This window comes from Moschus berezovskii, chromosome 26 (assembly GCF_049115385.1).
Source record: "Moschus berezovskii isolate FMDL1 chromosome 26, NW_MosBer_1.0, whole genome shotgun sequence".
Classification (NCBI taxonomy): Eukaryota; Metazoa; Chordata; class Mammalia; order Artiodactyla; family Moschidae; genus Moschus; species Moschus berezovskii.
The window spans coordinates 21,188,495-21,332,673 of NC_142485.1; the positions used below are offsets into that span (position 1 = coordinate 21,188,495).

The 144,179-nt window shown below is 42.6% G+C and overlaps 1 protein-coding gene across 3 annotated transcripts; it reads left to right on the top strand.

Moving 5' to 3' along the window:
* Nucleotides 1–51,756: 51,756 nt before the first annotated feature.
* TRMT9B (tRNA methyltransferase 9B (putative)) lies at nucleotides 51,757–121,313 on the top strand. Of its 3 annotated transcripts, none has more exons than XM_088832629.1 (7): nucleotides 51,757–52,148; nucleotides 52,793–52,943; nucleotides 67,720–67,830; nucleotides 94,009–94,204; nucleotides 101,827–101,981; nucleotides 112,363–112,536; nucleotides 118,613–121,313. In XM_088832629.1, exons 5-7 carry the CDS (start codon nucleotides 101,828–101,830, stop codon nucleotides 119,644–119,646), a joined length of 1,362 nt encoding a protein of 453 aa, XP_088688755.1. In that variant the 5' UTR covers nucleotides 51,757–52,148; nucleotides 52,793–52,943; nucleotides 67,720–67,830; nucleotides 94,009–94,204; nucleotide 101,827; the 3' UTR covers nucleotides 119,647–121,313. The 3 variants fall into 3 exon arrangements, with proteins under 3 accessions (XP_088688755.1, XP_055272500.2, XP_088688756.1); XM_088832630.1 differs by lacking the exon at nucleotides 51,757–52,148 and adding an exon at nucleotides 52,222–52,443; XM_055416525.2 differs by lacking the exon at nucleotides 67,720–67,830.
* Nucleotides 121,314–144,179: the final 22,866 nt, after the last annotated feature.

A 144,179-nucleotide genomic window follows, 5' to 3' on the forward strand; every position in this document is an offset into this window, starting at 1 on the left:
TATCTGTCAGAGGACCCTCCAGTTCAGTAAAAACAACCCAATTTTAAAATGGGCAATATATCAAAGTAGGCCTTTCACAAGAGGATACCCAACTGACAACAAGCAAATGAAAAGGTGCTCAACACTGTCATCATCAGCAAACGTAAAATCAAATCGATGAGCTATATTACCCACTCTCTAGAATGGCTAACATTGGAGAAGGAAATGGCAACCCACTCCAGTGTTCTTGCCTGGAGAATCCCAGGGACGGGGGCGCCTAGTGGGCTGCTGTCTATGGGGTCGCACAGAGTCGGACATGACTGAAGCGACTTAGCAGCAGCAGCAGCAGAATGGCTAACACTGAAAAGACATATCAAATCTCTCATCCCAGCTGTGAAGAGTTTAAATTGTTGCACTTGGAAAACTCAGTAGCAGTTTTTACTAAAGTCCCACACATGTCTACCCTGTAACCCAGCAATTCCACTCCTATTTACCCTGGAGAAATCAATGCATGTGTCCACCAAAGACATCTCCAAGACTTGTTCATAATAGCCCCAAGCTGGAAATAAGCCACCAACAGAAACAGATACCTAAGTTTGGTATATTCATACATAACATATCAACGAAAAAGAAAAAAACTGACTAGGACATGGATTCAGTCTTAGAGACAATGTTGAGGAAAGTAGCCAGACTTAAAAAAAAAAAAAAAAAAGGACATCCATTTATGTAAAGTTCAGAAACAGGCAAAACTAATCCACGGTGATACACTCACAACAGTAGTCACTTTAGCAGGATTTGGTATTAATTGAGAGATGGCACGAGGGAGGTTCTGGAAATGTTTTAATCTGAATGGTAGTTAACATAAACAGATACATGTGTAAAATTTAATTGAATGATACCCTTAAGATTTGTACAAGTATGTATCTTATGATCCAATAAAAATATTTTTTAAAATGAGGGTAGAAAATGAAAGAGTAGTGCCCATCAAGTTTGAGAAACTGTGCTATAGCAAATACACTACACTTATGTACAAGAGAAGAAAAACATTAATATTGAGGAGGAAATTATTTTTTAAAAAAACTAGAAATGCAAGAAGTTAAATATACATTATCTTAAATAGAATATTTGTTGGCATTATAAATATCCCCTATCTGTTAGAATATATTTACATATTAAATAACATTTCCAATTCTTACAATTATAAATGCAGTTCATTTCATTTACATAATTTGAAGTTAGAAAGGAGCTCATTTCTACCACACCATTTCTAAAAGCAATCTGGATCTCTTCCCTGCGTCATTTTCACTTCATTAATTAACATCTAATTTATAAGCATCTCAACAGTTGAAGCATTCTTGCAAATAGGGCAAACTAAAATAAGTCTGGACATGTTTAAACATCTTGGAAATGCACATGGCCCTTTCCCATTTCATCTGGTAATTTCAAAATCTCTTCCCCGTGAGGCCTTCTTGACCTGCTTAATCACAACTAATCACTCCATTCTTCGTGTTCCTGTAACACTGTGTTCTAACGTCTATCACTGCACATGTCCCTTTATAAATAATATTTGATAAACTGTGAGTTCCTTGAGGACAGAGAATAAGTCTTATCTACTTTTTTTTTTCCAGTTTGCAACATTAGGGAAAAATTGTTTAGCTTCATGGGGGTATAATTGATATGCAACAAAACTGGACACATTTACACTATACCTCTCTTTTATTTCCTTTTTTCTATGTTTCCTACCTGTACATTTCATAACCAACCATGTCTCATTGATTTTGCAGGAGAAAGTTTGTACCTCTTAATCTCCCTTACCTCTTTCTCTCAAGCCCTATTAATCTCTTATTCCTTTTGCCTTTACACTGTGGGCTCTCAATACATGTCTGCTGAATGACTGAATGCCTTAATGATAGACAAGTCTCGCTAGAAACTTCCCGAGTGTCTTGGGATATTTACCAACTTTGAAAATAAAGACTGAGCAGCTCTACCACAGGTTCCCTGAACTCCACACCCTGCCCACAGGGACCCTTCTGCCTGGAATCCCCTTCTCCTACACATCCGTCCCTACCCACCTTTTCCTGAATAACTTTTCATTCTTTTCCAATTCAGTTCGGAAGCTGAGACCAGTCTCCCACCTCGGACTGGGTTACAGGGTCACTGGTACCTGCCTGCCTGAAAGCAGGTGTAGATCTCCCACCCAGATCTTCCTGAACTTGACGATCATCATAAGGATCCTGCCAGTGTCCAGGAGCTTGGAGAAGAGCCAACAGAGAGAGGTCTTGCCTGGCAGCTGTTTTGGGCCCTGAGAATCTGGTCGTCCCCTGTGCAACATCGCAAGCGCTCCCCTGAACAGTGGTCAGGCTGGGAAGTCGGGGCCGAGGGGCTTGAGGGGAAGCTCTCTTCTCAGGGGTGCAGCAGGCTGTGGGGACAGAAGAAGCAAGGCGGTTACCACCTGTTCCCAACCAGCAGGCCGGGGAAAGTGGTTCTCCTTTCTTCCTCTCTTGCTCACCGGACAGTGGGATCCATCTGTAGCCTGTGAGTCAGAGAATCAGGCTCATTATTTCTGCTCTATAAAAACACCTTCTGAACCCCGGTTATTTTCACTGTGATTTTGCATGGTCAAACATAAAATGTCTAAAGGGAACTAAACCCATGCTAGTTTTACATGCTAAGTGGATGTACCTAATGTACAAAAGAGAGCATACTTCTGAGTTCCGTGGTACAATGAGCAGTTCAACATCCACGTGGAGAGTCACTGCTGAAAAAAGAAAACTAAATAATGTATAAACTTCTTAGCATCATTAGCAAACTTGCCATATCCCAGGCAGCACTGATATAAGACCACAAACAAGAACAAATAAATCACAACCTAACATTCAAACAACCAACCAACAAAACAAAAAACCAAGAAAGGATCAAAACATAATTTTAACTGAGTTTGTAGAGCTAAATCACTATAGCTTAGTAACGTGGTTACAAAATCTTGGTTTTTGAAAAATAAGATCTCTGCCAATAAAAATGTATTTCTAATTCTCTGGTTAGGTTTGCAATGGCTACAAATGCAAATAATTTTAGAGAAAGTAAAATCAGAGTTGTTAAAAGCAAGTCAATATAGTTTTCTTATTCTTAATATTACTAGCTGCAGCCTCTCAGTTATGAATGCTGAAGTTTTACTCTAGTTGATGATGTCATGGACAGACCTCACTCAGAGTGCCTGCTGCACAGACCTGATTGTGTAGTGCATTCACTCATTTCTTACATTTTAAGGAGGCACATTTTGGGGGCCACAGTCCAACACCTGGATCCTGGATTGAGCTCTGCCGCTGTTATTCTGTACTAATTACATCATCTTTCTGAGCTCAGGTTCCTGAATCTGTAAAATTATCTGTAAAATTACAAAATGATGGTAGAGTGCTTCGAGGTTAACATTTACACTCTAAAATTACTTAATTGTATGCCAAATAGAGGTAATGCCAACATTCTTCTCTAATAAATTAGACACTAGAAAGATCCCATGAACTCTCTTGGGCCACATGACAACTTCTGAACACATACATGAGACTCTAATACCAATACTCAATGATAAAAATCATTTTATTAAGATATAGAGACACAACTTACTTACCCACAAAAGTGATAATAATACCCTGGCTATAAAACCTGTGGTACTTTTTATTAACAGTAACAAACAGCACACAGTAGTTGTATGGAAAAACCTACACTATTCACGTGTGTTTCTCCTTTACTTTCAAACAACCAACATACTCACAACACTACTGACACCAGATACGTGGGAGCTTTCTGCCCATCAAGCCATTCTCTGCAACACGAGCTGTGTCCTGTGCTGTGCTGTGCCGTTTTCAGTCACTTTAGTCATGTTCAACTCTTTATGTCCCTATGAACTGTAGCCCCCCCCAGGCTCTGTCCATGGGATTCTTCAGGCAAGAATACTGGAGTGGGTTGCCGTGTCCTCCTCCAGGGGATCTTCCTGACCCAAGAATCGAACCTGGATCTCTGGCATTGCAGATGGATTTTTCACCACTGAGCCACCAGGGAAGCCCAGCTGTGTCCCACAGTAACTCAAACCTGACACTGTCTACCTGGAGATAGCATCAGATTCCACAGGTTAAGGGCTCGGTCCCGCGAGATTACCCGCATCCCACTTCAGACACCAAGTGCAAAGCCAGGCTGCTATCTGCGCTTCTGACCAATCAGCTATACATCAGAGATTCGCATGACCCCTCCTTGGGTTTCACTAATTTGCTAGAGCAGCTTGCAGACTCATGGAAACAATTTATTTACTGTTTACCAGTTTATTATAAAAGGATGTGACAGGGACTTCCCTGGTGGTTCAAGGGTTAAGAACCCTCTTTCCAGTGCAGGGGACATGGGTTCGATCCTCAGTTGGGGGACTAAGATCCCACATGCCTTGGAGCAACTAAGCCCTTGTGCTGCAAGGAAGCAATAAACAAATAAACAAATATTTTTTAAAAGGATATGATAAAGGACACAGATGAACACCCAGGTGGAAGAGGTGTGTAGGAAGGTGTGTGGGAAGGGGCAGAGAGTCCATGCCCCATCCAGGTGCACCATTCTTCCAGCACTGCCACGCGGCCCCCAACCGAGACACTCTTCAAACCCCAACCCCCTGGGATTTTGTGGAAGGTTTTGTCCTATAGGGATGATCACTCATTAATTCCACTTGCAGCCCTTCTTCCCTCGCTGGAGAAGGGGATGGTGCTGCAGATCCTAAGATTCTAATCCTGGCTTGTTGGTCTTTCTGGTGACAAGCCCCCATTTGGAAACCCACTAAGAGTCACCTCATTAGAACAAAGGACACTGTTATCACCCAGGAAATTCCAAGGGATTGAGGAACTCTGTCAAGACGGGGGCTCAAAGACCAAATACTAGAACAGAAACTGCTCCCAGTGCTCTGATCACTAGGAAATTGCAAGAGTTTTAGGACCTCTGTGCCAGGAAGTGGGGCAGAGACCTAAATACATATGTTTTTGTATTACCTCACAGTAGCATTAGAGAAACATCAGCAAGTTTTGTGTCTAACAAAGTAATAAAGGCCCACATGATAGTTGTCAGCTTAGTTTAGTCACTCAGTTGTGGCCCACTCTTTGTGACTCTTTGGACTGTAGCACGCCAGGCCTCCCTGTCCATCACCAACTCCCAGAGTTTACCCAAACTCATGTCCATTGCGTCGGTGAGGCCAACCAACCATCCTCTGTAGTCCCCTTCTCCTCCTGCCTTCAATCTTTCCCGGCATCAAGGTCTTTTCCAATGAGTCAGTTCTTCGCATCAGGTGACCAAAGTATTGGAATTTCAGCTTCAGCATCAGTCCTTCCAATGAATATTCAGGACTGATTTCCTTTAGGATGGACTGGTTGGATCTCTGTGTAGTCTAAGGGACTCTTGGACCACAGTTCAAAAGCGTCAATTCTTCGATGTTCAGCTTTTTTTATAGTCCAACTCTCACATCCATACTTGACTACTGGAAAAACCATAGTGTTGACTAGATGGACCCTTGTTGGCAAAGTAATGTTTCTGCTTTTTAATATGCTTTCTAGGTTGGTTATAATTTTTCTTCCAAAGAGCAAGTGCCTTTTGATTTCATGGCTGCAGTCACCATCTGCAGTGATTTTGGAGCCCCCCAAAATAAAGTCTGTCATTGTTTCCATTGTTTCCCTATCTGCCATGAAGTGATGGGACCAGATGCCATGATCTTAGTTTTCTGAATGTTGAGTTCATCAAGAGGCTCTTTAGTTCTTCTTCACTTTCTGCCATAACAGTGGTACCATCTGCATATCTGAGGTTATTGATATTTTACCTGGCAATCTTGATTCCCACTCGTGCTTCATCCAGCCCGGCATTTCTCATGATGTACTCTGCATATAAGTTAAATAAGCAGGGTGACAATATACAGCCTTGACGTACTCCTTTCCATATTTGGAACCAGTCTGTTGTTTCATGTCCAGTTCTAACTGTTGCTTCAGACAACAATAGAATGGGAAAAACTAGAGATCTCTTCAAGAAAATTAGAGATTCCAAGGGAACATTTCATGCAAAGATGGGCTCAATAAAGGACAGAAATAGTATGGACCTAACAGAAGCAGAAGATATTAAGGAAAGAAAGGTGGAAAGAATACACAGAAGAAATATACAAAAAAGATCTTCACGACCCAGATCACCACGATGATATGCTCACTCACCTAGAGCCAGACATCCTGGAATGCAAAGTCAAGTAGACCTTAGGAAGCATCACTATGAACAAAGCTAGAGGAGGTGATGGAATTCCAGTTGAGCTATTTCAAATCCTAAATGATGATGCTGTGAAAGTGCTGCACTCAATATGCCAGCAAATTTGGAAAACTCAGCAGTGGCCACAGGACTGGAAAAGGTCAGTTTTCATTCCAATCCCAAAGAAAGGCAATGCCAAAGAATGCTCAAAGTACCACACAATGGCACTCATCTCACACGCTAGTAAAGGTAATACTCAAAATCCTCTGAACTAGGCTTCAACAGTATGTGAACCAAGAATTTCAGATGTTCAAGCTGGATTTAGAAAAGGCAGAGGAACCAGAGATCAAATTGCCAACATCTGTTGGATCATTGAAAAAGCAAGAGAGTTCCAGAAAAACATCTACTTCTGCTTTATTGACTATGCCAAAGCCTTTGACTGTGTGGATCACAAAAAACTGTGAAAAATTCTTAAAGAAATGGGAATATCAGACCACCTGACCTGCCTCTTGACAGCTGTCAATCATTCTAAATTAATTTTTCATGACCCCTAGGTTAATGGTTAATTTAACTGTCTCTGATAAGCACAATATTCTGCTCATTATAAGGAAAAAAAACCATCAAACTGATTTATGAGTAGATTATAAAAAAATTGATATCTGTGAGCTGGTGACTTACTGATGAATAGCAGGTTCATCGACAGCATGAGTTTGAGACATTACTTCTGACAGCATGAAAGTCATTTTCACTTTACCTTAATGTCCTTTTTAGATAATAGGGCACGGCAACCCACTCAAGTATTCTTGTCTGGAGAATCCCCTTGACAGAAGAGCCTGGTGGGCTCCAGTCCATGGGGTCACAAAGAGTCAGACGCAACTGAGCAACTAAGCACACAAGTATTAGTTTAATAAATAATATAGTAAAATAATATTTAGGCTTGCAGTGGCCAACTTCCTATCCAGAGAAACTTAGCAAAGGTCTGACAATACTCCATTTAGTGATAATCCCCAGGAAAATTTGCCTGTTAACAGGTTTATATTCAGCAAGGGGTAGTCATTTCACCCCCCAGACAGAAATCACAACTTGTTTTAAAACAAAAGCTGACCAGGGACTTCCCTGGTGGTCCAGTGGTTAGGACTCTGTTCTTCCACTGCAAGGGGCCTGGGATCTACCCCTGGTTGGGGAACTGAGATCCCCAAGCTGGGTGCTATGGCCAAAGGAAAAAAATAAAAAGAGGATCTGAGGTTTAAGCATACTGGATATACGTCTATAATCCCTCTTTTTCATGTAAATAATGCCATCTGCTGCAGGGACACAGAAGGATGTCAGAAATTCCATTCTATCATTATTTGACTTGTAACTCTTCTTATCATTAATCACAGGCTTCCAATTATTTGCCTCAGAGTCAAGGACAGAGGAGCTTCCAGGTGGCACTAGTGGTAAAGAACCCACCTGCCAATGCTGGAGACATAAGAGACACGGGTTTGATCACTGGGGTTGGGAAGATCCCCTGGAGGTGGGCATGGCAACCCACTCCAGTATTCTTGCCTGGAGAAGACCATTAAGAGAGGAGCCTGTGGCTACATTTCATGGCGTCGCAAAGAGTTGGGCGTGACTGAAGCGACATGCATGCAGGTATGCCCACAAAGGACAAAGAGGGAATCAATACCACCCATGCTTATAATAAATAATAAAAATTGGTTATCTGATGCTTATTTTTTACCAGATACCTCCTCGTCCCTTGCTAACTGAACTCTCTGCTATCTGGTTATTTGCTGTAATATCCTGCGAAAAGGTCTACGAGATGGGATACAGTCCATGAGGTTGCATAGAGTCGGGCATGACTTAGCAACTAAACAAAAACAACATGCAAAAAAGGCCTAAAGAAATCCTGCTGCAATGAACCCAGGTGTCCATGTAAGTGCAAACACTGAAATTATGTGCAAGATATGTATGTCCACACACAGACATGTGCCCACAAACATGTACCTGTTTGAATGTATGTACAGCTGTACCCAAGATCAGTCTGCTGAGAAAGCCCAAAGTGGGAACCTAAGTAGCACCAAGTACCCAGATCATGGTTAAAGAGCATTGTTTACCCTTTTTTCCTTAAGCATCAGGGTAAGGTCCTGATATTTATGTTGTTTTCCCACTTTGCACCACAGGTAGGCTGCTAGTAGATTAAAAACTGGAAGCTAAGAAATGCAACCATGATAAGGAACTAGTAAATGGCTGAGCTGAGATTTGAATGAAGCTCTGTTTGACTCCACTCAACTTCCTGACCACTGGGCCTTGATCTCCTTAATAAGGGCATCCTCGTCTCGCTTCCGGTCAGCACAAATGAGCTGGTATTGCCAGACTGTGCTTATTAATCACATCACAGTCAGTGATTCTTTCCAGTATCTGTGGACCATCTCTGATCCCAATGATTTCAAAGAATGGGAGGAAGATGGTACAGCAAAAGCTTGCATATAGAAGTTATGTCTATGAGACCTGGAGTTTTATTCAACTTCTAGGAGCCTGGGGCTTTTGAATAAAATATGAATTGCAAGAAAGAAATCTTGCTTTTAAGGTAAAAACAGGCTTTTTTTGGGCAATCCAACAAAACAAGATTCAAAATCATCCTTACTTTTCTCTTTAAAGAAAACTCTTAGTTCTCACATAAATCTGAACCCAAAATCCCCTTGTGGACTTCACGTGAGCAAATATAAAGGAAAATGATAAAAGGTATAGAAATGGCAACCATCATTTTTCATTGTAACCTTACTGATCTTATGATCCTGGTGTAATTGGTGAGTTAATGTTTTGAACTAAAATATTCCTTTCATAGTCATTTTGCTCTTAACATGAATAATAAAAAGAGATTTCCCCCCTTATAACTACTGTAGCTTCTAAATAGTATGAAATCAAGTAGACATTTGAAAATAAATTATTTATATGACTAATATGCAGCTTCCCTGGTGGCTCGGCAGTAAAGAACCTGCTTGCCAAGGCAGGAGATGTGGGTTCGATCCCTGGGCCAGGAAGATCTCCTGGAGAAGGAAATGGCAACCCACTCCAGTATTCTTGCCTGGGAAATCCCATGGACAGAGGAGCCTGGTGGGCTATAGTCCATGGGGTCGCAAAGAGTCAGATACGACTGAGCAACTAGACAACAGCAATGACTCACATAAAACACTCAAACTGACAAAAATAAACTCTGGAACCTAGATTATCCCAAACAATTTTTAGTTGATGACCAGGTGTCCTCACCTTACTAGATACACAATAACTAATTCAGAGGCACGAAAATGAAAACAAAAAATATTTTAAATAATTTAAGAAATAAAATCGGTCTTCATTAGGAAGGCTGCATTAACAGAACAGTGTTCATTTCTCAGAAGGGTAAATTCTTACTAAAATCATGGAAGTTTTTCCTGGTTACACTAACCTTTGAAGATGAGTTTCTTTAAGCAGTTCTGCAGAGGAGATGTGCCCTGCTTGGTCTCAGTTTATTAGCTCCAGAAACAGGAGGGGAATCTGTGACACCTGCGGTGTCAGGAAATGTGCCTTAATGATGCTTCCAGAATCAGAGCACTTCTCACACCCCACTGCCTCTTCCCTGGTCTTTGTCTCCTCCTCTCTCCCATGCATTATTTCAACCTGATCGCCTGAATTTTGCCCTTGTCCAAGCTGCACAGCCACCAGGGTGATTGCCCTAAAATAGAAGCCAGATCAAGTTACTCTTCTGTTTCAACTCCCCCAATGCCTCCCAGTTTCTCTTAGACAAAAGGCTAGAGTTTGGGGACCTCCCTGGAGGTCCACTGGCTAAGACTCTGTGCTCCCAATATAGGGGGCCCGAGTTTGATTCCCGGTCTGGAAACTAGATTCCTTGCACCACAACTAAGAGTTCACATGCTGTGTGTGCTGCAAGGAAGATCCAAATAAATACTTTTTTTTTTTTTTTAAAGTCAGCATTTTTCCCATGGTTCCAAGGCACTCCAGGGTGTGTACTGCACTCCCCTGCCCCCAGGTCTTTTCTTTTTCTGCTCTTTGCACTTGCTGCTGCCTTTGATGGGAACATTCTTTCTCTCCTAGGTTTTCATGTGGCCAACTCTTGACATCAAGTCTTGGCTCTGGTGTCACCTCTATGATACGTCCCCATGACCACAGCACATAAATGTAAACTGAACTACACTTCCCACCTCCTCCCATGACCACCCCCTTCCAAACTGCTCTTTTTTCTCTTCTTCCACAGCACTTTCCATTCCAAAATACTGCATAAACTGACATATTATCATGTATTGTCTCTGTAATCTACTCCCCACCCCCAGTAGAAGATAGGCTCCCTGAGAGCAGGGGCTATTTCACTACTGTTCCCTAGTTTACGCCCAGTTCCAAAAACTGCCTGACCCATTGCAGGTCCTCAAAATTACTTGATGAAGGAAAGAATCAGTTGCTATTAATAAGTCATTTCATTTTTAAAATTAAAATTATGAATTACACAGAGAACCTCATTCATAGAAAGCCGTGGTTATGTTTTTCTCTTCCTCGTCACAATGCAAATATTTTTGTTATCCATATTTTAAATAATTTTCCTGGTATTCTCATTTCCTAAACATCCTTCAATGGTTATTTCTAAACTCAAGGTCAGCAGCTACTGATGTTTCATATATTTGAGCTAATGGAAATACATGAATTTCGCAGACATCACATGGACAATTTGACCTTCTGATTTCACTGTACCTTCAATTTCTTCCATTCTACTGCAAGTAGAAAATGTTCATAACAAGATGTTCCTTACGACTTACAAAATTATTTCTGCCATCAGGTAAGATATTTGATTTTTAAGTGAATGTTCTTATGATAGTACAAAATGATGCTATAAATAAGGGTTTTGTTTTTGATGCTTTTGTTGTTTTCTTTCTTTTTACATTGCCATATTTTTCTCCTGATCATGGACTCTTATGAGATTTGTTCTAGGACAAAAGGCCATTAAAGCAGGTAATAATATTCTAGCATTTGTTTCACAAGATTTATTATTTATTTGCAGATGTTCTCCAGAAGCCAAGTTTTACGTCATATCCATGCATACTATTACTTAGCTAATGACTAATCAGTATAACTTAATTTCTTCAGTAAAACAGCATAATTAAAAAATGCAAGGAAGTTGTGTTCGGGAAGGCGTGTGGACATGTTCAGCTCCTGTGGGAGATTCCTGTCTTTTGCAATTGGTCATAAGAAAGAGCAGATCACCTATAGTTCCTACCTCTAAACATTCCTTGGTGCGAGTCACCCTGTAGATAGAAATTTTTTATCTTAAATATATCTTGCCCAATAGATTTCCCTTCCTGGCTGTGACTGACACTGACTCTTTTTCTAAAAGCTATATGTTTCCTGGGCTCATACTGATACTAGGGTGGTTCTAGAACTAGAATGTCCATTTCCCACAGTTCTGAATTTTGAGGGGCTCCGAGCCAGGGCTGAGAGAAGAGGCTATCGGTAGGGTTGGGTTTCTGCATCCGAAGTGCCGTTCGCACCAGGTTACCAATCAGGCTGCTAACTGCCTCGCTGAGACACTTCCCACTGTTTTCTTTACTAATCTTTATCTTCCATATTGCACTGGCCACAGATTGTCTATGATGTTGTCAACTACAAACTGCACTTGCCATGGGCGCATGCCACTCACCTCTAGAAGAATTAGATCATGTGCTGCTATTAGATTAGATCAGAGGCTGCTGATATTCAACACTCCCTGAAGGAGCTCAGGGTGGAGAGCAGAAATGAGGCACTCTGTGCTCGAGAAAAACTGGCAGGACAGGTCTTCAGATAGTTAGATATTCTCAGCAGTTGATTTTATGAGCCCAATTCTTTTATCTTATCTTCTCATATCTAGAAAAGCACTAAAATCCTTCATGGTGATGACTGTTCCTTGTGACTAGCAAAGGCTTCACGAGACTAGTAGAAACCTTCTGGAGAAATACACGTTTGATTGCGTGTATTCTACCTTCACCAAAAATCATATGTTCTGACTTTTCCCCCTCTACCTCTTTGGAGCAGTCTCTCAGAGCTATCTGAGGTGCTGTCTCCTGGGCTACTATCCCTTATTTTGCCCCAAACAAAACTTAACTTGCAACTCTCATGTTGTGTACTTTTTTTTAAGGAGACAATGTTCATTTCAATCTGATATAATTAGCCTCACATGGCTCCATTTGAGGAGGGGAAGTTTTCTATTTTCTCTGAGCACAGAAATGTCCTAGATGGGGAAAAGAGCTTTGGTTTAAGACCCAAAAGAACGTGAAATGGTGGGTTAACTTGATCAACATGGCTCTTGATGTTAAGACTTCCGAATTTTGTTTCAGATAATGTTTCCATCGATTCAGGAAAGTTAACATCAACCTTTCCTATCTGTCCTCCAGGAGTGGATTAGGTTGGAGACTGACTTGAAGTGCTGGGCTCAATGGTTTCTCCATCACCAAGATCATCCAGTTCCACATCCTTCACTTACTGCCCAGAAGCCAGACATGATAACATCTAGTCTCTGTCAGAGGGAGCTTCAGAAGGACTTTGAAATGCAACTAAATGTTCTTCTACATAACTCTAAATAAGGTGTTATGTTGTGAGCTCACTGAATTATAATTCTCAATGTTACTCGAAGACAGTACTACTAATTAAGCACCAGGTATATAAAATCTGTTAAGCTAAACTACTGAAATATCTACTGAAATACAAAAAAAAAGGCTGGCTTGAGACTCAAAATTTGAAAAATGAAGATAATGGCACCTGGTCCCATCACTTCAAGGCAAATAGATGGGGAAACTACTGACAGACTTTATTTTCTTGGGCTCCAAAATAACTGCAGATGCTGACTGCAGCCGTGAAATTAAGAAGCAGAGACATTACTTTGCCAACAAAGATCCATCTAGTCGGAGATATGGCTTTTCCATTAGATGTTGAGAGTTGGACCATAAAGAAAACTGAGCACCAAAGAAATGATGCTTTTGAGCTGTGGTGTTGGAGAAGGTTCTTGAGAGTCCCTTGGACTGCAAGGAGATCAAACCAGCCCATCCTAAAGGAAATCAGTCCTGAATATTATTTGGAAGGACTGATGCTGAAGCTGAAGCTCCAATACTTTGGCCACCTGATGCGAAGAACTGACACATTGGAAAAGACTCTGATGCTGGGAAAGATTGAAGGCAGGAGGAGAAGGGGACAACAGAGGATGAGTTGGTTGGATGGCATCACCAACTCAATGGACATGAGTTTGAGCAAGCTCTGGGAGTTGGTGATGGACAGGGAGGCCTGAGTGCTGCAGTCCACGGGGTCGCAAACAGTCAGACATGACTGAGTGACTGAACTGAATAGAGGAAGGCCTGGCGTGCTGCAGTCGGTGAAGTTGCAAAGAGTCAGACACGACTGGGGGACTGAACAACAATGTTAACTTTGGATGGATGATCCTCACACTGCCTAGAACTGGGATTTAACCTCAAACACCTATCTCCCGTAAGTCATCATATAAAACAAATACAATGCTTTGCATTCTAGTATTTAAGTATCCATATGTTGTATGCCATTTTGAAAATTAAAATTGTCCAAAGTTCAATGACTTACCATGATTACTGTACTATATTACTAGACTTTCCTAACTTTTTAGAAAAGTCTGTATATTATGTTAATATACAGCCCTATTTTAAGAAAATAATCTAAGAATGGCTATTCTTAGTGAGACATTACAGAAAGTTCTGTTATAATTTGTGAAAAAAATTAAATTAGAATGCTATACAGCAGCTGAGAGTCAATCTGTTGTCCCATTAACTGAGATAGCTCAAGAGGACTCTGGTTTCCTACACCCCCACAACCAGTACTCCCCAAATTTTTCATATACTGGGACACACAGAGAGGGACAGAGAAAGTGGAAGGGTCTGCTCACACCTGAGATAAATGACCCCAGAGACTCTTGCCATCTGAAGTCTCCGCTGGTAGCCCCAAGGACTCAAGGGGGTCAGTAATTTGGCTTATCTGTGACCTCTGCTATGTATGCCATACCAAATAGAAACCTTGCCATGTACCTAAAATTTAGGATGAAATTCACAAATGTTTGAAGAGATATGAAACATTATTAGTCACTAGTTCAATTCAGTTGCTCAGTCGTGTCTGACTCTTTGTGACACCATGGACTGCAGCACGCCAGGCCTCCCTGTCCATCACCAACTCCCAGAGCCTGCTCAGACTCATGTCCATAGAGTCGCTGATGCCATCCAACCATCTCATCCTCTGTTGTCCCCTTCTCCTCCTGCCTTTGATCTTTCCCAACATCAGGATCTTTTCAAATGACTCAGTTCTTTGCATCAGGTGGCCAAACTATTGGAGCTTCAGCTTCAGCATCAGTCCTTCCAATGAATATTCAGGACTGATCTCCTTTAGGATGGACTGGTTGGATCTCCTTGCTGTCCAAGGGACTCTCAAGAGTCTTCTCCAACACCACAGTTCAGAAGCATCAATTCTTCAGCACTCAGTTTCCTTTATGGTTCAACTCTCACATCTGTACGTGACTACTGGAAAAACCATAGCCTTGACTAGATGGAGCTTTGTTGGTAAAGTAATGTCTTTGCTTTTTAATATGCTGTCTAGGTTTGTCACAGCTTTTCTTCCCAGGAGCAAGTATCTTAATTTCATGGCTGCAGTCAGCATCCGCAGTTATCTTGGAGCCCAAGAAAATAAAGTCTGTCACTGTTTCCATTGCTTCCCCATCTATTTGCCATGAAGCAATGGGACCCGATACCATGATCTCAGTTTTTTGCTTGTTGAGTTAATTAGTCACTGCTGCTGTTAAGTCACTTCAGTCATGTCCGACTCTGTGTGACCCCATAGACGGAAGCCCACCAGGCTCCCCCGGTCCCTGGGATTCTCCAGGCAAGAACACTGGAGTGGGTTGCCATTTCCTTCTCCAATGTGTGAAAGTGAAAAGTGAAAGTGAAGTTGCTCAGTCGTGTCTGACCCTTAGCGACCCCACGGACTGCAGCCTACCAGGCTCCTCTATCCATGGGATTTTCTAGGCAAGAGTACTGGAGTGGCTTGCCATTGCCTTCTCCGAATTAGTCACTAAGCAAATGCAAATCAAAATCACTATAAAGTACGTCTTCACACCCACTAGAGTGGCTAGTAATGTATAAGGGTTCAGCCACTGTGGAAACAGTTTGATAGTTCCTCAAAAAGTTAAACATAGAATTACCATATAACCTCGCAATTCCACATCTGGGTATGTACCCAAAATAACTGAAAACAGGTGCTCAAACAAGAACATGTACACACGTGTAAAAGCCAAAAGGTAGAAACAACCCAAAGGCCCATCAGGTTAAAAAACAAATTGTGGTATATACATTCCTAGTCCTTGTTAGTGCTCAGTTGTCTCCAACTTTTTGTGACTCCATGGACTATAGCTCACGAGGCTCCTCTGTCCACGGAATTTTCTAGGGAAGAATACTGGAGTGGGTTGCCATTTCCTCCTCCAGGGGATCTTCCCAGCCCAGGGACTGAACCTGCGTCTCTTGTGTCTTCTGCATTGGCTGGCGGATTCTTTACCAACTGCACCACCTAGGAAGCCCAAATATATACATTAAGTGGGTATTATTCGGAGAAGACTCTTGAGGGTCCCTTATACTGCAAGGAGATCCAACCAGTCCATTCTAAAGGAGATCAATCCTGGATGTTCATTGGAGGGACTGATGCTAAAGCTGAAACTGCAATACTTTGGCCACCTCATGCGATGAGTTGACTCACTGGAAAAGACTCTGATGCTGGGAAAGGTTGGGGGCGGGAGGAGAAGGGGACGAAGGAGAATGAGATGGCTGGATGGCATCGCTGACTCTGTGGACATGAGTTTGAGTGTACTCCGGGAGTTGGTGATGGACAGGGAGGCCTGGTGTGCTGTGATTCATGGGGTCGCGGAGAGTCGGACACGACTGAGCGACTGAACTGAACTGATTCAGCTATTGAAAGGAATGAAGTACCAATGTATGCTCTTCTTCCAAAACATTATGCTAAGTTAAAGAAGCCACATATAAAATATCACATATTGTATCATTCCACTTATAAGAAATATCCAGAATGAATAAATCCATAACCACAGAACACAGATTCAGTTCAGTTCAGTTCAGTCACTCAGTCGTGACCAACTCTGCGACCCCATGAATCACAGCAGTTGCCAAAAGCTGGGAGGAATGGGGAGAAATGGCTTAATGGATAAAGATTTCACTTTGGAAAGATGGAAATGCTTTGGAACTAGAGAGAGGTGGTGTTTGCACAACACTGTGAACTAAATGCTAATGAACTGCTCAGTTTTAAATGATTTATGTTATGTGGATTTCACCTCAATTATTTTTTTTAATTACACAAGTGAAGTAGAAGTGGATAATTAAAAAATTCTTCAATGTATTTCCTCGATATGGATGGTTAAGACCAATGATTTAGGTACAAATTTTAAAGTTCACCATATGGTACAGAATGCTTTTTCCCCATTAGGCAGAAAAATTGTGCCAAGAAAATAAATGGTTTGTTCCATTTCAATGGAGCACTCTTCACACCAGCTATTTTAAACAAGAAAAATAGGTCAATTTATTGAGTTATGATGACAAAGGAGGAAAAGAAAGAAAGTTGTGAAATAAGAGAATCATGCATTCTCATGAAAGTCTGTTGGTAAGTTGTGTTCGACTCTTAGAGACCCTATGGACTCTTAGAGCCCGCCATGCTCCTCTGTCTACTTATTTTCCTACTTTTCCTTAAATTAGAGTATGTTTATGATCTCTGCATTTGTTGTTCATGGGGATAGAAATTCTGGAAATGAATGGGACATCAGAGATCTCTCCTGACCACAGTTTGACTATAGCCAGGCTCCACTTTAAATTACTTACTTCATAGAGAAATGAATACTACTTCTGTCATTTGAACTCCTTTGAACCAAACATACTAAACAGTGATGGGTAATTTTGAGTGCCAACTTAGCAAGAATAATGTGCCCATTACTGTAAAAGTATTTTTTATTTGATGTGATTAACATTTACAATCAGTTGACTCTAAGTAAAACAGATCACCCTCTAAACAAGGTACCTCCTCCAATCTGTTGATGGCCTTAAAAACCAAGACTGAGGTTTCCTGGAGAAGGAATTCTGCCTCCAGGCTGCAATGCAGAAATTCTGCTTGGGTTTCCAGCCTTCGGGCCCCAAACTGTAAATCCACCCTTACCCGAATTTCTAGTCTGCTGGCTTGCTGTACAAATTTGAGACTTACCAGCTTCTCAACTGCGTAAACCAATCCCTTATCTATAAACAGAGAGACACTGAGAGAACGAGAGAGAAAGATCCTTTTGATTCTGCTTCTCTGGAGAACTCTAACACCATCGCTCACCATCACCCTCACACCGATCAGTCTTGGCTATTAAAATAAGGCCACTGCCACCTTGCCAATCTCCCTCCCACCAAGGCCGCTACATCAGAAGTAATCACTTTAGCCCTCACAGGTTTATTTACCTTGGATTCACTCCAAAGAAACCAGGGCTTAATTATTTTTTGCTCCTAGATTCACCCTGCTTAGCAAGACAAGGCTTAATAATACCGAAACTACGGAACGTGTGTCATCAGGTCTCAATGACAGCACAAAATGATGGTACATTTTAAACCGAGTATATTCAATAGCTAAACGTATTCACTGTTACTTCCTCAAAGGAAATAAATTACAATAACATTCAGAAGCAAGGAGCTGGCAGCCATTCTCTGGTCCTGTTTTCCAAGATGAGATAATAACAAACAGCATTAAAAAAAAAGATCCTATACACAGCCTGCATCAAATGAATTTGGAAATGGCTAAGTTTTATTTCATCTCATTCTGGGAGACTGAAGATGTATAACGCAGGCCTGCAGAGGAAAAAGCAAGGTCAGCACTGCTGTGTGGTGTGCGGTAACTCAACCAGCTTCCTCACTGGGATCTTCACAAGAGACCAGGAGAAAGATATGGTTCTCAGCGTTCTTATAAAATTCAATAAGGAAGCTCTGAGACATTCAGTGTTATTAATAGCCAAGAGAAAAATAAATTAGAAAAATAATGAAACCATTATCACCTATCAGATTTATAAAAATTAAAACATTTATAACATCCAGGGCTGCTCAAAATGTGGTTAAAACTTCCCATGCTGCTGACACTGGTTTCAACTACTACAACAATCTGGAAAAAAAAAATCTGATGCTATCGATTATCTCTCTTCAGGTTTACAATGCATTCATTGACCCAACAACCTCGCTGGGAAATAAAAGCATTGGGACATGGTGATTTATGCACCAGGATATGCATTAAAGCATACATGTAGCATAGTGTTAGGCACTCAGTCATGTCTGACTCTTTGTGACCCCATGAACTGTAGCCTGCCAGGCTCCTCTGTCCATGAGATTCTCCAGGCAAGAATACTGGAGTGGGTTACTATTCCCTTCTGCAGAAGATCTTCTCAACCCAGGGATCAAACCCGGATCTCCTGCATTGTAGGCGGATTCTTCACTGTATGAGCCACCAGCGAGGTCCCGTATTAAAGCATACATGAAGTTATTAAAATAAAAAGACAGCTAAAAATAACTGACATGTTTATAAAAAGAGTAACTGAATAAGCCAGAATATATTCTATAAAATAGTCAGCATCTACTAACAGTAATGAAGTATATTACAAGTATCAATTTGGAGGGCTGTTCATAAAATATAGTCAGTGACAGCATAAGCAGCAGAGAGATGTATAGAGTGTGAATTCATATTTATAAAAAATTCCTACATTGGCATCAACACGTTTGTTTGCATATGTCTGCACAGAGAAAGGCCTGGAAGAACACACACAGTGGCTACCTCTACTGCCAGTGAGGCGGAATTGCAGATGGGGGTGAGGAAGGGGATGTCTGTTTGTTAATGTTTCATTTTTGTGCTTCTGTATTGTTTGACTTTGTATTGCTTATATATTTTTTAAATTAGAGGATAATTACTTTACAATGTTGTGACAGTTTTTGCCATACATCAACATGAGTCAGCATTAGGTATACTTATGTCCCTTCCTTCTTGAACCCCTCTCCCCACTCCCTCCCTTTCCCACACTCTAGACTGTCACAGAGCTCCGGCTTTGGGTTCTCTGCTTCATACAGCAAACTCCCATTGGCCATCTATTTTACGTATGGTAATGTATATGTTTCAGTGCTATTCTCTTAGATCACTCCACCTTCTCCCTCCATCACTGTGTCCCAAATCTGTTCTTTATGTCCACGTCCCCTTTGCTGCCCTGCATGTAGGATCGTCAGTATTATCTTGCTAGATTCCATATCTGTTCTGTTCTGTTCTGTTCAGTCGCTCAGTCGTGTCCGACTCTTTGCGACCCCATGGATTGTAGCCTACCAGGCTTCTCCGTCCATGGGATTCTCTAGGCAAGAATACTGGAGTGGGTTACCATCTCCTTCTCCAGGGGATCTTCCCCAGATTCCATATATATGCATTAATATACGATATTTGTCTTTCTCTTTCTGACTTACTTCACTCTGTATAACAGGCTCTAGGTTCATCCACTAGTTCTTTCTATAGCTGAGGAATATTCCATGATGTACGTGTACCACAACTTCCTTATCCATTCATCTGTCAATGGACATCTAGGTTGCTTCCTAGCTATCGTAAATAGTGCTGCAATGAACACTGAGGTGCATGTGTCTAAATTTTCTGTACACTGTTTTGACATCTTAAAAAACCTTTCTGGCTAGGGAGACACTGCCCTTTCCCTGATGTGGCCACTCCTCTGAGACAGGACAGGGCTCGGCCCAGCGAGTCTCTGACATGCAAACTAACTGATCCAGAGCCATACTTCCATTCTCTGGCCTGTGCACCCTAGGAGGTAACATTTTTCTGCCTCAACCATCCCAAGGCCAGGTACCTGGCATCTGGGACCACCCGTGTAGTTTAGAGCCTGAAGAAATTATTCCATTTAGCCAATTGCAAGAGGTTCCCTGGTGGCTCTGCAGTAAAGAATTTGCCTGCAATGCAGGAACCAGAGTTCGATACCTGGGTCAGGAAGATCCCCCGGAGAGGGGCCTGGCAACCCACTCCTGTATTCTTGCCTGGAGAATCCCATGGACAGAGGAGCCTGGCGGGCTACAGTTCATGGGGTCACACAGAGTCGGACACCACCGAAGTGACTAAGCAGCAGCAGCCAATTGAACTGTTTCCCCTGTCCTGCCTTTCTCGGGAGCGCCCAGGACAGACTGGTCTTGGTTTTCCCTTTGCTCTTGCCGTCTCCTGACAATTCTGAGGCTTCCCCACCTGGCCCTGCTCCACCTGCTGAGCTTCCTATATCGAGGACCCGTGAGAACCAGGCAGGTCCGACTCCCTGAGACCCTCGTGTGTCCCCTTTTGCGGCTGCACATGACTGACTTTCATCCAAAAGACACAGAGCAGACATGTTATACAACTCTTAAATATTCTGGCATTTAAAACCATCTGGTATTTATTTATCACTAAATTTGTTGCTGTTATTTCGTCACTAACTTGTGTCCAACTCTTTGCAATCCCATAGACTGTAGCCCACCAGGCTCCCCTGTCCATGGGATTTCCCAGGCAAGAATACTGGAATGGGTTGCCATTTCCTTCTCCAGGGAATCATCCCCACCCAGGGATCAAACCTGTGTCTCCTGCAATGGCAGGCAGATTCTTTACAACTGAGCCACCAGGGAAACTCCATCATTAAATTTATTTATATTTATTTATATTATAATACACTTATTTATATTTAATTGGTAAATTAATATATTAATTTATATTTCAGTTCAGTTCAGTCGCTCAGTCGTGTCCAACTCTTTGCAACCCCATGAATCACAGCACGCCAGGCCTCCCTGTCCATCACCAACTCCCGGAGTTCACTCAAACTCATGTCCATCAAGTCAGTGATGCCATCCAGCCACCTCATTCTCTGTCGTCCCCTTCTCCTCCTACCCCCAATCCCTCCCATTATCAGAGCCTTTTCCAGTGAGTCAACTCTTCGCATGAGGTGACCAAAGTTATATTTAATTGGTATAAATTTATTTATATTTAACTCTATCATTAAATTTATTTGTATTTAATTGGTATATACTTTTTACACTATTATAATCATTTCAGGTGTATAGCACAGTGATTCCATATTTCTGTAGACTATATTCCATTTAAAGTTATTGTAGGACTTCCCTGGTGGTCCAGTGGTTAAGACTTTGCCTTCCAACACAGGGGTTGTGGGTTTGATGCCTGGTTGGGGAGCTAAGATCTCACATGCCTCATAGCAACAAAACCAAAACATTAAACAGAAGCAATACTATAACAAATTTAACAAAGACTTTAAAAGTGGTCCACATAAAAAAATCTTGCAAAATTAAAAAATTAAAAAAATCAAGTTTTGTAAAATATTGGCTATATTTCCTATGCTGTATCATATATACTTGTAGCTTATTTTACTCATAGTAAAAAAAATCTACTATTAAAATAAACTCTTAAACAAAAATCTAACATAAAAACTTGACAATTAAATCAAAAGAACTTTAACTTTCATTACTTTTATTACCAAAGGGATAAACACAGACATTCCAGGTAGGTGCAAGGGCTTCCCAGGTGGCACTAGCAGTAAAAATAATTGTGCTTAGTCACTCAGTCATGTCCAACTGTTTGCAACCCCGTGGACTGTAGCCTGCTAGGCTCCTCTGCTCAAGGAATTCTCCAGGCAGGAATACTGGACTGGGTTGCCATTCCCTTCTCCAGGGGATCTTCCCAACCCGGGGAACGAACCCAGGTCTCCCACATTGAAGGCAGATTCTTTACTGTGTGAGCCAATGCAGGAGACATAAAGAGACTCAGGTTAGATCCCTTGGTAGGGAAGATCCCCTGAAAGAGGGCATGGGAACCCACTCAAGTATTCGTGCCTAGAGAATGCCATGGACGGAGGAGCCTGGTGGGCTACAGTCAATGGAGTTGCAAAGAGTCGGACACAATTGAAGCGTCTTAACACAGAGGGGCAGAAGGATCTGAGGACAAAGTGCACTCCCATCTACATGTGCAGGGGGGCAATTATAAATGTGAGTGGCTAAGAAGGCTTGAGAAGGCCTCTCTTCAAGGTTCCCTCAATATCTAACCCTATTCCTTCCATCAAGCTCTTGATGTAAGACTATATCATTAGAAATGGTATCAGCTGCTGGTGGTGATGTTTAATTTTAGCCTTTCATTCTTTCCTTTTAGTATATGATTCACACTATTTGTCTCATGCCTTTGGCTTCATTTTAGGAAGCAGATGTTTAACCTCCTGTTCCTTGAGCTAGTAATCTCTATAATTAAGAATTCCGAAAGAAAACTGGAAGGGGTACAACCTAGTTCTTGGATAAAATTATATCTGTGCATGGGAAATTTATTTCCTTCCGATTACTTTAATTATAACTTAAGCACTTATAGCATTTGTTTAGCATTTAAATCTTAACAACAAAGCTTCACTTGGGGGGAAAAAAAAACTGTGGAGATTCCTGGCTGACTTCTCTCAAATTCATCTTTTATTTTCATTTACATATTTGCAGCCAGTACATTTTTATGGACTATTTTCAAGTTTTAAATGTTTAACAGACTAAACTAAGGGAAGGCTCCACTCTGCCACGTGAATGACTAAACACTGAAACTTCAGAGGTTTAATGTAATAACTGCTTTACACAAAGTGAGGTAGACCAGTTGTCTGTCCTCCATTTTAAAATGACATCATCTGGTGCATGGAGGGCTCCAAAAGCATTGTGACAGGGGAAGAGAGGGTAAAAAGAATTTGTGGGGTCTTTTATGTATCAGGACTTAACGTGACTTGCTTTACTTTTCTCCAGATTATAATGGGCAGACTCTGAGCTCAACAGCAAGGCAACTGTGACATGTGGATGGGTATTTATTCATCCAAAAGAAGGGGGAAGGGATGGAAGACAGACAGGGGAGGGATATTTGTTAGGTACCATCAGTGTCTACATTAGATAAGTGTTTAAAATAACTCCCCAAGGTAGAAAAACAGAGTGGAAGAAAACTGTTTTAACATTGCACTTTTACTGCTTGTTTGATGTTGCTTTAACATTGCATGTTGGAATTTTCTAAGCATAGATACAGAAGGTACTGATTCTTACTGGGAACAAGTGGAACACTCATAATTGGGTGACAAGTGTGGACAGGCTGTGAGGATGGTTTAAGTTTAGAATGAAGTGAAAGTTATGTGCGGCCCCTGAGAAAGGAGAGATGAGAGAAAACAGGGTTGGGGTCTGAAAAAGAGAATGATATTCAATTTTCAAGGTATTTCTGGAAGGTCAAGGAGTAGCTAGATTTTCAGTTTCAGGAACTCTTCTTCACAGAGTGAACCTTTGCTCATTCTTATTCCCTAGGATTGCATCAATATTCCTCTTTCCATTTCCCTACTCTGTTTCTCATAATTGGTCACATGCCAAAAAATTTTGATAATTTAATTCAAGAAAAAAAAAGGTTGAAGATTAGAGATAAGCTAACATCACCCCAATTTTTATAAGGAAAGAATAAGCTGTCAAGAGACTTCAGAAGATGAAGCCTAAGGTCCACCTCTATCATAAAGAAGATTGAGATGAATGAAATACAGTCCCTTTTCTCAAGTAGTTCATGATCTAAGAGGAGGTGAACGGTGACTGTCATGTAATATGACACGGGACCTAAGAGCTCTGTACACAGAGCTACAATGGCAGTTTACAAGGCCCAGCAAATGTACCTGCCTGTGAGGAAGGTGGGCAGGGACCTGTCACAAAAGGGATGTGCGTGTCTCAAAAAAATGAGACACATGAACAGTCAAAGCCCTGAACTATCATGACTTGGTATGCAAGAGCGAGCCGAGCTGGTTGTGGGAAAAAGATGGGAATGATGCTGGAAATAGGGGTTGGGATCACAGCATGCAAGTGCCCAAAAACCAAATTAGGATATTTGAACATCTGGCAGCAAATGACAGCAAGCTATCACAAATTTTAAAGGAAATAGAATGATTATGTGAGAAGCTCCCCAAATGGATGTTTGTATAACGTATCTCACCAATGCCTGCAGTCAACATGGTTTGGGGAATATATCACAACATATCTCTTTCCTAGAGATTCACAAAAACTCTAATGAACATAATATACACTTGATAATTTTTTTTTGCATTCAAAGGAGGATTTGCAAGAATATTTGTACCCTGTACTTTATTTTTTAACTTTTTAATTGAAGTATAGTTGACTAACAGTAGCGCATAAATTTTAGGTGTATCGAATAGTAATTCTCATCTTTATTGCAGATTATATTCCATCATAAGTTATTACAAGATATTGGGTATAATTCCCTGTGCTACACACTAAATCTTTGTTGCTTATCTATTTTATGTATGGTAGTTTGTATATGTTAATCTCATACTCCTTTTTTTTTTGTATTAAATGTTTATTTTTTATTTATTTTTCTTTTTTTTATTGGAGGCTAATTACTTTACAATATTATATTGGTTGGTTTTGCCATACATTGACATGAATCCGCCCCAGGTGTACATGTGTTCCCCTTCTTGAACTCCCCTCCCACCTCCCTCTTCCCCTTATCCCCCCTCTGGGTCATCTCTGTGCACCAGCCCCAAGCATCCTGTATCATGCGTTGAACCTGGACTGGTGATTCATTTCACATATGATAATATACATGTTTCAATGCCATTCTCCCAAATCATCCCATCCTCACCCTCTCCCACAGAGTCCCAAAGACCGTTCTATACACCTGTGTCTCTTTTACTGTCTCATACTCCTTATTTGTACTCTCCACACTTGAGAATTCTTAAAATAAAGAAGCTTAACTTGGTTTGGCACAGTATTTCCAAAATATAATTAAGTATGTGTATTATTTTTCTATTGCTGTGTAACAAAATATCTCAGTTTTAGAAAATTACAGTCTATTTATTAGCTCACAGTCTGTGCGTCAGAAGTCTGACATGGCACAACTAGGTTCCCTGCTAAAGTTTAACAAGGTTAATATCAATGTGTTGCCCAAGTTAAATTCTCATCTGGAGGCTTTGTGGGGCCTGGATGGGGGATAAGAGGGACTCCACCACCAAACTTTAATATTATTGGCAAAATTCAGTTCTTTGCCTCTTTGCTGTTGCAGAACTGATGCCATTTCCTTGCTGGCTGTGGACCCTGCTGCCTCACTCAACTTTCACAGCATGGGGTGAGGGGTTACTTTCTTCTAAGCCAGCTGGGGAGGCCTGGTGTGCTGCAGTCCATGGGGTCGCAAAGAGTTGGACACGACTGAGTGACTGAACCGAACTGAAGCAGGCCAGGGCACATTTCTCTGTTTTCCTGTCTCTGACCAGAGGGCTCATAGGTTAGCCTAGGCCCACCAGGATAAATTTTCCATTTTAAAATCAATCAATTTGGGCCTTTAATTACATCTACAAAATCTCTTCACAGCAGTAATGACTATTTGATTGAGGAACCAGGAATCTCGAAGATCCATTTTAAAATTCTGCCTACCACAATAAGCAACTTTTTTCCATGGAAAATATTTTAGAATTCTGCAAAATAATATTTCACAGCTGCCCAATTTGATAAAAAAACTGGATGGATATTGTAGAAAGAATATTCCAGAGAGAGTATCAGAAGTGTGGAAACTTGCAAACTGGTTAAGCTGCTATTGTGACTATCAAAACAAGATAAAATGAGCATCTAAACTGAAAGAATTTGGAGGTAGAATAAAGATAACTTGAGGAGGAACGGAGTAGGAAATAGTAGACAAGAAACGTCTACTATTAAGTTCAGGACAAGAAAAGGGACTGACAAAGAAGAGACAATGAGTCTGGTTTTCAATATGTTGAGTTTGAGGTCTGTGCTGTACATGAGAAGAGAAAAGTTTGAAAGTTTAAGGAAAGACAGGAGTTGATGATCTGTGTGTGGGAGTCATCACGATGGGTAAGATTTCCTAAGAAGAGCATGGAAGAGGAAGGGGGGATGGAGTGAATAAGCATGTTCACTAAAACACAGGAGTTCATCTAAAAACAATGAAAGAGCCAGTTATTTTACCTGCAAAACAGGTTTACTTGAGAGCAGCAAGGAACTGCACTGTGCTACTATGGAGAACCATATACAAATCAGTAAAGCAAAAGGAAGGAAGCTCTATATTATAGAGGAGAAGGGGAAATTGGGAAGGGATGTCTAAACAAAAAGTTCATTGGATGAAAGTGGAAGGGTGAAATTCAGTGGCTGAGCTGCTGCTAGACTGGGAGAAAAATCTTTCTTCCTCCTGTGGGTGGTAGTAATGTAGTGTTCACTTCCTTCTAGAAAGGCAAGGGGCACCACTTCCTGCTGGAATACATACTGGCCTTGTGCATATCTACATGCGTGAGCGCTCCCTCTTCTGCCCTCCAGACTCCGTTGCAGTGAAGTTTTTCTTTATTAATTTTCATATAAGCACTGCTAAATTAAATCTACAAAACCATTTACTTATTAGGGCAGGAGAAGGCTCAGTCAAATTTACATTAATATTAGCAGAGTATTTAATAGACTACCCCATGAGATCCCTGCAGATAGATGAGAGTTACATAATAAATATTTGTATCCAGCAGTGATGATTCATGAGTCTTTGTCAAAAGAGTTAGTGGAAAAGAGTAGTGGTCTTGGAATCAGGGGAGAATCTGGACTTTTCCACTAAAAGTGAGTTCATATAATAATGGATTAAACAACAACCACACACCTCACACAATTCTTGAATAAATGAAAAATGAGTTGTATGTCCTTGAACCATTCAACCCACTTTCCAGGTCTCTGTTTCTCATCAATATGAATGCTTCATGAGATATTCTGAAAAATTCATTTATCTCCAAAATTCTAAGGCTTATAAACTACAGAAGTAGTTGCAAAGCACCACACGGGTCTCATCTTTGATCTGCCCTGTTTAACATTTTTATTTGTGATTTGGATATGTACATAGTAAGCAATCATGTAGTTGAAACAAATCTGAGAGACACACGGCTAAGTGACAGATGGCAAAAATCAACATTAAAGTGTTGGCAGGAATCTGGAAACAAAACCACAAATAATTAGCCAATACTTTGACTAAATAAAGATTATTGCTGGAACTTAGAATTTACTTCTTAAAAACTGTAGTCACATGGCGGGTAGTATGATTTCCAGATGAAGCCATTCAGTTCTCTTTGGTTGGTTCCTGAGCTTTGGGGCTCCCATCAGGTGCTGAATGGCCCTCCTCCCAGAGTGCAAACAGTATCCTCCACCCGCTGCTGCTCCCCAACCTACTGCTGCCATGCTCCAGAGTCACTTACCACCTTGTTTCACTACTTGACCTGCCTGCAAACCAGAATTTCCTCCTACAAAGGATTTCAACTAGATGTTATTCTAAAATTTTTATTATTATTAGAATTTTTAAATGACCGTGTTAATACAGTGGAGTTACACCTTCCATCTTAGGGCTGGGAGGTGGGCCTCTCTGGCCCAACCCACCTCATGCCCCTCAAGCACAGTTCAGTTCAGTCATTCAGCCATGTCTGACTCTTTGCAACCCCATGGACGGCAGCACTACAGGCTTCCCTGTCCATCACCAACTCCCAGAGGTTGCTCAAACTCATGTCCAACGAGTCGGTGATGCCATCTAACCATCTCATCCTCTGTCGTCCCCTTCTCCTCCTGCCTTCAATCTTTCCTAGCATCAGGGTCTTTTACAATGACTCAGTTCTTCACATCAGGTAGCCAAAGTATTGCAGCTTCAGCTTCAGCATCAGTCCTTCCAATGAACATTAAGGACTGATTTCCTTTAAGGTCACCCTTTTTGAGCTGTTCCTTCTAGCCTGGAGGAGCTGGTCATTTGTGTGCAGTTTTTCCATTTACCAGCTGGGGACTCTTCTACCAAGGTATATATGCCTATCCATTTATAGAGTGTGTGGGAAAAGGAAGGAAAGACTCTTGTAAATGTCCTCCTCCATCTCTTTAATTCTCACTGCTTATGGCACCCTGTAGAGAGCTACTCTGCATTCACTGAATCTGTTCTCCTGAAGTCAAAGCCTGAAAGCACTGCTGCTGCTAAGTCACTTCAGTCGTGTCCGACTCTGTGTGACCCCATAGACGGGAGCCCACCAGGCTCCCCCGTCCCTGGGATTCTCCAGGCAAGAACACTGGGTCCTGCCTAGTACAAAACTTCCCTATCAGAGAAGGAAGATGACTCAAGCCTAGGCTTGTCACTGGAATTTGATTTAGAAATGAATGATTGCATTTAAAGGATTACAAATCTATTCAGTTTACCTTGATTTAATCTCGTCTATTGATTTAATACAAATCTTGATCAGAGGAATCAACCAGGAATAATATGTCGTTTGCTAATGAAATAATTGCATCAAAAATAACAAAAAGGTTATGACCCAGCAGAATGTATACAGCTCCCAACACAACATAGTAATATGGTTTTGTTTATTCCTTTCTACAGACAAGGAAAGAAGGGAGCAAAGAAGGAGAAGTGAAAGGAGAAAGAAAACAAAGAAAAAGCTCAGCTCAACTGGAGGATTTCCTAGCCATCTTAACTATTGGTTTATGTAAAGCTAAAGTTAGTGAAAGTCACTCAGTGACCCCATGGACTGTATAGTCTATGGAATTCTCCAGGCCAGAATACTGGAGTGGGTAGCCTTTCCCTTCTCCAGGGGATCTTCCCAACCCAGGGATCAAACCCAGGTCTCCCGCATTGCAGGCAGATTCTTTACCAGCTGAGCCACAAAGGAAGCCCAGGAATACTGGAGTGGGTAGCCTATCCCTTCTCCAGGAGACAGTCCCGACCCAGGAATCAGACTGGTGTCTCCTGCATTGCAGGCAGATTGTTTACCAACTGAGCTATCAGGGAAGCCGGTAGCTAAAATTATCCCTCCCTTAATCCAGTCCTTTAGTGAAAGTGGTTTGCAATGTAATATCCCAGAAATTTTATGTCCCTTTACTATCCTGATCCTATGGCCTGCACACAGATGCTTCCTGGTGGGCCTCTTCATAAATGTGGAGTTTGAACGATGGTCCAAAAAGCCTGGTGACAATTTCCTTACTGAGAAAATGTCAGTAGACCATGTCCCTTGGTCCCAAACCTGTGGACCCTGGACTCAGGAGCATTTTAAATTTGGAAAGGTGATATTTAGGAACTGGGCAACATGGCTCTGAAGGTAGGACCATGTTTTTAATTTAGTGAAGCAGTCTCTGAGGACACACCGTTCTCCTATGAGAAAACAGATGTTGTGGGGGAAAGAGCTTCAGCTTGCTTCCTGAGATGATAAGACCTAAATGCAAGGATCTTATTCAGAAATTAAAAACCACTTCAGGACTCCGAATTGTGGATCTCATAAGTACTCAGTTTTTTCTTCAGGCTTCAATAACTGTTGAGTTCTTTCTACCATGTATAAGGCGTTACACTGCATCCTGGGGCGAGAAAAATGCATATGGCAGACGCCTGCATCTCCAAGGTGGGAGACAGATCTGAGGTACAAGGAAAGGAATGATATCTGGGGTTACTGGGTAACAGGGAGATGCAGCTTTTAAATATTATCTCAGCATTTGATGGTTAATGGAGTGTTTTCCCAGATCTGGGGGCTGAAGAGAAGACTGGGTAGCGAGGTTAATTTAAAAATCCATTCCAGTGTCTGGGTTATACATAGGAGTCCAACCGAGTACTGTCAATATCTTGAATCAATAGTTACCTTTCATCTCTGTTGGCAAGTTAGTGCTTCAAATGTCATAAACTAAGAGCCACGTGATGAGGACTTGAAAGAAGGACCTGATCCTATGGCAAAAATCCCTCCAATGGTCTGTTTTCAGTTCAAGGTCTTCACAGACAGATGAGATAAATGCATCTTAATATGTCCTTGCTGGAAATCATCTGACAAAAGCATCTCTGTGAAATTCCTGGAACCATACAACTAACAGACTTAAATATTTTACTGCTGTCAGGTTGGAAGGCTTTTGGAACATTGAATTTAAGCTAGAACATTAAGCTTTCCAATCTTTTAGCTACTGGGTAGGAACTGACAGATAAGAACTGGGAGATGGAAATGAAAATATACCCCCAAAGTCTTTTACATTGTCTTTATCATACTTTGATCCACTGGCATATTCCCTTATGTCTGGCTCCCAAGGCAACCATTATAAGGGATCAAAACAACCCACTGGTGAGTCCTTATCAACTATGCTGAAAGGGCAAGGAACACTGGGATAAGCAGGTCTGTATCTGGGAATGCTCTCCAATTGTGCATTAGGTATTTTCCACGATTATTCTTAAAACATAAAAGAAAGAAAATCACAAATCACAATAATTGTGATCTGGAAGTAGGGAAGCCTGAGAACTGGTTTTTACTGATCACATATTATGGGTCAAACACTAAGCTAGACACATCACATTTCCAATCTTATTTAATCCTCCAAACACCCATAAAGGCAGAGATAGTCTTACTAACTTGTTACGTGATACAAGCTAAATAAATGCTTTTGATTTTTCAAATCTGTTAAGGGTTACTTCATGTAAGTTCTGATCACCTAAAAGCCCAAGGTGTGCTGATCTTGAGAGAGTAGAAGTATTGTATAACTTGGGGATTGTGGTATCAAATGCCTCTGCTTAAGAAAAGCAGAGAAAAATACAGAAGATAAATAGAAGAAGAGAAAGAAGAGGCTACATAAGACAGTATTCAAGGATGAAGGGAAGGAAGCCAAAAGCAGGACAGGAAGGAGAGACGTCAGGAGGGAAAAAAGTGTTTTATAGAATTAAATTTTTTTTTCTTGCTAAATATTTGCACTATAAACCATTTCCACTCTTCCTTCCAAACACCACCCCTTATTTTAATAAAATCAACAGTGGAGGAACGTTAAGTCTTACTTCAAAAAGGGCAAGGACTGAGAATAGAGGTTGCCAGGGCCAGAGGTGTGGGAAGCAGCAGCTTGTGAAATAGAGTTGGGGCAATTGAGACTCCAAGAGTTTGAATCGCAGCCTTAAAATACAATAGCCAGGAAGTGGAACCAGGATTTGGTACCGTGTCTGGCTTCCCTGGTGAATCAGTGGTAAAGAACCCGCCTGCCAATGCAGGAGACTCAGTGTCAATCCCTGGGTCTGGAAGATCCCCTGGAGAGGAAACAGCAACCTATTTCCAGCAAGAATGCCTGGGAAATCCCATGCACAGATGAGTCGGGCAGGTTACACTCCATGGGGTCACAAAGAGTCAGACATGACTCCAGTTCATTCAGTCCAGTCACTCAGTCGTGTCTGACTCTTTGCGACCCCATGGATTGCAGCACTCCAGTCCTCCCTGTCCATCACCAACTCCCAGAGCTTGCTCAAACTCATGTCCGTCTAGTTGCTGATGCCATTCAACCATCTCATCCTCTGTCATCTCCTTCTCCTCCTGCCTTCAATCTTTCCCAGCATCAGGGTCTTTTCCAGTGATTCAGTTCTTTGCATCAGGTGGCCAAAGTGTTGGAGTTTCAGCTTCAGCATCAGTCCTTAAAATGAATATTCAGGACTGATTTCCTTCAGGATTGACTGGTTGGATCTCCTTGCAGTCCAAGGGACTCTCAAGAATCTTCTCCAACAACACAGTCCAAAAGAATCAATTCTTCGGTGCTCAGCTTTCTTTATAGTCCAACTCTCACTTCCATACATGACTACTGGAAAAACCATAGCTTTGACTAGAAGGACCTTCGTCAGTAAAGTAATGTGTCTGCTTTTTAATACACTGTCTAGGTTGGTCATCGGAGAAGGCAACGGCAACCCACTCCAGTACTCTTGCCTGGAAACTCCCATGGATGGAGGAGCCTGGGAGGCTGCAGTCCATGGGGTCGCGAAGAGTCGGACACAACTGAGTGACTTCACTTTCATTTTTCACTTTCATGCATTGGAGAAGGAAATGGCAATCCACTCCAGTGTTCTTGCCTGGAGAATCCCAGGGATGGGGGAGCCTGGTGGACTGCCGTCTATGGGGTCGCACAGAGTCGGACACGACTGAAGCGACTTAGCAGCACCAGCAACAGCAGGTTGGTCATAGTTTTTCTTCCAAAGAGCAAGTGTCTTTTAATTTCATGGCTGCAGTCACCATCTGCAGTGATTTTGGAACCCAAGAAAATAAAGTCTATCCCATGCTGTCTCCCCCCAAGGTTTAGGAAGCATCAAGGTCAACCTCATCTCCTACAAATAGAAAGCATAGATTCAGAAAACCGAACTGACTTTCTCAAGGTCAGATTGGTAGGTTCTCCCCACCACACCATGGTTTGTGGGATCTGATCTTAGTTCCCTAACCAGAGATTGAATTGGAATCCTAACCACCAACCAGCATGCATGCATACCAAGTTGCTTTAGTTGTGTCTGATTCTTTGCAACCCTATGGACCACAGCCTACCAGACTCCTCTATTCATGGGAATCTCCAGGCAAGAATACTGGAGTGGCCTGCCATTCCCTCCTTCAGGGGATCTTCCCAACCCAGGGATCGTATCCAAGTCTGTGGTGTCTCCTGCATTGGCAGGTAGGTTCTTTACCACTAGCACCACCTGGGAAGCCCTCTAACCACTGGACCTCCAGAGAATTCCTCAGCTTTGCTTTTTTTTAAATAGCTAAAACTGGAACTCAGATTTTTTCTAGAAAGTTTTAATCCAATTAAGTTTCCACATTTTTGTCACAGTCTCCAAAAATTCAATATTATGAAGTACAAATGAAGGTCTTATGCTAAAGTTGAAACTCCAATACTTTGGCCACCTCATGCGACGAGTTGACTCAATGGAAAAGAGTCTGATGCTGGGAGGGACTGGGGACGGGAGGAGATGGGGACGACAGAGAATGAGATGGCTGGGTGGCATCACCGACTCAATGGACATGAGTTTGAGTGAACTCCGGGAGTTGGTGATGGACAGGGAGGCCTGGCGTGCTGTGTTTCATGGGGTCGCAAAGAGTCGGACACGACTGAGTGACTGAACTGAACTGAACTGAGGACCGTCTCAGTTCCACCTCACCAGATCTTGTGGCAGGGTTTTAAACAACTGAACACTTTTCCCTTCTTGAGTCATCTTGATATCCTGGCTTTGACAACGCCATACTCTTCTGGTTTCCTCTGAGAAGAAGAACGGTAGCTGAGAGCCTGGAGTCAGCCTGATGCTAACAGTCAGACCTTGGTGTTGCCGGTATATGGCCTGCACGCTCTGCTCGACTCCCCTTAAACATAAACAATTTCACAGAAAATCCACCTCAAACAAGGCCACACTGTGACCACCAGGCATCAAAACAAGAGACAAGACTGCTTCCTAATACTGCGTTCACACAGCCCTGTGTGTGAACATGGTCCAAACCACAGAATACCGAGCATCCCCCATCCTGGTTCTGCAGAAGCCCCCTAATTAGCCTCCCAGACTCCACCATGGCTCCCTCTACTGAGGCATAGACTAGAATCTCATCTTGCTAATAATGCAGAAAGGAACTGACTAGAAGCTGTTTCAAGAGAAGCAGTAAAAAGGCTACAGAAACAAACACCAGCTAGAGTCGCAATCAAAACTTTGATGATCCATACGGAAGAACCAGGCTACCAAGACAGCTACCACCACTGCTATAATCACTCGACTGGTAAGGCGACACACCCCACACCGTACAGCCTCGCCACACACAGGCAGCCAGCATGATCAGAAGCTGCTTCTCCTGGCAATGAGATCAGCCAGCAGCAAACAGGTGAACCAGCCATCTCACGGCCTCAACCCTGCTACATCTCATGTAACTGCATTTGTTCGGTGGAACCTGCATCACCTTCAAGAACTTCGCTCAACAGGAACCCGGGAATGTGGGTTTTATCTTTCTGGTGTCTCCAGGATGAAGAGGCGCTCTAGAAAGAGGCTGGAGTAGATATTGATCATCAGACTCTAGGACCTATCATACTTGTCCGTTTCAACTCGGTCAAGCATGAGCCTCGTGATCCCACCCCTCCTTGGTCGGCACCCTCACAGAAGGGGCACCATCTGCTGGGAATAAGATTCCAAGTCCTTATGGGATGGCATCTGGCTGCAGACTCTCCTTCCAATCTCTTCCTTGCTCTTTCTGCTGGGGCCGCTCTGGCTTCTTATGCCCCACCCTCCCACCATGCTGAAATATTCCTATTCCCAGACCGCTTGCTTCTCACTCTGTCCAGAAAGGTTTCCCTCAGATACTCACATTGTCTGCTGCCCTCCTTCACACAGCACTCTGGTCTAAAGGCCAAGCTGCCCTCCCCTGACCACCCTGCTCCATCAGCTCTGCTGCTCCCCCTTCACAGCTCCTCTCCCACTTCACCCCTTCCCCCTGATCATTCCGCTGTCATTTTCCATGTCTGTATCCTGCTTTATTTCCCCTGATAGCTTTTATTGTTTAGCTATGGTGCATGGGCTTAGTTACTCTGAGCCACATGGGATCATCCCAGACTCGGGATCGAACCTGTGTCCTCTGCACTGGTGGGCAGACTCTTAACCACTTGACTACCAGGGAAGTTTCCCCTCCTGATAACTTTTACACTATTGGGGATTCTATTTATCTGTTTAAATGTTTATACAGTTGACCTTTAAACAACACAGGTTTGAACTATGAGTGTCTGCTGAGACTCAGATTTTTTTTTTTTCACTAAATCCATACCACACTAAAATACCATCCCTGGTTGAATCCCCTGATACGGAACCATGGATATGGAGGGCAGACAGTAGTCTGACAAGGATTTTCCAATATTTGGAGGGCTAGCACCTCCAACCCCCACTTCAAGGGTCAGCTATAATCTGTCTCACCTCATGAACATATAAGATTCACAATTTGGCTGTGTTATACTAAGGACCAGGAACAACAATGTCTGGCACACAGCAGAGGTCAGTAAATATGTATTTGTAAAACAAATTTATTATTCAGTCCATCAAAACAATCTCCAAAGTGTGAACTAAGAAACGTAGGTATCAGTAATGAAGGGAATGTAGTTCAGGTCCACATTCCTTATCCTCAACTCTAAAAGTCAAAAACTATTTTGTTTTTAAAGAAAAACACCAATACAGTATACTAACACATATATATGGAATTTAGAAAGATGCAAATAATAACCCTGTATACGAGACAGCAAAAGAGACACAGATGTATAGAACAGTCTTTGGGACTCTGTGGGAGAGGGTGAGGGTGGGATGATTTGGGAGAATGGCATTGAAACACGTATGTTGTCATATGTGAAACGAATCACTAGTTCAGGGTCAATGCATGTTATAGGATGCTCGGGGATGGCATGCGGGGATGACCCAGAGGGAGGATAAAGGGAGGAGGGAGGTGGGAGGGCGGTTCAGGAGGGGGAACTTATGTAAACCCGGGGCAAATTCATATAAAAAATAAATAAATAAATAAAAGTTACAAAAAAAAAAAGTCAAAAACTATTAACTTGAAGTCTGGCAATTTTTAAAAAATAAAACTCAATCTACTTTTTTCATGGAATACCATTTTTACTTGAAAGAACAAATGACAAGAAAACTACGACAAACATATTTTTAAAGTGGAGTGAAGTGGGCATGTAGGTTCAAAAAAAAACAACTGACCATGTTTATTATTAAGCTTAAAATTTAAGCTTTTAAATGAAAATTAGAATTCTGAAGAACTTGTATTCACCATAGTAAGCCTGTCAGCTTTCCAACAGTTGACAACTTTTTTGATGAGCTCACTGATTATATTAATGAAAAGAACTTTTCAATTTTGTATAATGAAATGTGCTAATATTTGCAAAATCAGCATAACTCCTTAAACAAGTATTTGCCAAATAGTCAATGCATCATGTTACAAAATGAATGGGCAAAAGATCTATTTAAGCTTCAAGACAGATCAAGAGATTTTAATAAACTAGAGTGCAAAAATTTCATTGATAAGATTTCAGATTCCACAGTTTTACTAACCTCTATGAAGTCACTAATTATCAGGTTGTGATGTAGTATCAAACAAAAACATCCACACTTATCTGAACAAGGTATTAAAATACCCTTTCCTTTTCTAACTACATATATGTGTGAGGCTAAATTTGTTTTCATATATTTCAATCAAAAGAGCATATCACAACTGATGGCATACAGAAGCAGATTAGGATCTAGTTCTCTTTTATTAAGCCAAACATTACAGAGATTTGCAAAAGTGTAAGGTCTCCCCTTTCACTATTATTTTGTTTTAGAAAACATAGTTATTTTTCATAATGAATATGGTATATATGGGCTTCCCCGGTGTCTCAGCGGTAAAAGAATCCACCTGAAATGCAGGAGCTGTAGGAGACGTGGGTTTGATCCCTGAGTTGGGAAAGTCCCCTGGAGGAGGGTATGGTAACCCACTCCAGTACTCTTGCCTGGAGAATCCCATGACAGAGGAGCCTGGTGGTCTACAGTCCATAGGATTACAAAGAGTTGGACACAACTGATGCAACTTAGCATGCATGCATGGATGGTATAGAGATTTAAATATAATGTGCATTATGGTTATTTTTAATGAATTAATAAATATTTCTAAACTACCAGTCTCCACTTATAATATGGTAAATATTGATGGATATATTCTATATGACAAAAGCTCCCTGAAGTCCTATAAATTTTTAAAGAGTATGAAGGGATCTAGAAACCAAAAATGTGAAAAGTGCTGTTTTAAAGCATATTCTCAAATTAATATGCAAGTTAAATTCAGATGAAACCACACACTAATGATATATCTTTATGCGCTCATGCATCCTAGGCTGCTTCAGTCATGTATGACTCTTTGCAGCCCCATGGACTATAGCCCACCAAGCTCCTCTGTCCATAGGATTCTGCAGGCAAGAATACTGGAGTAGGTTGCTATACCCTCCTCCAGGGATCTTCCAGACCCAGGGATTGAACCCATGTCTCCTGCAGCTCCTGCATTAAGGTGGATTCTTCACCACTGAGCCTCCTGGGAAGCCTACTTTTACGCAACTCAACCAATTAATTCTAAAGTTCCTTTGAAAAAGAAAATGTGCATTAATAATCAAGGAAATTTCAACAAACTAATCAATGAAAAGGGACATCCCCACTTATATTAAAACATAACAGAAAACTACAGTAATTATAATTGTACTAGGTATAGAAGTAAATAGGAGATAATGGAAAAAAATGAAACTGACTCAAAATATAATTATGGACAGATTTAGGTGAAAAACAATGTTGGATTCTGTTTTGGTTAAGGTCCTTAGTTGTAGATAATAAAATCCACTCAAACTAGCTTAAGATAAAAGGAATTTATTAAGGGGTATGTGGAGTTCACAACATTGTAAATAAATGAAGAAAAAAATTCCAGGCTGAATTTCCAGGAATGATGATCAAAACCTGATGCACGCACAAGAGGCAGCTGCAGAATCAGGAGCTGCTACCACAGTTGCCACTTCAGAACAATAACCCTCGGCCATCTCAGGAAGCTGCCAACACAGGAATCCATCTGCCTAATGAGAAGCAGCCACCATAGATGCTGATTCTAGAACTCGCTAGTGCTGCCAATATCCAAGTCTGCCGGATGAATACCCCACGTCCTTCTCTCTCTAAACAACTCAGTTCAAATACAAGTCTCTCGTAAATATCTGCTACTGATGGAACCAGACTCTCATCCAAAAGTCCTAGTGAAACTGAAACCTGGAAGAGAGTGGAACGATCTTTGAGGAGGTATTCTATTCTTATCCATGATCCTTATCTTGCGCCATAACAAATTACAAAGGTGTTATAAGAAAATATAGGCTAGAAAGTTCCCTGGTCGTCCAGTGGCTAAGACTCTGTGCTCCCAGGGCCAGGGTCCCGGGTTCAATCCCTGGTCAGGGAACTAGATCCCACATGCCGTGACTGTGACCTGGGGCAGTCAAATAAACAAATATTTAAAAAAAGAAAACACAGGCCAGTATTTTTATAATCATGAGAAGAGGAAAGATTTCATAAGCAAAATACAAACTCCAGAGGCCCCTGTATGATAAATTGATAGGTTTGACCACCTAAAATTTTAAAGCTGTTACATGAAAAACAGAGACACAAACAAAATTAAAAAGACTTGCCCTGACTAGTAGAAAATATTTGTCGTACATTAGATCTTTGGAACAACAGTGAGGAAGCAGGGAAGAAAGTCTCTCTGGGGCTACCAGTGCCTTACTGCGTGCAGTGCGTCACAAGGTTCCTCAAGATTTGCCCCTGTTTCAGCTAGAAAATGAGGAGCATGACCTAGACACTTTTGAGACCCTGCAGACATGTCCAAAGCCAAATTCATCACTAGATCCCAAACCTGCTCTGGCTCCCAGGTTCCCATCTCAGCCAATGGCTTTGCTCTCCACCCAGTCACCCAGACCAGAAACCTGAGTGTCGTTAGAATGCTCCCTTCCCTTCACCTCTAGTCTGCTCCTCGGTCACAGGTTCTGCCCCTTCTCCCTCCTAAATGTCTTCCAGAACTGCCATCTTAATCACAGCCCCAGCATCATCACCATCTCTGCTGCCTACTGCACAAGTCCCAGCCTCCACCACACTCTCTTATTCTTCTTCCACACCAGAAGCCGCGTGGGGGAATCACATGTATATCAAGATCCGGATTTTTTTAGACTGAGGTATTCTCAACACATGACTTTTCACATCCAGAATTGATATGCCCATTCTGTAGGTGGGACAATAAAGAAGTGTAGTTCTTGTGGAAGGTTGTTGAGGAAAAGCCACGGACTTTTTAAATGCCCTATAAGTATCCTTATATAATATAAATATAATGCTTTTGAACTGTGGTTTTGGAGAAGACTCTTGAGAGTCCGCTGGACTGCAAGATCAAACCAGTCTATCCTAAAGGAAATCAGATCTGAATATTCATTGGAAGGGCGGGTGTTGAAGTTGAAGCTCCAATACTTTGGCCACCTGATGTGAAGAACTGACTCATTTGAAAAGACCCTGATGCTGGGAAAGAATGAAGGCAGGAGAAGGGGATGACTGAGGATGAGATGGCTGGATGGCATCACTGACTCGACGGACATGAGTTTGAGTAAGCTCCAGGAGTTGGTGATGGACAGGGAAGCCTAGCGTGCTGCAGTCCACGGGGTCGCAGAGTCACACATGACTAAGCAACTGAATTGAACTAATATAAAAATATATTTAAATATAATAAGATAATATAATATTTATATAAAATATTTATAATATATAAAATATTTATAATATATAAAATATTTATAATATATAAAATATATAAATATTATATTATCTTATTATATTTAAATATATATTTATATTAGTTCAATTCAGTTGCTCAGTATTTATATAAAATAATATACATATTTATATATAAATATAAATAAATAAACTCCAATACTTTGGCTACCTGATGCAAAGACCTGATTCACTGGAAAAGATCCTGATGCTGGGAAAGACTGAAGGCAGAAGGGGATGACAGAGAATGAGATGTTGGATGGCATCGCCTACTCGATGGACATGAGTTTGAGTAAGCTCCAGGAACTGGTGATGGACAGGGAAGCCTAGTGTGCTGCAATCCATGGGGTCATAAAGAGTCAGACATGACTGAATGACTGAACTGAACTGAACTGATAAATATCTTTTGATACAGACATTGTATTTACCTGGCAATTTCCAATCTGTAAGAATACTCATATATGAGCCTATAAGGACATAGGCAGTGATTTTCTTTATAGCAATTCATAATAATAAATATTGAATAAATTAAAATCTCTATCCTTGGAGACATGGTTAAATAAAATGTAGTAAATCCACATGATGGATGTTGCAACAGCAGTTAAAAAAGAATGAGGCAAATCTGTCTGGATGGAGATGTTTTCAAAATATAATGGTTGAATAATAAAACAAGTTGTAGAATAATATATGCAGTAAGATAACATCTGTGTAAAAACTGCTCTCCATCATATTTGTACAGGCAAAAACTTCTTGGCAATTGCATAGAAATCTAGAGACATTGGCTCAGATAGTGAAAATCTGCCTGAAATTCAGGAGACTCAGGTTCAATTCCTGGTTTGGGAAGATTCCCGTAGAGAAGGAATTAGCAACCCACTCCAGAATTCTTGCCTGGAGAATTCCATGGACAGAGGGGCCTTGTGGGCTATACTACATGGGGTTGCAGAGAGTCAGACACAACTTTCACTTTTCTAGAGACATTACACACACCCTTAACAAAAGTGACTTCTGGGAAGGACAGTGCATCTGGGGCGGGAAAGAGGCTGTGAAAAGACCCAATATAAAAAAATCTGTACATCTTACTTATTGTTTAATTTTTTACCAAAACATAGTTGGATCTTACAATTAAAATATAAAAGTGTATTTTGCTGCCCTTTTGATATTTGGCAATAAATGTATTTTATTACATTTCAGGGCATAACTTGGGGCTGTTTAGTATGATAACGATTATGGTAGGCATTTTCAGTGGTTAGCTATATTTTCTGAAATCAGATTGTGTTTATATTTTGGATAACGGTCATATTCTTAATAATTCCATGCAATTTTCACCACTTTACTTATTCACATGCAACACACTTCCTGATTTTATCACTGGGATAGTACTAATTCCTGAGCCTTCAGCAATAGAGTCAGCCTCACAGGTTGCTACCCCATTACTTTCTCCCCAGATTATGAGGGTCCAATTTTCCACCTCCATGTAAGCGTGAATTTGCGACAAATTACAGAAACCACAAGCGAAAAGTAATACATGGCAGAGGACTCTCAAAACTCTGTCTTTCCTGAAACAATACAGCAGTATTGATCCAAAGCAGCTGAATCATTACCATCTCTTCTGTAAATACATCAACCAGACAGAAATAGCTTATGAGAACGGAACCTCTTCCTGCTTCAAAGTGCTCCGACTGTAGAGTAACTAAGAATCATGGAAGACATGAAATTGCAACAAAAGGAATTTAGGTCAAGTTTAATGATGAATTTCCCATCTGGGAGTGTTATTAAATATTCAAAGAATTATAAAACCCTGATGAACACCTATTCTAAGGAAAAAAAATACACTTCTCTCCACCATCACTGATAGCACTTTAGCCATTCCACAGCCTTTTTCTTTTTTTTTTTGGCACCTTAAAAGGTTTGAGTTTTGTTTTCTCATGAAATACTGGCAAATCAGGCTACCCTGGGCAGAACGTGGTGAGCCTGGGACCCTTTTAAATTCAGCACACTTTGCTAGTTTCAGGTGTACAGCAAAGTGACCCTGTCGTACACCATGTAAATCAACTATGAATGAAAATGAAAGTCACTCAGTCGTGTCCGACTCTTTGTGACCCCAGGGACTATACAGTCCGTGGAATTCTCCAGGCTAGGATACTGGAGTGGGTAGCCTTTCCCTTCTCCAAGGGATCTTCCCAACCCAGGAATCAAACCCAGGTCTCCTGCATTGTGGGCAGCTTTTTTACCAGCTGAGCCACAAGGGAAGCCCTATACTCCAATATAAAATTTAAACTTTTTTTTAAAGAAAAAAAGTTCAGCATGCTTTCTGAGCATGCTGCCACAAGTATATTAATTGCCTACCTGGTACCACATTCTGTGTTTGCTGCTGGGAAATACAGAAATAAATTAGATGTGATCCTACAAGCAAAGAGCTTATCAAATCTGAGGAAGAACGTCAGGCACGTATCTGCCACGGGCTCCATCGCTCAGTCACTGGTTGACAAGCATGACTGAGTGCTCACAAACGCCAACTCTGGGCCAATACTAGGGACACAATGGCAACCACACCCGATGATGAAAACACAATAAGAAAATGAAGTTCAGTTACAGTTTAGAGCAGCGCAAAATTAGTTTGCCTGTGATAGGAAATAAAGCTTCACACAAAGGACATTTGAGCTGAGTCATAGGTAGGGTTTTAAAAGGCACAGATATGGGAGGGGGGAATTTCAGGTTGAAGAAATAGTGGGAGTGAATGGAAGAGAAACATGATAGTAGAGAAGAGAAGGGCCTGGTGCCCAAAGTGCCTGTGAAACAGCACGTGACAAACACAGCTGGATACGAAGTGCTGGAAACAACCCCTGACTCTCAACAACTCACAGTCCATCACAGTCAGATTTGGTATTCCGTCGGTAGCCTTCCATATGGAGATCCACAGACCTATGCATCTACTAGTCTGTCTTCCATGAAGCTGCATGCGTGTGTATCAGAGAGACAGACAGACAGATAAAGAACGACAGAGGGAGACATAAAGGCAGAGACAGAAAGAGATCAAGCCACAGGGAAGGCTGCAGGCAGTGGGGACCATGATTGGAAGGGCATACATTACTTCTGCCCACATTCTCATTGCCAGAACGAAGCTACACAGACATGGTCCCACTAAACTGGAAAGGAGACGTGACTAGTCATTTCTCTGTGTGCTGAGAATGTAAGTACACCAGTTTGTCACCACTTAGCATCGTCTGTGCCACAGAAATAAAATCATCTCTGAAGGTAATTCATTTAAGTATTTAGGGCTTCTCAGGCACCCAAAGAAAGGCAATGCCAAAGAATGTTCAAACTACTGTACAATTGTGCTCATTTCACATGCTAGCAAGGTTATGCTCAAAATCCTTCAAGCTAGGCTTCCACAGTATGTGAACCCAGAACTTCCAGATATACAAGCTGGATTTAGACAAGGCAGAGGAACCAAAGATCAAATTGCAAACATACTGTGGATCATAGAAAAAGCAAGCACATTTCAGAATAACATCTACTTTTGCTTCATTGACTACACTAGAGCCTTTAACTGTGTGGATCACAACAAACTGTGGAAAATTTTTAAAGAAGTAGAAACACCAGACCACCTCAACTGCCTCCTGAAAAACCTATATCCATGTCAAGAAGCAACAATTAGAACCTAACATGGAACAATCATCTGGCAAAACTGGGAAAGGAGTATGACAAGGCTGTATATTGTCACCCTGCTTATTTAATTTCTATGCAGAGTACATTATGCAAAATGCTGGGCTGGATGAATTCCAAGCTGGAATTAAGATTGCCAGGAGAAATATCAATAACCTCAGATATGCAGATGATACCACACTTATGGCAGAAAGTGAAGAGGAACTAATGAGCCTCTTGATGAAGGTGAAAGAGAAGAGTGAAAAAGCTGGCTTAAAACTCAACATTCAAAAATCAAAGATTATGGCATCTGGTCCCATCACTTCATGGCAAATAGGGAAAATATGGGAAAAAAAAGGCACATTTTATTTTCTTAGGCTCCAAAATCACTGGGACAGTGACTGTAGCCATGAAATTAAGATGCTTGCTCCTTGAAAGAAAAGCTATGAGAAACTTAGACAGCATGTTAGAAATCAGAGGCATTACTTTGCTAACAAAGGTTCATCTAGTCAAAGCTATGGTTTTTCCAGTCGTCATGTAAGGATGTGAGAATTGGACCATAAAGAAGGCTGAGCACTAAAGAATTGATGCTTTCAAATTATGATGCTGGAGAAGATTCTTGAGAGTCCCTTGGACTGCAAGGATATCATACCAGCCAATCCTAAAGGAAATCAACCCAGAATATTCATCAGAAGGACTGATGCTGAAGCTGAAGCTCTGATACTTTGGCCACCTGATGCCAAGACCCAACTCATTGGAACTCATTTCCTGATGCTGGGAAAGAGGGCAGGAGGAGGAGAGGGCGACAGAGGATGAGATAGCTGCATGGCATCACTGACTCAATGGACATGGGTTTGAGCAAACTCTGGGAGATAGTGAAGGACAGGGGAGCCTGGCATGCTGCAGTTCATGGGGTCGCAGAGAGTCAGACATGACTTAGTGACTGAACAACAGTGACAACACGGTGGCACAGTGGTAACGCACCTACCTGTCAATACAGAAGACTCAGGAGACTCATGTTCGATCTCTGGGTTGGGAAGGTCCCATGGAGTAGGAGATGGCAACCCACTCCAGTATTTTTGCCTGGAAAATTCCATGGACAGAAGAGTCTGGCAGGTTACAGTCCATGTGGTCACAAAAAGTTGGAAATGACTGAGTATGCACACATTTGGTATTTAAGTATTAATTCATAGACCATAATCACCATCATGTATATTGCAAACACGTGTTGAGAGATTGTTTTGCAAGGTGATGTGCTAGACTCTGAACATGCAAGAAGTGACAATATGCTGTAGGAGCTTACAAACAAGAAAGGCATCAGGACTTCCACATAATGAAAGAAGTAACACAGAATAACCTACAGTAAGTGCCAAGAGACAGAACAACATTAATTACGGCTTTATGACTCATACAACATTACTACAAAAAGAGAAGCAGATATAATGTTCTCTGGATTTTCATACAGCTCTAATGTAGGCTTATAGTGTTCTCCAAACACAGAGACAAATGCACAGTACTGCCTTTTAAAATTCAGAGCTTCAAAAAAGAAAACTGAAAACCTTGTGTAGAGAGCAATATTTGCTCTCTGAGGGGAGATGCAATTCATACAGCTGTCACAGTGATTTATTCAGGAAGGCTTCTGAAGGAAGTTAATTGATTTTCTGACAAGTAAAAATAAAGAAGTAAATAAAACTTTTGACATTTTTATTGGGATCATTTACATTCATCATGTAGAGGTGGTCGATCATAATAATTAAGAATACTAGCGTTGAGGTTAGAACCAAATCATTTTAAGTCCCAGTCCATCATTTATTAGCTTTGAGCAAGTTATTTAACTTCTCTTGAGCTCAGTTTCCCCATTTGTTAAAAAAAAAAAAAAAAGATAATAATAATGATACTGTTGCCTTGGGCACTCCTGAAGATTACATGAGTTAATGCATTGTTGTACTTTGTCCAACACCTGGCACATGCTAGATATTTTTTAAATGAATTTTTATAATAATGTTAACATCAGGGTTTTGGGAGATTACTTAACAACATGATATGTTGCACAAAGATACAATTTAAACCAAAAGTGAATACAATACCCAATTTTGATTTTAAAAATATTAAATGGACTCACACAGGCAGACAGGGAGGAATCCAGTACAGTGTTAACGACAGTGTCCTGAAGTGGTACAGTTATGCATCTTTTTCACTTAATTATGAATTTTCAGATGTTTTTAGAGTAAACATTTTTTCATACGTACTCTAATATCTCAAACATTCCTTCCATCTCTTTATATGCACACACAATTGCTTTATTAACATGATGTCATTCTTTTATGTTATTTCCTCATGAAACCAAGAAAAATTCCCAGAGGAAATTCTTTGCTTTACTCTTATGTTAGAATAATCGGCCAGTAACATTAAAGTTTAACCTGCTGAGAAGCAAATAGTCCCTGCTCTTACATATTTTTCTCTCTCAGTCAATAGTAAAGAGCAAAGATATCTTTTCAAATCTTTGTTTTTCCCCTTCTTTCTCTAACATGTACCTGGATCCAGAATCATTTGGACTAATTTCAAATGATTTCTAAGATAAAATTTCACTGAGCAGTTGAACATGACAACCAGAGACACAGAACTCTAGAACTCCAAGCCATCTCAGACTTTCTTTAAAGCTGGAACTAAAATATACTGAATGCTTAATATGCTGTAGTTTATGAATTTAGATGTAAATAGAATTTTTGAAAAAAGTTCATTTTTATTCCCACGTAAGATACCTTTCTCCCTTGCATGAACATTTCTTCAGTCAAGTTAACCCATGGGTAAAGAAAATTATTTTAACGTGGACTCAGTTTGGATATAGGAAAATTGTGCCTGGCACTTCTCTTAAATTGTTCTCTTCACATTAGACTGATTCGATTTCCGATCAGATAGAACTGAGCTCATGAGGGATGGCTGTGTATATTACATTACCATGCCTGTATGTGGCCAGAACAGTAAGTGCAAAAGAACTTTGGCCTTCAGAAATGGAAGAGCCACTGTCCAAAATGATGGACAAGTTTGCTCCTGCAATAACAGAGAATGTTTGGGTCAAGGGCTTTCCCACCTGTCTAACCCCTGGCAATGACTTCAACCTCTGGGCCAGTTCACTTGCAATCCTCCCCATAGGAAGGCATTTTTTTTTTTTTTTCTGTTTTGTTATTCTTGTTAGGTGATGATTGTTCATTTTCCTTTTAGATAAGAAAACAAAACAGGGACTTCCCTGGTGATCCAGTGGCTAAGACTGTGCCTTCCAATGCAGGGGTGCAGGTTTGATTCCTAGTCAGGCAGTCAAGTTCCCACATGCCTCGTGACCAAAAAATCAAAACACAAAACAGAAGCAACAAATTCAATAAAGACATTAAAATTTTTCCACAAAAATAAAAAAAAAAATCTTTAAAAAAAGAAAAAATAATTTTCAAAACCCAACATACCCTTTTTCTGGCCTTCTGTGGCTTTTCTGATTGCTCAGTTGGATTTTTTAATGCTTTTAGTCACCTCCCTATTCATTATCTTATTTTGTTTCCTTTTTGTTTCGCATATGAAAGAGGAAAAGGAAGAACAAATTCCAGGTGAGCAGGTAGGAGCCCAGTCTTACTCAAGCCACAGATGCGGTTTTCTCTGATGATTTGCACACAGATTCCTCACAGTCTTTAAGTTATACTCCTTGCTCAGCCAATTGCTTTGAATAACAGGGTGAAACCGATTTTTGCAGCCCTTTCCCATGGTGGCTCAGTGGTAAAGAATCTGCCTGCATTGCAGGAGACCATCTGCAATGCAGAAGACTTGGGTTCAATCCCAGGGTTGGGAAGATCCCCTGGGGAAGGAAATGGCAACCCACTCCAGTATTCTGGCCTGGGAAATCCTAGGGGCAAAGAGGCCTGATGGGCTACCATCCATAGTTTTGCAAGAGCTGGACACAACTTAGCAACTAAACCACTGAACCAATACCCTGCTCTGGTCTTAACCAACTGCCTTGAATAATGGGATGAAACCGATCTTTGTAATTCTTCCTCATGCTAGTGTATATCTGTGCTTGACTGCTATTTCCAAAAACAATCAGTTGCTTTTGCATAATACAAAAGATGAAACCAACTGGAGAAGGAAGGACCAGCATGGCAAAGGCTGTGTTGTAAAAATATCAGCCTCATTCTTTGTCCAAACGCCTGAAGAGACTTTGTGTTCTACCGTTTCTCAACACCCTTTGTCAACACCACATCAAATAATCCCATGGTTCTGGGGAAGGGACTGTGGGCGCCTGGGAAGCGTGATCTCCCATCTTATGTGTGGATTCCTTCTGAAAAGGTCAGCAATAAGTCAGAGGGCCTCTTTGTCCATCTATCCAGATACAAAGAACTGTATCAAAAAGAAGCTGGGTTCCAGGCAGCTCAAACTCTAGAAATATCTTGCTCTTGTTGAGTCTAAATGTGCTGGCCTGTAACTTGCCTTTGTTGGCCCAAGTCCGCCCTCTGGAGCACCTTGAAATAAATCTCCTTCCTCTTTCATCTTGCAAGTTCTTCCTAAATTCTTCCTGTGAATTAAATAGAAGCTAGTACCACCTATGAGCTCTGCATCAGATCCTTTTAAATTCAGATTGGAAAATAGGAAGCTCTTACTCAACCTTAAGATCATAAATGGGTAAGATAAACAAGGCACCTAGTATGAAAGCGTTAGTCCCTCACTCCTACCCAACTCTTTGTGACCCCATGGAGGTGTAACTTGGTTTCCTAAATTTTCAGGTGAATCATCTAAGACCCAGAGATCTTGGCTGAGATCGGGGTCAAAGAACTCTGGTCATTGTAATTCTGGTAGTTGGACTGTGGGAGAAGAGTATTGTCTTGCTTGTTCTCAGAAGATAAAACACTGTGATGTGACAATTACAAATGGTTTTCCAACAAATTTTGTTATTGTGCAGTTTTCTGCTTACATCAAGGTGACTTCTAGTAATGTGTGTGGGTGGGTGGGTGCTCAGTCACTCCAGTCGTGTCTGACCCTTTGTAACCCCACAGACTGCAGTCTGCTGGGCTCCTCTGTCCATGGGATTTCCTGGGCAAGAGTACTGGAGTGGATCGCCATGCCCTCCTCCAGGGGTTTTTCCTGACCCAGGGATTGAACCGGGGTCTCTGGCATCTCCTGTACTGCAGGCGAATTCTTTATCACTGAGCCACTGGGGAAGCCATGTATTAGGACCTAATCTTAATTATTAATATAGTCTAAATTTTAAAAAAAGTTTTAACCCCACATGAGAGTGCCAAAATTATCATCAAGCAAAAATAGAAACCACTTTAAAATTCACCTTCCATTTTCCCCAGAATATCTAATCTTTGGGAACCTCATATACACACATAAGTGCACACACAAGCACGTGTGCACACGCATGCACACACACACACACACACAATGAATCTACATCTCCATTTTTCCTAGAGTTGACATTCAGATAAACTCAAGATCACCATTAACAATAGGCAGATGTAATCAAGATGCTTACCCAGGGGGCTGACATTTGACTGTACCTAACAAAGCAGAACATAAATACAAGTAATATAAGCACAATACAAGATGGGGCACATATGGCTGTGTCTTTAACATAGCCATGAACAGCTTTCCAGTATGGAAACTGTGGTAATTGTGACTTCTATATTTAAAATGACTGGACTGAAACTGCTGCACTCGAGTATTTAAAATAATATTAAGGGAAAGGAACAAGAGGGCCTTTCATATGTTAATACCACTTCTCACATACTTGATTAGTGTTAATAACAGCAGGGAGGCACAATCCATAAAATCCATGAGGACAGACTGTGGCTACAAATAGAAATATGCTTTGCTCTGAAACTGCATATCGTCCCCTTCTCTTTAAAAAATATATAGAAGAATATAAAAGTGAAAATTTCATCAGAGAAAACCACTATTATCATTTTGGTATACTTACACAGTATTTTTCCTGTACACATATGTGACTATATGATTTACCTAACCTAAAATCTATTCAAAATGCTTCTTAACTTAACATTTTATTGTATTTCCAGGTCATTAAATTTATCTTCAAAATCATATCTCTGTATTTTTCTACATGCTAAATGTTCTACTTTTTATGTGACACATTTTCTGTTGTTGGAACTTCTTTACTCTTTATTTTCCTACCATAAAAATAAGGTCACTTTCCCACTCCATATCTATTTGATGCTGAAAACAAACAATAGATAAAAAAACAGACTTGAGATTCTGTGTCTTTTTTTCAAAAGTGCTTCTTGAAAAAGAATTACAGAGTAGCACTACAAAAAAATGATAAAATAAACTAGGAGACGTGTCACTTACTGTTCCAGTGAAAGACTGATTCCTGAAAATGACAGGATCACAAGCAAAAGATGATAAAGAGCAACACAGCAGAAATGAAGAGAAAAGGGATGCAGAAGCAAAGCTCACACAATTACAGAGATGGACAGGAAGCAGGGAAATGACCCAGAGGGTGGAGGATGACACAGTTTCCAGTGGGGCAGAAAAAACAAGGCTATTTTACATCCTCAGCAAATGTTCTCAACTATACGGAAGGTGAAGGGGCTGATGCTGGTGAGAACAGCAAAATGTTAGGACATAGAAGAACTTCTGCCATAAAGAATGTTCTTGATAATGCTACTGGGATTACAAAAAAAATTCACCTGTCACCATGCTGACAAAGCAAACAGGATGCATTTAGAGACAGATGACCCATGGATTTGCCATAATGGAACAATAGCCACTAGCTTAAGTGGCAGTGGGTTGTGATCAGTGTTTGTCATTATTTTATTCAATACTTTGCAATATAGAAACATATCAAGTCACCTACATGTAAGAAATGGATGCATATGTTCATTGAACAAAAACTCTGAACACTTCCCCACATATAGCTCTGGGCTACTTTGTGAGGCTGAGTCCTACTGCCAAGCTCCCACAAAGAGAGAGATTAGACACATGAACTCTCATGACAGTCTGCACCTATCCTCCCTGGTACCGGTTTCAGTCTGGATGACACATTTCATTTTTGGTATCTGTGATTATTTGATTAATGTCTGTCATCTCACTAGACCTTAAGTTCTATGAGGGTAGGAATTTTATCTGTTTTGCTCACCACTGTTTTCCTAGCATAGTGCCTGGCACATAACAGATGTTCAATGAATATTTGTTGAAAAAAAATGAACAAATACTTTCAAAAGTTAGTGATAAGTGTTACAGGAGGTACATAGATAAAGATCACTAAAGTCTCAGGACAGGGTGATTAGTTCCAGATAAAAGCTAAAAGTTTTCAAAGAAGAGATGGTTTTGAAAGTCAGGACATGGAATTAAACAATATAATCACATAGGTGAGAAGGAATAGGACATAAACTAGAAAAGTAGAAACAATTAGAAGGGAGGGAAGTAGGTAAATAAAAGTATTACAAAGATTGATGGTAGATGGTGGCTGCCAGTGGGATACCGAGGGCCAGGAGAAGCAAAAAGTTTGAAGATGAAACCAGGGGAGTGGGAGGATGGGATTGATAGAGAAGTGCAAAGAGAAGCTGGATGAAGTCATGGAGGGCACAGGACCTCGGATTCAAATGTACTGCGGTCACTCCGCAGGGGATGTCAAGCAAGCTGCTGGCAATATGGGTTGGGACGTTTATGCAAAGACCAGCTCCTGGGACACCTTCACAGAGATGCTGCTTGCAGTCATCAAAATGGATGAGGCTGTCCAGGGGAAGATGATAGAGAAAAGCAGAGAACCAGGACAGGTGCTTGAGAAAGATTGAGATTTTGGGTAGCGTTATTTCTTACTTAGTTCAGGAAGATGGAGAGGCCCATAAAACCCATATATATATGCAGCTTTGTCTCCTGCTGCCCTTTTAGAAGAGCCTAAGGAACACCCCAGTATCAGTATGAAGCCCACATCCAAGGAAACAATGCAGCTCTAACTCCACTGAATGGAAACAAAAATGAGCAGTGGCACTTCTCTGGGCTGGCACTCTGCGCCAGAAGAACATGTATCATCAGACTCATGATTCTTCCCCTTTTAAATGCAAACTGGAGTTTATATAAGAAGGAAACGTCAATTTGATTACCCTTGGGCATTAAGACAGAGATGCCCAAGCAAAGTTTCCCAATATAGCATGGCACTAGAAAGCTATTCCAGAATCACAAGCTGTATCTGCTGAGCTCCTCTTGGCAGTGCCTTAAACAACCTCATCGAGGTGTTATATGAGAGGTGTAGTTGGGTCCCCACAGAAAACCGTGCCTGGAAATACAACTCATCTTCATCCCATAGGGTCAGGAGTGTCAAGCTCAAACACAAGGAGGGGCAGAACAGTTCATCAACATGTTACTTTTCCAATATTGGGTACCCGCATTTTTAAGTCATAGGCCTCTGAAGATTATTAAATTGTTGGAGCAGGCGAAGGACCTGATAGAAAGTAGCTAGCCCTCTTGTTTCAGAAGCGGAGCGGGGGCGGCTGGGGAGGGAGGAATCTGTGTCCAACTTTCCGCTGAAACTTTCAACCTAAGTTCCATCCCTTCTTCTGACAGACGCTACTTGAATGGGTCTAGTTTTGCAAACTAGACGGGTCTTTTCGCTCACAGATTCCGCAGGCCATGTGAGTGAAAAGATCTGGAGAGTGCGAGCAGCGGCACCTGGGACTGAACCCCTCTGATCTCCGGTTTTTCCAGATACCCAATGGGGACCTTTTGGTGGCAGAAGGTGGTTGCCAGGATCAAATGAGAGAAGACGCGCTGAAACGTCACGCTGCTGCCACCCAGGTACGGCGTTGCTGCGCTCCAGGTGTGCTCGGCTCGGCCTGGCCTCCCCACGGAGGACGGGCCGCGCCGGGAGACCCCGACGAGAAAAGGCAGGAAGGTCACCCCGATCTCCGGGCCCGGCGGCGCGGCAGAGCCTCACTTCCCGGGCGCGGGCGGGCGGGGCGCTCCCAGGGGACCGGGCCGAGAGGCGGCACTCCCCGGGCTCCGCTCGGCGCCCGCCGCCGCCCTCCCGGCCCGGAGGCGCCGCTGACCCGGGGCCCCAGGCCGCCGGAGCCCGCGCGCCGCCCGGAGAGGTGAGGGCGGGCCGGGGAGGCGGGGACCGAGGCGGGGGCGGGGAGCCGCGGCGCTCGTCCGGAGGCCCGCGGGCCTGGGGAAGCCGGCACCCGGGCCGCGGCGCGAGGCGCTGGCGGAGCCGCGGCCCCCGGGCTCGGCCCCGGGCCTCCGGGGGCCGCGCGGCAACTTCTCTTTGGAAGCCCCGGGGGGCGCGCGGGCGCGCGATCCCACTCGGCCACGCGCGTCCCCGGAGCCCGGCTCCCGCGCGCCCTCCGTCTATTTTTCCCCGCATCGCGTTCATTCTCACACTCTAAAGTAGGTCACCGGGTGGAAGTTGCGCCCGGCGCAGCCCCTGGCTTTGATGCAAAGGCAGCTTTTCCGCCTCGGCTCCGGGGTGGGGGGCGGTGCGGGAATGCATTGCAACTATTCGGTTCCGTAGAGCTGCCCGCCCCCGTACCTCGCGGCCAGCGCCGGCGACCGTGGCGTTGACCGTGGTCCGCAGAGCGGGCAGGCGGGGAGCCTCCCTTCCACCCTAGTTGGGCCGGCCCCGCGCCTGCCCTCCCCGCCTCGGATCCGGAGGAGGGGGCGCGCCAGGTCGCCTCCCGCGCTCTCGGGCGGGTCTGGCCGCCTGGGGTGAGTGCCTGCTCTTCCGCTGTCATTCCAGTCGCCGAGGGTGACCTGCTTACCTTGAAAACTTAGACGTGATCCGAACAGCGGAGCCTGGCGTGCAGGAAGGGACTGCGGGGATGGGCTTCAGATGTGACACCGGATAAATCAGAACCCGGAGCTGCAGGAGAACTGTTTCGTGTCTAAAGGTGAAAATGAATTTGTGTTTTCCTCGAGTACGCGTGTATCTTTCCCTTTGGAAGCTATCACTTGGGAATTGATTTTTAACTAGCTGGAGGCAATAAACGAACATAACTTGAAGCCAGAAAGTTTGTCAGGGAATATTTTTTAGTTGATCTGGAAAAACTTATTGAAATAGTCCAAGCTGATGTCAAAAATACAGTTTAAGAAAGAATATGGAAACGGGATTGGCAGAATTTGTGTAGTATTTGCTCTAAGTGTCCTTACATATTATCTGAGTTCTTCGTGATAAACGTTCTAAGCCTAGAATGCACAGAAAGAGGGTAAGATTTTGAACAGCTACTGCAAAGGTGAAGCTTTATATTGGCATGTTTGCACGCATTTAAATGTACACGGAATATTTCCTGTGGGCGAAAAGCTAGAACTCAGCTATGTCATTTGAGTTTAAGGTTACTGGCAATAATATAGGTTAACAGTTGGCTTTTAACTCCTTGTTTCAGGAGCTGAAGTACTATTATTCATGTGGCTCATTAGCACAGCGAATCCTTGACATTTCTGACTGATGACCGGTTAATCTGTCTTGAAGTTTAGGAAGGAACAATTGTAGGTCTTTCTGTCCTGATGCCTGGCTTGAAACTCAGTACGAAGGAGTCTCCAGGGATGGTGAGGGCTGCTCTAGAGTAGCTCAGAGGGAAAGATCATTTGAAGAGAATGAAAGCGACTCCCTGGTGGACCCTGATGGCCCATAACTTCTTTGAAAGTGGACCTTGACAGGTTGGAAAGGATCTATCTCCTCACCAAGGAAACTGCTCCAGAGAACTGCTTTCTTAATGCATTCGGTAAGATTTGAGAGGCGGGCTCTCTATAGACTCTTCTCTTAGTTCAAAAGAAATCCTTTTTCTAGGAAGATTCAATTAATGAAATTATGTTCTTTGGATATACTTTGTCCTTTTGTGTGTCTGTCTTAATATAGCAAAAGCATCAAGGTTTTAATAAGATTTTACTTACTGAAGGGATGGGAAATGAAAAATGCTGTGTCCTCATGGTTCAGTTCAGTTCAATGCAGTTCAGTCGCTCAGTCATAACCGACTCTTTGCGACCCCACGCCTCATGGTTAACTCTGCCTTAAAGCAGAGGGACGTGGGGGGAGGTGCTTTCCCAATACATCTTAACCCTCTGTGTACATATATCTTCTAAAGCCAAATCCTAATGGGAATTAAGAGGACTGTAAAGAAGGTATTAATACTTTCAGTATTTCTGATAGGTGGATACGGGGATATTTATATGCATTCCACTTGTAAAGAATTCATACGCGCCTTTAGAGAACGTGTGTCCGAAATTTGAGACACACTATAATGGACACATTATTATCACTACTTTGAAGAAGGTACAGAGGGCCAGACAAGCTTGGCAATAAACAGGATCTCAGTGCTGAGGAAGAAATGCAACTAAATTCTGTGTTTACTGCATGTTGATGTTCTGATTCCTATTTTAAATGGGAACTGAATCAGCTCTCACTGTGATTTAGCCCTTCTATGAAGTATCGTTGCGATTAAGCTGTCAGCACTTGCCTGTGCAGTCTCATGCTTTTAAGTGTAGATAAATTAGGACGCGTTCTGAGGAGAGTGGCAGGAAAGGATGAAGACTGTGTGGTGATTTACTTAAGGACAGACAGAAGGAACTAAATATGGAAGCTGATTCTGCTGCAGTTTGGTTGGTGGTCAGGCTGAAAGTGTGGGGGTGCTAACTGACCCACCGAACATCCCTTAGCCTGTGTGATTCTCTTGATGTCATCAGACAGCCTGAACCTCTAGCTAAGAGGTATCCAAGAGGAGTTGCACCATTCACTTTGGGTACTCACTTTCCAAACACAGAAACTTCTAACCACTTGGAGTTTGAGCTCCATCACCTGGACTGAATTGCTGCATTTCCTCATCTGTGAAATGGGAATAATATTCCTTAACTAAGGTGGTATGTGCATGCATGCTAAGTCGCTTCAGTGGCATCTGCCTCTTTGCGACCCTATGGACTGTAGCCCATCAAGCTCCTCTGTCTGTAGGATTCTCCAGGCAAGAATACTGGAATGGGTTTCCATGCCCTCCTCCTGGAGATCTTCCCAACCCAGGGATCAAACCCGCATCTCTTATGTCTCCTGCAATGGCACGTGGGTTCTTTACCACTAGCGCCAACTGGGAAGCCCAACTAAGGTGGTTCAGTTCAGTCGCTCAGTCGTGTCCGACTCTTTGCGACCCCATGAATCACAGCACGCCAGGCCTCCCTGTCCATCACCAACTCCCAGAGTTCACTCAAACTCACGTCCATTGAGTCAGTGATGCCATCCAACCATCTCATTCTCTGCCGTCCCTTTCTCCTCCCGTCCCCAATCCCTCCCAGCAACTAAGGTGGTAGTCGGGAGCAAATGGAATAACTGGTGTAAAACGCACAGTGTAAGCTGTCTGACAAGACAGAGAAATATTATGGCTTAAATCTCATCTCCTAGGACTGCAGAGGGGTTGCTGTGTAATTGATGGTAGAACGGAGTATTTGGGTGACTCATTCTCCTGTCCTGGTAAATGTATTATACTTTTGTACAATACACTACAGGGTACAATAGACTCTTGGTAATCAGTGTTTGAGGGGGAATCAGAGGCTTATACTGTCAGGCCTGCATCTCCTCCCCCATGGACAGACCACTGGCTTATCTAGCTGAATGAAATTATGTGTGGTGGTTCTGAGAGGTAATGATGAGATAGCAGGGGGAGGAAGGAGATGAAATTCTAAAATCAAGTTTAAATCTTTTATAAACTAGCTTCTGTTAATGCCATTAAAGTGTGGTTCTCATAAAATGATTAGAGTCCATAGTTTTCCCCTGGGCAGGTACATATTTAGAAATGGAGTAGTTGGGGCTGAAGCAGCAATATGACTCATGCAGGGTTTTATTCCTTGAGCATCCCTAAGTCACCTGAGACACCATGCTAAAGCCTTCAGGATGCAAGAAAAGCAGATGTAACCCCTCCTGGAAGCATGGCTGCTGGTACTACACAGGTAAACCTATCATTATACCTGTGCTGAGCTATGCAGAAAACACGTCAAGCGGGGAGACGGGGACTTTGACCTGTGAGGGAGCGAGGTCAGGAATGTGTGCTTTAGGAAGTGATATTGGGATTGGGAAGGATTAAAGCCCAGTGAACAACACTGCAGAGATTCTGTGCACTTGCTGTGTGCAGGTTTCCTGATGAGGAGAGAGTGAGCAGCAGAGAGAATGGATATCTTTGCCGAGACGGGCAGTGGTGTATGAGTGGGGCTTGAACAGCAGGCTGGGCTGGGAGACACGCTTGCTTTTCTTTTACATCAAGAATTATATCTCCATAGAGTCTTAATTGTTTTGTGTAAACAGCTTAGGATTTGTTTTTCTTACAGATTACTGAATTATAAAAAACATACTGGCAATTTTTTTTTAAGCTGTCCAGAGCCTAAGCCAATATTTACCATAATTGACTAGTTTGTCAACTCTTTGTATTATTAACTGTCTGACTTTAAAGCCATCTGGATTCATTTTCTCTTTAGAAATCTGATAGATTTTTGTTTAGAATACATATTTTGTATATTTCCAGCTGCGTGCGTGCGTGCTGCGTCATGTCCAACTCTTTGCAATTCCATGGACTATAATTTCCAGCTACTAGATTTCTTTTTATCTAGCTATCTATTAAGAGAAAAAACACTATGTATAGATGGACTTGCCAGGTGGCACTAGTGGTAAAGAAGCTGCCTGCCAGTGTTGAGATTTGAGACATAGGTTCTATCCCTGGTTGGAAGATCCCCTGGAAGAGGGCGTGGTAACCCACTCCAATATTCTTGCCTGGAGAATATATGGACAGAGGAGCCCAGCGGGCTTCAGTCCATGGTGTCACAAAAAGCTGGACATGACTAAAGCGACTTAGCATGCACATGTGTATAGGATAGCTGGAAATAAAATATATGTATTTATCCAGTTTGAATCTATCTATTCAAGAGCTGATGGATTCGCTTGATTTTCTCCTGTGGAAAGTGCCCTTGCATCTGCATCTGAGAAGCCCTGAGTCCAGCTCTGTGATACTAACAGTTCCGACAGGGCAGTGCCACCCAGGCCAGGTCACGTGAGGAAGCTGGCAGAGAACTGCTGTCACTAGGTCCTGCTTTTATTTGGTTTTTTATTTCCTCTTGTCTTCTCTCTTCCCTTCTTTTTCCTTCCTCTCTCCCCTCTTGTTATTTTTCCTTTCATGTTTTTCTTTTTCTCCAAACGTCTCATGACTATTTCTAAGCCTTTATGCTGTGGCCTCATCCTTGGGCCCTAAGAGTGGTGCCTTGATTTGGGGAGTTCTTGGTGGCAGGGCCGTGACTTCTCCCAGGTCCTTAAGGAGTCACTGTGGAGGTCACAACCATTTTCCCCTTCGTGGTTCTCTCCAGGCTTTACCTGCTGTCCTGGGCACTGAAGGCTGTCATCTTTCCTTTCTCTTGTTTTAACGTCATGGTGCAGATAAGAGAAACTCTCCCAGCTGTTTTAAGCAGAAAGGGGTTTCATACGGGAAGTAGGAGCTCACAGGAAGGCTGGAAGGAAAGGCTGCTGCTGAGAGAGGAGAGGCAGCAGGCTGGGCTGGAGGGGTGAGCCCCAGATAGCTCCACGGGAACTGGCATCCGAGAGTTGCTGCCGTCATCGCACAAGTCCGGAGGCTGGGAATCGGAGCCACTGCCCAAGCTGCTGACGTCAGAGCTCACTCTGAGCTGTGTTCAGTGATCAGAGAAGCTGCTACAAAGCACCACTCTACGCAGGAAGCTAGTAACAGAACCTAGTTACCAAGGACAGAGACAAGCCAGCGGACATCTTCCTTAGACACCCTCTACCTCGCTTCTCATGCAAGTCCTCTCACTTGGCAGAACCTAAGCTGTGCCCAGAACCCTGGCTGCAAGGGACTCTGGGAAATGTAGCTGATGGTTTTCCAGCCTAGAGACAGAGGAAGGCACACCTGGAGGAGACCAGAATGGATGCTGTGTGACACTCCAATTCCAGTGCTTACTGGAAACAGATTTCATCAGAGACTTAGCTGGAATATTTCACTCCAAGCAGAGAGATGATATATTGTAAGAATCAAAAAAGGATCCAGTTGCTAACCAATTTGCATTTCAAGCAGATGGATGTTACAGTCATTACAGATGAAATTGCTAGAAAAAGCACCGAGCAAATAAATCACTAAAATTCCTAATCACCTACCCCTTCCTGCGGTGGTTCTATTTGAATATGAAATAATCTTCTTTTGTTTCAGTTTCATAATTGAGGCAAATTATCAAGAAAATGATTTTTAAAAGCTCCTCCCCACCGAAGTTCCAGAAAGCCTATCTACTTAATGAATAGCAATACAAAGGAGGAACTAGGGTCTGATCAGGGATATAGTAGCTTCTGGAAGGCTGGTTCTTTCATTAAATGAATTATCTGTGTGACTGTGTTTCTATTGAATCTTTCTTTGCTCCGGAACTTTAATGGTTTTTTTTTTTTTTTAAGAGGATTAAATAGAGAAATGTCCTGTTAATTGGAGATTAAAATAAGAGTATGCTTGAATTCACTCTAATTACTTATTTCATACTCTGAGGCTTGTCAGATTTTTTTTTGAGTTATTAAAGTAAATATGATTGAAAGTGAAAGTGAAAGTCGCTCAGTCATGTCCAACTCTTTGCAACCCCATGAACTCTATACAGTCCATGGAATTCTCCAGGCAAGAATACTGGAGTGGGTAACCTTTCCCTTCTTCAGGGAATCTTTCCAACCCAGGGATCGAGCCCAGGTCTCCCACATTGCTGGAAGATTCTTTACCAGCTGAGCCACAAGGGAAGCCCAAGAACACTGGAGTGAGTAGCCTATCCCTTCTCCAACAGATCTTCCCAACCCAGGAACTGAACCCAGGCCTCCTGCATTGCAGGCAGATTCTTTATCAACTGAGCTATCAGGGAAGCCCTGATTTGAAGATCAAATGTGATTCAGTCTTTACAATTCCTAAGTAACACATTATCATTTATTTGTACTCAGAAATTATATTAGCACATCTAGGAATTAAGTCTTGAATATTGAATGAAATCATTTTATATTTGCTTCTGGTATTTGAACCTAAAAATTAGAGAAGAGTAGCTGAGGGAGATGGAGTTACTTAGTGAATTTGTTAGTCTAATATATATATAATTTCTAATTGATTTTCATGTCTCAAAAGGTGAGAGTTCATTCAGAGATCTACTCTGGTAGGTAATGGAAGAATTTAAATGCAGAATTATAAATGCTGCCTGGGATAAACCACACTATTATATTATAGGTCCAGTGGTGACAGCAAGAGTTGAGCCACTCGGCCCCATGCCACCATAAACAAACACATCAAAATAAAAACAGTACTCTCTCTGTAAATGCAGCTTCAGGACAAATGCATTCTCTTCCACAGTGAGCCCCCAGCTAAGCCCATTTACAGTATATTCTCAGGAAGGAACTGGTTGAATCTAACCTTAATCGGATTCACTGTGAGTAATAGTAAGTGGTATTCATCTTTGTATGTTACAGTAACACACACATGACCTGATTCCAGCTTTTCCCCACCCTCCTTTTTTTCTCTCTCATTCCTGTTTGAATAAATATTCAAGAGAAAAACCTGGCTTTTTCCTCCCTCTGGGCTATCAGCATGATGAGTTCCTGTCTTCAGCTATATGGGGCTGTTATCTTTTTTTTTTAAGATTTAAAATCAAAATGGTCTTTTGATTTGAGAAGTGTATTATAGAGCAGAAGAACATCCAAATCTTAAATCACTGGTTAGATCACTGATGTGCCAAATTGAATTAGGGATGTGGGAAGAAAGACCATGGGGTTGTGGTATATTTTTTAAGGCAAAATTTATATGACACACCCACAGCTCACATCAAACTAAACACTGAAAACAGAAAGCTATCCCTCTGAGATCAGGAACAAGAATGCCCACTCTCCCCACACTTATTCAGCATGGTGTTGGAGAGAATTAGGCAAGAAAAATAAATAAAAAGCATCCAAATTGAAAAAGAAGAACTGTCACCATTTGAAGATGACATGATTTTATATATAGAAAACCCTAATGACCCCACCACAGACTATTAGAAATAATAAACTATTAGAAGTAAAGCCTCACGGTGTAAAGTCAATATATGAAGTTGTATTTTGCATCTCTATACACTAGTAACAAACTAATATTAGTATTATGTGCTGCCAAAGCGCACACTAACACCACACTCGCAAAAGAGAAATTGAGAAAACAATCCCATTTATAGTCACAACAAAAAGAATACTATATCTAGGAATAAATTTAATCAAGGAAGTGAAAGACTTGCACCCTGAAAACTGTAAGACATTACTGAAAGAAATCAAAAGAAGACAAAAGAAACTGAAAGATATTACATGTTCATGGATTGGAAGAATTAACATTGTTAAAATTTACATATTATCTAAAACAATGTACAAGTTAAGTACAATACCTATCAAAATTTCAACATTTTTCACAGAAATAGAACTTAAACCCCTAAAATTTATTTACAGCCACAAAAGATCCCAAATAAGCAATCCTGAGGAAAAAAGAATAAAGCTGGATTTGATTTTAAATTATACTATAAAAACATAGTAGTAAAAACAGCATGGTATTGGCAAAAAAACAGACATACAGATCAATGGAACAGAATTGAGAGCCCAGAAATAAATCCGTACACATATGGATAATTAATTTATGACAAAAGAGCAAAGAACATACAAGGAGAAAGGATAGTCTCTTCAATAAATGTTCTTGGAAAAACTGGACAGCCACATGCAAAAGAACTAAATTACATTAGTCTTAAACCATACACAAATAGAAACTCAAGTTGGATTAAAGAGTTGATGTAAGACCTGAAACCATATAACTACTGGAAGAAAACATAGGCAGTATTCTCTTTGCAGTTGCTCTTATTAATGTCTTTCTAGACATGTCTCCTCAGGCAAGGGGAACAAAATCAACCATGAAACAAATGGACTACATCGAACTAAGAAGCCTCTTCACAGCAGAAGGAAACCATTAACAAAATGAAAAGACAGCGTAACAAATGGGAGAAGATATTTGCAAATCATGTATCCAATGAGTTAATATCTAAAAAATACCAAGAACTTCTACAACTCAATAATAAAAAGCCAGACAACCCAATTAAAACACAGGCAGAGGAGCTGAATAGACATTTTCCCAGAGAAGACATACAGATGGCCAGCAGGCACATGAAAATATGTCCAATATCACAAATTATCAGGTAAATGCAAATCAAAGCCACAGTGAGGTATCACCTCATGGCCATTAGAATGGCTATTATCAAAAACACAAGAAATAACAAATGTTGGAAAGGCTGTGGAGAAAAGGAAGCCTACATATACCGTTGGTGGGAATGTAAACCAGTGCAATCACTTAGGGAAAGCAATATGAAGATTCTTCAAAAAATTAAGAATAGAACTACCATATGATCCAGCAATTCCACTCCTGGATATTTATTGAAAGAAACAAAAACACTAATTCTAAAAGATATGTATACCATCACGTTCATTGTACTACTTACAAGGGCCAGTATATGGAAACAAAGGCCCACTGATGGGTGGATGGACAAAGAAGTTGTGGTTTATATACACAACAGAACATCATTTAGCCATAAAAAGCTGCGATCTTCCATTTACTCCAACATTGACCTTGAACATATTATGGTGAGTGGAATAAGTTAGACGGAGAAAGACAAATACCACGTATTTTCACTCTTATGTGGAATATAGAACAAAACAAAATAAATGAACAAACCAAAATAAAAAAACCACAAACAAACATACAGAGAACAGAGAAGTGGTTATGGGGGTGGGAGGAGAGCAAAATAGGTCAAAGGATCAACCGCACAGCGATCAGAAACTAAACTTTCAGTGGTGAGCACACTGCAGTGCATACAGAAGTCAAAATATAATGCTGTACGCGTGAAACGTAGATAATGTTACAAACCACTTTAAAAAAAAAGAACTTTAGTGTTTAAAGAAGGAAAGAGTTCATAAGAATGGAGGGCTGCTTTTGGTACTTTAGTCACTGTTCGGCAAGTAATCAGTAATTTTTTTAAAATGTGAAGGGTGGCATCAAGGAGAGGGGAACTTCATTCTGATCAAGGATTTCAGTCCTATGACCACATGAAATTTAATCCAATCCCAAGAATCGGTTTGGAAGCAGATTTTACCCCAGAACCGCTAGCTGACAGCTCACCCTGGCTGCTTATCTTGATCTCAGGCTTACCATCGTCGGAGCGGAAAACTCAGCCATGTTGTGCCAAACATCTAACCAACAGCGTTATGAGCAAATAAATGTGTTGTTTAAAATTAAAAAATTAAAATACTGGAGACTGTAGCATTCTCCGGGACACCGTGTTTATAATTAGAGTGATTCTAGAAAATGCAGGCACATTCTAAGTGTTAAGACGTTTCCAAATGAAGATGGCAATACAACGATTTACGCGATCACGAAATAGAACCAGGGTGATCATGTGACTTACCGTTCAACCTGGGACACTTTTGAGAGCAAAAAGGGAGGGCACTGCAGGCCGACCTTGTTACACTGTGCTTCATTTTATTGCACTTTGCATATTTTCTCTTGCCTACAAATTGAAGGTTGGAGGCAGCCCTGCATCAAGCAAATCTATCAGTGCCATTTCTCCAACAGCATATGTTCGCTTTATGCCTTTGTGTCACTTTTTGGTAATTCTCACAATATTTCACACTTTTTCATTGTTATTATATTTGCTATGTTGATCTGTGATCAGTGATCTTTGATGTTACTACTGCAAAAAGATTAAGACTCACTGAAGGCTGAGATGACAGTTGGCATTTTTAGCAATAAAGTATTTTTTAATGAAGGTACATACATTTTTTATACATAATGCTATTGCACACTTATAGACTACAGTATATTACAAACACAACTTTTATTGTAATGGGAACCAAAATTTCAAGTTCTTCACTTTATTGCAATATTTGCTTTATTGCAGTGGTCTGGAACTGAACCCACAATATTTTCAAGGTCTGCCTGATTAATGAGTGCCCTGGGGAAAAGAAGCATGGGTGGGGATTGCCCCAGCAAGCCTGGACTTCAGATTTCACCCAAGATTAAGGTGTTGTGTAGCATTATTGCATTAATTGCAACAGTGACTTTCATAAAACTTACCATTTTAACCATTTTTAAGTCTATAATTCAGTGGCATTAAGTACGTTCACACTGCTGTGCAATCATCATCATTCATCTACAGAATGTTTATCATCTTACAAAGCTGAAGCTACACCTATTAAACAGCAACTCCCCATTTACCTCTCCTCCCAGCTCCTGGCAACCACTGTTTCTACTTCCTGTCTCTATGAGTTTGACTACTCTAGGTACCTTATATTAATGGGATCACACAGTATTTGTCCTTTTGTGACTTCCTTATTTCACTTAGCAAAATATACATTGGTGCTGTAGCATGTATCAGAGTTGTACTTCTTTTTAAGGCTGAATAGTATTTTTCTGTGGGTTTCCCTGTGGCTCGCTGGTAAAGAATCTGCCTGCCAATGCAGGAGATGTGTGTTTGATTCCTGGGTTGGAAGATTCCCTGGAGGAGGAAATGGCAACCCACTCCAGTACTCTTGCCTGGAGAATCCCACAGACAGGAGTCTGGCGGTCCATGGGGTGGCAATAGAGTTGGACACGGCTGAGAGACTAAACAACACAAGTGTTCTTCTGTATGTATATACATGTTATGTTAATTCATTCATCTCTAAGTGGATACTTGACTCACTTCCACCTTTGCAGTTGTGAATAATGCTGCTCTGGACATGGGTGTGCAAATCTCTCCACAAGCCCTTGCTTCCAGTTCTTTGGGGTATATATCCACCATATGGATTTTTAAATAAAGTTAAAAATGGAAGGGGAAAAGAATATTATTTCCTGTCAGGATCTTTTTCATTATACTTCATCCTCATACTCTGTTGGGCGGAAGTCCAGCACTGTCTCTGCAGAATTCATCAGAGAAAGGAATCTGGGGTCATCTAAACAAGCTGCCTGCTGATAAAAGTACCCAGGGTCTCGAATTCCATCCTCACACAAGGAAGCTAGCTCTTCTGTCACAACGTCATAACGCACTGACCACAGTTTTTAAGAGAAAAGGTGTGGCATCTAGAATGTCATGATTGGAGTCAGGGAATAACCTCCAGGAGCACAAAGAACCAGGGGATCAATAGCATGAGATCAAACAGAACTGGTCCACGTGACCAAAAACATAACACAGGGGACCATGGCAACAAACCAACAACCACCTGTTGGCTTGGAAAGTGAGCCGAAAGGAGACAGGTAGCAGAATGTGCTCCTTCTACATAAAGAGAAAAATATTCTTCCTTTGGCTGTGGAAGTAGGTAATAATGTCAAGTTAGGGGGCTTGGGGTGGACATGCACACACTGCTTTATTTAAAATGTATAACCAACAAGGTTCCACTGTATAGCACAGGGAACTCTGCTCAATGTTATGTGGTAGCCTGGATGGGAGGGACGTTTGGGGGTCAAGGGACACATGTAAATGTATGGCTGCATTCCTTCGCTGTTCATCTGAAACCATCACAACATTATTAATCAGCTATGTGCTGTGCTTAGTCGCTCAGTCGTGTCCAGCTCTTTGCGACCCCATGTACTGCAGCCTACCAGGCTCCTCTACCCATGGGGATTCTCCAGCCAAGAATACTAGCTGAGTGGGTAGCCCATCACTACTCCAGGGGATCTTCCCAACCCAGGAATAGAACTAGGGTCTCCTGCATTGCAGGTGGATTCTTTACCAGCTGAGCTCCCAGTAAGCCTTGATTCATTGCCTATACCCCAGTACAAAATAAGAAAGTTAAAAAAAAAAAACACTATGCATCTGATCTCAACTTATTAGTCCCTTTACAGAAATTGTTGTTGTTATTTAGTCGCTCAGTCATATCCTGACTCTTTTGTGACCCCATGGACTGTAGCCTGCCAGACTCCTTTGTCTTGGGGGTTCTCCATATAAGAATCCTGGAGTAGGTTGCCATTTCCTCCTCCAGGGGATTTTCCCAACCCAGGGATCAAAACCGCGTCTCCTGCGTTGGCAGGGAGATTCTTTACCGTCTGAGCCACCAGCGAAGACCTTTATGGAAATAGAAGCATTAAAATATGACCCTTCACTTGAAATTTTTTAACTTGGCTTCCATTGGGGATTTATAGATCTGGACATGTCTGACATGTCTGGAACAAACAAGGAATTGCCACATTTGCTGGATGGGAATTGCTCCCTCTCTTGAAGTCTCATTGGCAGATACCAGCCTTCTGTGGAGTCAACCAAGAAATCTCATTCATCTGTAACAGGAGACTTGAAGAAATTTAATAAAATTTTGGTGATCAGTAGTAACTGATACACCTGTATTCAGAAAATACATCTGCAGAAGTTACCTGCCAGCCAGACAGCTGAGAGCCCAACAGGTGTTAAGGAGCATTGAGAAAAGAAGACCCAAAGTGAATATCTCATGGGCACCAAAAATGAACAGCATCCACAAGTCTGCTTGCATTAGACCGCACTTTATTGCTGAGTACCAAAAAATTACCAGGGAAATACATGCAAAAACCTGCACATGCATGTTTATAATGCAAACATCCCAAATTCACAAATAATCAAGACGTCCTCCAATAGGTGAATGGGTAAACTGTCTGTTCATACAGTGGTATACTAGTCCATAGTTTTTTTTTTTTGGCTGTAGCACACACAACTTCCCTGACCAGGGATCAAACCCATGCCCCTTCCATTGGTGGTGTGGAGTCATAACCACTGGGCCACCGGGAAGTCCTGGAACATTATTCCGTGATGAAAATACCTATGGAGCTACAGAAAGACATGGAGAAGGAACATTAAGTGCATAATTGCTAAGTCAATAAACCAGGCTGAAAAGGCTAAATTCTATATAATCCCAATTTTTTGACATCTGGGAACAACTACAAAAACAGTCAAAAGATCAGTGGTTGCCAGGGGTTTTTGGTGGGGGAAAAGAGGTGAATTAAGTGGACACAGAGGGTTTTATGGCCGTGAAACTATTCTGCATGGTATGTGGGTAATTGTGGGTACATGACATATTGCATGTGGCAAAACCCATAGTACACGATAATACAAACTGTGAAGTCCTACTATGGACACTTATTAACAATAATGCATCACGATTTGTTCATCAATTGTAACCAAAGTTCCACACCAATGCAAGATGTTAATTTTTAAATTACCTAAATATTAAAATATATATATTAATAGGTACTTCACGTGCTAGAGAAGAAAATGTAGACAATGTTAACTCAGTAGGCCAGGTAATGGCATGTCAGGGAACATGGTTCAATTCAGGGAAATTAATAAATGAGAGCATTTCTGTCATTCCAGTCCCAGCTGAAACATTTTACAAGCGGCACTTACCCTAGGCACTGACATTTCACCCGAGCTCTTAGGAGATAGGAAGATGTACTCAGTGAGACTTCTGAGCAAACTACTTCTGGCCATCCAGTTGAAAGTGGGTTAAATACTAGGACCAGAGCTCAGGGAATCCACTGACAGACAGGCCTGAAACCAGAGAAAAGGTCGCTTTTGAAGCTGTTAAGGCCATTCATCACCAAGGCCCTCCAACCTTCTACCATTAATTTTTCCGCCTGCAGACACTGCCTGGATTCTCCAGGCTGGCTTTCCTCTGCCAGAAGCTCTTGAGGCTTTGCATCTAGTTGGCAGAAATGCAGACCTACCTTTTCTTGTTTCGCGAGCCAAGAATGTTATATTTCCCACATGACCATGAAAATTGGGCCAGACGACCCGCCATTCCCTTAAAAAAGCTACCCAGACACACGTGCATGCCCATATGTATGCAGAATATGTAAAAACCTCCAAGTGGAATGCTCAGCCAGATATTTTTAAACTCACTTATGCTAGATAATCTGTCTATTTTACTTGTTAAACTTTAGGCCTTTTGAGATTCAGTGGAAGTATGTGCATACAAGAGATTTTATTCTCATTAAGATGATTATATTTTGAATATGTTGATGGTTTTATGTATAACATACCACTTTAGGATGATAGCGAATGCTCAGAAAGCAGAAGTTACTAGGAATCCCACTACAAGCGCTGTTAAAAACAGAAAACTGTATTGCAGGCAAGGTACGCCCTGTGGACTCAACTGTCAAGTTACAAACTTTTAACCACATAGTTTGGTGCTCTGAATGATTCCCAGGGTTTTGTGTCTTATGATTTGTCCATTTAAAAAAAAGGAAATTGAAGGATAATGGAATAATTTTTAAAGTGAAGGGAAACTGTATTTTGACACAGAAAATTTTATTACAGGTAATAGTAATCATTAAAGCATTTATTCAGGCTATTGAATCCTTTGTGTATGAATTAATTTAGCTAAAGCTGTGACTACTTTAGTTAGATCTTGGGTTATAAACTAGACCACAGTGTGGCAGGGTAGACCCCTGCAGTTGCAGAATTAGTACAAGAAGATTTTAGTCATTCAGAAACATAATTATATAGTTTTCTTTTATTTACACATTGGCTCTCAAGTATTTATAACGGCGTGCATTCTCACTGTGACCCAGAGCTTAAATAAGCCTCACTCCACACACAGCTGACATTTTCCTCGCCTGGCCATGCCAGCATCATGGTCTTCTCTCACCATCCTTACATCCTGCAACCATTTCCTTTCAGGCCTTCCTTAGCATCCTGAACCCTTCGCTTGAGCAGCACTGAACTGAGGCTTCATGCTTGACAGATGACCAGTGGATTCAGAAAGAATATATTCTAGTCCACATACTAACGGTGAGTTCCCCAAGTCCCAGCAAAATGACCATCCTACGAACTCAACCATAGTTTCTCTCCAGGATGGTGTTTCTCTGAAACCGAGCAATGGAAACAGGTGGCAGGATAACCCGAGAGACCTTGGAGATGGAGTGTGTCACACGGCAGCCAGGCTGCGGTGGGTTGAGAGGAGACTGGATGACCAGCAGACAGGTGGGATTCATGGACCCCTCTTGAAAAGGAAGGAGGAAGACGAGGGTAAAGCCTGAGAGCAGAGGCAGGGTCTGGCAGGGCTTGTTTTGTGTGTGGCTTTGTGTTTCTGTTTAAGCAGAGGGGGCTCCGGGTGTCTGCTGGCCGAGGAGAGGAGGCCACGGGCAAGAGCCAGAGGCCAGGACAGAAAGAGTGGTGAATGAGGCTGATGTCCTCGCAAAGATGGGATCCATGGAGGAGAGAGGCCAGCCTCGGCGAGGAGTCTCAGGATTCTGAAACGAAAGGGATGCATGAGACTGTGAAGCACAAAGAGGGAAATGGAAGAGGTTTGCATTTTCTTAGTGAAGTCGGAGCAGAGTCAGCCTGAAAAGGCACTGTTTTGTCAATATCCCTGACTGCCCGGGGAATTAAGATCCTAATGTAAACAATCAAAGTGAAAGCTTTGGTTTCATATCCATTTGCCCCCTACCTGACCCTAGTTTTCTCATGCATGAGCTGGGCAACGTCTCATTTTCTAACAGTTTAGGAGGCCATCAAAGATCTGGTGAGCAAAGTACAGTACTGATTGACCCTTCTAAGGAAAAGACTACTTTCAAAAACTCAAGTTATTATTGTCCTTTTTGGGTTGTTATTTAAAAACTATTTATCAAGAATGTTGTATTCCATCTTTATTTTTCAATATTTCACATGTACACGTCATTGGAATTGTACATCTTGGGGGGCTTCCCAGGTGGCTCAGTGGTAAAGAATCCGCCTGCAAAGTAGGAGCTGCAGGAGACGTGGGTTCTATCCCTGGGCTGGGAAGATGCCATGGAGGAGGAAATGACCAACCACGCTGGTATTCGTGCCTGGAGAATCCCATGGACAGAGGAGAGCTTGGCAGGCTACAGTCCATGGGGTTGCAAAGAGTCGGGCACGACTGAGTACGAGTGAGTGATTTACATTTCATGACAGACACATCATCGCCTTTCTTGGTAAAATAAGTGTGCATGTCACAAAACAGACAATGTCTTAGCATGGGCTGGCATGACCAAGTACCACAGACAGGGTGGCTTAAACAATAGAAATATGTTTTCTCACAAGTTCTGGAGGCTAGAAGTTCCCCCACAAGGTTCCAGCTGGTTTGGTTTCTGGTGAGAGCTCCCTTCTTGCTGGCTTGCAGATAGCCACCTTCCCCGTGTCACCTTCCTTCTGTGCGCACGTGGAGAGAGAGACCTCTCTGGTGTCTCTTACCCTGTCGGATCAAGACCATACTCTTATGACTTAATTTCATCTTAATTATCCCCTGATAGGCCCTCTCCAAATACAGCCACATGGAGAGTCAGAGCTTTAACATGTGAATCCTGTAGGAGATGTGGACATTCAGTCCATGAAGATGGCACCCTGGATTCCATTAAGTGCTTATCACCATCCCCAAGATAAACTGCCATCTTGCCATCAGTGCTTTATGTTAAATCTTCTGTCTTACTTAATTTTTAATTTAGAATCAAACTGTATTTGTGGTTTTTTTTAAAGTAAATTATGATGAAACTGTGAAAGGTACAAACGGTATTTATAGTTTTCAATTAGAAATAATAAACAGAATTTCCTTATAGGCTTACTGCTGAAGAAACCAACATTGTCATAAAATGGAATATGAAAACTGAAAAAAATTAAACTTTCCAAAACAGTCTGGTTTATTCTGGGCACAGACTTAATAACTCTTGCTGCTAGGAGAAGTACAATTTACTGCCATAGGAAAGCTGAAAATGTCAAACATATTGTTATAAAATACAATGCAAGCTGCCTGCAAATTAGACCTCTTTTTTTTTCAGCTGGCATATTTCCTCCTTCTGTGCAGCTTTTATATCTGTGGCCCTTACTTTGAACTGAATGCCTCAGTGTGTGATGTAAACATTCAAACCCCGTCACGCACTGGCTGGTTTTCAGAGGTGAGGGCTGCTGCAGACAACAGAGGGCATTACAAGGTCTGAGCTTTTAAGAAGGAGCTCAGTAGAAATGAGACAGAGCTAGCACTGACATGAACACACAGCCAGGAGCTGAGGTCAGCGAGCTCTGGGTAAAAAAAACGAAGGTTGACAATCAGAGGACCAGCGCCCAAGGACTGAGCAGGAGGCCAGTAAGCCTTTCTTAGCCTCCAGATCATAACCCAGAACCAACACAGTACAGATGTCATCAAACTGGTTCATCTAAAACTCATGCCTTTAATGACCCAAATGTTTTTCTCTTCCTATTTTAGGTAGGTTTCCAACAGGTTTAGTTGTTTGATCTCTCTTAAACGCCAAGCCAATGAAGAGCAGCAAATTAGAAAGGAGAAGAGAGAGTGAAAAGTGACTGCCCACAGCAGTGCAGGGCAGAGAAACAGTCAAGATGCCACTCAGTGTAAATACAGACGCTCTGTTAGCATCGCTGGATGCCAGAGAGCATTGCTGCTGTATTATGAAAGTGAAAGGGAAAGTCAATCAGTCGTGTCTGACTCTCTGCATCCTCATGGACTGTATAGTCCATGGAATTCTCCAGGCCAGAATACTGGAGTGGGTAGCCTTTCTCTTCTCCAGGGGAATATTCCCAACCCAGGGATCAAACCCAGATCTTCTGCATTGCAGGCAGATTCTTTACCAGCTGAGCCACAACGGAAGTCCAAGAATAATGTAGTGGGTAGCCTACCCTTCTCTAGAGGATCTTCCCGACGCAGGAATCAAACCGGGGACTCCTGCATTGCAGGCAGATTCTTTACCAGCTGAGCCACAAGGGAAGCCCAAGAATACTGTAGTGGGTAGCCTATCCCTTCCCCAGAGGATCCTCCCAACCTAGGAATCAAACCAGGGTCTCCTGCACTGCAGGCAGATTCTTTACAAATGCAATATGTAGGCTCTTTAGAAAGACATAATGGAATTCCCTGGTGGCCCAGTAGTTAGGACTCCCCACTTTCACTGCTGAGGGCATGGGTTCAATCCCTGGTCAGGGAACTAAATTGTGGGGAAGCTGTGGGGAATGGCCAAAAAGCAAAAAGACATAAAAAGTATGTAGCATATTTGAAATATCTCCCCAGAAGTAATTAAATAAACAATACCTTGGTAACAAAAAGGGTCAACCTCAGCTACTTCTAATGTTCAACTATGTGACCCAGTTTTTTTTTTTTAATTAAAATTGGTCTAAATTTTTTAGTTCAGTTCAGTTCAGTCTCTCAGTTGTGTCTGACTCTTTGAGAACTCATGGACTGCAGCACCCAGGCTTCCCTGTCCATCACCAACTCCCAGAGCTTACTCAAACTCATGTCCATCAAGTCGGTGATGCTATCCAACAATCTCATCCTCTGTCATCCCCTTCTCCTCCTGCCTTCAATCTTTCCCAGCACTAGGGTCTTTTCCAATGAGTCAGTTCTTCTCATTAGGTGGCCAAAGTATTGGAGTTTCAGCTTCAGCATCAGTCTTTCCAATGAATATTCAGGACTGATTTCCTTTAGGATGGACTGGTTGGATCTCCTTGCAGTCCAGGGGACTCTGAAGAGTCTTTTCCAACACCACAGTTCAAAAGCATCAGTTCTTCGGGGCTCAGCTTTCTTTATAGTCCAACTCTCACATCCATACTTGACCACTGGAAAAACCATACCTTTGACTAGATGGACCTTTGTTGGCAAAGTAATGTCTCTGCTTTTTAATATACTGTCTAGGTTGGTCATAGCTTTTCTTTTAAGGAGCAAGCGTCGTTTATTTTCATGGCTGCAGTCACCATCTGCAGTGATTTTGGAGCCCAAGAAAATAAAGTCTATCACTGTTTCCACTGTTTCCCCAGCTATTTACCATGAAGTGATGGGACTGGATGCCATGGTCTTAGTTTTTTGAATGTTGAATTTTAAGCCAGTTTTTTTCACTCTCCTCTTTCACTTTCATCAAGAGACTCTCTAGTTCCTCTTTACTTTTGGCCATAAGGATGGTGTCATCTGCATATCTGAGGTTATTGGTATTTCTCCTGGCAGTCTTGATTCCACCTTTTGCTTCATCCAGCCCAGCATTTTACATGAGGTACTCTGCTGCTGCTGCTAAGTCGCTTCAGTCATGTCTGACTTTGTGCGACCCCATGGACGGCAGCCCACCAGACTCCCCCGTCCCTGGGATTCTCCAGGCAAGACACTGGAGTGGGTTGCCATTTCCTTCTCCACACCTAAGTTAAAAAAGCAGGGTGACAATATATAGCCTTGACGTACACCTTTCCCAATTTGGAACCAGTCTGTTGTTCCATGTCCAGTTCTAACTGTTGCTTCTTGACCTGCATATAGATTTCTCAGGAGGCAGGTAAGGTGGTCTGGTATTCTCATCTCTTTGACAATTTTCCACAGTTTGTTGTGATCCACACTGTCAAAGGCTTTGATGTAGTCAATAAAGCAGAAGTAGATGTTTTTCTGGAACTCTCTTGCTTTTTCAATGACCACTGACAATTTCATCTCTGGTTCTTCTGCATTTCTAAATCCAGCTTGAACATCTGGAAGTTCTTGGTTCACATACTGTTGAAGCCTCGCTCAAAGAATTTTGAGCATTACTTGGCTAGTGTGTGAGATGAGTGCAATTGTGTGGTAGTTTGAACATTCTTCGGCATTGCCTTTCTTTGGGATTGGAATGAAAACTGACCTTTTCCAGTCCTGTGGCCACTGCGGCATTTTCCAAATTTGCTGACATATTGAGTGCAGCAATTTCACAGCACCATCTTTTAGGACTTGAAATTGCTCAGCTGGAATTCCATCACTTCCACTAGCATGGCTCATAGTGATGCTTCCTAAGGCCCACTTAACTTCAGACTCCAGGATGTTTGGCTCTAGGTGAGTGAACACACCATTGTGGTTATCTGGGTCATTAAGATTTTTTTTGTATATTTCTTCTGTGTATTCTTGCCACCTTTTCTTAATATCTTCTGCTTCTGTTTTGAGTTCAGTACCTGTCTTTCTAGCACAGGACTTCGCAGATCAGTACAGGAGCTGGCTGGCTCATGCTCATACCACCACTCTCCCAAAAGAGGAGCAAGACAGATGCAGGAGATCAGAGAGGCTAGGCTGCTAGAAACAGGTCCCCGTTGGAGGTGAGCAGAGCCTGTGTGCCCTAGAGTTGCCCCAAGGGGAGGTGCATGGCAGGGGAGGGGAAGCTGACCACCTCATTTCCCCAGCTCAGAGGAGCAAAAAATATTTTCGGTATAAAAGGTTACAACATTACTTGTTCACCTTTTTCAGTGTTCCTTTCAAGTTTTACATTATGAGATTATAATTTAAAGATATTTTAGGATCAGGTAGCATAACACCACTGGCTAATACTTCTGAGGTAAGGGAAGTATAAGTGACAGGATTCTAGGTAGCATGAAAATTAATTTTTTCACAGTACACAGAAGAACTGGGTTGATAAGCAGAAATGTTCTGTGTAAAATCTGTTTAACTCTAGGGCACAAGGTAAATCACTTCCTATATTTGTTTTCTGTCTGAAATAATCGTCTAAAGTTATGCCCAGGGCCCCAAAATCTTGTCAGTTAAATTAAATACTAATGTGTTAAGTAAAAGCCAACAAGACTTTTATTAGCAAAAGCCAACAAGGGTGGTGCAAAATGCCATCCGAGACTTCAGGAAAACATGTTCCATGATGGCACAAGACAGCGGCAGAGTGAAAACTTAGGAATTTAGGGCTTCAAAACCATGTTCTTAACTCCTGCTCCACCTTAGCACTTCCACACACAGACAGACCCTCAGCAGACCTCAGGGAAGTCAGAGGGACAATGACAAACATTTGCTTACCCCAGCGGTTCTTCCTGTGGAGTTGATATTAAAATGACTTCCTCGGTTGGCATTTGACCAATTCAAGCTCTCTCCATTTAGATTATTTTGAACATTTTGCCCCTACTGAGCTAAACCTTCCTAATTAAAGCAGCTCTTTAACACTCATAATTTCTAGGGAAGGCAAATTCTCCTGAATTTTCCATTTTTCTTGCTAAGAATGAAAGCTGTCCCTCCCACAGTAGAATTACAGTCACTAATCAACTTAAAAAGCAAGACCAATACTGAACACATTTTTAGAACACTGTCTTTATAAAATAGAAAGTAGTGAATGTCCATATAAATGCAATAACTGGGAGAATGCTATTAACAACTGATTAATTTCTTTTAAAGCGCTGTTGTGAGTTTTACCATTGTCACTACCATTGTCAGGCTGAATGAACTTGTGATACACTTTCTAAAAAGAGACACCACCATAGATAAATTTCCACCGGGGCAGATTCATGTCAATGTATGGCAAAACCAACCAATATAATATTGTAAAAAAAAATAATAATAATGATAATAAAGTAGCATCACATAAAAAAAAAAAATAAATGAGATGCTACCTGGATCATAAAAGACTCACATGCTAAGGGACTATACAGATCTGCAGAATTATGTGCCTTTCCTGGGATGTGGCCTGTTTTATAAAGATGAGGTCAGAAGGGGAACAAAGCGGGCAGAGATTCCTGATTTCTATTCCTTTCATCTAGAAAGTCATGGGCTGCTTCTTTGGAATTTCCAGAAAAGAAGAATTTTCCTTCTTAAACAAACACTGATCCTTTAGCAATTTCTGATATATTTGTCATAAAGGGCTACTGCAGCGCTCTTAATTACTAGAATCTCTTCATGTTCTCTACTCTGAGATCTGAGTGTTTATGGCATGCAGTCAGAGTGAGAGGAATCCTGTCAGGGAATCAGTCACCAGGAATCCTGGTGATGTTCTGATGTGAGACCTGGAGTCCCTGTTGCCGGGATGTTCCGCTGCCCCCTCTGGGAGGGATCCACCCTTAGGGTGAGGAGCTGAGGCAGCCCAGAGGGTTCAGCTCTGAGTCGCTCACAGGAGGCACCAGCAAGACACCCGTCTGCAGATGTTTTCCAATCCAACAATGTCAGCTTATTACTAGAAGAGCTGAGCTGTGATGAACGGACGACATGCCCTGTATTAACTGCCCTGGCCTGGCCTGGCCTGAGCAGCGTCACAGAAAGATGCAATGGACCTGCCATCCTTCAGAAGAGGTCACAGAGGCACCTCCTCCTCAGACAGCTGCGAGAGCCAGAGACCCTCCCCTCACGGGTACACCCAGGCTTCCATCCTGGGCTCTGGCACAGAGCTGCTTCTGTGTTCACACGGGCTTGTGAGTCCACTGTCCTGTTTTGTGTTATTTACATATATAAATACAAACACATATACACATATGCATACATATGTGTGCACATATACAATATGTATATGTGTATGTGTGTGTGTGTTTAGGGGAGAATTATTTGAGATCGCAGGCTTCCTCACTGACAGTGAGCATCCCTGATGATAACTACAACACTACTCGGTTTTCTTCCAGGAATGAAAACTACGTTTTCTGACTCATATACAGTTTGTACACATACACATCGTATTTCACCTCTGTGAACAAAAATGTGGAAACAATTTTCTCTGGGTCTCTGTGACTTCATCTTGGATATAAAACAGCAACAACAAGCAGATCTACCCTGTTCACTTTTGTAGACACGTGCTGTCCTTAAACAGACCAGTCTGTTCTTTCCCTGTCCTTGAAAGTTTGACTCTGTGATGTCTTTAACATAAGCCCGTTTTTCCTCTCTTCTCCCTGTTTCTAAAGTAGCATTAGACAGACAGACTTCCATGTTGCACTGCTCTCCATCACACAGAACAGTAAAGAGAGAACAGTTATAGCAGTTGCACACTACTTTGTATTGCACCATTATTCCAGTTTCTTCCGTGGGCCATTATTCCAGTCCATTGCATGGACTACCAGTTTCATTCATGGACCACTATCCCAGTTCGTTCTGTGGGCCATTTTCCGGTTCCTTCTGTGGATCATTATTCCGGTTCATTCTCATGGCTCCCTCCCGTGAGCCTGTGCCCCATTGCTCAGAGTCGGGCTGGTGCGTTCTGGGCTGTCTGATCCGTTTAAATGTCAGAGAAAGAGAAGAGCTGGCTGCTCTGACCTGGTCTCTCTTGAGCTTTTGCAATGTATTCCGTGTGTCAGATGTTTCATGCAGCTTTCAATATTAACACTGCTCCGCGGATTAGGGTCTTAAAGACATCCAGGCAAGTTTAAAAAGTATGAGCTACAGAAAATTAGAATTTCATCTGGACCTGGAAATAGGAATTGGCACCAAAGTTTTTTATTCGACCGTCCGTCACTTCACACTTTGCGAGGCTCTGTCTATGGAAAGGATATGCCTGAGGACAGTGATGAGAAGAAATTCGAATCTGGGATAGACTCTCAAGGCTTGAAAGTTCTCTTGTGCTCTTGGGATGGTAAAGCACTCTTCTACCTGAAGAATCAGAGTCTTAAATGAAGGCACTTTACAAATGATCTCTACTTTTTTATATCAAAGGTGAAGTCACAGATACCCAGAGAGGCGAAGTTGACTTGCCAAGGTCACACAGCAGTGATGACGTGAGTCTATGTGGTCTCCCAATACAGTTATTTTTTCATCATGTCAAAATTCCCCGAGTTCTCCTTTTGAAGTCTTTTATTTGTGAAGTTAAACGCACTGGTGTTTCAGTTTTCAAATTGTGTATTTTATCGACTGAATGAATGTAAAGGAAGAACACCCTCGTGAGCGTCTCCTCTGCTCTCACATCGCTTCACTGTTGGTCCCCAGGTGTGGCCCTTTCCCACACGTCAGGCACCTCTGCTGCACCAGATGGTGTCCCACAATTTAACTCAATCCTGACGCCGCCCACCTGAGCAGGCTCGGACACACAAGATAAGTGCTCAGTCCCACCAGACTGCCACCGTCCTTCCCACCACCATCCCACACACACACTTCAGATGCCAGTGGCAAGTCCAGGTTGTCATCTGTGCTCTGACTGACTGCTTATAAACTGGTGGTTCCCATGACCTCCCACTCAGATGAATTTGTTGGAGTGGCTCACAGAACTCAGGAAAACATTTTACTTCCTGGGTTACCAGCTTGTCTCTCAAAACGTACAACTCAGGAAGAGCCAGATGGAAGACATGCACAGGGCAGGATCTAGACCTTTCAAGGCCCCAAGCTTCTGCCCCTTGGAGCTTAGAGCGTGACACCCTCCTGACACATGGACGGGTTTCTGTCCACCAACATGGAAGCTCTCCAAATCCTATCCTTTGACGTTCTTATGGAGGAGTGATTGATTAAATCCTTGGCCCTTGGTGTCTGAACTCTCTGGAGGTCTGAGGGATAGGCCTCTAGGTCCAACTCTCTAATCACATGGTCCCCCAGGCAACCAGCCTCATCCTTAGGGACTTTCCAAAGGTCACCTCATTAACGGAAACTCTGGTGTGGTTGAAAGGGGCTTGTTATTTATTAATAACAAAAGGCACCCATTTCACCTCTATGCTCTGGAACCGTTTCAGGAACTGAGAAAAACACACATAACAAAAGATGCTCCTAAGGCTTTCATATAGGAAATTATATGGGTTTAGAAGCCCTGGACCAGGAACAGTGGCGAATACATATTTCTTAGTATAAATCACAATATCACATTGACTGACTACTTATGGATAACATGCCCTAAAAGCACAAGAAAAATATGGAGAAACCCCCACTGAGTAAAATTATTAAATAAGAGAATGGAGGAAACATAAAGTGGATACTACTATAATTTCAGAAAGAGGTTTGCAAATTCCAGCTACTTATTTTCCCCCGGATATATCTGCATGTATATTTATATATTACAAGTACATTTTCATGACTAGAATTATTCTGTTTTTTTATATTCAAATTAAATGTTTCCTATTCATTTATCCAACGAAGATGACATGGGTGCCTGCTATGTGCCAAACTGCGGTTCACCCTGCATTCACAGGGTGTATAGATCAGTGAACCAAAAACAACTGATTCCGTGGTGCTTACAAACTAGGTAAAGCAGATAGGCAATAAGCAACTGGAGCAGGTTGTTGAAATGGAACACACTCTCTTGTTTTCATTTCTTGCACAGAAGTGTAGGAATTCAGTAATATTAGTCAATATGCTATCAGGAAAACAGAAACCTCACCAGTTACATTAACAGAGAGAATTTAATGTAAGGAGATGGTTAAACAGATATTAGAGGATCAAAAGTCATAGGGGCAGGACAGTGAAAGCAACTGAATTGCCACCCTGCGTTGGGGGAACCAAGAAGAGAGAGTGGGCTTTTCAGAACCTGGAGGCTTAGAGGAGGGGCCCCGAGAGCAGCAACCACACCCCAGGAACTAGAGGATCTATGGAGGTAGGACCCAGACTCTGGGAAGCCGGCACTGGCCAGCTGGAGCTGTTTCCTCAAGAGCCCAGACAGGGGGTCCTGAGGGTCTGGGAGCAGATCTCTTGGCCTGGGCTCTGGCTAGCATGGAGGTGTCTCTTGGGGGTATGCAAAGGGCTGAGGTTTGGAGAGCGGGAAAGAGCTGGGGACTGACTGCTCCCAGAAACAAATGGCCTGCCGGGGCACCAGGCTGTTGCTGGGTGACACTCGCAGGAACAGGAAGCAACCAGAAAGGGGCTGGTCCCCCTCCCTCCTCTCACATCCAGGACTTGCTTTGGTGCACTGTGTCAAGGGTGCAAAGCCACTTGGCAAGGAAGAAATATTGTCTGCAGGGCCCTCACGCCCACAACACAGGTTGTGAAAGGGGTGTAGGGCCCACAACTTCACAACAGGCATGGTCCCAAAGACAGGAGGGGGCAGTTAGCCTCATGGGCTGAAACTACTTGCTACAATACCCAAGCAGGTCATGCAGGAGGACGGGCAGAAGTCCATTAAAACTTACCATTTTAACCATTGTTAAGTGTACAGACAGTGGCATAAGTGCCTTCACATTCTTGTGCAACCAACTTCGAGAAGATTTTCCTCTCCCTAAGCTGAAACTCCCTCTCTATGAAGCAGCAACTCCCCCTCTCGCTCCCCTAAATCCCCCAGGCCCCATCTCGACCCCACCCCAGCCTCTGTGAATCTGACTGCTCTAGAAAGCTCACAGAAATGGATCACCCAGTGTTTGCCCTTCTGTGTCTGGCTTATATCACTTGACATAATGTCTTCAAGGTTCATCCATGTTGCAGCACATGTCAGAATTTCCATTCCTTTTTAAGGCTGGATACTATTAAATTTGGGCAGGAGATGCAAGAGACGCAGATTTGATCCCTGGGTTGGGAAGATCCCCTGGAGAAGGATATGGTAACCCTCTCCAGTATTCATGCCTGGAGAATCCCATGGACAGAGGAGCCTGGAAGGTTACAGTCCAAAGGGTTGCAAGCAGTTGGACACGATTGAAGCAATTTAGCACAATATGAAATTTGGTTTTATGACCCTTAGGGCAACATCCATGCTGAAGGGCCTGGACACTGGGGAGATGACTGATTTAGAGATATTGTTTTTGCTGTGCTGTGGATACCCACTTCCTGCTCTCTCTCACTCTCACACACACACCCACACCCACACCACACAGCATCCTGGGGAAGAGAGGGAAATATCTGTCTCATCCCCAAGTGGCAGGGTCCCTAGAGAAACTGACCAGGGATGGTGAAGTGCTCCGGGGTAGCAGCTGGACACATTTATCATCCTGGGCTTGAAAGGGAGAGGGATAAACACTAGTAGAATAAAATAATGCCATTGCAGCAACAGGGCTGGACCGAGACTGTCATATTGAGTGAAGTAAGCCAGACAGGGAAAGACAAATACCATATGGTCTCTCTTAGATGTGGAATCTTAAAAAAAATGGTATAAATGAATTTATTTACAAAACGGAAATGTAGTAACAAAGTTAGGAATAAACTTACAGTTACCTAGGGGGAAAGGCAGGGAAGGATAAACTGGGAGACTAGGACTGATATATACACACTACTATATACAAAATAGGTATCTTATTAGAACCTACTGTACAGCACAGGGAACTCTACTCAATACTCTATAATGACCTATATGGGAAAAGAACCTAAAAAAGAGTGGATATGTGTGTATGCATAACTGATTCACTTTGCTGTGCATCTGAAACTAACACAACATTGTAAATCAACTATATTCCAATAACAATTTTAAAAAGAAAACATGAAAATAAGACTAGTTACTTAATGAGAACTTTAATCTCAGGAGATAGCAGCCCATGGAAGTTGTGGCCTTCAGGAGAGAAACAAGCCATTGTTAAAACTCAGGCCCTTGTGGGAGGCAGTTGATATGATGTAATAAATAACTGCACCTCTGTCTTCTCCCAAATCCTGCTTCTGCCCTTTACTGACCAAACCCAGCTGGAAGCCTGTGGGCAAAGAAGAGCCCCCTGGAGGTGGTGGTAGGAGATGGTGCTGCTAACAGAAGCGTGGAAGGCAAAGAAAAAAAATGTGAAAGTGTTACTCCCTCAGTTGTGTAATGGACTGTAGACTGCCAGGCTCCTCTGTCCACAGAATTCTTCAGGCAAGAATACTGGAATGGGCAGCCATTCCCTTCTCCAGGAGATCTTCCTGATCCAGGGATTGAACCAAACTCTCCTGCATTGCAGGCAGATTCTTTACCATCTGAGCCACCAGGGAAGCCCCGTTCCCCCTTGTAATTTGCCTCCATTTGCTGCCCCCTCCATGAAGAAAAGTGGCCCCAGACAATCACCTTACCATCAGGCAAATGGCTGATTCCCTTGGTGCTTTGTACCCCATCCTGGGCTGAAGGTTTAGGACCTCTACTGACTGACTGAGCACTTGGTTATAGGGGTAGCAGGGTCAGCCTGGAAGAAGCACCATATTATTGAACGCACGCATGCGTGCACACACACACACACACACAGCCTCCATCCTTGCCAACCTGGCATCCCAAGAGGTTCCTGCTCCCAAGGAGTCAAGGCTATGGAGTAGTGGAGGAGGAGGTAACCTGGCCATCTTATATTCTTCAGTCAAAAATATTCGGCCACAGAGGGACTTTGCTGGTGGTCCAGTGGTTAAAAATCTGCCCTGCAATGTAGGGGACGTGGGTTCAATCCCTGGTCAGGGAACTAAGATCCCACATGCCATGGGGCAAATAAGTCAGAGAGCCGCAACTGGAGAGAAGCCTGCCTACCACAACAAAGATCCTGCATGCCTCAACTAAGACCTGATGCAGCCAAAATAAATAATTAAAAATAAACAACAACAAGATATCCTCATATAGTGAGCCCTTCTGAGAAGCCTAGCCATAGGATTCTTCCTTGAACTGTGTTTCTTTGTCAGCAATCCAGCAACCACTCCATGCATGCAGCAGCCATCTCACAAGACCTTAGCTGACCTCTGGCCAAGCCATGTGTGGCATCTCCATTCTGTCTGGGCCACTACTGAGCCCAGACTCTGATGTACCCGATGGGCAGGCTCCTAGGAGCCCCTTGCTTTGGTCAGGTGGCAGAACATCTGGTAAGGGCACCTGTCATAGATAAACCTGGGACAATCTAAAATTATATTTCTTTTTGCCAGTTCCCCTCTGAATCCATGTGTGTGGACATTTACCCCAGAGTTCTCTGCTTTCTAGCTTCAGCTATCTGTAATTCTCCTGGGGTGCAAGCCTTCAGGGCTTGCCTTTGTCTCCCTGGACCATGCAGGAACGTGACTGGTACAGAGCTGGGGACAGTGAGAGGTGGGGGTATTTTGTAGGCATGGAGGGGGTGAACTGTGTCCCTCTTACAAGAAACCCACTGTGGGGGTGGGGGACTGGAGGGTCTACAAGGAAGTAAGGAGGTGCTGCACCCATTAATTCTCAGTCCTGTTCTCAGGGTCCCAATCTCTCCTCCCAAGAAATGTCTAACTTTTTCATAAAATAGTGACTCTGCAAATTCACCTAATTTGGTAAACCACAGACTCTAACTTGGAGTTTAATTTTCAGCTACAGCTTCAAGAGATAAGAGAATCAGGCTTGGGTTAAGAATAATGCGATCTCTGTTTGTTTTAGTCCTTCTGAAGCTCTGCAAATATCTTACTGCCCTTCCAGAATTCATCATGGCCTGCTCTACTGTTCTTGGGAACGGCACTGCTGGATCACCACATGCCTCTCTCGGCACCTAATTCCTACGACCACGTGGGGGTTGACAGGTTTAGCCTTTTGCTACTGTAAGCCATTAGCTGCCAGATTCCTTTTGGGAACATTAATGATGCTTTTCAGAATTGTCATATTTCTCTGAATAGACTGGACTATAACAACTTCTTATACTTCTAAAAATTCGTCAAAATTTTTTATTGCAAGCAACGGAAGTTAAGTCTAGATATCTTCAGTAAGAAAGAAAAATTTCTGAATGCACAGGGACTGCACGGAATCAAGAGAGTCTAGGTTGGAATATGGGCACAAACCAAGACGGTCTGAGAAGACAGGGCCAAGTTCCCACTGGAGACTCCAGGGAGGGTCTGTGTTTGTCTCCTCCAGCTGCTGTTGGCTCCAGGGGCTCCTCTGCTTAGAAGCATAGCTCCAGCCTCTGCCTCTGTCTTTAGTAGTCTTCTCGTCCGTCTCCTATAAGAATGCTTGTTATTGGATTTAAGGCCCACCTGGATCCAGGAGAATCTCATCTCAAGATCTTTATGACTTAATCACATCTGCAAAAGGCTTTCTCCAAAAGAGGTCACATTTAGAAATTCAAGAGGTTAGCACATGGACATATTGTCACCCTGTTTATTTAACTTATATGCAGAGTACATCATGTAAAATGCTCGACCTGATGAAGCACAAGCTGGAATCAAGATTGCTGGGAGAAATACCAATAACCTGCAGATGACACCAGCTTTATGGCAGAAGGTGAAGAAGAACAAAAGTCTTTTGATGAAAGTGAAAGAGGAAAGTGAAAAAGGTGGCTTAAAACTCAACATTCAAAAAACTAAGATCATGGCATTTGGTCCCATCCCTTCCTGGTAAACAGATGGGGAAACAATGGAAATAGTGACAGACTTATTTTCTTGGGCTCAAAAATCACTGTAGATGGTGACTTCCAAGGAGCACTTGCTCCTTGGAAGAAAAGCTATGACCAACCTAAACAGCAAATTAAAAAGCAGAGACACTACTTTGCTGACAAAGGTCCATCTAGTCGAAGCTATGATTTTTCCAGTAGTCATGTATGGATATGAGAATTGGACTATAAAGAAAGCTGAGCATTGAAGAACTGACACTTTTGAACTGTAGTTTGGAAAAGACTCTTGAGAGTCCCTTGGACTGCAAGGAGATCCAACCAGTCCATCCTAAAGGAAATCAGTCCTGAATATTCATTGGAAGGACTGATGCTAAAGCTAAAACTCCAATACTTTGATCACCTGATGAGAAGAACTGACTCATTGGAAAAGACCCTAATGCTGGGAAAGATTGAAGGCAGGAGGAGAAGGGAAGACAGATGATGAGATGGCTGGATGGCATCACCGACTTGATGGACATGAGTTTGAATGAGCTCTGGGAGTTGGTGAAAGAAAGGGGAGCCTGGCGTGAGAAGGGAGAAGACGACTATCTCCAAGTCAAGCAGAAAGGCCTGGACGGATTCTTCTTTTATAGCCCTCAGAATGAACCAACCCTGCTGACGCTTTGACTTTGAGCTTCTAGCCTACAGAACTGTGAGAAAATAATTCCTGTTGTTTACCACCCGTCTGTGGTACTTTATTTTTTTAACTGGAGTATAATTGCTTTACAATGTTGTGTTAGTTTCTGCTGTACAAGAAAGTGAATCCGCAATGCATATACACATATACATATGTCCCCTCCTTCTCGGACCTTCCTCCTACCTGCCCCATCGCAGCCCTCTAGGTCAACACCAAGCACTGAGCTGAGCTCCCTGTGTTATCCAGCAGCTCCCACTAGCCCTCTGTTTCACACCCAGTCATGTATATACGTCAGTCCCAATCTCCCAATTCACCCCAGCTCTCCTTCCCCTGCTGTGTCCACAGGTCTGTTCTGGATGACTGTGTCTCTGAGCCTGCCCTAGAAATAGACTCCTCTGCACTATTTTTCTAGATTCCACACACATGCATCAATATACAATACTTGTTTTTCTGCCTTACTTCACTCGGTATGACAGCGGCTCTGTGGTACTCTGTTATGGCAGCCCTAACACACTAACACACCATCCCTCCAGGAGTTGGGGGCAGGAAACTCTGCCCGCTTCAGCATCTGTGCAGAAGGGCAAGGCCCTCGTTCACCAGAACCGCACGCTAGAGGTCATCCCTAATCACAAACACAGCTGGACGTGAGCCAGCCCAGAACAAGGAGACAATGGCCACCAAAACACTAGTGCTGTGAGCTTCTGTATAACACAGGGTAGACACACAGGGGGAAGAAGGCAGTGAATCTAGCTGGGGACAGGAAAGGCTTCGTAGAGAAAACGACCCAAGCTGAACCTTTGAAGAGAACTGTCTGGCAGGTGGGTTGGAGGAGACAGGTGATTCCAGGCAGAGGGAACAGGTGAGCAAAAAGCATGAAGACCTCAAATGTCTAAAGCGCTGAGAGAATGGCAAGTCACCAATGTCAAGCAGTGAGCCTAGGTAAGAGCTTGTGCCTGCGTGGAAATCTGCTGGGTCACTAAGCTGACAGGTGTTTCTGGGGGGGCAGGGGGCTGGCCACGTTGAGAAGCACTGCGGGGGCACAAGGCATGGAGGTGGGTGTAGGCGATGCTGGAGGGTGGGCTGGGGTCAGACGGTGCAGGGCTCTATGAGATGCTAAGGTATTTGGACTTCCTCTGTAAGTCTGAAGAGGGGGAACTGTTCATCAGTGTGCTGATGCTGTAGAGAATGAATCTCAGAGCTATGTTATTAAGCTGGTCCTCCAGACCCAATTCTTCCTACAGCGCTGGTGTCTGACGGTGTTTTCATCAATCTCTAGTAAAATGAGACATTTTCAAAAGGTAAATTTCTCATAAAGCTAAATTTTATTTAATTTTAAAGGATTTTTTCAGTTCAAAATGATGACCTCCCAGCTTTTATGGAGGGTAAATCATCCACTGCAGTAATGGCATCAGTAAAGAATAGGTTCTAAAAAACATATAGGTGTGTGCTCGCCTTCAGGTAAAGCAGCAGCTGGCGAGGTTTCCCAGGTCTGCGGAAACTCCTGGATTAACACGGAAGGTTTCAGCTCAGGCTGAGGCAGTAGGGGGTGTGAGACGGAGGTGGAGTCTACAGAAGACACCTACAGTCCAGATTTGACTGTGCTATGCACACACACTCTCTTCCTGCACCTTAAATACACGGATTTTTGTTTCAGTAATAACCCTATGAGTGCCCCTCTTTGGGGTCAGTTGTATTATAAACATGTTTTCATGAAATACAACAATATGTAATTCATCCTCACATTGCTCCCCTTAATTTCATTCTTAGAATAATCACCAGATGATTTATAGTGTTATGGCTGACCACACGGGCTTCCTGTAAAAGCTGCTTGAACAATCATTTCACATCAAAATGACAGTGACATTTCCTGTCACCCAGGCTGCTGGGACCTCCCTCCCTAGGAGGAAAGGGGATGGAAATGTGTTGTGTTCTTTCCAGTCTTGCCTTTAGGGACATCACACCTATCTTCTTCTACACTGCTGTCCGGGGGGCAACCCCCGCCCCTCGATTTTAACACAGACTGAGGACTGGTTTTGTCAAACTGACACCAGTAGCAAATGCCTGGGGCAAGTCAGGTGTTATATTTTCATTTTTTCTTAAATCTCATCTTTGATTGTCTTGTTCTTTTCTGGCATTCTCTAATCCACACCATCAAAATGAGTTGCGATCCAGTTATAATAAATACTGCCCAGTCTGCACCCGTGGAGGAGTGGCCTTTGATAACAGATCTCATAATCAATACTGCACTTTCTTATTTCCTACTTCCTTGTACTCTCCTCCTGGGGCCACCCCCACGCCTCACAGGGACACACATTCCTCACCCAGATATGACCACTTTCATTTCCTTTATTTTTAGATTCTGGAGATACCATTCTGCTCCAACATGAAGTCAATGTAGACACCCAAGTTTTTGAACATTTTCAAGAAAACCAAATTTTCTTTGGGACTATTTGATCTTCCCCCTAAAATAAGTGCCCCTCATTTTATCCGTGTTCTTTTCACATATATTTCCTCCAGGGTAACCTTTCAGTCCCTGGTGGGATTGCAGAGGGTCCTATTCTCTCAGGGTTACATATGTTACTGTTTTAAAGCCCTCAATTTGTTCTGCTCATAGGATTTCAACCAGAAATGCCAGTTACCTTTGTTCCTACCATTTCTGCTATAACCTCTGGTGTATTGTTAAGAGGTTCCGTGTAGCATCTCTCTCTTTCTCTCTCTTTAGCTGCTAAGTCGTGTCTGACTCTTGTGACCACATGGGACTGTAACCCGCCAGGCTCCTCTGTCCATGGGATTCTCCAGGGAAGAATACTGGAGTGGGTTGCATTTCCTTTTCCAGAGGATCTTCCCAACCCAGGGATCGAACCCAGGTCTCCTGCACTGCAGGCAGATTCTTTACCGACTGAGCTACAGGGGAAGCCCCTGTGTAGCATTCAGTTCAGTTCAGTTCAGTTCAGTCTCTTAGTCGTGTCCGACTCTTTGCGACCCCATGAGCCACAGTACGCCAGGCCTCCCTGTACATCACCAACTCCCGGAGTTCACTCAAACTCATGTCCATTGAGTTGGTGATGCCATCCAGCCATCTCATTCTCTGTCGTCCCCTTCTCCTTCTGCCCCCAACCCCTCCCAGCATCAGAGTCTTTTCCAGTGAGTCAACTCTTCGCATGAGGTGCCCAAAGTATTGGAGTTTCAGCTTTAGCATCAGTCCTTCCAATGAACACCCAGGATTGATCTCCTTTAGGATGGACCGGTTGGATCTCCTTGCAGTCCAAGGGACTCTAAAGAGTCTTCTCCAACACCACAGTTCAAAAGCATCAATTCTTCGGCGATCAGCTTTCTTCACAGTCCAACTCTAACATCCATACATGACCACGGGAAAAACCATAGCCTTGACTAGACGGACCTTGGTTGGCAAAGTAATGTCTCTGCTTTTTAATATAGTATCTAGGTTGGTCATAACTTTCCTTCCAAGGAGTAAGCGTCTTTTAATTTCACGGCTGCAATCAGCATCTGCAGTGATTTTGGAGCCCAAAAAAATAAAGTCTGACACTGCTTCCACAGTTTCCCCATCTATTTCCCATGAAGTGATGGGACCAGATGCCAGTGTAGCATAGGAACACTAATTAGAGAGGCAGCTGGTTTGCTCACCTCGTTATTTGGAGGGAGTAATACTCATCCTTAAAGGATCACCACAAATTATAAAAGCTGCAATCACTTGATGCCTTTGCTTTTCTGTCAATCAATCATGTTTGCTCCCCACTGGTGTCATTCAGTTTTGCTCTGAGTCACTTGCATTTGCTTGTAGTTTCTTGAGAGTAAATGCCACCCATCCCAGTTCTTCTCAGAACTGCCAAAGCAACTGTTGCCTAGGAGTTGGTTATGGCTGAACACTATATGCCTTCTCTCTTTGGAAGTAAATGGTAAGAGTTAAAGAAATATCACGGCCAAGTTTTAGAACAAAGATTTTTAAATGATCTCTAGATCATGAAGCTCAGCCTGCTCTGAGCTTCATGTCCGTCTTACTTGGTTGTCCTTCAGGTTATGTCCAAACCTGAGCCCTTGGTCAGATGTGCTCCCTCTGATGGCGAACTTCAGCACCATCTAAAGTACCCCCTGTTTTATTCTTCTCTGCCTTTCTTCATGTATTTTTACCATAGACATTGACCGAATGCTGTGTAAACTGCAGTACCCAACAAGACATCGGCGATCGTGAGCTCCACTGTCCGTATCTGGAAAATGCTGCCATCAGTTACAGACATAAGGGATATACACAAACAGCCCAGGCAATAATGCGAAATATAATGTGTTACCGATCGCTATGGCATTTCCATTACCAACACCTAGTCCTTCTTACAGCCTTTTTCCTGCAGATACAAGTATCTTAAGTAAACTTCTCTGGACGTATTCACAGGTATTCCAAGGGAAGAGCTTTTCAGAGTTTATATATGGTCATTACCAAAGTTTCCTTTTGTCTTTCATTCTTACTCTCTTTCCCTCTATTTTAGGATGCTGGTGGCACCTCTTACAGGGTCAGCATCACCGCTTCCTCTTCAGCGTGTTCTTTGCCTTAACTCCATCACTTTTTGTTGTTGTTTAGTCACTCAGTCGTGTCCAACTCTTTGCAACCCCACGGACTGCAGCACACCAGGCTTCCCTGTCCTTCACTATCTATCGGGGTTTTCTCAAACTCATATCCATTGAGTCATCCAACCATCTCATCCTCTGTTGTCCCCTTCTCTCCTGCCTTTAGTCTTTCCCAGAATCTTTTCCAGTGAGTCAGCTCTTCACATCAGGTGGCCAAAGTATTAGAGTTTTAGCTTCAGCATCAGTCCTTCCAATGAATATTCAGGGTTGATTTCCTTCTGGATGGACTGGTTTTATCTCCTTGCTGTCCAAGGGACTCTCAAGAGTCTTCTCCAACACCACAGTTTGAAAGCATCAATTCTTCGATGCTCAGCCTTCTTTATGGTCCAGCTCTCACATCCATACATGACTACTGGAAAAACCATGGCTTTGACTAGACGGTTCATCCGTTAACAAGTCCTACTAATGTGATGTTCTCTCCTTAATATGTCCTGTATCTCACGCCCTCCTAAGCATCCTTAATATCATTCTCTGTCTAAAGGATTTCACTAGGTTCTTTCTCTATGAACCTGTCCAGGGAACACTAGTCTACGCTCTTGCTGTGGATTTCTGGAAACCAAATCCAAATTTGTCTTTTCTCTCACTGACGTAATTGTTGTTCACCATTATGTTCAGGATAAAGATCTAAACTGCTTAGAAAGTTAAACTAGGTCCTATGTGGTCTGACTCTTCCAGGTTCTTATAGTATCCCCCGTTCTCCCTTCCTGCATCCCCACTGACTGTACAGTTAAGAGACTGAAGTCAGGAATCTAACTTTCTGCTCTGAAATCCTGGCTCTGCCACTTACTAGCTATGTAACCACGGAAAGTCACTTGTGTTCTCCGTGCCTCTGCTTCCTTATCTGTAAAGTGGGAACATGGTGGTTCCTCTTTTGTTTAGTTATTGTGTAGAGTCAATGAGTTAATATATGTTAAATGCTTGTAACAGGGCCTCAATAACAGTAAATAACTAATACACATTGTGTGTGTGCATGTCTTGCTATTATTGTTAAGTTACTTGAAGTTCATCAAAGAGTCTCATTTCTTTTTCGTATACGGTGTTTCTGATAGCTAGAATCGCCCACTCTCATTTTTCCTGACTCAGCCCTACCGTCTTCTGAGCTGTCAGCCTCTCAAGGGCGCCTTCACTGCCCCTCCCCCAGTACAGGCTGGATGAGTTGCCTCACCTACAGTTCCTATAGAACCTGTGCACACCTGGATCGTAACATTCCTCACACCAGGTGTGGGCTCTGGGCATCTGTGGTTTTAAATACTTGATGATGGCCCAAAGATCATGATGTAGTAGTCTGTTTTATCTATTAATTTATCAATCAACTGATTGACCTGTCGATCAATAGGTAAAACAGGCAAGGCATAATTAGTTTAGGGATTCAGAAGCTCAAAAGCTCTCAGGATGTATCCATACTGAAAGTGAAAGTAGTACCATATTTTGATTTTCTATTTCTTTGTATGCTTCCTATATTAAACTTCGGATTCCTAAATTGGGAGACTTAAAAAATCTTTATCCCTAGCACCTTATATATAATAAAAGTTCAATTAGTATTTGTTGAATGAATGAATGAATCTTTTTAATTTAATACAGAAATTACTTTTTTTTCCAAAAATGAATTTTTCCCCTGAGACATAGTTTGAGGTGCTGAGTCTCTTCCCAGGAAAATACACACACATGGTTAACCTCAAAATTTTGTAAGGTTTGAGTCACCTTTGTTCTCAAAGATGGTTTCCCATTTATTCAAGGAGAAAAGAAGAAGAAATGCATTTTTTTTTTTTTTCAAGACACACAGCGAGGTTTATTTCCAGCTAGCTGGGGTCCAAGTGTCCGCCCGACACAGCGGGTTTCAACAAGGACCCCGAGCACTCAGAGCCAAGGGGTTATATAGCATTTTCAAATCATGATATTTCTAAATTACCTAACTCACAGGAATTTTTTCATTACACACACACACAGCTGTGCCTATCTGTCTCCTGGGGTCTTAAGGAGATAAGTTTATCAGACCTGTTTACCTAATTTTCAGTGTCGAAGCTGCCCACATCCTTGGTGTTTAAGATTAACTTACCTTCCTGGTACTTAAGATTAACTTGTCTTCCAGGTTTTATCTAGTTCTTCCTCCCTCAAGTCACGTACTCAGTAAAAATGGTTTTTCCAGCCTCTAAGATGGCCGTTCTTATGCTAACCTATTCTTACATTCCCCCCCTTTTCTGTTGTTCAAACAGAGGAATCTTCCTCATCTGCAGGGCAGCTGTAGGGGTCTTCGGAAGTGGGTAACCCTTCATACTGTTGTCTCAAGACCCAAAGATGTGTGGCTGATAAAATGAAAGGACTGATCCAGTTCAATTTATTAAAAGAAACATACTACCCTAGTTTGTCTTTGCCCATAAACTCCTTGGAAAAGATAAAATGATTCATTTTTAACAGAGGCAAGTTTGGATCATAATTTAGTAAACTTATGGGAAGTCAATTATCTTTATAGGTGTTTGAGGAATATGATTTGGGTGAACAGAGAAGTTCCCCACCCCTGCTTTCTTTTACACCCCAGTAACTCACACATGCCTGCTACACTATCTGAAATTCTTTTCATCCGCTACACTTTCTGACTAAGTCTCAGAACACCCTGTCCTCAGTGCCCAACTGAGAGGGTGAATGCATTTGGATACTAATGCCTGAAGGCAAGGTGCTTAGGCTGGCTGGGGACAGAGCAGCCCCTAGATCAGGGCAAGAAGGGTGAACCGGAGGTGACGAACTTTAGGTTTTGCCACTAGAATGGAGTTCCAGACAACATCATCTCCTGTTCCTTAAAAACTAGGAATAAAACTGCCATATGACCCAACAATCTCACTACTAGGCATAGACCCTGAGAAATCGTAATTGAAAAGGACACATGTATACCAATGTTCATTAAAGCACTATTTACAGTAGCCAGGACATGGAAGCAACCTAGATGTCCACTGACAGATGAATGGAATACATAGACTGTGGTACATATATACTATGGAATAGTACTCAGCCATGAAAAGGAATGTGTTCGAGTCAGTTCTAATGAGGTGGATGAACCTAGAGCCTATTATACAAAGTGAAGTAAGTCAGAAAGAGAGAAACAAATATCATATATTAATGCATATATGTGGAATCTAGAAAGGTTGTGCCGATAAACCTATTTGCAGAGCAGCAATGGAGATACAGACATAGCGAACAGACTTGTGGATCCAGTGGGGGAAGAAAAAGGTGGGACAAATTGATAGAATAGCATCAGTTCAGTTCAGTTCAGTTCAGTCGCTCAGTCGTGTCCGACTCTTAGCGACCCCATGAACCACAGCACGCCAGGCCTCCCTGTCCATCACCAACTCCCGGAGTTCACTCAAACTCATGTCCATCGAGTCGGTGATACCATCCAGCCACCTCATTCTCTGTCTTCCCTGTCTCCTCCCACCCCCAATCGCTCCCAGCATCAGAGTCTTTTCCAGTGAGTCAACTCGTCGCATGAAGTGGCCAAAGTATTGGAGTTTCAGCTTTAGCATAAGTCCTTCCAATGAACACCCAGGATTGATCTCCTCTAGAATGGACTGGTTGGATCTCCTTGCAGTCCAAGGGACTCTCAAGAGTCTTCTCCAGCACCACAGTTCAAAACCATCAATTCTTTGGCAATCAGCTTTCTTCACAGTCCAACTCTCACATCCATACATGACCACGGGAAAAACCATAGCCTTGACTAGATGGACCTTGGTTGGCAAAGTAATGTCTCTGCTTTTTAATATGGTATCTAGGTTGGTCATAACTTTCCTTCCAAGGAGTAAGCGTCTTTTAATTTCATGGCTGCAATCAGCATCCGCAGTGATTTTGGAGCCCCCAAAAATAAAATCTGACACTGTTTCCACTGTTTCCCCATCTATTTCCCAAGAAGTGATGGGACCAGATGCCATGATCTTTGTTTTCTGAATGTTAAGCTTCAAGCCAACCTTTTCACTCTCCTCTTTCACTTTCATCAATAGGCCTTTGAGTTCCTCTTCACTTTCTGCCATAAGGGTAGTGTCATCTGCATATCTGAGGTTATTGATATTTCTCCCAGCAATCTTGATTCCAGCTTGTGCTTCTTCCAGCCCAGTGTTCCTCATGATGTACTCTGCATATAAGTTAAATAAGCAGGGTGACAATATACAGCCTTGATGTACTCTTTTTCCTATTTGGAACCAGTCTGTTGTTCCATGTACAGTTCTGACTGTTGCTTCCTGACCTGCATACAGGTTTCTCAAGAGGCAGGTCAGGTGGTCTGGTATTCCCATCTCTTTCAGAATTTTCCACAGTTTATTGTGATCCACACAGTCAAAGGCCTTGGCATAGTCAATGAAGCAGAAATGGATGTTTTTCTGGAACTCTCTTGCTTTCTCCATAATCCAGCAGATGTTGGCAATTTGATCTCTGGTGCCTCTGCCTTTTCTAAAACCTGCTTGAACATCTGGAAGTTCACGGTTCACATATTGCTGAAGCCTAGCTTGGAGAATTTTAGAAGCATATAAATTACCATGTGTCAAACAGCCAGTGGGAATCCACTGTCTGATGCAGGGAGCTCAAACCTGCTTCTCTGTGACAACCTAGAGGCGTGGGATGGGGTGGGAGGTGGGAGGGAGGTTCAAGGAGGAGGGGACATATGTATGTATACATATGGCCCAATTCATGTTGATGTACAGCAGAAACTAACACGGTATTTAAAGCAGTTATCCTCTAATTAAAAATAAATTAATTAAAGAAAGAAAGAATATGTGACAGACACAACACACACAAAACATCCTCTCCTTTGGTTCAGGCAGGCTTGGAACTGCCAAAGGAAAGATGAAATCTTTTGACTAGTAACTCTTTCAAGACTCTTTCTAAGTGTTCTTCCTAAAGTGCCAACCTTCGTGGCTCTCAGTGGTACAGATCGTATGCCTGCCTGTGACTGAGAGATGATGGGTTATATACATACTCTGAAGACCAGAGAGAAGCTCTGCAAAGCACACACAGATCAGTGCTTCTTAAACAGGGATCAGGACTGGGGTGGGTGGAGAGCCCCAGCAAGTTCAGGGACGCCACGGACATCCCACCCCACCATCCTGAGAATCACTATGTGTAATACAGGGGCACAGTTTGTGGTACTAAGGTGCGTACGCAAAGGACGTGAAGACCGAGGAAAGTGACTGAGAACTGTGACCAAGATGAAAGTCCATTTGCCTCATTTACAGATGAATCAGGCCCCCAGATGTTAACCGACCGGCTTTTCCGACTGCACCAGGCATCTCTCCAGACCTCATGTTACACCCCAAGACCTCCCCATTACAGAGTGTTTTTCTGCATATGTCCTCCTTTTAATGTAACTCAGAGTCTTTTGATGAATTTCATGACAAACCTATTCTATTATGTAAAAAGAAAAAAAATAAATGTGAACAGTGAAGAATAACTAGGGGTACTTGTCAAAGTGACATGGAAATAGCTGATAATAAGAACAAATATTGAACAGTTAAATTGTACTGGGATGACTTAATAACATTTAGTCATATGTCTTAAAAAGTTACAGTAATTAAACCACTGGATTCGATGTTGACTCTCAGTACTTGTAATTTTTTTGAGGAACAAGATTAAATCATCCTATTTAATTTGGGGAGAAAGTACTGGGTGTTTTACAGAAAGCTGAGGGATTGATTTAGAAAATGCTCTTATAGTTCTGGCACATTCCATATATTAACAGTTCATTCTAATCCCTTCTTTTCTGGGTAATTCAGGAATATGTCAAGAAGTTAGCGTGGGCTATAGCTGGTTCAATAGTTGTATTATGTAAAATGAACTTTAGTACTTTTTTTCCCTAATAGAGCCTGTATTCCCTGCGAAGACTCATATACAGTGGCTCACCGCGTGAAAGGACCTCGCTGTTTGATTCTCCTCCCACTACACTGCGTTTACATTACACACTGAGAAAATTATGAGCAACTGTCACTCTCTGAGGGTGGAAACTGCCATGAATCAAAAAGACAAGAAGTAATTTTCTGTAATCACAAGATGACTCAGGTTAGTAGCTTTCAGTTATTACAGCAATTCACATAATATGAGCATATTCAGTAAACCTAATTAGGCCCAATTCCTATCATTTAAAAGTTATGACATTGTGATATAAAGTAAGCTAGAGTTTATTTTTGCACCAGGTGGAAAAAAGAATTTGAAACTAGTTTTAAAATAACAAGAATGTATTCAGTGTTTTATTAGAGAACAAAATGTGTTTCTAGGACGTCGGCATATTGTGAAATGATAGTGTTTTATCATACAAAAGGTTGCAGTATAATTTGTATTTGAAAATGTCGGTTTAAGTACCATACGTTAAATATTTTTGTAAAAGATTACATAAACTTAATTATATCATGATGAAGTCTTTTTATAATGTAAGTAAAGTCTTTGACCTGACTTGACCATTTTGTATTTAAACTTTAGAATCACAGTTTGAATATATCTTTGAAATTTAAAGCAGCCCTATGCTCTTTTTAAAATATGTGTCTTCTGTGGCATTTATAATAAGAGAACAATTTACAGTATTTATATTTGTTTTCAGTTATAAAACTGGGACTGTTTTGTGTCTAGGGTATATCTCTGAATAGGCCTCTGCAAGGGAAGGGAAATTATGAAACACAAAACATGACCGGGAAAGCTTAGTTTTAGCCTTGGGAGCCTCTGAGAGCCTCTTGACTCTTATCAGGGGATTAGTGATTTATGATCGAATATTTGAGGACCAGTTTACCTGGAGTAAAGCATTGTTGTCTTGCATAGGGAGCTAAGTAAAGAGTTCATTGGTTCTACAATTAACTACTAAGTGAAAGCACTATGATACATGTAAAAGAGAGGTCCAATTTCAGTTCTGCCCTCCAGGAGCTTCTAATCAAGCTGGGAACATACACAGAGTTGAAAGTTCAAGACAGAATCAGGAGAAATGCTCTAAGAGTGACAGCAATAATAAATATGCAATATATAGAAATACTAGGGGAAATGATTATTTTTATTGATAGCTATCCATGAAGTCTTTATAGAGAAGGGGGAGGCTGAGCCAGACTTCGAAGAGCAGATAAGATTTCAGAAGGGAAGCACTACAGATGAGAAAGAAGAGCCTGCTGACTTTAGCAAAGACCTGAATGAGGAGCTGTAAACAAGGTCCCCACTCAGGGAAATGTGAGTAGAGTTCTTTGGGTGGAGCTGAGAATTTGAGTTGTCGCAGTAAGAGAATATGGCTGGAAAGCCAGACTGAGATCAGGTCCTGGAAGCTTCTGAATACTGGATGGAAGAGTGTAAGCTTTGTCCCAGAGAGGTCTCCTGAAGGGTTTTCAACAGGGAGAGGAGATGATCAAATGGATATTAGATGAAAACTATCCAGTACCAGCATGAAAATAGAGATTCTAAATTGCTTTTCTTGAGTTCTTGGAGGGAGAGTACAAGCTACTTCCATCAAGCCAAGAACAGCATCATGCAGTGTAGTCTTTGCAGTCGCCTTTTACTATAGGATATGTCTCCAGCAAGTGAATGGTAACTGAAAAAAGAGTATTTCAACCTCCCCGCATTATGGATGTATTATAGGTGACAAGTGGGGGGAGTGGGAGGGAGTCAAGGGGGACAGAGAGACCGACTAGGAAGCTGTAATAACAGCTCAGATTCTAGGCTGTGGACATAAAAAAAAAAGATGTTGCAGTAGCAAAGATGGTGGCAGTAGAACAGTCTGCTCATCTCTTAGGCTGGCACTGGTCCCAACAGGACACTGCATCCCAGCGTTCCGTTTCCAGGACTCCAACCAGAGTCCTTCCATCTGTGGGAGCCAAGTCCTGCCGGGACGCTGGAGGCCGCAGCACTTCTTTTCCACCGTGGCACCCCCTAAGGTCCATGCTATGATCATGAAGATGCATTGAAGTCTGAAATAACTAAAGTCCTCTGCCCGCAAAACAAACTCTTCCTCAAGCAAGAAGGGACCTTTTGGGATTATATCAAGTAGCTGATAGAATAGGGAAAAAAAAAAACCTCAGGAAAGGTAAGACTTAGGAGAAACTGGAGGATATTTCCTCTAGTGATTTGGCTTCAACTATCTCTTGTCAGTTTCCCAGGGGAGAGAGAATGATTTTCTTAGATGAGGTCATGTGTCCACCCCTGTCCTACATGACTGGCAGGCTCCAACATCATTTGAAGTCCAAAGGGAGGTACAGTTCCTCAAAGGAAGAGCAGATAAGCACAGGTTTTTAAAAGTATTTAATTTCTAAAATGTCTAGGCCTGTAAATAATGGTCATAAATGCACGGGCTCAGGCTTGGGGACAGATTACATATTCCCTAGAATCTCATATCTCCAAATGTTTTTCCACTACTACCTTTGACAGATCCTCTTACTTTTCAGACTAACATGTTATTGTTAAGTACACACCCACCCACACACGTTGACAGAAAGTGCTTTCAGCAACACCTTGACGCCTTCATGCTCTCAGGCCCACAGATATTAGCATCCTTGCTCCCTGCCTCTCTCCTTTCCTTCCTTGGCTCACAGTATTAATTTCAAAAAGTGGGAGACAGAATTATATTCAGTTTTCTCCCAATTTAGTTCTATCTACAGTAATGAGAAAAGTGTTAATGTTTATGAAGGAAAAAACAGGACAAACTCACATAGTAACAAGTGATCTTCTAACAGAACGTGGCTGATAGAGTTTACTTTTCCATTATCTAGGTAGATAATCCACATCTCTTTTGATGAGCTGTGTATTGCCCTATTTTTGGCTAAAAACATGCATACTGTCCACCCATCAAGAGCAGTCACTTGGAGACCTGGGCTGGTGCTTCCAGGATCGCAGACACACACTCTGGCTGGTAAAACTTCTGCCCAGAAATTTTCCTCTGCCCAGATCTTTTCTGATCACGTGTAATGGTCAAAGCACATCCTGTGGCTTTGCCTGAATCAAGCTGGGTGGAGAAGTGTTACCCTAGTTACACGCCCAGAACAGGAAAACCAAATATCTGTGACCTATTACTGACCACCCTGTGGCTAGAAGCAAGAAATGCTGATGTTTCTCTGTTTGGTCCTCTCTCCACAGAAAACACACCAAGCCACTGACCCCTCCTACTAGCTTCCTAGCACTTTCTCTCCCCTCTTCTGCTCTCCAGGGAACCACTTTGCACTGCACTTAAAATCCAAACTCATTCTCAGATGTGCAGGGCATCACTTTCTGTGACTTATTCTTCAAGTTTGTCAGCATGCAGATTAGGAGCCTGGCTAAAAGCAAAGCCCACATCCCTAGCTTCAGCTGGAACCCTACGCTAGTACTGTAGTACTGGACTTACTAGCTTAGTCATAGGACCACATTCACAAGGAATCTGCATATACGTATAGTGCAGGAAGGGCTTCCCAGTTTTCATTAATGGTAAAGAACCCACCTGCCAATGCAGGAGACTTAAGAGATGCAGGTTCCTGAGGAGAAGGGCATGGCAACCGCTCTGGTATTCTTGCCTGGAGAATCCTATGGACAGAAGAGCCTGGAGGGCTTCAGGCCATAGGGTCACAAAGAGTCAGACATGACTGAAGCAACTTAGCATGCACACAGAGCAGGAAATATAAATCCACAGAGTATCAAGAATGTCAAATTGGATGGCTCCAGCTCTGCAAATTAATTTCACAGTCAGCTACATATTCTGCAGAATATAATCTTAAGTGTAAAATACAACAAAACGGACTTATACCGTTCACATGCTTTCAAACAACTCTTTGAAGTTACTTGTTCATGGTAGAAGCTGGGCAACGTTGGGGAAGAATTATGGAAAGGTCTCCACGTGGTGCTCTTCAAATACTACAGATTCTGAGCTTGTAGATGGAGCCAGCTTGAAGGGCATCAAGCTCATGTTGACTGTCACTTTATCGGTGTGTGTGTGTGTGATCAGTCGCTAAATTGTGTCTGACTCTTTGCGACTTCCTGGACTGCAACCCACCAGGCTCCTCTGTCCATGGAATTCTCCAGGCAAGAATACTGGAGTGGGATGCCATTTCCTTCTCCAGGGGAATCTTCCTGACCCAGGGATTGAACCTGGGTCTCCTACGTTTGTAGGCTGATTCTTTACCACTGAGCCACCTGGGAAGCCTTTAACACTGGCAAGTGTAATAAAGTAAAATGCATTTGTTCTACAGTTCTCTAGACTGTACTGCCTAACTGATTCCTTAAGGGGGGACAATTTTAAGCAGACCTAAGTCTACTGAGATCTTGATTACTGAGAAAAGCATTCAGTGTTTGGGTTTTTCCTCATGTGTAGGCAGTTATAGGCAGCCATATGTTTACTTTGTATTCTAGTTGAGGGTGTAATATAAGCTGCTTCAGTTTGGGTGGAAGTTTTGTCAGACATCACAAATGAGATTTGTACTCTGTTAGAGTTGCCAGATTTTTTGCAGGGACTGTGGGCAGGCCCATAATAGTTAAGGATAAAGTGAAAAGTAAAAGTCACAAAGTCGTGTCTGACTCTTTGTGACCCCATGGACTACGCAGTCCATGGAATTCTCCAGGCCAGAATACTGGGGTGGGTAGTCGTTCCCTTCTCCAGGGAATCATCCCAAACCAGGGTTCAAACCCAGGTGTCCCACAATGCAAGCAGATTCTTTACGAGCTGAGTCACCAGGAAAGCCCAAGAATACTGGAGTGGGGATCTTCCCAATCCTGGAATTGAACCAAGGTCTCCTGCACTGCAGGCAGATTCTTTACCAACTGAGCTATCAGGGAAGCTCAGTTAAGGATAACCTACTGCTAATTTAAATCCTGAAAAGCTCTTCCTCGCAGTGAAAGGAATGATGGAATGAGAATATCATCATTGTCATAATTTGAGAATATCATCATATCATCATTCATAAAACAGAGTGGAAGTCTGCCACTTGCAACAACATGGATATTATTCTTACAGTGCTCAAAGAGAGTATTATGCTTAGTGAAATAAGTCAGACAAAGAAAGATAAATACCATAAGATTTCACTTACATGTGGGATCTAAAAAATTAAACAAACAAATGTACATAACAAAACACACACAAAAAAACAGACTCACAGAAAGAACAAACTAGTGGTTAACCCACTCCAGTATTCTTGCCTGGAGAATCCGATGGACAGGGGGGCCTGGCGGCTGCAGTGCTTGGGATCACAAAAGAGTCAGACACGACTGAAGCAATTAAACAACAAAGTGATTAACAGGAGGGAAAGGGGAGGGGCAAGATAGGGTTGTGGAATTAAGAGATACAAACCACTATGTATAAAACAGATAAGCAACAAGGTTACACTATAGCACAGGGAAATATAGTCATTATTTCATAATAACTTTAAACGTATAATCAATAAAATACTGAATCACTATGTTATAAACCTGAAACTAATATAATATTGTACATTAACTATACTTCAGTTAGAAAGAGTCATCAATGGATTGGACGCTGAAGGTGGTAAGCAGGGACTTCCCTGGTGGTCCAGTGGTGAAGACTCCAAGCTCCTGCTGCAGGGGGAATGGGTTCGATCCCTGGTCAGGGAACTAAGATCCTACATGTCATGTACGGTGGCCAAAAAAATTAGAATAAAAAAAAATGGTGAGTGAGATAATGGAAACAGAATATTTACATGGTCTTTATGTATCTCTCATTAAGATATTTCTTAAATACAAGGTGGAAGGTAGGCATTTTACAGTGGGGTAACTCCTCAGATGCCATCTGACCCAAGTGCCTTCTACTCCCCAGAGTGACAGAGACCAGGGGGTGGGGGGTGGAGGGAATACAGAGGCTGGCCAAAGACAGCACCTTCTCTTACCACATTCCCATCTGCAAGCTTGTGGGTGTGCATGGTCCCCTCTTCCCACACTCCCCAGCTTATTCTCTTACCCTCCGTACTCAGAGTCCACTCTGGTTCTTTCTTTGTTCATTTATTGAAGGTCTGCTGTGTGCCAACCACTAGGGACTCGGCATTAAATAAGATAAGCCCTTGTTACCTAGGCTCTTCCAGTCAGGGCTAGAGAAAAAAACAGCTAATAGACTTACAGCCCTCAGTAACCACAGAGGGTGCATGGGACGCAACAGGAGGATGGGGATGGGACTGAGCCAGTTGATAAGCAGCGGTAGGGCCAAGTGGGTTCTTCAGTGATTAAAAACACTTTGATACTGATTGGTACAAAGCCACGGTCTGAGCCCTGGCCACTCCCCTGGGATATCCTCACTCACATACCCTGAGATATCCTCACTCACAGGAGAATAATTAAAAGACCAAACCCTAAACAAACAGAAGCCTCAAAGACCTGTTCTTCTACTTTCCCCACTCCTTTTTATTTAAAAATTTGTTCTGTTAAATTTTTGGTTGCGCTGGGTCTTCACTGCTGCCTGTGGGTTTCCTCTAGCTTCGGTGAGTGGGGCTACTTTCTAGCTGCAGTGCAAGGGCTTCTCACTGTTGCAGAGTCTGGGCTGTAGGGTGCACGGGCTGCAGTAGTTGTGGCACATCGGCTTAGTTTCTCCACTGTATGTGGGATCTTCCCGGACCAGGGAACAAGCCTGTGTCCCCTGCACTGGCAGGTGGATTCTTATCCACTGCGCCATCAGGAAAGTCCTCCCCACTGCTCTCTGTCCTTATCCTGCATGGGAGGTCAGAGAAGTCCTTCTGGAAGAGGTGATGCTTGGGCCAAGAATGAAAAGAAGTTAGTCATGTAAGGCACAGAATCTGTACCAGCCCCTGGATGAGAGAGGATGCATCAAGTCTGAGAAACCTCAGGTCACTAAGTATGACAGGTGCCCCGATGCTGGGGAAAGAAGGTGAGAAATTGCTGCAAGAGGTAAGTGAAGGCCCGATCAGAAACAGCCATGGATACCCTCCTGAGACACCCGGCCTTGAGCAGACAAGCCATAAAATGCCTTTGAAGAAGTCTAGATAGGGAGCAGCACAGTTTTATGTTTTTAGAAAAACAATTGTGGCATAACTGAAGGCAAGAAATTGAAGGGACAAAAAAAAAAAAAAAAACACCATTTACAGGTGGTTGAAGTAACTGAAACAAGAAATGAGGTCTTTTCTAAAACAGAATCAGCAGGATGTAAAGAAAATGGTTGGAATCCAAAGACATTCAAAAGGTAGAATCAATCCAGCTTTGTGACTGGACTGGAGTTGCAAAATGCATGTTATAAAATTTTAATCTCCTTAGTATACAAGAGAAGAGTTTTATCCAGAGTGAACCACTGCTAAGACCTTTGTAAATGTTTCCAAAATTAAGGACTCATCTTGCACAGAAACACATTACAGTTAGCACATTCCCAAATGACTTGTTTTCTGAAAATGTACAGTTAAGAGCGATGCATCTGCTAGTCTTTCGACAACGCTGGTGAGGTTCTGGTGAAGGCTGTGTTCTTTGCAGTTTGTAAGAGGGAGGGGACATATGTGTACCTCTGATTGATTCATGTTGATGCTTGGCAGAAACCAATACAATTCTGTCAAGCAGTTATCCTTCAATTAAAAAGTAAATAATCTTTTAAAAAAAAAAGAGAGAGAGAGAGAGTAAAAGAAAGGATAAAAGCAGCACAACCTTGGCAGTCGTAAGTTCCCGTTTTAGGAAACCTGCGTCTCCATCAGCCTTTCGGGTGCCCGCTCTGAACCGCACCCCTTGGCGTGCCCCGCTCTCCCCAGGATGGACCGTGCAGCCGCCCAGCTGGAGAAGCAGCACGTGCACGACGCGTACGCGAGCGCCGCGCCCTGCTTCAGCGACCTGCAGAGCAAAGCCTGGCCCCGCGTCCGCCAGTTCCTCCAGGGGCAGAAACCAGGCAGCCTCATCGCGGACATAGGTAACCCGGGCGGGGCCACGCAGTCTGATGTATATACTCCATTGCGCCTTTCCTTTTCAGATTCACGTTTCATCTCTGTTCTAACCGAAAGTCTGAAACCGTGTCCTTGGCACGTCAGCACCTAGAACATTCACTTTATAGCAGAAATTCATGAGGTCGCACCAGAAAGTAGAAAAGTTCCCCAAATCTACAGAGGCGGTCTTCTCAGAGCCTTTGTGCATATCCTTTCACAAAATCAACCCGACCTTGGCTGAATCTGCCTGGACTGACATGGCCACTTGTGAATCTGACCATTTAAAATGTAGATTCATTCACATTTGTGAGTACAGTGTTTTGGTGGCTCACCTTGAGGGGCTCCCATGCCTTCTACAGAAGAGCCAGAATTGTGTATAAGAAGAGGTTCTATCTGGCATCCCTGGTGGCTCAGACAATTAAGACTCTGCCTGCAATGCAGGAGACCTGGGTTTGATCCCTGGGTCAGGAAGATCTCTTGGAGAAGGGAATGGCTATCCACTCCAGTATCCTTGCCTGAGAAATCCCATGGACAGAGGAGCCTGGAGGGCTACAGTCCATAGGGTCGCAAAGAGCTGGACATGACTGAGTGGCAACATACAAGAAGCCCTATCACCTCTTATGAATCTCAGGAATTCTTTCCCTTAACTATTCTGTAGGTGTTTTATTATTAGAACATAAATTGGATCATATCTTCATAATCTCTGATTTGCTGGGAAGTTTTCAGCTCAGTATGTTTGGGAATCTGGAAGTGGTAGCCACTGCCCAGGAGAGCTCAGATTAAGTTTTAAGACAAGGTATGATTCCACTGGAAGCATTCCCACCTAAATCTGCTCTCTAGTAACCGCATGTACACAGGACCTGTATGAATCGTAAGTCTGGAGTCACAAGTTCTGTTTAATTTGACATTCAGTCAAAATGCTGGTAAGAGAAACAGATGTGCCTGGGGCTTTCGGCTTGTTAAACATGGTGCAAGCAGGGTAGAATTTGAGGAAGAGGTACATGTCATGTAGAAGTGGAGAATATTTAAAAATATCTCTATTGTGTTAACTAAAAAAAAAATGGTTTCAGAAGATGCGGTGGGTTTGGAACTCTTACCACTCATAGTACAAGCAAACTACCAGGATCTTAAATCAATTGGGATGAAAAGGTTTGGAGACAACAGAATATATATGCTACTTTCTCATGAAAAAAAGTGAGTGTTAGTTGTTCAGTTGTATCTGACTTTTTGCGATCCCATGGACCGCAGCCCACCAGGCTCTTTTGTCCATGGAATTTTCTAGGCAAGAATACTGAAATGGGTAGCCATTCCTTCTCCGGGGGTTCTTCCCAACGCAGGGTTTGAACCTGGATCTCCTACATTGCTGGCAGATTCTTTACCCTCTGAGCTACCAGGGAAGCCTGATTATATCTTACATCAAAAATTCCAAATAGAGCAAAGATTTAAATAAAAGAAAATAGAGTGATTAAAGGGCTAGAGGATGACTATGTTATTTTTTTAATATTCTCAAAAGCAAAAGGCCTCTCCATGTATGACACAAAACAAGTCAGAAACCATAAAAGAAAATACAATTGATTGTCGTTATCCACAGAAGTCAGATTCTATAAAGCTCCTGTGAACCCAGAATTAGTAAATAGTGAATTGGCGCCCGAAGGGGAAATATAGGATTAGGTTCCTATGAGCCTGTGGTCACAATATTTTTGTCAACTGATCAACACCTAATCTTGTTTCATGTGTGTTTCTGTTTAAAGACACTCATGCACTGTCAGTACAGATCTGGCATTACAAATAAACGTTAGCAAATAGATGAGCATGCAGATACTGAGTCTGTGAGTAATGAAGATTGACTGCATTTGGTATTTTTGACTGCATAAACTTTAAAAGGTTCTACAAGGCAAAAATCTAGACATAAATACAAGGGACGTAAAAAACCAAAATCAAACTAGGTAAAACTAAGTGCAACATATCTGATAGAAAAAAAAGTAATTTTCTTAATCAGAATCAAAAACCTTCTTCAGAGTCAGAATTAAAAAGATCAGTAACTCCCAATGATGAAACCATTTGAGTAAACAGTTTGAATATTAGGGGAACACAAGTTGATTAAATTATTTTGATAGGTAATCCACTTAAATGGCTTAGTAACAAAGGTACAGAAAAATGTATAGTGAAAATTATCTTCCCATCCCAGTCTCCCAGCACCAAGTAACCTACATCAGAGGCACTATGCTCTTAGCTTCTTATTTAATCTTGAGATACTTCACATAAATATAAGCATATTTGTGCATGTAAGTGTGTGCCTGGGTAGACTTACCTTTTTCAATTACACAAATTAGTATGTTATACAGACTGCTATACAGCTAGCTAGCTTTTGTTTCTTTTTGTATATTGAGATCAAAAGAATCCCCCTGAAATGCAGGAGACACAGGAGATGTGGGTTTGATCTCTGAGTCAGGAAGATCCCCAGGAGAAGGGAATGGCAACCCACTCCAGTATTCTTGCCTGGAGAATCTCACGGACAGAGGAGCCTGGCAGAGTACAGTCCAAAGGGCTACAAAGAGTTGGACACGACTGAGCACAGCACAGCATATTTATTCTTATATAGCTATTGAGTATGAAAAGTTACATAGCTTTCTGTGCTAATAACACCACACCAACAGATATGTATGTTGTTTGCTACATTTGCTACTACAAATTACAACACAAATAATATTCTTTAAGGATACCTGTGCAAATCAATTTAGTAAATGTTATTTTGTGTGCTCAGTAGCTCAGTCCTGTCTGACTCTTTGTGACCCCATGGACAGTAGTCCACCAGACTCCTCTGTTCATGGAATTTTCCAGGCAAGAATATTGAAGCAAGTTGCCATTTCCTCCTCCAGGGGGTCTTCCCAACCCAGGGATCGAAACTGCGTCTCTTGTGTCTCCTGCACTGGCTGGCAGATTCTTTACCGCTGCACTTGGAAATCCAAATGTTATTTTACTCATCTGTATCTTTTGACTTTTATGTTATTTATAGTTTTTTACTACTCAATAGTAGGATTATTTTAATTATACAATGAAAGATAAGTTTAAAAATAAGATTGAAATTAAGAAAAATCAATAAAAAGGAAAGAATCCAAAGGGATTACTAGACAAAAGGAAGGAGAACAATAGTGTTAGTCACTCAGTTATGTCCGGCTCTTTGCAACCCAGTGGATTTGCCCTCCAGGCTCCTCTCTCCATGGGATTCTCCAATCAAGAATAGTGGAGTGGGTTGCCATGTCCTACTCCAGGGGATCTTCCCAACCCAGGGATTGAACTTGTGTCTCTCACATTGCAGGCAGATTCTTTACCACTGGCCACCAGGGAAGCCCACAGAACCAAAGAACTATCCTCCAAAGGAAACACTTTTTCTTTCTAGGTTTTCCACTTAGTTAAAAAAATCAAGTCTATATTGACTAATTTGACTGGTATTTAGATTAGCAGGCTTCAGCAATATGTGAACCGTGAACTCCCAGATGTTCAAGCAGGTTTTAGAAAAGGCAGAGGCACCAGAGATCAAATTGCCAACATCCGCCGGATCATGGAGAAAGCAAGAGAGTTCCAGAAAAACATCTATTTCTGCTTGATTGACTATGCCAAAGCCTTTGACTGTGTGGATCACAATAAACTGTGGAAAATTCTGAAAGAGATGGGAATCCCAGACCACCTGACCTGCCTCTTGAGAAACCTGTATGCAGGTCAGGAAGCAACAGTCAGAACTGTACATGGAACAACAGACTGGTTCCAAATAGGAAAAAGAGTACATCAAGGCTGTATATTGTCACCTTGCTTATTTAACTTATATGCAGAGTACATCATGAGGAACACTGGGCTGGAAGAAGCACAAGCTGGAATCAAGATTGCTGGGAGAAATATCAATAACCTCAGATATGCAGATGACACCACCCTTATGGCAAAAAGTGAGGAGGAACTCAAAAGCCTCTTGATGAAAGTGAAAGAGGAGAGTGAAAAGGTTGGCTTGAAGCTCAACATTTAGAAAACAAAGATCATGGCATCTGGTCCCATCACTTCATGGGAAACAGATGGAAAAACAGTGGAAACAGTGTCAGACTTTATTTTTGGGGGCTCCAAAATCACTGCAGATGCTGATTGCAGCCATGAAATTAAAAGACGCTTGCTCCTTGGAAGGAAAGTTATGACCAACCTAGATAGCATATTGAAAAGCAGAGACATTACTTTGCCAACAAAGGTCCGTCTAGTCAAGGCTATGGTTTTTCCCGTGGTCATGTATGGATGTGAGAGTTGGACTGTGAAGAAAGCTGATAGCCAAAGAATTGATGCTTTTGAACTGTGATGCTGGAGAAGACTCTTGAGAGTCCCTTGGACTGCAGGGAGATCCAACCAGTCCATTCTAAAGATCAATCCTGAGTGTTCATTGGAAGAACTGATGCTAAAGCTGAAACTGCAATACTTTGGCCACCTCATGCGATGAGTTGACTCACTGGAAAAGACTCTGATGCTGGGAGGGGTTGGGGGCGGGAGGAGAAGGGGACGACAGAGAATGAGATGGCTGGATGGCATCACCGACTCTATGGACGTAAGTTTGAGTCAACTCCGGGAGTTGGTGATGGACAGGGAGGCCTGGCGTGCTGTGATTCATGGGGTCGCAGAGAGTCGGACACGACTGAGCAACTGAACTGAACTGAACTGAATTAATGATTTGGGCTTCCCTCACAACTCAGTTGGTAAAGAATCCACCTGCAATGCAGGAGATCCCAGTTCGATTCCTGGGTCGGGAAGATCTGCTGGAGAAAGGATAGGCTACCCACTCCAGTACTGATGATTAATAAAACTTCGCATTGGTAACAAACATTTAAGGTAACTGGGCTCCAGTTGCCCACACAGAGATTCTCTACCTGCTATGCTGTTTTAGTGGTGCAACTGTTTATTGGCTAAATTTTGTTAAGCACATCACCCTGTTCCCCAGCGAAGCTGATCTGCTGAGGTGTGTGATGACGGTTCCTGATGGGAACTATGTCTTCAGGGAGGGATCAGGAATGAAGGGAGAGCAACCGTGTCTAAATATAAAGAGTGCTTACGATTCAAAGACAGAAGAAATGAAAGTACCCTTAGGAAATATGGTAGCTTGTACAGTGAAGGCAACCTTTTCCTGAAATGGGCTACTAACTTAAGGCCATTAGAAGAGCATACATGCCAGGGATAAACTGGGAGACGGACTGACACATACACACGACTATACATAAAACAGATAACTAGTAAGAACCTGCTGAGTAAAGCAATAATCTGTAATAACTGATATGGGAAAAGAATCTAAAAAGAAGAGGGGATATATGTATGTGTATAACGGATTCACCTTGCTGCACACCTGAAAGTAACACAACATTGTGAATCATCTGTACTCCAATAGAAAATAAAATAAATAAAACAGAACCATATTTGGCTAACCAATCCCTTTTAGTATAACTTTACCCTTATATATAAAACTCGTATTTCTCTCAACAAAGTCTTAAACTGATAAATTATGAATAAAAATAGACTATAATATTTAAAAAGAACATGGTACATGGTGGGTGTTCTTTGGGTTAAAATCTTTACTTTGTTTAGAAGCAAAATAAAGACTAGAGCTATATTCCTTTCTGAACAAGGTGACCTTTTTATCTGACATCAGAGACAACTATCCTAACAATATTGAAATTTTTATTTTTGTACACATAACTAAAACTAATTTTTCAATAATCAAAGTTCCTTTTTGCCCTTTAACTCTCAATTATTTTTCCCATATTCTGTGGTCAGACTTATTTTGCTAAGTCATTCTCTAATTATCATTTCTTCTCTGAGTCAATAAAAATTTAGAGTGTCTCCTACTAAGGGGCAGGCACCAGGCCTACAGAACAAAACCTATTCCCTCATCTCTGACTTCAAAAGGTTTAGGAGAAATAAACAGGCTGTATTCTTCCTTTTCCCAGAGGAAAAGAGAATTCTCTTTCAGATCAGGTCTTAGCCAAAACGAAAAAAATAAAAATAAAAAACACTTCAATTTTAAAAATGTAGCTCTTTCTGCAAACTTCAGAGGGAACATTCAGATTAATTATTTCTGGCAAGTACTTACTCACCATGGGCCAAAACGTCTCGCTGAACTGAGGTAATTATCTGTTTTCTTCCTTAGCTCTACTGTGCAGCAGAACACAGAACAAAGCGGGACAGAAGCATGCAGACACCTGCTATGGTGGCTCTTCAGTACTACAGGAGGTTATCATTTAATGAGATTTTGTAAAGGAGCGTGACCGCTGTGTACAGGAGCTGCCGAATCAAAAGTGTTCTGATTTACTTCTTGCTTGTTTAAGATAATGGGGTGACTAGGCTTGGCAGTGTTCTTCATTTCCTCATTAGGATAAAATCTCCCCTCTCTAGCACCTCCATGTCTGCACTTAGAAAACAGATAATTGCACTGTATTCAGGAGTCCCATTACTATCCTTAAAAATGAATGCCATGTTGGATGAATTGGGAGGGCAGCATAGACCTACATACACTATGACGTGTAAAATAGAGAGCTAGTGGGAAGCTGCTGGATAGCACAGGGAGCTCAGCTCAGTGCTCTGTGATGACCGAGAGGCTTGGGATTGGAGGGAGGTCCAAGAAGGAGGGATATGTGTGTACTTATAGCTGACTCACTTCGTTGTACAGCAGAAACTAACACAACATTGTAAAGCAGTTCAATTTAAAAAAGAAAAGGTATTCAGAACCAAAAAAAAAAGAATGCTGTTAGAAATGAACATGAGGGAATTCCCTGGTGGTCCAGTGGTTAGGACTCGGCACTCAGGGTTCAATTCTGGTCAGGGAACTAAGATCCCTGCAAGCAGAACAGCACAGCACCCCCCCCAACACACACCAAGAAATGAATATGGGATAAATCAAGGGCATCAGGGGCACTGGAAACACTTCAGGAGATGATAAGATCTAAGAAGACCTCGGTTTCCTTGTTGCTACCAGATGCTCTCTGAACACATCCCTCTAGCTCTAATATTCCATGAACCTGTTTTTATTAGTATCTTGGAAGTAATTTCCCTTTTATTTTTCCAAATGTATCCCCTGAGCCAGTTCAAAACAGCAGAAAAATTTACAAGGTTATTTTTCTTAAAATACGAGCATCATCTTTGAAATGTTCAGGATTTCAATTTTAAAATACTTTATGGATTATATTTTCCCCATGATTGCTGTTACATATTGGATCGTTTTTCTCAAAAGCATTCTTAGGAGTATGGCTATGAGATCTAAAATATTTCTAAGACCTCAATCATTTACACTGAAATAATAAAGTTGGAAATCTTATTTTTTATTCACAAGCTCTCCACTGTCTCAGCTGGCATTGGTGAATCTTAATTATGTTTTTAGTGTCTCATATAATTTTGAATAGCTCCTACTAAGGAGTTATCATCAAAGAGTGTTGTGATGTATTTCAAAAGCAGCAAGTGAATCATCTTTGAATAGTGGTAACTATCTTTCAGGCAAAAAAATCTACAGCCAATGCCAATAGGTAGGGATATAAGCTCTAATGAGATCTTTAAATCTTTCTGAAAAAAGAAATAGACTATATGTCTGCGCTAGAACAGAATACTAGGCACTAGACCATGGAAGGTTTTGTTTCAAGATGACCGTTTCTTTATGTCACTAGCTTCTTTAGCATAATATCAGGGAAACCTGACTGATCTAAATCTATGTGCTGTGTGAACCTTGAATTATCTGGGTCTCACCGGAAAGCAAATGTCAAAACTGGTCTATTTAAGAAAAAATATTCTTTGTTAGAGGACTTCCCTGGTGGTCCAGTGGTTGAGAATCTGCCTGCCAGCGCAGGGGACGCAAGTTTGATCCTTGGCCCAGGAGGACCCTACATGCCGCAGGGCAAGTCATCAGCGCTGAGCCGGTGCTCTAGAGCCCGGGAGCTGCAACGAGAGAATCCAGCACGGTGAGAGGCCAGCGCACGGCAACGAAGAGTGACCCCACTCTCCGCAACTGGAGAAAGCCCACTGCTGCTGCTGCTGCTACTAAGTCACTTCAGTCGTGTCCGACTCTGTGTGACCCCATAGACGGAAGGCCACCAGGCTCCCCCGTCCCTGGGATTCTCCAGGCAAGAACACTGGAGTGGGTTGCCATTTCCTTCTCCAATGTGTGAAAGTGAAAAGTGAAAGTGAAGTCGCTCAGTCGTGTCCGACCCTTAGCGACCCCACGGACTGCAGCCTACCAGGCTCCTCCATCCATGGGATTTCCTAGGCAAGAGTACTGGAGTGCCTTGCCATTGCCTTCTCCGGGAGAAAGCCTGCACTCAGTGACAAAGAATCAGCACAGCCATAAGTAAACAAAGAAGCTTTTTAAAAAATAATCTTACAAGAGCTAGCACTGACAACAGATTGGATAAAAAGATGCTGAATCCCTTCTTTCATTCAAATTTTAAACTTTTGAAAGGCCCGTTCTATTGTTCAGTTCAGTTCAGTTCAGTCGCTCAGTCGTGTCCGACTCTCCGCGACCCCATGAATCACAGCACGCCAGGCTTCCCTGTCCATCACCAACTCCCGGAGTTCACTCAAACTCATGTCCACAGAGTCGGTGATGCCATCCAGCCATCTCATTCTCTGTCGTCCCCTTCTCCTCCCGCCCCCAACCTTTCCCAGCATCAGAGTCTTTTCCAGTGAGTCAACTCGTCGCATGAGGTGGCCAAAGTATTGCTCTTTCAGCTTTAGCATCAGTCCCTCCAATGAACACCCAGGATTGATCTCCTTTAGAATGGATTGGTTGGATCTCCTTGCAGTATAAGGGACTCTCAAGAGTCTTCTCCAACACCACAGTTCAAAAGCATCGATTCTTCGGCGATCAGCTTTCTTCACAGTCCAACTCTCACATCCATACATGACCACGGGAAAAACCATTGCCTTGACTAGACGGACCTTGGTTGGCAAAGTAATGTCTCTGCTTTTTAATATACTATCAAGGTTGGTCATAACTTTCCTTCCAAGGAGTAAGCGTCTTTTAATTTCATGGCTGCAATCAGCATCCGCAGTGATTTTGGAGCCCAAAAAAAGAAAGTCTGAACTGTTTCCACTGTTTTTCCATCTATTTCCCATGAAGTGATGGGACCTGATGCCATGATCTTTTGTAGAACTTATTTTATAATTGTTATAGAAGTTGAAAAGTTGTTATATAGTGGCAAGTGGTAAGAAGTTTTGATAACACAAGACTAAATGCCCAGAACACATAAATCCAGAGAAATATGTATGTGAAAGTAACTTACAAAGAGACTGGACCCTACCACTAGAATACTAGGGAACTATTATTATTAATAATAGTTAGGATCAATAATAATAGCACTATTATTAATAGTATTATATGTTAATATTAATGTATTAATATTTATTATATTTAATAATACTAGGGAAGGATTGGGGGCGGGAGGAGACGGGGATGACAGAGAATGAGATGGCTGGATGGCATCACCGACTCTATGGACATGAGTTTGAGTGAACTCCGGGAGTTGGTGATGGACAGGGAAGCCTGGCATGCTATGATTCATGGGGTTGCAAAGAATCGGACACAACTGAGTGACTGAACTGAACTGAACTGAACTGAATAATACTAGGACCTATTACTATCTGCTGGGGGCCAGCTGACATTTCTTGGTTGTACTATCATGTTAAGAAACCCCTAGGGACATGACCTTATTAGATAGTCAATAAATAATATTTCTTTTTCCCATTTCCATTTCCTTTTCTCTATGTAAAAACATGTCCATGCTCTCTGAAGGCTTTTCATTTGTGTTTTCCTTCAGTCCATGCTGGGTTCTCTCTTGGTTAGTGAGGCAGACCTCATTTTATTGCACTTCCCAGATACTATATTGTGTTCTGCACCAGCTGAAGGTTTGTGGCAACCTGGCCTTGAGCAAGTCTACTGGCGCCATTTTTCCAAGAGCATTTGCTCACTTTGTGTCCGTCACATTTTGGTGATTCTCCCTGTATTTCAAACCCTCCACCAGAAGAAACATTTATGACTTGCTGATGGCTCAGATGATGATGAATATTGTTCAGCAATACACTATTTAAAAAATGAGGTACGTATATGGTTTTTATAGACTTAATGCTGCTGCACACTGAAAAGACTACAGCGTGAGCACCATTTTTAAATGCACTAAGAAGCCAAAAAAAAATGTCATGTGACTCACTTTATTGCAACACTTGCTTTAATGCCATGGTCGGGAATGGAACCCGCAATATCTCCAAGGTTGGCCTGTAAGTTACTGCTAATCCCTAAGACAAAGTAACCGACAGTACTGCATTTTCCACTAAGGACAGCGTGTAACACAGATCTTTCTCTTACAGGTTGTGGGACTGGAAAGTATCTGAAAGTGAACAGCCAGGTACATACCCTGGGCTGTGACTACTGTGCAGCGCTGGTGGAGATTGCCCAGAGCAGAGGCTGTGAAGTTGTGGTGTGTGACAACCTTAACCTCCCCTTCAGGGATCAGTGCTTCGATGCCATCATCTCCATAGGCGGTAAGGCAACCCCATCACAGGTTCGCTCTTCACCGTGGGAAAAACGCCACCTGGTTGAGGACACTCTCACAACTCAACATCCATTCTTTGTAGAAAGATCCATGTAATTCACTTTATCTAATTAAAAAAATTTTTCAACTGAATTATTTAATTTCAAGTGTACTTACAGTGGCACATGAGATTCTTTTATCTCGTTTAACCCTCAAACTGTTGCTGTCCTCTTTTAGATGACTCATTCCAGTTTCTTCCACTTATGAATGACAAAGTATTAGAGTTGTACTCACTGAAAACAATACTTTGCTCTACTGAAATGAAGCCAGCTTCTTAAAACGTGAAGTAGATCTCTAGAAGTCATACTACTTTTTTCAGCCCACAAGTGTGGCCTTTACTAGCAAAATATTGTAAGACTAACGCACTGACTGTCACTGGAAGGATGTCACCAACCTGCCACGCATGGTACAGAAGTCTCTGGGGAAGACAGGCCCGCCTGGTCCCAGACTGCATTGGGTCTACTTTGCCACCCTGTTCTCTCACTGTCATAGAGCATTCACAAAGCTAGGGAATACACCCATCATATCCTCCCAACAAGTGTGCCCATAAAATACACATGGCAAAACTGAGAAAAAGCAGCAAAAAGCCATGCCTGAGATATGGACAGATAAGGCTCATTTTCCTAGAGGAGGAAATGGCAACCCACTCCAATACTCTTGCCTGGAGAATCCCATGGACAGAGGAGCCTGACAGGCTACAGTCCATGGGGTCGCAAAGAGTCGGACACAACTGAGTGACTGATCACAAGGCTCATTTTACCTAATACATGTATTCCTGAAACCTAGTATGTTCAGTTCAGTTCAGTCGCTCAGTCGTGTCTGACTCTTTGCGACCCCATGAATCACAGCACGCCAGGCCTCCCTGTCCATAGTCATATTAGTCATATTTAAATATGCTAAGGAATCATGCTATGTGAGGGAATATTATGGAAATTCTTTTCCAAAGTGAGAAATCTCATGCAGGGAAAATTATTCCATCCAACACACTTTTAAAATAATTAACATATTTGAATATAACAAGCTTTATCAAAGCAAGGTGAATCTATACAAAACTGACTGCTAGATATTAATAAACATACAGAATACGACTATTTGCTCTCTCCTGAAATAGACAAGAAATCGATTTATTCACACTAGTTGGGGGGGGTCTGTATATTTGCAAAGTGAGGGGATGCAGACCTGGATGTCATGACCTTCGAACCAGTTAGGACTGGCAAGAGGTGGTTGCCATGGAAACCTGTTCTTTGACAGCCCTACTTCTCTGCTTTTGAAACTGTTAACTCCATTTGGTTGTAAGAATTAAGAGAAGGGATTCTTGTTGAACCAAGAAACAATACACTGTCCTCTGAATCTTCAGTAGGAAGAAAGTTTTTGGTTTGGTCATGCCACCTGAAGAACTAGAAACTGCAGAGAGGTCAGAGAAGTGCTTGCTCTTCTTTTGTTTACTTTAGTTGTAGAATTTCTACAGCCAGCTGCCTACAAACAGGCTGTGCTGCTGAACCACCGCTGCGGGCATGGGACTACTGACCAACTTTGCTCTTTCAGAAAGTGCTCCATGTTGTACATTGTTGAGTCCTTCTTTTTGTTCAGCTGAAGTCTCCTGCCCGAAGAGGAGATGAGAACAGCTGGCTGCCATCTTCCAGTGAAAAATGCTTCCTTCAGTGGAAACCCAGCATGTGTTTTTATGAACTTCCAGTTAGTTTTTACATTTAGAACTAGGGGAAATTTCACTAAACTGTCTCTCCTATGTCCATATAGATTTACTTCCCTATTTAGAATGCTGTATGTTGTCATTTCTTGCTTAACATGAAGAAATATATTTTTTACTATTTTTAAATATATAAATATATATTTTCCATGTCTCTTAATAATAATATTAGAGGGTAAGCATCAAACCTAATTATACATTCCTTATGTTTTACTGACAGATAACAAAAAGAAACAGTCTTTCTACTTACTTTTAGAATAGGATGATAAAATTTTTATAAAAATTTGTCCATATATTGAAATGGTGTAAACAAAATTTTCATGCCAGTGGTTCTCAACTTGAGATTATATTGTACCCCACTCTCAGGGGATATTGTCAACGTTTGGAGGCATTTTTGGTTGTCACAACTGAGTGTTGCGTGTTCAATTGTCATCTACTTGGTCCCCACTGCCTTGGAATAAAGAATTATCCAGCTTGTTTAAAAATGCCAATAGTGCTGAGGTTGTAAAATTCTGCTTCATACTAAACCCATGGGTTCTGAATACTTACAGTCAAATGAGACACACTTGAAAAATTAAATAACAATACATCATAAAATACCAAGATATAACAGGACTTTTAAGATGACTATGTGTAACCTCATAAGATTCTGGAATCCAGTCACTGAATTCGACCTACCCATGTGTTCAGTCAACACCCTATCCTACAGGAAACATACACCAAGTGCTACTTTTGCCTTTAAATTACAATTTTTAAACAACAAGGGACTTCTGTATTCTTTAAAATTCAACACAGTTTCCTGACATTGATAATTCATATAAATACATCTTTGCTAAGCTGCTAAGTCACTTCAGTCGTGTCCGACTCTGTGCGACCCCATAGACGGCAGCCCACTAGGCTCCTCTGTCCCTGGGATTCTCCAGGCAAAATACATCTTTAAGTCCCACTTATTTACATTTACAATGTTTCTTAATAAAATATATGTGTATAGCATGTATAATACATCTTATATGTATTATAAGTTTTTCTTTTTAAAAACATCTGGCTTAAAAGTTACTTAGTATTATATGTTAAATATATAAAAGATTCAGATATTTCCTGGGTGAAATTATGGTATTAAAATGGATTATCACATAAAGCAATATTAAGGAATGAAAAGTATAAAGATATTCTTCCTTAAAAACAAAACTTCTGAAGCCAAGAATCCTAAAATGCTGAAGGTCTATAAGTCTGCTAGAAAGAAATTACTGTATTAAAATCATCCTATTTTAATGGTGTTTTTTCCCCCCTTACAGTCAAAACACAAGAGTACAGTCAATTCTCATTATTCACGGAAGTTATATTCTATAATGGCCTGTGAACACTGAATGAACAAATCCCAAACCATTGCTCCCAGGGGAAATACGGGATTAGGTTCTTGTGAGCCTCTGGTCACAATATTTTTGTCAATTAATCAACAGAGAAATCATGAACAAAAACACAAAAATGCAGAACACGTGGCACTAAACAGACCGTGAAAAGGACACTTGTTGACACTACCAGAGCTGAGACAGGAAGGCGGATCAGCTCCTCCTCAGACCCCAGCTGGGAACATGTGCCTTGGGAAGCTCAACTGTTCTGTTGTACTATTCACGTCAAGGAATGACCACAAGAATGCTAAGCATACAGAGTTCTGAAGTTATAAAAAAATTTTAGCGAGCGAGCGAATTTGTGGATACAGAATCCACAGGTAACAAGGATCAATTGCGTTTAGAAAACACACCCACGGAAGTTTCAGGGTGAATTCGGTGCAAGCTATGGGAGATATTAACGACCAGGAGTAGTCATAGATCTGAATGTAAGTGCTCTCCTAAGTCTGACTCAGTCCTGACTTCTCTGCCCCCTTTCGGCTCATTGACCAAGACACTACTAAAGAAGTGTAAGCTCTGGGGGGAACTTTCCTGGTGGCCCAGTGGTTAAGATTCTGCACTCCCAATGCAGTGGGCCTGGGTTGGAGCCCTGGTTGGGGAACTAAGATCCCAAAGGCCCTGCTTGCTGCATGGTGTGGCCAAAAAATAACAAAAATTTAAAAAGACATCAATAAATTAATAAAAAGAGTGTAAGCTTGCAAAGGGCTCACTCTTCAGTGTCACTAGCCTGACAACTAGTGAAGTAAAGTGATCAGTCAACGATCACAAAGTTGGTCACTGCTAGATCCAGGACAAAATACACCAGTGTCTTGTTCTCTAAATGCACCTGAGGGTTTCCCTGGTGGCTCAGTGGTAAAGAATCCGCCTGTCAATGCAGGAGACACAGGTTCGATCCCTCATCTGGGAGGATCCGATATGCCAGGGAGCCTGGCATCCCGTGCACCCCAACTATTGAGTCTGTGCTCTAGAGCCCGGGAGCTGCGACTACTGAGCCTGTGTGTCGCAACTAGAAGCCGCAAGCCCTGGAGCCTGTGCTCTGTAACAAGATCACCGCAATAAACAGCTTGAGCACTGCAACCAGAGACTAGCCACAACTAGAGAAAAACCCATGCAGCAACGAAGACCCAGCACAGCTATAAACAAATAACTTAAGTGCATTTGAACCTCGGGCCTCTAGGTTCCTGCATGGTATAGTAAGAGAAACCAGGGTTTGCGCTCTGCTGATGGGAAAGCAAACCCGATTGGGAACAACACAAAGTGTGCCTCTTGGATAATCTCCCTTTGACAGCTTTATCTATATAATAATCTCACTTTAGACGTTTACTAGCTCTCTGTGCCATGTAAACTAAAGAGATTTATTTGTACCTCTGCATTATGCTAAGGTTACAGGCACTGTTTCAACCGCTCTGTACTCACATCTAAGAAGCAATGTCCAGACTCTCTTTAGAGCCAATTTCCTACCTGAAATAAGTGATAAGCTTCTGTGTGCAAAAATAATGTGATTTTTTTTCTTGACACAGTGTGATTAAACTCTAGGAGCTCACAGACTAGTACTTTCTAAATCCTGCTTGATAAAAATGCATCTAATAACCCCCCTAAGACTAGATACAGGCATTCCCACTTGACCCTCATTTTAACTTGCAAAGAACTGCAAGTAAAAGGGTGACCTGTAAGTGGCTTTTTCTTAAGTAAATACAATTTAATATTATATTAACATTATTAAAAATTAAAAGGAATCATTTGGTCTGGAGGTTGGATGACTTACCTTTGCATTTTCTAAACAGATTTTTTTTAACATTTTCTCTACTTACACTTGCTTGATTAACTTATTAACCAACTGTATTAATCAACCAGTGGTGTTGATCTTGTGATGCTTCAGAAGTACAAATAATTTACTAAAACAACAAGTTATTTCATAGAATTCTACTAGGGAACATTTACCTAACTTAGGGTTAGCTTTCCCTTTCAAATTTTATTAATTCACACAGGTCATTCTTCTGGCTAACAAAATTCACAGGATTATAGACCTGGAAGAGGCCTTACAGATTGTTCATTCTAGGTGTCTTCTTATACATGAAGAGAGAACGTCCAGAGAAGTTAAATAATTGCCCAAGATTAGCTGTCTAATAAGCAGAGGCATATCTCATTTTATTGCACTTTGAGGACATTGCATTTTTACAAATGGAAGGTTGGGGCAACCTGCTGTCTATTGGCACCGTTCTGCCAACAACATTTATTCATTTTGTGTCCCTGTGTCGCATTTTAGTAATTCTGGTAACATTTTCAACTTTCTCATCATTATATTTGCGTGGTGACCTGCGATCTTGGGTGTAATGCTGCAAAAAGATTATGACTTACTGAAGGCTCAGGTGATGGTTAGCAGTTTTTAGCAATATTTTTAAATTAAGGTACATACATTGTTTTTTAACGCATAATGCTAGTGCACACTTAACTGATTACAGTATAGTGTAAATATCACTTTTATATGCACTGGGAAACCAAGAATTCGTGTGACTTTATTCATTCCAGTGGTCTGGAAGCAAACCCACAGTATCTCCAGGGTCTGCCTAAAAAACTATGCTTCTCTTGAAACCAGGTCTGTGCTATTTCTACCATCTTTCCAAGCTGCAGGAAATAAGGGGTACTTACCACGTGTCAAGGGCTTCTCAGGTGGCACAATGGGCAAAGAATCCACCTGCCAATGCAGGAGATACAAGATATGCAGGTTCAATCCCTGGGTTGGAAAGATCCCCTGGAGGAGGAAATGGTAACCCACTCCAGTATTCATCAAAACTGCATCACTGTTATATGGAAAATACTAGTCTATAAATGTGTAGACTAGTTTTTATATAGAAAATACAAGTCTATAAATGTGTATACACACTGAGATCCAGTTTCTTCTTTTTCAGTCATACATCATTTTTCTACAAAACAAAGAAGAATCAGAGCCATAAAAGAAATGGCCAGGGTCCTAGTTCCTGGGGGCCAGCTGATGATTTATGTTTGGGCCATGGAACAGAAGAAGCGGCACTTTGAGAAGCAAGACGTGCTTGTTCCATGGAACAAAGCCTTGTGCTCCCAACCCCTCTCAGAATCCGGCCAGCCAGGGAGAAAGCAGCAGTGTGGGCACCCAGAAAGAGGCCATCCCTACCACCCGCCCTGCTCCGCCTGCCACTGTTCCGTGTGTTTTGAGGGGCGCTGCAACTCGAAGAGGTCCCACAGCGTGGACTGCGACTCTGTTCTGGCTGGCACCTGCTGTGCAAATATTTCCGAGAAAGGCGAGGAAGAAAACGGATTCTATAACACCCTGGGGAAATCATTTCGCTCCTGGTTTTCCTCTAGATCTCTGGATGAATCCACTCTGAGGAAGCAAATTGAAAAAGTGAGACCCCTGAAAAACACCGAAAGTTGGGCCAATAGCACGATATCCATTCAGCCTTCAAGACACTCAAGTTTCGACTTAGGTCATCCAGAGACTTTGTCAGCAGGAGAGCAAAATTTAGATGAGGAAGTGTTTGTGGAGCCGTCTCAAAGACCTCTGGAGTGGGTGAGGGCACCCGCCATACGCAAACAGCTAAACGGAGACCATCCCGGAGTCATAAGGAGAAACGGAGATGGGAATTTTCTGGGTGGCACCAAGGCTAAGGAGAGCTGTGTGGATGAAGATAACTTAGAAGAGGGCACTGCTTCTGATAGTAAATCATGGAGGAGGATTTCTGCAGCAGATTCCACAGACTCCAACCCAGGGGACGCCATTTCTGTCGAAGAAGGACAGTCCGAAGTTTCGGACTCCAGAGCCTTTATGCGTTATTACCACGTGTTTCGAGAAGGTGAGCTCTGTGGCCTGCTGAAGGAGAGTGTGTCGGAGCTCCATATCCTGAGCTCTGGGAACGACCATGGCAACTGGTGTGTCATTGCAGAGAGGAGGGACAGCTGTGGCTGATGGGGTCGTCTCAGACACGCCCTCCAAAAGAGGAACCGCACTCTTCTCATTGGATTTGTGATGTGGTTCCTGGAACTGGCATCCAGTGTTGTTATTTGGTCTGCGTTTAATCCATTTAGATTCTGTTCCGTAGAGACTATGAATTCAGCATCTTTGCAGTCAGGTGCAGTGCTTGGATATCTAAAGCATCTGACAAAGTCTTTGTGGTTAAAGGTTAATAGAAGAGATCCGAAGAAGCAATAGAACATGAACTCCAATATGGGCGAATTGCTCTAACAATACATGTGTATGTGTTTTTCAGTATTATATTGTGATTTCAAAGATTCTGCTTTTAATTATACCTTGTAAAAACATCATTTGTATGCAGTAAAGGGGTAATTCCTATCTCTAGTTATAATTTACCACTGCACAAATGTGATAAATTATTTCATGGCCACGGCCTTGCATCTGCTTAAAGTCTTTAGAAAGGTGAGAGACAAGCAGGGTTCTGAGAACTTCTCTAAATGATAAGCGAACTTGCTCCAAGGTAAGTAAATAACAAGGTTTTTGATGTTGCCCAGAAGGCTTTTAAAGGCACTGTCAGCGCTCAGGGTAGATATGTGGGCAGTAGAAGACGTTGCAAGTCATCCAGGAGGTATTTTTCCAACCTTATTAGAAGCAGGAGTATCCAGTCACAGAAAGTCCAAGACTGACTAATGAATTTTCATCTGGGAATGATGCTTTTCTTATGCACTGAAGGGATATTTAGAAAATAAAAATATGGTTGAAGCAGCATTTTATTTTGGTTCTCGATACAAGTAGATCATTAAGGTGCAAGATATTTGGACTTGGTAGAGGGCTAACTATTGGATTTTTAAAAATAATATCTGGGCATTTATCCTTTTGAAAGGGACTACATTTTAATGGTTGTAGTAAGAATTTAAACAATCAAATCTTACTAACTAAAGGTTCAATTTCTGCCACTTTAAAGACAAATGGATAGGTGGGCACTGCCTGATCACCACATCTGTTTACTTTTAACCATGGATCTGTTTATATCCATGTCGTGGATACTGAGACATAACTATGATTAGGAGAAGCAGGCATGAGTTGACCCAGGAATACAGTCTCAGACAGTTCCTTAATGAGGAGAGAATCAACACTTGACAAAAGCCTTTTTACTGTATGGGCTACTGTAAACCTGGAGGATACCCAATTCTTGTTTTGCTTTCCACTGAAATTACTAAAATAGTATAACATTTTCTCTTCAGCGATTGTGCTCTAACTAAAAATACTGATGATACTTTGAAAGTACTGAAGTTTGTTACTGTCTTGGCTTCAAAATAAGATTGTGTCATCACCTTTTTGGTTGATGAGGTTGTTGGGTGGAAATGAGATCTATGATTTGTATTGTTCTGCACACGACAGAGAATGAGATGGCTGGATGGCATCACCGACTCAATGGACATGAGTTTGAGTGAACTCCGGGAGTTGGTGATGGACAGGGAGGCCTGGCGTGCTATGATTCATGGGGTCGCAAAGAGTCGGACACAACTGAGCGACTGAACTGAACTGAACTGCACACAGTCTGCATTAGAGGGATGATAAAAACAGACATAAAAATGGAATATAAATTAAAATTTAATGTCTTCCATTTCTTAAATGAGGATATTAAGCCATGAGTGTAAGTGGGGTTTTTGTTGGAAAAAATGTTCTCAGAGTCAGAGACATTCTTACAATTAAGGCTTGATGATCCTTCTATTATGAGTAGATTTTTCCCCTCCTTGAAGTCTGTGGTCACATACATCTTCATTACCAGCCCTGCTGCTTGAAATCTGTTTATAAAGTCATGGCTTTCTGGGGGGGAAGCCACCACGTAAGTTCCACCACTTACATGGAACTCAGTTCATTGATGGCGGCAGAAAAGTTTTGAGCAAACCTTTATGTGCAACCTCCTACACACACACACACACACACACACACACACACACACTGCTTTGTATAAGCTAACTCTCTAGAATGGTTTTTGAGAGAGGAATATTTTCACATAATTTTGATTTGACAAGGCTATAAATAAAAAAAAAAAAAACACTAATACTACCAAAAGACACTTACTCCTTGGAAGGAAAGTTATGACCAACCTAGATACCATATTAAAAAGCAGAGACATTACTTTGCCAACCAAGGTCCGTCTAGTCAAGGCTATGGTTTTTCCCGTGGTCATGTATGGATGTGAGAGTTGGACTGTGAAGAAAGCTGATCGCTGAAGAATTGATGCTTTTGAACTGTGGTGCTGGAGAAGACTCTTGAGAGTCCCTTGGACTGCAAGGAGATCCAACCAGTCCATTCTAAAGGAGCTCAATCCTAGGGGTTCATTGGAAGGACTGATGCTAGAGCTGAAACTCCAATACTTTGGCCACCTCATGTGACGAGTTGACTCACTGGAAAAGGGTCTGATGCTAGGAGGGATTGGGGGTGGGAGGAGATGGGGATGACAGAGAATGAGATGGCTGGATGGCATCACTGACTCGATGGACATGAGTTTGAGTGAACTCTGGGAGTTGGTGATGGACAGGGAGGCCTGGCGTGCTGTGGTTCATGGGGTCGCAAAGAGTTGGACATGACTGAGCGACTGAACTGAACTGAACTGAATACTACCAACCTTTCAGTCTTCAACTGCTGAGCACAAGGATTCTATTCATCCAGATTATTTTGTATGCAAACAACTGACTTTTTGGTTGATAATCTCTCTTTGGTATATTCATGTGAAAAACACTCTTAAATCTTCTGTCTTTGGAGAGGTGTGTATATACACACATGCATACATGTGTGCTAAGTCACTTCAGTCTTCTTTGTCATTCAATGGACTATAGCCAGCCAGGCTCCTCTGTCCATGGGATTCTCCAGGCAAGAACAATGGAGTGGGTTGCCATGCCTTCCTCCAGGGGATCTTCTCGACCCAGGGATCTAACCCACATCTCCTGTGGCTCCTATATTGCAGGCAGATTCTTTACTTTATATATATGTGGGCTTGGCTGGTGGCTCAGACAGTAAAGAATCCACCTGCGATGCAGGAGACCTGGGTTTGATACCTGGAGTTGGGAAGATTCCCTGGAGAAGGGAATAGCAACCCACTCTAGTATTCTTTATAGTCCAACTATAAAGAGTTGGACTATAAAGAAAGCTGAGGGCCGAAGAACTGATGCTTTTGAACTGTGGTGCTGGAGAAGACTCTTGAGAGTCCCTTGGACTGCAAGGAGATCCAACCAGTCCATCCTAAAGGAGATCAGTCCTGGGTGTTCATTGGAAGGAGTGATGTTGAAGCTGAAAGTCCAATACTTTGGCCACCTTATGTGAAGAGCTGACTCATTTGAAAAGACCCTGATGCTGGGAAAGATTGAGGGCAGGAGGAGAAGGGGACGACAGAGGAAGAGATGGTTGGATGGCATCACCGATTCGATGGACATGGGTTTGGGTGGACTCCGGGAGTTGGTGATGGACAGGGAGGCCAGGCGTGCTGAGGTTCATGGGGTCACAAAGAGTCGGATGTGACCGAGCAACTGAACTGAGCTGAACTAGTATTCCTGGGGCTTCCCAGGTGGTGCTACTGGTAAAGAACTCCGCTGCCAATGCAGGATACATAAGAGATTTGGGTTTGATCCCTGGGCTGGGAAGATCCCCTGGAGAAGGTCACAGCAACCCACCTAAGTATTCTTGCCTAGAGAATTCCATGGACAGAGAAGCCTAGCGGGCTGTAATCCATAGGGTCACAAAGAGTTGGATACTGAGCAACTAACCATTTCACTTTCACTTTCATACATATGGATATAATATATCCTTATACTTCATATATACATGATACATACATGTAAATATCTTGATCATTTAAAATTTTGGTCATCTTAGGACTATACCCAAAAGGAAATACAAATCTAAGTGAGTTTAAACACACACACAGCATTTGTGTTTAGTTGGCCTTAACTTGCTCTATTATAGATTTTACTTTTCAATTCAAAGTATATACTTTGAAAACTTGGATTCCATTATTAACACTGGAGTGTCTTTCCTGTTTCTCCTTTACTTGCTGGCATCATTGCAGATGCCACTATCTGATGTGGAAGGAAGCATATCGGAAGGTCCTTAGAAACCTCCGTGGGCTTATCAATTCCTTGCTGGCCTACTTAAGGAATTCCATATAATCAGATGATCTGGGGGAATGTGCATTATCACAGACAAAGGATGCAAAATAACACTAGAGTAAGAAGCAAGTGGCCCATTTAAATTTTTACTTTTAAAACTGTCACCAACGTGACTAAATGACACCAGCATGTCACTAACAAGCCACCTAACACGTCCTGCAGTATCGATTTGGTTCAGTCCTCCCTTTCACCACACATTCCTATACACGGGGTGGTGTGTGATTCCCGTTTTTAGTTTGCCTTTCTGTGTCCTTCCAAATTCTAGATGTCCGGACTTCTTCTGGGTTTTAACTGACCATCAATTGAATGGGCAAAAACTGGCAGTAATCCAGAGCAAAAACAATCCCAATATAAATCAGCCAGGAATGTTAATGTACTTGTATATTCATGGCCACAAAAAGAATAAGCCTTGTCAGATTTATTTTTTAATAAATAGTTTTGGAGGAGGACCGAGCATTTACCCTCTAATAGTTGTTGGTCTTGGTGGGGGAGAGTACTCTTTTTTGGGAGCAGTTTTATTGAGATGTAATTCATATACCACACCATTCACCCACTTAAAGTATATCATTCAGAGGTTTTTAGTATATTCATAGAGTTGTACAACTATCATTGTAAGAAAATTTAGAACATTTTCATCATCTGCAGATGAAAGAAACCCTGTATTCTTTAGCTATGACCCAAGCAGTCCCTCCAACTTAAGGTAACCACTAATATACTTTCTGTCTCTATAGATTTGCCAGTTTTGGACATTTCATTTAAAAGGTATCATAGACTATGTGGATTTTTTTCTTTTTCTTCACTTACTTTTTTAAGGTTAATTTGTATTGCAGTATAGTTGCTTTACAATATCATGCTAGTTTCTGCTGCACAGCAAAGTGAATCAGCTATATGTATACATATATCCCCTCTTTTGGATTTCCTTACCATCTAGGTCATCACAGAGCATTGAGGAGAGTTCCCTGTGCTATACAGTTGGTTCTCATTAATTATCTATTTTACATATGGTCATATATATGTCAACACCAATCTCTCAATTCATCTCCCCAGTACCATCCTGTGTCTCTATTTCTGCTTTGCAAATAAATGCATCTGTATCATTTTTCTAGATTCCACATATAAGCAATGAGAGGGTACTCCTTAAAAAATGAGCTGTGAGCTGAATTCTACCAAAAATTTAGAGAAGAGCTAACACCTATCCTACTCAAACTCTTCCAGAAAATTGCAGAGGCATGTAAACTTCCAAACTCGTTCTCTGAGGCCACCATCACCCTAATACCAAAACCAAAGATACCACAAAAAAAGAAAACTACAGGCCAATATCACTGATGAACATAGATGCAAAAACCCTTAACAGAATTCTAGCAAACAGAATTCAACAACATATTAAAAAGATCACACATCATGACCAAGTGGGCTTTATCCCAGGGATGCAAGGATTCTTCTAATATTCACAAATCAATCAATGTGATACACCACATTAACAAATTGAAAAATAAAATCATATGATTATCCCAACAAATGCAGAGAAAGCCTTTGACAAAATTCAACATCCATTTATGATAAAAACCCTCCAGAAAGCAGGCATAGAAGGAATATACCTCAACATAATAAAAGCCATATATGACAAACCCACAACAAACATTATCCTCAATGGTGAAAAATTGAAAGCATTTCCCCTAAAATAAGGAACAAGACAAGGATGCCCACTCTCACCACTACTATTCAACATAGTTTTGGAAGTTTTAGCCACAGCAATCAGAGAATAAAAAGAAATAAAAGGAATCCAGATTGGAAAAGAAGAAGTAAAACTCTCACTATTTGCAGATGACATGATCCTCTACATAGAAAACCCTAAAGACTTCACCAGAAAATTACTAGAGTTAATCAATGAATATAGTAAAGTTGCAGGATATAAAATTAACACACAGAAATCCCTTGCATTCCTATACACTAACAATGAGAAAACAGAGAAATTAAGGAAACGATTCCATTCACCATTGCAATGAAAAGAATAAAATACTTAGGAATAAATCTACCTAAAGAAACAAAGACCTATAGAAAAGTTTATAGAACTTTTACATGTTTCTATATGTATTTAATATGTTTCTATAGTTTATAGAAAACTATAAAACTGATGAAAGAAATCAAAGATGACACAAATAGATGGAGAAATATACCATGTTCATGGATTGGAAGAATCAATATAGTGAAAATGAGTATACTACCCAAAGCAATCTATAGATTCAATGAACTCCCTATCAAGCTACCAACAGTATTTTTCACAGAACTAGAACAAATAATTTCACAATTTGTATGGAAATACAAAAAACCTCGAATAGCCAAAGCAATCTTGAGGAAGAAGAATGGAACTGGGGGAATTAACCTGCCAGACTTCAGGCTCTACTCCAAAGCCACAGTCATCAAGACAGTATGGTACTGGCATAAAGACAGAAACATAGATCAATGGAACAAAACAGAAAGCCCAGAGATAAATCCACACACCTATGGACACCTTATCTTTGACAAAGGAGGTAAGAATATACAATGGAGAAAAGACAATCTCTTTAACAAGTGGTGGTGGGAAAAACTGGTCAGCCACTTGTAAAAGAATGAAACTAGAACACTTTCTAACACCATACACAAAAATAAACTCAAAATGGATTAAAGATCTAAACGTAAGGCCAGAAACTATAAAACTAGAGGAAAACATAGGCAAAACACTCTCTGACGTAAATCATAGCAGGATCCTCTATGACCCACCTCCCAGAGTAATGGAAATAAAAGCAAAAATAAACAAATGTGACCTAATTAAACTTAAAAGCTTTTGCACAATGAAGGAAACTATAAACAAGGTGAAAAGACAGCCTTCAGAATGGGAGAAAATAATAGCAAATGAAGCAACTGACAAAGAATTAATCTCAAAAATATACAAGCAACTCCTGAAGCTCAATTATAGAAAAATAAGTGACCCAATTAAATAATGGGCCAAAGAACTAAACAGACATTTCTCCAAAGAACACATACAGATGGCTTAGAAACACATGAAAAGATGCTCAATATCACTCATTATCAGAGAAATGCAAATCAAAACTACAATGAGGTACCATTTCACCCCAGTCAGAATGGCTGCTATCCAAAAGTCTACAAACAAAAAATGCTGAAGAGGGTATGGAGAAAAGGGAACCTTCTTACACTGTTGGTGGGAATGCAAACTAGTACAGCCACTATGGAGAACAGTGTGGAGATTCCTTAAAAAACTGGAAATAGAACTGCCATATGATCCAGCAATCCCACTGCTGGGCATACACACCAAGGAAACCATAATTGAAAGAGACACATGTACCCCAATGTTCATCACAACACTGTTTATAATAGCGGAGACATGGAAGCAACCTAGATATCCATCTGCAGACGAATGGATAAGAAAGCTTTGGTACATATATACAATGGAGTATTATTGAGCCATTAAAAAGAATACATTTGAACCAGTTCTAATGAGGTGGATGAAACTGGAGCCTATTATACAGAGCAAAGTAAGTCAGAAAGAAAAACACCAATACAGTATATTAACACATATATATGGAATTTAGAAAGATGGTAACGATGACCCTATATGCGAGATGGCAAAAGAGACACAGATGTAAAGAACAGACTTTTGGACTCTGTGGGAGAAGGCGAAGGTGGGATGATTTGAGAGAATAGCATTGAAACATGTATATTATCATATATGAAACAGACTGCCAGTCCAGGTTCGATGCATGAGACAGGGCGCTCAGGGCTGGTGCACTGGGATGACCCTGAGGGATGGGAATGGGGAGGCAGGTGGGAGGCAGGGGCAGGATAGGGAATACATGAGCACTCAGTTTAGGGGCCAGAGGGGTAAGTGGGGTCTAACCACTGGCCAGGCAGCTTCAGTCTGGGAAGAACAAATGAGGGCAAGCCTGAGCACTTTTCTCCTATTGTGAAGAAAACAGGAAATAGTAAAGAGAAGCTAGCTTCTTAAATATCTAACATGTATTATTTTATCTGTAATCCTGACCATTGCTAAGTATACTTATTGTTCCCATTCTGCAGATTAGGAAAACTGAGTCAGAAAGAGATCAGTTAAATTGTCCAATGCCACACGCATAGTAAGAATCACACAACTAGTAAGGGGCAGGGCTGAGATTCAAACCCAGGCAGTCTGCCTCCCAAGTCTCTGCACTTACCTGTAGCACCGTACAGCACCAGTCACGGCACCAGGCAGACTATGAGAGCCTTTTGAGGGAAGTGTGATTATCCCCTTTACAAATAAGCTTTGGTAAGTTTAAACCAAGGTTCCATAGTTAGCCAGTAATCGGACAGGAATCCCTTACATATTTCCCCCTATCTTTTACATTAACTTTGTTCATTTGTAAATCTCTTTCCATTTGACTTTAAGTTTGAATAAAAGTAGTCACAAAATGCTCTGTGACCACTTTTATCCAACTCTTTGATCCATAAGAGATATGGGTACGATCCCTGGGTTGGGAAGATTCCCCAGAGGTAGGCATGGCAACCCATTCCAGTATTCTTGCCTTGAGAATCCCATGGACAGAAGGGGCCTGGTGGGCCACAGTCCATAGGGTCACAAAGAGCTGGACATGACTGAGGTGACTTAGCACACTTGCACACAAGTATACACAGAATATTAGAATTAACTAAACTGAAAGTGCCAGACTGGAGCAGTTTTCCTATTCATTGTGCGCCTACTACCACATTATATTGTTTTGTTTGAGAAAAGCAATCTACAAAAACCCTTCTTAGAGAATCACAATGCATATGAACTTATTTAAGGCTTCCCCTAAAGTAAGCTGGGATTTAACTGAGCTTGCCCTCACCATGTTACCATACTCCAGCACAAGCATTCTGTGGAACACATTTCATGAAATAACTCATCCGAAACAGAACTCACAGACACAGAGAACAGACTTGTGGTTGCAAGGGGGGAGGGAGAAAGAAGCACTGGGAGTCAGAGGTTGGTAGATGCAAACCATCACATACAGAATGGATAAACAAGGTCCCACTGTAAAGCACAGAGCTATACTCAATATCCTGGGACAAACCATAATGAAAAAGAATATTTAAAATGTATGTATCTATAACTGAGACTGAGTCACTCTGCTGTACAGCAGAGATTGACACAACATTGTAAATCAAGTATACTGTAATTTAAAAGAAGCAACTCACTCAATAGAGTAAAATTAAAACTTCTCAGGATGACCTGTACATACCCCCCTGCATAAATTCTCTTAAGTATTTTTCAGTCTCATCTCCTGCTACTGCAAAAAAAAAAAAATTTTTTTTTGTTCTGCAATCTGCTATTTTAAACAATACTTTCATTAGGGTTTACATAATGACAAGTAATTATAACTTCCCCTGGATAAAAACTTGGATTTTAAATGCCAATGGTAATTCTTCTCCAAAGAAAAATGGATGGAACAGGCAGGCTTCATTCTGTCAATTCAAAGGGCATCTGAGATACGTGTTATCACACATCCATCCAGCAGATGGACACACCACGGGAGTGAAATTACAGAAGCATCAGCAGACCCCAAATCAGGATGCTCAGCTCCTCTCATCCCAGTCTTGACTCAAATGTATGATTATTGATTTGATATTATAGACTCCATATTTGCAGTCACAATTGTCTACAAAATTGGAGTGGGGATATTTTAAAAGGACTCTCATCAACCAAGGATTGAAATGATACTGCAAATAGAAAGCATTTGGCACAGCATGCAGAACGTCAACACAGAAGTCTGAGAAAGCCAATCAAAGAGAAAACACTCACTGTGAACTGCCCTATTTTTTATTCACCACAGGTCCCGCAGTAGGAGTGTGAGTCATTTCAGTTATAACCCACATTCTGCCCCCCTATAGATGTGGGTCTTCCCCAGTTGATTATGCATTTGTCATCATTCTACCTGGGTGGGTGTATGTTAGTCACTCAGTCATGTACGACTCTTTGCGGCCCCATGGACTGTAGCTCGCCAGGCTCCTCTGTCCATGGAATTCTCCAGGCAAGAATGCTGGAGTGGGCTGCCATTTCCCTCTCCAATTTGGGTGAGAGCAGAGCTGTAATGCAATCTGTATGGCCAATCCGATGGACCATTTGTGAGAGCTGATTGTCGAACTGGATCTCTCATGGGGCAAATCAGTACATATTTTGTCTCTTCTTCAACTAGAGCTGGGAAAAATATAATTCACTCCAACCCAATGGGTTATTAATTAACATACATATAACTGCCTTTCCTCCACTCAAAACATTCATTTTTCTCTGGATATTATCTCTGCACAGAAAAGACACAGGGTCACTGTCGTAAGCCTGCAGCCGGTGTCACTGAATATTGAACTGCATGAAGAAATTACCACCTATTTTTACACCCACCATGGGATTTGGCTCAATGATGGGCATTTCTCTAATGAGCTAATCATACCACTTCCCTTAAGAGTTTCTATTAATGCATGTTGATGGACACCATTAGTAAAGGTTTGCTTTTCTGCTCATTTACACAGAAACTAGCAATACTTAAGGCACATTAATGTGCACCCCAGTGAAATTTTTGAGATGCTTTGGATTTGCATGTAAAAGCTGTCCCATTTTCTTTAGATGTTCCCTTAAACATGTATTATGTAAATATATGTGTGTGTGTGTGTGTGTTTATTCCTAGGTGTCCAGCATTTGCTGTCACTGCTGACCTTTTTCTGTGTATGTGAAACATTATGTTAGCAGTTACAGTAGAAATGCATCTCATTGACTAGCTTTTTTGTTTGGGGAGCTATGAAGAGCGTTGTCTGTTACTATCGCGCCTCCTCAGGTGTTGATGTGCATTTGTATCAAAAGTGCAAAAATTCTATTCTTGCACATTATACAGTCAGCTACGTTAGCTTTTTATAGAAGAAACTAGCAACAATTTTAAAAGCATGTGTGTGCACGCACAGCCATATCTGACCCTTTGTGACCCCATGGCCTGTAGTCTATCAGGCTCCTCTGTCCATGGGATTTCCCAGGCAAGAATACTGGGGTGGGTTGCCGTTTCTTTCTCCAAAGGATCTGCCCAACCCAGGGATCGAACCTGTGTCTCCTATAGCTCCTGCTTTGGCAGACAGATTCTTTGCTACTGAACCACCTGGGAAACCATTAAAAGCACAAGTTGATGTAAAATATCGTGACTGTTATACAAACCTGAACATATTTTATTTGCATTAACCAACAAATGTTTAGGATCTTTTGCAATAAGTATTATTAAAAATAATGTGATTCATATGCTTATGAAATGTATGATAGTTTCAGTTATGTCTAAATGTACTTTTTAAAATGTTACTAAGATGAACAAAATCACCTTTCATTTCCACTCTGAGTGTGACATGACAGGTATCACCCTCTTTCCATTCAGACAGCCACCTCTCCTTGGACGTACAGAAGTGGACAAATTTGTATTTGGATTCTGTTATCTTTGTCTAGAAGAAACCAAGCTAGGAATTTAATAACAGAGTGTCATTAATGGGTTAATAAAAGGCTGTTACTGACTAAAACAAAAGACATCTTTTAAGATGGAATAAAACTATTAGACTATCTGAAAGTGGGCGTGTGTGAAAAAACAGTATTAACATTGAAAGAGCATCATTTTTTACATTCTAGGAATGCAAGCACTTTTATTCTTTTTCCTGACCTGCTCCATCTGCAGCCAGTCAGCTCACTGGCAGAGCTGGGGTGGGGGTGGGGGGTGGTCATGGGGTGAATGCAGTAAGAGGGGCCTGAGGCCAGCCCTGCTGTGGGGGGCAGCTCAGCGGGGCCACATTCTAGCAGCAGATGGCACCCGGGCTTGGGCAGCGCTAAGCACCACCCATCCCTTCCCTGTGATGGAGGAAGCTACGGCAAATCTCCGAGCATCCATGAGCTGGTGATAACTGATGAAGTGGCCTTGGTCCCTAAAGGTCATCGGTCAAAGGTTAAAAAGAAAGCCAGTCATCTAGCCATCAGTTTCCAGCCCCAGCCCAGCTGCTTGGGAGACAAAAATGAAAAGTACAACAAATGAAATACACTCCACGCTCACCTTTTGGCAAGAATCAATGAAGTTGAGTATACTCTTTGGTGGAAATCTCTCAGTTTAAAAAATCATCACTAGTTCTTGTCTCTAGAAACCATCACTTCTTTCATCTTTGTGCTCATCTTGGAATTTTTGAAATATCTAAGCGTAAATTCAGCTTTAAAAGCTCTATGCATCATGGGTTTGTTAGCAGTTTCTAGCATTTTCTTGATGGTAGGAATCAGAAGGAAATAGCTAGTTGCAGTACCTTTTTACTGTGCTTATCACCCCTGGCCCTGTCCCGGGGGGAGGACACAGAAGACGGTTCCCAGGACGACAGTGCACCTGTGAACAGCCTCAGGGTAGGGGACTGTCAGATGCTGGAGCTGCCAGAGCCCCTGGCTGCCACTGAGCCTGGAAGGAGGGACTCGCCCAAGCCAAGAACCACACCTGTGCTTCCCACCACACCACCCCGTGCTCCTTTGGGGAGTTCCAGGCCTCTGCATCCATCCAGGACTTTGTCACACTGCAGCCCCCAGCCCAGGTCCCATCTCCAGGGAAATCACCCCAATCTGCTGCTCCACGTTGATTTCTTCCTCACCATCCTGCAGCCCTGTGCATTTAGGATAACTGACAGCAGTATTTGCTGCATTCACTTTCAGCAAAGAATCTTCCTGCAACCTTCCTGAACCAGCTACAATTTAGTCTCCTCTTGCCTCTCCAGTGTAAAAAAAAAAGCAAGTTGACCAACACCTTCCCAACTCCACTCACTTTTCTGCCTAGGGTCTTTCTCCTCTGTGCCAACCCCCACTGTGAGCTCCAGAAACCGACTCTCATTTGCCATTTTAAAGAGCAGCCGTAAAGGGACATAAAGGAACTCCCCCACCCACTGATGACTCCCAGGCTGGCTTCCCAACTTGGGGAAGGTAGAATCTGGCTTCGGCCACTGGAATTATGCTCATTGTGGGCTTAGCTGGCTGGGGAGGCCATGTCTCAACTTCACTGACTCCCTGAATTTTGAGTCTCCTCCCAAGATAACGTCTCATAGGTCCCATGGTTCTAAATCCTCTAAGATTCCCCAAGTGGGAAGAGTTAAGTGTTCACTTATTTGTGAGATTTTTCTTTGAGGCCTGATGACAACTGATGATGTAAGCTTGGTCCTTGGAGTTCACTGATGAAGGGTTAAAATGACAGTCACCAATATTTAAACCATCAATTACTAGCTTTTTCTTTCTCTTGAAAGAGGCCACAGTATTTGACTAAGTGCATACAATTAAGGGGCTTCCCAGGTGGTGCTACCAGTAAAGAACACTCCTGCTAATGCAGAAGACACTAAAGAGACGCGAGTTCGCTCCCCAGGTCAGGAAGATCCCCAGGAGGAGGGCATGGAAACCCACTCCAGTATTCATGCCTGAAGAACCCCAAGGACAGAGGAGCCTGGTGGGCTACAGTCCATGGGGTTGCAAAGAGTCGGACACGACTGAATCAACTTAGCACGCCTGCAAACAGTGAAGAGCTTCCTTCTCACAAGTCATTCCTAAAAAATCAGGCAGCCAGGACTCAGTGTAGAGAACTCTTTGACCATGAACTTAACCCGATCCACGTGTTTGAGCAGCCAGGGCTCAGTAGTTGGTTGACAGAGATGCCATATGATATGCAGGCCAGAGCAGTCCCACTAGCAAGAAGCCAGTTTGGGCCCCCAACATTGCCCCATGGAGGCAAGGAAACTGCCTGGGGGTAGCCCCACGTGTACCACGAGCCTGAGTGCCGGCCCCACATCTGGGAAACTTGGCAAAGATTCCTGGGCCCATGCTTCGGGCTTGGCATAAAGTGGATGTAGCTGCCACTTCCCAATGACTCGGTGGAGCCATTTCCACAGGTCCTGTTCCTGGGCTGTAACAAGAGACCACCATCCCTGCCCAGATAAGGTGGTGGTCTGCTTGCATGCGCCCACATCAAAGGCATCCAAAGTTTTCTCATCAAAAGAAATGCAGTTGAACCCACAAAGTTCCATGACACAAGATGACTGCATGGAAGTTGATCATAAGGATGTCATCATCCAATCCCGCACCCCTCTGTTTTATCAATGGTGGACCTCAGTGTGTGGGTTGAGGTGACCTGCACACCTCCTACAGGTAGAGCTCCTTGGTCCGGGGGGGAGACTCAGCACAGCAGTTGGAAGAACCTCACCCATTCCATCTAGTGAGACCTCCACCCTCGGAAGGGCCAGGAAGAACCTGCCTTACTGTCTCTACCGAGATACATTGGTACAGGCAGACCTCGTGTGCCTGCATGTCATAGATGCTGCCTTTTTTTACAAACGGAAAGTCTGTGGCAACCCTGTGTTGAGCAAGTCTCTCCAAGCCATTCTGTCAGCCACATCTGCTCACTTTGTGTCTGCATCACATTTCGGTACTTCTTGCAATATTCCAAACTTTGTCATTATTCCTGTGTATTCTGTGATATCTGTGATCAGTTATCTTTGATGTTACTATTGCAAAAAGATTATGAATCACTGAAGGCTCAGAGGATGGTTAGCATTTTTCAGAAATAAGGTATTTTTAAATTAAGTTCTGTACAATTTTTTAGATGTAATACTGTTGCACACGTAACAGACTATTCTCATGGGCCTTGAATGCCTCCCTGGAAATTCAGACTTCAACGTATAATGTCAGAAAGCATGGGAGGGGTTTTGACTAGCTGCTTGGGACGATTCCTCTGGAAGACCGAAGGTGTCGTGGGAGGGGCTGAACTTCCCAGGTGGCACCAGTGGTAAAGCATCCTCCTGCCAATGCAGGAGACACAGGTTCAATCCCTGGGTCAGGAAGATCCCCTGGAGGAGGAAATGGCAACCCACTCCAGTGTTCTTGCCTGGAGAATCCCATGGACAGAGAAGCCTGGCGGGCTACTGTCCACGGGGTCCCAAGAGTCGGACATGACTGAGCAAACGCGTGTTCCGATTCTGAGGATGGAGCAGAGGAGGTGCGGTGAGGAGGCCGGGCAATAGGCTTGGAAATGAAAATAAGGTACAGTGCAGAGTTCAGAGAGAACGAGCTAGAATCTGATCAGAGGGTCGGGAAGAAGAAAAGGAGGAAATAGCTCCTACATCCAACCCGGCTGCCAGGGAGGCTGTTAACAGAGCCCCGAGCGGGAGCTGAGACGAGAGGACCCTGCAGCGACGGTGGAACTAGGGCGCCCTCTTCTGGACGTAAAGGCCGGCTGTGAACCACGCCGTCAGCACACGCCGGCACCACCTAAAGGTCTTTCAAACACCTGCTGCTGCTGCTGCTCTGTCGCTTCAGTCGTGTCCGACTCTGTGCGACCCCATAGACGGGAGCCCACCAGGCTCCCCTGTCCCTGGGATTCTCCAGGCAAGAACACTGGAATGGGTTGCCGTTTCCTTCTCCAATGTGTGAAAGTGAAAAGTGAAAGTGAGGTCGCTCAGTCATGTCCGACTCTTAGCGACTCCACGGACTGCAGCCTACCAGGCTCCTCCATCCATGGGATTTTCCAGGCAAGAGTACTGGAGTGGGGTGCCATTGCCTTCAAACACCTAGTAACTAACAAACTGGTAACTCAGTAGTAACTCAGACAGATCTGTGCAAACAAGAGGCTGTCCAAGCCAGCTGCTGCATCTTCTAAAGCATACTGCCTCATACTCAGATGCGTTTAGTGATAACAAAGACTCACACTCGACAGAAGGCAGAAGAGAATATAATCTGTGGGAGAAAACTCAAGGGAGGTCTTTTGGGGAATGTTAAATGTGATAAAGGGCTGAAATGGTGATCTTTAGCTGCTAAGGCGACACTGGAATACTTCAGGCTGTTGAGTGTTGAAATGTGGAGGATTTGAACAATTTAAGAATACTGCACATGCAACTCGGAGAAGGCAATGGCAAGCCACTCCAGTACTCTTGCCTGGAAAATCCCATGGATGGAGGAGCCTGGTGGGCTGCAGTCCGTGGGGTCGCTAAGGGTCGGACACGACTGAGCGACCTCACTTTCACTTTTCACTTTCACATGTTGGAGAAGGAAATGGCAACCCACTCCAGTGTTCTTGCCTGGAGAATCCCAGGGATGGGGGAGCCTGGTGGGCTTCTGTCTATGGGGTCACACAGAGTCGGACACGACTGAAGTGACTTAGCAGCAGCAGCAGCAGCACATGCAACTTGGCAAAGAAAACAGTAGAAGGAAACTGGGCTGCATGGGTGTGAGGTGACTCAATGAGAGGCCTCTGGGCTTGCTCATGAGATACCCCCAGCACCCTGCTAGGCCTTCACCCCGCACCAACTCCCTAATTTCCACATCCATCCTGTGTGTACACACGTCCTGTACACAGAGAAAGGGCTGCTCGAGCCTGAGAGTCGTGAGAAGAGAACTGTCAGCAACCTTCCAGCACCGACTGCACGACCCCAGAGCCCTCCAGTCTCACCTCTCACTCGGCTCCCCAGGGCCCCCAGCTCTGGCCTTACTGTCTCCCGGCTATTCCTCACACTTTTCAGGATTCAGAGGCTCCGCCCCTGCTGTTCCCTCTGCTGGGAATGCTTTTCCCTGAAGAACAAGCCATGTCCCCCTCACTTTCTCCCAACCTTGGCTCAGACATCACATCCGCAAAGTAGCCTCCCTGATCACTCAATTGTACACATACACACACCACACAAACACAGCACACACATACATACCATACACACACTCATACACCACACACACCATACACACATGCCACACACACGCACACACACACCACACACACACTACACACATACATACCACACACACATACTCACACACATGCCACACACAAATACCACACACACTCACACCACACCACACACACACCACACACACATACCACACACACACACCACACACACTCATTCCACACCACACACACACACACCACACACATACACACCACACACATACATACCACAGATGCACTCACACCACACACACACACTCACACTGCACTCACACAACACACTCACACAACACACACACACACCACGCAGAGTCACACCACACCACACACACACCACACACACATACCACACATCTACATACCACACACACACAGCACACACATACATACCACACACACACTCACACCACACACACACCACACACATACCATACACATACCACACACACTCACATACCACACACACACACACATACACCACACACACCACACCACACACAGATACCACACACCTACATACCACACATGTATTCACACCACACACACACCACACACACATAGCACACACCTATATACCACACACACACTCATACCACACACCACACACACATACCATACACCTACATACCACACACACACACCACACACACCACACACACTCACACCACACACACACACTGCACACCCCCACACACACACTCTACACGCACACCACACACACACAGACCCCACACACACACGCTCCCCTCCGTGCTTCGTGTTGTCGCACAGCCCTGACCATCTTACACACTACATTTCCTCCGAGTGCATCATCTCCTCTCCACTCCCCAGGATGCAGGGCTCTAAGAGGACCTGGATTCTGTTTCATGGTTGCATTTTCTGTCCCTGGGCTTCACCAACTGACTTGACACATCCTGAGTCTCAGCTTTCTCCTTGTACAATTTCCTCGTCAGTAACTGAGGCTCATGCTAGCAGGTCCAGGCAAACTGAGTAAGACACACCCTGTGTTTGGGTTTCAAAGCATCAGGGAAAGGAAGGACTGTCCAGGAGGGCCCCCAGCACAGGGTGAAACCTAACATCCTCTCCAAACAGGTGGCCCAGACATCGTTTAAAAGGACAAACAGCACAAGAATAACTGTGATTAACGAGGCTGACATTTGTCCCGTTCTACTTGTAAAGAGAAAAGCATTAAGAGTTCAGTATTGGTTCAGTTCAGCTCAGTCGCTCAGTCGTGTCCGACTCTAGGATACAAATGAAACTGAAAAGAATAGAGAAAGCAAGCATTTGCAACATCAACGGATCAAATTCTGAATTTCTGATTCATACAAAGGCCTTTTTCCCAGGAACATATCCAACTAGGAACAGCCCAGCAGTGTCAGGCCCAGGTCAGGGCCACGCTTAGGAAAGCCGGGTAGCATACCCACTGATTTTCACTGTCCCCGCCTCGCGCTGTGCCCACTCTGGTTCCTCCATGTCCCCAGCCGGCCTTGGTGGTCCCACTCTACGGCCAGGAGCCCAGGGACTCGAGGTGTCCTACAGGCCATCCATCCCTGGAGAACATCTCAAGCCCAGAGTGGAAATTTTCTGAAGCTGGCTGTCCCTTCTCCAGCTCGGCACTCGCGTTCCCTTGGGCCCAGCTTTCTAATCCATGTTCAACAGCTGAAGGAAGTTCCCAAGCTCCCCACTCTGGGGAACTCAGGCCTCCTCCTGTGCGGCCCCACCCACTGCGGCTCTCTGCCCCCATCAGAGTCGCCTAAACCTCCCCCGGCACCCCTTCACTTACAGAAGCGGTTGGCAGCCCAGCCGCGATGAAAAGCACAACATCCCAGTGAACACCATCCACTCCGAACCCACCAACTCAGACCTCATGCTTCTAATTCACCTTGGATGTGCAGTCACGGTTGGGCAGCTGGCCCCTGGAGTCCCAGAGCCTCTCCTGGCCACAAGCCCTCCTAAGCCAGGGCCCCTCTCTCTCACCGCCCCACTCACCACCATCCACACAAATACCTAGGGGATGCTCCCCGAATACACCTGACCACTTTATGCTGGGGAGGTTTTGCATGCCCCTCTATGGGTCGAGGACCTCACGACTCAAAAGTGTGGTCCCCAGACCAGCGTCAGTGTCACCTGGGAGCCGAGAACTGCAGGATAAAGAATCTGCATTGCAGCAGTATCCCCTGCTGATCAGTGGTGGTGGTAGTTTAGTCGCTAAGTTGTGTCCGACTCTTGCAACCCCATGGACTGCAGCCTGCCAGGCTCCTCTGTCTATGCGATTTTCCAGGCAAGAATACTGGTGTGGGTTGCCATTTCCTGCTGGTCTGTAGGAACATTCAAGTTTGAGAGACGATCTAAATTCTTTCCCAGCTCGCATCTCTGCAGAATTCACATTGCGCTTCTATCTCTCGCCTGAGTAACTCTTCTGGGAAGCTCCTCTCACCTCATCCTCTTCCCTCCTCACCCCCTTCTCCAAGGAACTGACCTGCTGCTTCATGAGTCCACATCTGTAACACCCGAGCACTGAAGCCGGCATACTTCCCTGTGCCTTTGTTAAATGATGCCAGGACCAAACAAAACAACCAAGCTATTCGCTTCAGGAAACACGTGTTCCCAGAAGAAAACTCTGACCCAACCAGACAGCTGAGTCACCAACACTCACAGCTGGTGCATGCAGAGGGGCCCCAGGCCCCCACCTCACCATGCCCACTGGGCCAGAGAAAGCTGGGAAGGCGGAACTCGGCCCAAACCCGACCCCACAGTGCGAGATGCACCCGAAATTCACCCAGCCGAGGCCCCGAAACTACACAGATACCCTGCCCTTGTTTCCTTTTCAGAGACCCTACAAAGACAATCATGGCGACAGAGCTAAATAAACTTAGCTTTATAAACAAACAAAAAACTCGAAAATGCTTTTTTATTAAAAAATAGCAAGTAAGACGTGAAATAAGAGGAAATCATTTAAGTCTATATAGTCGATCTTAACGTCACTATTATCATTATGACTGAAGAGAGTCTGAAGTAATTTTCTGAATAGTTTCAGTAGATACTGGTTAATGCCCATTGATTCTACTCTGGGTCCTTGAAGTACCACCCACTTCCTAATCTGGGCTTTTCTCCCTCATAATTAATTATACATTATCCAGCTTCCACTTCCAGGAGACAAGAGAAGACAAGTCACTAACATCTTTTTGATAAGAACAATGCATATCGTCTCTGAACGACGTCTCTTGTTAAACAATACACCTTAATGTTTAAGACTAGTTAGTGAATGTAGCAACTCTGTTAAAAAGGGTACGAGAAAGATTTAGGAGGCGTCCATTCGGCCCATGAGTGACCACAGCAACTATAAGCCCATAACTGATGAGCACATTCTTTCCTGAATCAACAAGTTTGTCTGGTGGCCTTTTAGACGGTCGACAGGAAACACACCAATCAAAGAATACAGCAGTTGTTGATCAGTATGGTCGCTCTCACCCCACTCCCGTGGCAGTGCCCCTTTATCAGCCCAGTTTCTGTGGCTCAGGAATTCAGAGGTTTTGCTGGCGGGTCTGACCCCGGGCCTCTCAGGAGGCTTCGATCAAGGTATCACTCGGGGCTGTCATCTGGAGATGTGATGAGGCTGAAGGACGTGCTTCTGAGATCCCTCTCTGACATGGCTGGTGGCTGGAGGCCTCAGCTGCTCACCACGTGGACCTGTGCATGCTTAGATGTCCTCATGACATGACAGCCAGCTTTGCCCAGAGTCAGCGATCCAAGAGCAAGCAAGCAAGAGGGAAGCCACGAAGTCTTCTGTGACTTAGTCTCAGAGCTGACAAAGCATCATTTTTGCCAGGTCCCCTGGTCACGTGGAACAAGCCTGAAATGATACGGAAGCATCTACCTGAGAGCATGAATGCAGGAGGCAGGGCTGCATGGGGGCCATGCTGGAGACAGGCCAGCACACAGCCTGATGAATTAACTTAGAATCTGAACCCAGGAGCACTGTCTGAGGCCCCTGCAACAGCATCTTGTAATGTTTCTGCCACTCTTCATATGATCTTCGTTGGTTGTTTAGTCACTAAGTTGTGTCCAACTCTTTGTGACCCTATGGACTGCAGTCCACCAGGCTCCCCTGTCCATGGCATTTCTCAAGCCAGAGTACTGCAGTGGGTTGCTATTTTCTTTTCTCTTCCAGGAGATCTTCCCAATCCAGAGATTGAACCCATGTTTCCTGCATTGGCAGGCAGATTCTTTACCAGTGAGCCACCAGGGAAGTAGCAGCAAAATTTCTGGGTACCATGCAATTGGGGGTCTTATATATTAACTGTTTCTACCAAATGAATTATGATTGAATGATGATGACTGACCAAGAGGATTAGTGTGAAAAGAGCCCACAGACATTCGGGCATCGCCGACACATGTTTATCTGCAGAGGGCACTTTGAAGTCACATGAAGTTGGCAATTGTGGTCTTGGGAAAAAAAAACACTGGCTTGCTTTCTTCCTTGGTTTATTTACTCAGCTCCAAAAAGAGTACAGTAAGAGCTTCTTTGATGACATTTTACAGAGATTCAAAATTGGATGTGTAAGGCAAGTAGCAATTATTAATCAATTGATAAAAATAACAATTGTAAAGATTACTTCATAATTCATGATAGTGTAGGGTAACCATCTCAGTTGATAGATGTCTTTCAGCTTTTGGAAAGAAATTTATAGATTCATAAAAAATAAATCTCTCCCATTTTATAACCACATATAAATCTCTCCCTCATATAACTACATTTCAGAAAAAAAAAAAATCCATTACCCTGCAACTCTAACACAATCTCATCACCATCTTTCCTTCCAGCCTCTTTTTCTATGCAGTTTTCCCGTAACTGGAGTCAAGAGTGTACATGCAAGTTTGTTTTTGTGTCTTTCATTCTATGTCTTAATACTGAAACTTCATACAGAGTTTTATACAGAAGCTGTTCAAAACGGGTCATACTCAGGGCAGTCAGCTGAGGGTGGAAGTGGGAGGTAAGAGTTAGGGGGAGCGGGGTAGAGGGGAGGCATCCCAGATCAGTCAATGCTCAAGAAGGCTGTGTCAGGATCAGCTGAGGTTTGAGGAGGAGAAGTCCTGGAAGTTATAAAAGGCCACTGAGGCAAAACAGCAGGAGGTGCTGAGAGATTCTGGAAGCTGTGGTCTAAGGGGTAAGTTAATTACCTAACCAATCTCTGATCCAATTCCTCTTCTATAAATCATAGATGTTACATGCACCTACTTTTATAGGGTTGCTGGTAGAAGGGTTAGTCAAATTAAAATATGTCAAGTGGCCAGCATATGGGAAAGATGTTATTACTAAAATGGTAAGATTCCATGAATCAGGATCTAGGGTTTACCCCAAAATGTTTTGTAGCCATTCTTATGAGACCTCTTATGCATATAATTTATGCCCTAAAATAAACTAATTGATGACTAATTTCTACTGTATAATATAGGACAGTCCATCTGGACATGAGGCCAGTGTGGGACTGATCATGAATCAAAATCATTGATAACAAATACCAATGTCAATAGGGCTTCCCAAGTGGCACAGTGGTAAGGAATTCCCTGCCAATGCAGGAGACATAGGAGACGTGAGTTTGATCCCTGGGTGGGGAAGATCCCCTAGAACAGAAAGTGACAACCCACTCCACTATTCTTGCTCGAAGAATCCCAAGGACAGAGGAGCCTGGCAGGCTACAGTCCACGGGGTCACAAAGAGTCAGACACAACTGAGCATGTACACGCACAGCAATGCCAACATGGACCAGGAAAGCAACCAAGGACAGGATGCTGGGAGGAGCATGAAGCCTTGATTTATATATAAAACACAGTTAACATAGGACTTCCTGGGTGGTGCAATAGATAAGAATCTACCTGCCAACGCAGAGGACATGGGTTTGATCCCAGGTCCGGGAAGATCCCACATGCCTCAGAGCAACTAAGTCCAAAAGCCACAACTACTGAGGCCACAAGCTGCAACTACGGAAGCCGGAGCACCCTAGACCCTACGCCCCACAGCAAGAGAAACCACCACGGTGAGAAGCCCACGCACCACAACAAATACACAGTTAATTTAAACTTTCACACTGACTTCCCATCAGTTCATCGCAAATACAAGGGGAAAAAGTAAAAGCAGTGACAGATTTCCTCTTCTTGGGCACTAAAATCACTGCAGATAGTGACTGCAGCCATGAAATTAGAAGACTATTGCTCCTCGGAGGAAAGCTATGACAAACAAAAGCTATGACAGTGTGTTAAATACCAAAGACATCACTTTGCTGACAAAGGTCCATCTAGTCAAAGCTATGGTTCTTCCAGTAGTCATGTACGGATGTGAGAGCTAGACCATAAAGAAGGCTGAGTGCTGAAGAATTGATGCTTTTGAACTGTGGTGTTGGAGAAGATTCTTGAGAATCCCTTGGAAAGCAAGGAGATCAAACCAGTCAGTCCTAAAGAAAATCAACCCTGAATACTCATTGGAAGGACCAATGCTGAAGCTCCAATACTTTGGCCACCTGATGCGAATAGCCGACTCACTGGAAAAGACCTTGATGCTGGGAAAGACAGAAGGCAGAAGAAAAGGATGATAAAGGATGAGATAGTTGGATGGCATCACCGATGCAATGGACATGAACTTTGGCCAACTCCAGGAGTTGGTGAGCGACAGGGAAGCCTGGGCATGCTGCAGTCCACGAGGTTGCAGAGTCAGATGCGACTTAGTGACTGAACAACACACGCTGACTGCAAAGCATTTCAAGCAGTCTTACACCAGAGCCAAGAAACCCATTAACTTTATTCAGCCCAGCAGTTCTCATGCTGTTTGATCTGAAAGCTTTGTTTGCCTCATAAAACGTATTAACACCCTAGAAAGCACACTTTGGGGAAGGCTGCTCAGCTTTCAAAAAAGAAGACCCAAGCAAACCAATCAACAGAAACACACAGGAGGCTGCTATGGTGCCATGCCCGGGGCACCCAGAGCTGTCTCTGCGACGGTGCTGACAGACCTCTGCCACCTGCCACCACCGCGCCAGCAGCCGGGACACAGCTGCTACCCCCCTGGGGGCCTGACCCTCCATCTCTCCCCACTGCTCAGCTCCCAGGGAAGAGGTCTGAGTACCACATGAGCACTTTAAAAGGTGACCTTCCTCCTGAATCCTTGGAAAACTTTTATTTTCCTACTATTTCTCCAACAATCACTTTGGGACAGAAGCTTTATGAGTATATGAAAGATGACTAACTCCTCCTCCGATGAGGCCCAGATACACTTGGTGTTGCGGGAGCCCTGTGAATGGTGTTATGATGAATTGTAATGACAACAGCCTGTTTTCTCACTTGTTTCTCTTCTTCTTCTTTCCCCGTTTGTTAGCACAGAGCACAGGCAGTGGGCGCCTTAGATCCCTTGACTGTGGAATGAGCATAACAACGTTCATCTTACAGAATCTGTCAGTGAGACCTTTTTAAATATTAAAACGGCAAATGTGTGTGAAGTTCCTAAAACAGTACCAGAGATGCAGCGGAACCCAATCAATGACAACTATTAGTATTCTTTCTCCACTTCCTCTTGGAAGATGGAAAGAACAATGGATCCGAAGTGTGTACA

What these genes read in the sequence shown, in the direction of transcription:
- TRMT9B (XM_088832629.1), top strand. Translation starts at nt 101,828, where the DNA reads ATGGACCGTGCAGCCGCCCAGCTGGAGAAGCAGCACGTGCACGACGCG. An exon ending in CAGCCTCATCGCGGACATAG is followed by an intron (nt 101,982 to 112,362) that starts GTAACCCGGGCG and finishes TTTCTCTTACAG; the next exon opens with GTTGTGGGACTGGAAAGTAT. An exon ending in TGCCATCATCTCCATAGGCG is followed by an intron (nt 112,537 to 118,612) that starts GTAAGGCAACCC and finishes CTTCTTTTTCAG; the next exon opens with TCATACATCATTTTTCTACA.